The 144,179-nt window shown below is 41.0% G+C and overlaps 2 protein-coding genes and 1 pseudogene across 3 annotated transcripts; 1 reads left to right on the top strand and 2 right to left on the bottom strand.

The window, feature by feature from the left end:
- Nucleotides 1–4,738: 4,738 nt before the first annotated feature.
- On the bottom strand, nucleotides 4,739–5,515 carry LOC307103978 (KATNB1-like protein 1; annotated as a pseudogene). The gene has a single exon. The product of its transcript is annotated as a KATNB1-like protein 1 (transcript).
- Nucleotides 5,516–30,993: 25,478 nt separating this feature from the next.
- Nucleotides 30,994–104,210, bottom strand: PROSER1 (proline and serine rich 1). Its single transcript, XM_079779006.1, has 13 exons — nucleotides 103,435–104,210; nucleotides 100,417–100,482; nucleotides 96,652–96,720; nucleotides 92,075–92,169; nucleotides 90,986–91,079; nucleotides 82,990–83,100; nucleotides 81,266–81,349; nucleotides 79,795–79,873; nucleotides 79,110–79,205; nucleotides 54,976–55,020; nucleotides 32,671–34,456; nucleotides 32,048–32,198; nucleotides 30,994–31,248 (listed from the first exon to the last, which is right to left on the bottom strand). The coding sequence occupies exons 1-13, from the start codon at nucleotides 103,477–103,479 to the stop codon at nucleotides 31,126–31,128; spliced, it is 2,844 nt and encodes a 947-aa protein (XP_079635132.1). The 5' UTR covers nucleotides 103,480–104,210; the 3' UTR covers nucleotides 30,994–31,125.
- Nucleotides 104,211–104,278: 68 nt separating this feature from the next.
- NHLRC3 (NHL repeat containing 3) lies at nucleotides 104,279–141,284 on the top strand. The gene is made up of 7 exons (XM_079779007.1): nucleotides 104,279–104,810; nucleotides 105,631–105,783; nucleotides 105,984–106,131; nucleotides 124,745–124,945; nucleotides 128,201–128,292; nucleotides 137,468–137,580; nucleotides 140,029–141,284. The coding sequence occupies exons 1-7, from the start codon at nucleotides 104,412–104,414 to the stop codon at nucleotides 140,258–140,260; spliced, it is 1,338 nt and encodes a 445-aa protein (XP_079635133.1). The 5' UTR covers nucleotides 104,279–104,411; the 3' UTR covers nucleotides 140,261–141,284.
- Nucleotides 141,285–144,179: the final 2,895 nt, after the last annotated feature.

Genomic DNA, 144,179 nt, shown 5'->3' with positions numbered 1-144,179 from the left:
CAGAAGGCCAAGAGATATATGAAAATATGTTCAAAGTCACTAATCATCTGAGAGATGCAAATCAAAACAACAATGAGGTACCATCTTACATCTGTCAGAATGGCTATCATCAACAAATGACAAGTGCTGACAAGGATGCAGAGAAAAAGGAACCCTCTTGCACTGCTGGTGGGAATGCAGATTGGTACAGCCACTGTGGAAAACAGTATGGCGTTTCCTCAAAAAATTAAAAATGGAACTCCTATTTGACCCAGTAATCCCACTTCTAGGAATATATGCCAAGAAAACAGAAATGCCATTCAGAAAGGATATATGCATCCCTATGTTCATAGCAGCATAACTTACCATAGCTAAAATTTTGAAACAGCCTAAGTGCCGATCAGCAATGAGTGGATTAGAAAACTGCAGTGCATCTACACAATGGAATAGTACACTGGTGTAAAAAAGAAGGAATTCTTATCATTTGCAACAGCATCGATGGAATTGGAGAGCATTATGCTAAGTGAAATAAGTCAGTCAGAGAAAGATAAATATCAATGATCTCACTTATTTATGGAATATAAAGAACATCCTAAACCAATGAACAAAAATAGATACAGAGACAAAGAAGCATTGAACTGACTGTCAAACTTCAGCGGGAAGGCCGGAGAAGGTTTGGTGAGGGGCTAAAAGATCAAACAAAGAACTTTTATGCATGCATATAAGCATAACCAATGGACACAGACACTAGGGAGATGAGGGCATGTGCTGGGGGTTGAGGGTTCGGGAGGCCAGGGGAGGTAAATGGGGGGAATAGGGAGACATATGTACTATTATTTGTAATACTTTAAAGAATAATAATAATAACAATAAAACCCTATTCTTCTCAAACTCTTCCAAAAAATTAATGAAGAATCAATACTCCCTGAGGACACTATAACCCTGATAGAAAACCTGGCCAGGAATACACCAAAAAAGAAAACTACAGACCAATATCTTTTATGAATATAGATGCAAAAATCCTAAACAAAATACTAGCAAATCAAATACAACTGTATATCCAAAAAATAATACATCATGATCAAGTGGGGTTCCTTCCAGGGTCATAGGGATGGTTCAACATATGCAAATTAATGTAATACACCACATTAACAAAAGAAATTATAAAAATACATGGTCTTATCAATAAATGCAGAAAAAGCATTTGATAAGATACGAATCCATTTACAATAAAAATACTCAATAAAATAGGAACTGAAGGAAAGTACCTCAATATAATATTGGCCATATATGATGAAACCTCAGCTAAGATCAGGAACAAGATGCAAATTTCCACTTTCATCACTCTTATTCAACATAGTGCTTGAAGTCTTAGCCAGAGTAATTACACAAGAGAAAGAAATAAAAGACATCTAAATAGGAAAGCATGAAATCAAACTGTCACTTTTTGTGGACAACATGAGTCTGTACACAGAAAACCCTAAAGACGACACCAAAAAACTATTAGAAACAATAAAAAAAAATACAGTCAAGTTGCAGGATACAAAATCGATGTGCAAAAATCCATTGCCTTCCTGTATACTAAAAACAAAGTGTCAGAAAAAAGAAATAAAGAAAACAATTCCTTTTGCAATTGCAACCAAAAGAATAAAACACCTAGGAATAAACTTAACAGAGACGGGGTTGACTCGATGGCCGGCCTGGACTTTGTCTCCAGTGGTGGTTGTCGACCAGATGGCTGACCCGTGAAAGCATTGTTAACAGAGATTTAAAAAGACATAACAAAATAGAAAAGTACGTCATGTTCATGGATTGGAAGAAGCAACATAGTTAAAATGGCCATATTATGGCAAAGCAATATACAGATTTAATGCAATCCCTATCAAAATCGCAATGTCAAAGGAGAGAACCAAGATGGCAGCGTAGGTAAATGCCTGTACTTACCACCTCCTACAACCACATCAAAATTACAACTAAAATACAGAACAACCATCATTCAGAATCACCTGAAATCTGGCTGAATGGAAGTCCTACCACTAGAGAAGTAAAGAAGAAAGTATATTAAGACTGGTAGGAGGGGCAGAGTTGTAGAATGGTCTGGTCCAAAACCCACATGTTTTGGTTTTTTAAATATATTTTTATTGATTTCATAGAGGAAGGGAAAGAGAGAGAGAGAGAGAGAGAGATCAATGATGAGAATGAATCATTGATCAACTGCCTCCTACACGCCCCCTATTGGGGATCAAGCCCACAACCCTAGCATGTGCCTTTAACCAAAATTGAACCTGGGACCCTTTAGTCTGCAGGCCAATGCTCTATCCATTTAGCCAAATAGCTAGGGTCATGTTTTTTTGTGTTTTCTTTTTGTTTTTAAATCTGGAGGGATATCTCCACCGTGGAGGCCTCCCATTAGGATCAAGAGGTCCCAACCCCACACCACACATCCAGACCAGTGTTCCAGAGCTGGAAAGAGAAGTCTCCTTAATTTGGGGTTTTAAAAAACAGTGTATATTGTGGCTAAGTGACATGGAGGCTGCTGGTGCCTCCGGCAGTTCCTGTCTGTGTCCATATGTAATGCATATATGCATGTAAGGTCTCTGGCTAATTTCTTCCTGCCAGCCCCCTCCCCCTTCTCTCCAGAGATTCATCAGTCTGTTCCATGTTTCCATGCCTCTGATTCTATTTTATTGACCAGTTTATTTTGTTCACTAGATTTCTTGTTTGTTTATTTTGATTTATAGGTTCAATTGTTGATAGATATGTGTATATTACCATTTTAATGTTCATATTTCTTCTTCTTCTTCTTCTTCTTCTTCTTCTTCTTCTTCTTCTTCTTCTTCTTCTTCTTCTTCTTCTTCTATCTTTGTCTTCTGCCTCTTCTTAAAGAATATCCCTCAACATTTCATGTAATACTGGTTTGGTGGTGATAACATTTCCAGCTAACCACTAATATAAATACATAGTCACCTTTTTTCTTTTATATAGGAACCAAAGGCCTGGTGCCAAATTTTGTGCACAGGAGGGGGGTCCCCTCAGCCCAGCCTGCACCCTCTCCAATCTGGGCCCCCTCGGGGGATGTTCAACTGCATGTTTAGGTCCGATCCTGGGGATCGGGCCTAAACCAGCAGTAAGACACCCCTCTCACTATCCAGGACTGCTGGCTCCTAAATGCTTCCTTTCCTACCTGCCTGACCACCCCTAACTGCACCCCCTGCCAGCCTGATCACCCCTAACAGCCTCTGCCTGCTAGCCTGATTGTCCCTTACTGCCCCCCCCCCCAACCGGCCTGGTCACCCCTTACTGCCCCCCCTGCTGGCCCCCAACTGATCCCCCCACCAGCCTGGTCACTTCCAACTACCCCCCCTGCCAGCCTGGTCGCCCCACGCAGCCTGCTCTTCAGTCGTTTGGTCGTCCCTCACTAACCCCCCTGCTAGCCTGGTCGCCCCACACAGCCTGCTGTTCGGTCATCCTTCTGGTTGTTTCAGTTGTGATGGCCCCTGGCTTTTTATATATTAGGAATAACACATTCATACATGACAGATGATCCTGGCCAAAAAAAATCAGAGGTATTAAAAATATTCTCAAGTTTTAAAGATGGTGTGTAATAATTTTAACAACATTCTATATGAATAAAAATCCCTGATTTAATTCCATGATTTTTATTCCAGAAGCATGTTTAGTTTTAATGTTTAATACGGTAGTGAATACATGAGGAGGGTGGGTAGGGGCTGGGAGGTGGGGAGAAAAGGGGGAAAGGGGAGATATTTGTAATACTATCAATAATAAAAAGTTTATTTTAAAAAATAGATATTGGTATTATATACATTGGCTTAGTAATAATTAAAGCATTTTGTATACACAGTATCTCAGTGTGGACAGAAGAAACTTTTAGTATTGATTATTTCGTATGAATTTTAAACTTTCAAAGTCTTTCAACATAAAAAATGAGCTGCACACAATTTAAGTGTTTTCTTATAAAACACAATCTTTCTTTTTTTTAAAATATATTTTATTGATTTTTTACAGAGAGGAAGAGAGAGGGATAGAGAGTTAGAAACATCGATCAGCTGCCTGCTACACACCTCCTACTGGAGATGTGCCCGCAACCAAGGTACATGCCCTTGACTGGAATCGAACCTGGGACCTTTCAGTCCACAGGTCGACACTCTATCCACTGAGCCAAACTGGTCAGGGCAAACACAATCTTTCTTTTAAAAAAAATTTAAAAAAAGTAATGATGATTGGTCTTAGTAGTTCTAGGAATAATTTCTGTCCTATTTTTCACATAGCATAAAATATATTCTTATACAGGATTTCATTAAGATCCAGCATTTCTTAAACAATGTTACCAATTAAACATATCAATTCCAAATGTAGCAAAGGTGAACAATCCTCACAGTGCCCTTTCACCTTATTGAAGTTGAAGTTGCTCCTTTAGGATATCTTTCCATTTCAAGTTGAAGTAGATTGTTAGGATTTTATCAGTGGTTTCATTATGTGGCTTTATTTTTTAAAAATATATTCTTACCAATTTCATAGAGGAAAACAGATGGAGAGAGAGAAAGAAACATCAATGATGAAAGAGATCATTGATCTGCTGCCTCCTGCATGACCCCTCCTGGGTATCAAGCTGGCAACCCAGGCATACACCCTTGACTGGAATCAAACCTAGGACCCTTCTGTCCACAGGCCAAACCAACTAGAGCTCATTATGTGGCGTTAAAAAGGGTTTTGATTTCTTCCACAGTTCACAGTTTTTTAATGAGAAGTTTTCAGAAATTACATAGTCTAAGCATGTTTTGAATAACCAAATGCTCCTTAGTCTTTCAATGTAACTGTCATAAATAAGCATATATACCCACTATATACTGGAATCAAAGTAAGATTATTTTCTTGTTCCTACAATCCACTTAATATATTCTTCAGAATTGGTTTTAAGTAGTGACTTTACTGGAGGCAACAAGTCTACACAGCAGCCAAGTGAGATGTATTGTTCTTCTTCCTGTGAAAATATTAGTAAGCACAGGAAGGTAATCTACTACCACTATACAATCTTCTATCCTCACCAAATAAGCTACAAGTTTACTTATATTTATCTTTTTCCAGAGAGTTAAAGCTACATTCAATCTCAAATTCCTGCTGAATAAAACTTGTACTGTTGTTTCATGGTCCAGATAAACCTCAGATTAAAAAAAACACACACAAAACTGTATTTTGACGATGGGCGTTCTGTCTGTGAAAACCAGAATCACTGGAGTTCAGCAAATATGTTCGATTATCATGGTGTAATTTTTCAGGCAGGTAGGCTACACAAGCTGGTTTATTATCATTATTGGCCATGTCACAGCCCCCACTTCTAGGGGAATATTTCTTTTTTCTAACAAGGATTTGAAAAAGGTTGATGAATAAGCCCTCTGTGGTAGGCAACCTTACATATTTTATCTGGGCTTTTCACAGCTTATCCAACTGTTTCATTTATGTAAGCAGTCAACTATTTTGGAGATTTCTTAACCTCTTTCATGTTCTTATTATTGAAATTAGAGTTTTGGTTTTTTTTGTTTGTTTGTTTGTTTTTATTTTTTTAGTAAGGTCAATGGACTTATCCTCAATATTATCACAAAAGTTCAATTCTTTAACATTGTTGGTTTAAGATACCATAATTTCTTTTTTGTTTTATTTATTTATTATGTTTTAATTAAATTTGTTGGGGTGACATTGGTTCACAAAATTATATATGTTTCAGTTGTACAACTGAATAAAATGTCTGCACACTACATCCTGCACGATCACCTCAAACAAAGTCTCTTTCTGTCCCCATCCCCGCTTGCCCACCTCCACCATGCCCCCACCTCCCTTTCCTTCTGGCTATCAGCACACTGTTGTCTGTGTCTATGTGTTATGTATATATGTTTGGCGGGGGGGGGGGGGGGGGGGGGAAGGGGGGTTGGCCAGAGATTATTATGCTAAGTTAAATAAACCAGTCAGAGAAAGACAAATATCATTGTGATCTCACTTATATTTGGAATCTACTGAACAAAATAAACTGACAAAGAAAATAGAAACAGAGGCATGGACACAGGGAACAGACTGATAGCTATCACAGAGGAGGAGGGTTAGGGGACAGGAAGGAAGATGCCATAATCTCTTAAATATGGGCACCTCATGGTACCTGGCATCTCAGCTCAGCCCTGCTCCTGACAAACTGTGCCTGGAAGTCTAGAGAGTCCCTTGGCTCCCTGACAGACCCACACTCAGGGCTATTCAAACGAAGCCTGTCTTGATTGCTCCCCCATGGGTGTCTGGGGTTTTTATTTTTCCAACAGAAATATTACAAAGTTGCAAGCAAGCAAAAATTATGTTGATAGAGAAATTTCTATCTTGGCAGATTAAAAAAAGAGAGACAGAAAAGCTTCTGAAAATATTTTGTGTTTGTGTTTTCTGTCCTGGACTTAAATAGCCTAAGCCTTGAGTGTCATGTGTTTTAGGTAATGATTTAGCAAGCCCACTGATTTAGAGATGAAGGCTGATGTACAGCCTCACTCCTGCAAGAGGAAGGACAAGTATGTTCTTCTGTAAACTGGTAAATGGAGCACCTAAAATTTTCTCTTATACTAGTGACCCAGTGCGCGAAATCACGTGAGACCCGGGACACCAAGGCTCCTGGATGGATTGCCCCAAAGAGGTAGGCCGGAGTCGGGGGTCCCGCCTCCACGGCGCACACAGCCACAGTACCCCCAGGCCTCGCCACGCGGAGCGGCCGCTGGGCCCTGCCTCCGTGGCATGCGCAGCCATGGGACCCCCAAGCTCCACCCACCTGCATGTGCCCATTGTGCACGCAGCCTCCTTGTAACAGCATGAGAGCATCAGAGTGTGAGGGCGTGATGACCACCTAGGCTATTATTAGTATAGATTCTCCCAGATTCCAGCTTTCCCAGCATTAGTCAGGTTGTTCTGATTTTCATCAAAGGGAGGATCTATCTAAAGATTTTATTTATTGGAGAAGAAGATGGGAGCCAACAGGACAGCAGTGAGGGAGAGAATGTAAGTTAGTAAGGAGTAAAAGGGCATGTATGGACATGTGTAATGTGCGCATGTGTGAGTGAAGGACAGTTAGATCTCACAGGAGTCTCAGGGGGGCTGACAGACTAGGCTGTCCTGGATGGGAAGCCCCTGCTACCACTCTAGGCACTCCCTGGGTGGCATGGCTCTGGCATAGAAACCACACCATGTTAAAGGGGAGAGCAGCCATGACTAGGAGCCCAGCCTCACCACTATCCAGACTGACCTTGGACACCGCCTGGGACCCTGCAGGCACGCTGGCCAAAGTTGTGCTGCCACACTTGCAGAACGACAGAACCCAGGATGCCTGCCTTCCTAGCCGCCAGCTCCTGGACCCCTCAGTGGTGCTGCTCCAACAGCAGACCCTGCGATTACTGCTTCCCTGGTCACAGCATTCTGGGCCTCTTGGAGAGTTGCTGAGTGCGCATCTTTCCAGCCAAGGGCACACTGCTCCAGCAGCAGATCCAGAGACTACTGCTTCCCTGGCTGCTGGCTCCTGGTGCCCCTCATGATTAGCTGAGTGAAGCCACCCAGGCCAGAGTCCCGCTAGATCACCTGCAGATTCCCAGATGCCTGCACCCCCTGACACAGGCTCTGGGACCCTCACAGTGATTCACAGAGAGATGTCACCCTAGAAAGAGTCACACCACACCAGCCAGAGTCATACTACCCCAGCCACTGGCTCTAGGATCCCTGTCATCCAGGCCATGGACTCCAAGACCCCACAGTGATCCACATGCCAGTGAGCCCTCAAGGCAACCCTTGCCAGAAGAGCTGGAACCACAAGAACATCCACAACAGGTGGCACAACAAGGCCAGGGGTGAATCACATGGTCAACCTGTGACAAAACTTCATCTACAGATGAGAAACTAACATTCAAGCCCCAACTACATCAGGAGAACCCACATAATTCAAGTAGGGGGTTCCACCAGAACACCCAGCTCAGGAGATTTGAGAGACTGCACCACTGAATCCCACAAATCACCAACTACATAAGACCAAGAGAGTGCACTCCTTTGGACCACCCCCAAAAGAACTTGGGTAGCATAAAAGTAGGATCTAAGACATAGAAAAAAATTACAACAGGACAGCAAAAATGGGGAGATGAAGAAACAATACCCAAAAGACAGAAAAAGAGGAATTGCCAGAAAAGGAATTAAGTGAAATGGAGGCAAGTAATTTGTTAGAGAAAGAATTAAGAGTAATTGCTCAAATACCTGAATGAAAAATACACACAATTCAATGAGAATTATAAGGAGCTGAATGAGAATTTTGCCAACATGAATAAGAATCAAGAGGAAATGAAGAATGACATAGTTGCAATAATGAACACAATGGAAGGGCTCAAAAGAAAACTGGAAGAAGCTGAGGACCAAATTAGCAAGTTAGAAGACAAGGTAGAAAAAAACAACAACACCCACACAGATCAGTAACTGAAAAAAAAACTTAAAAAGCAGGAGGAGAGTCTAAGGGAGCTTTGGGACAACATGAAACAAAACAACATCTGCATAATAGGGGTTCCAGAAGGAGAGGAAGCTGAGCAAGAAATAGAAAATCTGTTTGAGGAAATAATGACAGAAAAATTCCCTGACTTTGGAAAGAAAAAAGTCACACAAGTCCAAGAAGCATAGCACACAGAGTCCCCCAAAAAATGAACCCAAAGAGACCAACATCGAGACACATCATAATTAAATGGCAAACATCAATGACAAATTAAGTACCTTAAAGGCTGCCAGAGAGAGACAGAAAGTTACCTACAAGGGATTTCCCATTAGACTATCAACTAATTTCTCAACAGAAACCTTTCAGGTCAGAAGGGATTGGAATGGAGAATACAAAGTGATGCAAAGAAAGGGTCTGAATCCAAGAATACTCTATCCAGCAAGGCTATCATTCAAAATTGAAGGTGAAATCAGGAGATTCACAGACATAAAAAGGCTAAGGGAGTTTATTACCACCAAGCTAGCAATGCAAGAAATACCAAAAGGACTGCTTTAAAGAAGAAAAAGTAAAGGAGGAAGGAACACAGGCATAAAGAACAAAAATGGCAACAAACAAGTACCTATTAATAATAACCTTAAAAGTAAATGGAATAAATTCTCCTATCAAAAGACATAGCATAACTGAATGGATAAGAAAACATGACTCATATATATGCTGTCTACAGAGACTCACCTTAGAACAAAGGACTCACACAAACTGAAAGTGAAGGGGTGGAAAAAAATTCTTCAGGCAAATAGAAATGAAAAAAAAAAAAGCTGGGGTACTTTTATATCTGACAAAATAGACCTCAAAGTGAAGGCCATAACAAGAGATAATGAAGACCATTTTATAGTTCTAAAGGGATCTATACAACAAGAGAATATAACTCTGGTAAACATATATCCATCCAATTCAGGAGCATCCAAATACATTAAAAAACTTCTGGAATATATCAAGGGAGAGATAGATCGACAGCAACACAAAGTAGGAGACTTTAATAATCCATGACATCATTGGATAAATCTTGTAGACAAAAAATCAACAAGGAAACAGCAATCCCAAATGACTCACTATATCAGATGGAAATAATTGACATCTTCAGAACATTTCACCCCAAAGCTACAAAATATACATTCTTCTTGAGTGCACATGGGATATTTTCAAAGATAGACCACATGTTAATACATAGACAAGTCTCTACTAATTCAAGAAGATTGAAATCATATCAAGCATCTTCTCAGATCACAATGGCATGAAATTAGAAATCAACCACAATAAAAACAATCATAAACAATCAAACATATGGAGGCTAAAAAACATGCTATTAAACAACAAATAGTTTACCAAAGAGATCAAAGAATAAATAAAAAGCATCCTGGAAACAAATGACAATGAAAGCACAACAATCAAAAATCTATGGGACACAGTGAAAGCAATCCTCAGAGGGAAGTTCATAGCACTACAGGCTTACCTCAAAAAAAAAAAAAAAAAAAAAGAAAAAGAAAAAGAAAAAAAGAAAGAAAAACTTGAAATAAGTTATCTAACCTTACAACTTAAAGAATTAGAAAGAGAACAACAAGGAAAACCCAGAGTAAGTAGAAGGAAGGAAATAATAAAGCTCAGAGCAGAAATAAATGACATAGAGACCAAAAAAAAATACAAAAGATTAATAAAACCAAGAGCAGGTTCTCTGAAAGGATATACAAGATTGATGGAACTCTTGCCACACTCACCAAGAAACAAAAGAGAATCCAAATAAACAAAATTAGAAATGAAAGAGTTGAAGTAACAACTGATCCCACAGAGATAAAATGACCATAAAAAATACTATGAACAACAACTCTACTCCAATAAACTCGACAACCTTGACCAAATGAACATATTCCTAGAGAAAATACAATCTTCCAAATCTCAATCAGCAAGAATCATAAAACCTGAGTAGAGTGATAACTACTGATGAAATAGAAGCAGTAATAAAAAAACTCCCAACAAACAAAAGCCCTGGTCTGGATGGTTTCACAGGGGAGTTTTACAAACATTCAGAGAAGAACTAACACCTTCCCTCCTCAGACTATTCAAAAAAATTCAGAATGATGAAACACTTCCAAACTCTTTCTATGAAGACAGCATTACCCTAATTCCAAAACCAGATACAGACACTACAAAGAAAATTATAGACCAATATCCCTGATGAACATAGATGCTAAAATCCTCAACAAAATTCTAGCAAATTGGATCCAGCATTACATTAGAAAGATCATACACCATGACGAAGTGGGATTTATTCCAGGGATGCAAGGATGGTACAATATCCACAAATCAATAATTGTGATACATCACATAAACAAATTGACAGATAAAAATCACATGATCGTATCAATAGATGTTGAAAAAGCATTTGACAAAATCCAATACCCTTTTTTGATAAAAATCTCTCAAAAAAGTGGGAATAGAGAGATCATACCTCAACATAATAAAAGCTACATATGACAAACCTACAGTCAACATCATCCTCAATGGACAAAAGCTAAAACCATTAACCATAAGAACAAGAACAAGACAGGGATGCCCACTTTCACCACTCCTGTTTGACATAGTACTAGAAGTGATAGCCATAGTGATCAGATAAGAAGAAGAAATAAAAGGCATCCAAATTGGAAAGGAGGAAGTAAAACTGTCACTATTCGCAGATGACATGATACTGTACATAGAAACCCTAAAGGCTCCATCAGAAAACTACTAGATTTAATAAATGAATTCAGTAATGTAGCAGGATATAAAATTAATACCCTGAGGTTCTTTTTAGAGGAAAAAATGGTGGAATAGACAGACATGTCCCAAGCCTTGTCCTGGAGCAGAAAGAAAGAACAGCAGAGGATCGCACAGGGAGTGTTTGTTGAGCAACTGGCTCGGACGCGGAGACCACGCCATCTTGAAGGGGAAAGTGTATGTTATCAGAAGCCTGAAAATCTACAACTGCAGCACCCACCGAACAGCTGCAAACCCCAGAGCACCAGTCCCCAATTGGCGAAAACACATGGATTCAGAGGAGCTCTACACTCCACAATGGAAAGGTCAGATTTCGCCTGGGATAAGGTGAGTTCTGTGGTCCCAGCAGGAGAAAGAAACGTGTGCACTGCGGGAGCTGGAGGACCAGGGGAAGTCTGCACGTAGAAAAATCCGTGGCTGTTGGGGCTGGCATGATCCGTGAATGTGGAAGGTGGTCCTCAGAGCTGCTAACAGAAAGGAACTCTTAAAAGCAACCCATTTTGATCTGATGCAAAAGGACAGCCTAAAAGTTTTAAAAGTGTGCCAGCTGCTTAGAACCAAGGGGGGTAAAAAGACTGCACAGACTTGCGCGCAGCCCCAGACTTCGCACTTACGCTGGCTCTTTTGTTTGTTTTTTGTTTTTTCTTTTTCCTTTAAATCCTTGCTTCTGAGTACTAAGCCCAATACATAGGATCACCCAATTGAGGACACCCTAAGAGGCTGCAGGGGAAAGTTGTTTTTCTGGAACCTCGGGATTAGAGCGGGGAATAACCATCAGAGAACCAGCTCTGGGTCAACCCACTCCCACAAACCAGTATTCAATGCCACAGGGAAAGCAGTATCTAAGCACTGGCTAGAGAGGACCTATAGACCCAGAGGTCAATCCAGAAACACTGACACCCAGGGGTTGAATCACAAATTGACTCTTGTGTAAACACAAATAAAGGAATACAAGAAACTAAGACACACTGCCTGCTTAAAAATAAGGACTGGCTTACAACACTGAGGAGCAGTGGAATGCAGGGAACTGCAATACTGTCCTGACTAGGAAACAGGCATGCCAAACAGAACAGTAGAGGAAGTGAATGACCTTCACTACTGCACTTTTTATTTTTATTTTTTTCATCTTCTACTTAAGAAACTAATTTTTTTCCTCACTTGATTTTACCTTTTTAATTATTACATTTTTATTTTCAATCAGTATTCTTACGACTACTATTTTACCTTTTTATTAAAAAAGTATTTTATTTTCTCTTTATTTTACTTTGGGATTAGTGTTCTACATTCTATTTTCAGCTTCCCTTTAGCATCATTTTACTCTATCTCAACTTTACCTTTATGCCATCACTCTCTTCCTAACTTTTCCCCTTTTGTTGTCCTGTTTCTCTTACCCTTTTCCTGCTTTAGATTTTCCCTATTCTTTCTTTTTACCCCCTGTTAAAATTTCACCCTACCTATATATCTAATTTCCAATCCCCTGCTCCAAGTCCATACACACCTCTCTCTTCTCTGTCTTCACTGTCCAAAAAATTGTTTTTCTCTCTGTCCTTTTGTTATTGTTTGCTTGATTGTTGATTATATCGATTTTTATGCTTGTTTGTGAGATTGTCCTGCTTATTCTTTTTTGTTTATTTGTTTTGTTTTTGTTCGCTTTTTGCTTCTGTTTTCCCTCGCCTCGCTTGATATTAGTTGTTGTTTTTAGTTTGTATTCATCTCCATGTACTTGTTGCTGGCAATTGTTGGGATTAGTGGCTATTCTTTTGGAGTTTTCTCCCCACATATATAGTTTGTTCCCCTCTTCTTTCGTATACTCTTTTTTTTTTCTCTCTTACTTTATTTCCTTTTCCCAATTTCATTTTTGCATTCCTTTCTTTTTTTCTCTTTTTTTTCTCTTCCTCTTTCTCTCCTATCCTCTAATTTGCCTTTCTCTGCTGGTCACCTTTATTGGAGGTTACTAATATTGTGAATATATTTCTCTTCAGTGCCTTGTGCATTGTACCTGGTTGTGTTGTATTTTGTGCCTTTAAATCAGTGCAGGAGAGAGAGAACTACATAACCAGACACCCTGAGAAGAGAGACCATGGGGAGACAAAGAAACAACCCACATATGAAAGAAAAGCAGGCATCACCAGAAAAGGAAGTATACTAAATGGAGGCAAGCAACTTATCAGAGAAAGAATTCAGAGAAATGGTCATAAGGTGGATGAAAGCAATGGAAGAGAAATTCGACAATATGTGTAAGAACCAAGAAGAAATGAAGAGGAACCAAGAAGAAATGAAAAATGACATCGCTGCTGTAAAGAACTCAATAGAAAGCATCAAGAGTAGACTAGAAGAAGTAGGGGACCGCATAAGTGAGCTAGAAGACAAGGTGGGGAAAAATACCCAAGTAGAGCAGCTTCTAGAAAAAAAAAATTAAAAAGCAGGAGGAGAGACTAAGGGAACTTTGGGACAACATGAAACAAAACAACATCTGCATAATAGAGGTTCCAGAAGGAGAGGAAACTGAGCAAGGAATAGAAAACCTGTTTGAAGAAGTAATGACAGAAAACATCCTGATATAGAGAAGAAAAAACTCACACAAATCCGAGAAGCTCACAGAGTCCCAAGCAAAATGAACCCCAAAAGACTGATGCCAAAGCATATTATAATTAAATTGGCAAACACCAACAACAAAGTAAGAATCTTAAAAGCTGCCAGAGAGAGACAGAAAGTTACCTACAAAGGAACCCCCATCAGACTAGCGACTGATTTTTCAACAGAAACTCATCAGACCAGAAAGAAATGGAATGAAATACACAAAGTCATGCAAAGGAAGGGTCTGAATCCAAGAATACTGTACCCAGCAAGGCTATCAATCAAAATTTAAGGTGAAATCAGGAGCTTCACAGACAAAAAAAGGACTAAGGGAATTTATTACCACCAAACCAGCAATGCAAGAAATGCTAAATGGTTTCTTTTAAAAAAAAGAAATAGGAAGCGAAGAAGGAACACAGGGGTAAAGAATAAAAATGGCAACAAATAAGCACCTATCAATAATAACATTAATTGTAAATGGATTAAATGCACCAATCAAAAGACACAGGGTAACGGATTGGATAAGAAAACACGACCCATATATCTGCTGTCTACAGCAAACCCATCTCAGAAAAAAAGACACACACAGACTGAGGGTGAAGGGATAGAAAAAGGTTTTCCAGGCAAATGGAAATGACAAAAAAAAGCTGGAGTAGCAATACTTGTATCTGACAAATTAGATCTCAAAGTGAAGAACATAACAAGAGATAAGGAAGGCCACTTCATAATACTAAAGGGAGCAATCCACCAAGAAGAAAGAACTCTGGTAAACATATAGCAGCCAATACAGGAACACCCAAATACATTTAAAAAACTCCTGGAGGATATCAAGGGAGAGATTGACAGCAATACAATCATAGTAGGACACTTTAATACCCCACTATCACCATTGGACAAATCATCTAAACAAAAAATCAGCAAAGAAACATCAATCCTAAATGTCTCACTAGAGCAGATGGAATTAATTGACATCTTAAGAACATTTCACCCAGAAGCCACAGAATATACATTCTTCTCAAGTGCACATGGGTCATTTTCAAAGATAGACCATATGCTAGGACATAGTCAAAGTCTCTTCAAATTCAAGAAGATAGAAATCATACGAAGTATCTTCTCAGATCACAGTGGCATAAACCTGGAAATCAACTATAATAAAAACAATCCAAAAAAAATCTAACACATGGAGACTAAAGAGCATGCTATTAAACAATGACTGGGTTACCAGAGAGATCAAGGAAGAAATAAAAAACATCATGGCAACAAATGACAATGAAAACACAACAATCCAAAATCCATGGGACACAGCGAAAGCAGTCTTAAGAGGGAAGTTCGTAGCTTTATAAGCATACTTCAAAAAACAAGAAACAATGTTAATAAATTTCCTAACCCTACAACTCAAAGAGTTAGAAAGAGAGCAACAAGAAAAGCCCAGTGTAAGCAGAAGGAAGTAAATAATAAAGATCAGAGCGGAGATAAACGACATAGAAACCAAAGAAACAATACAAAAGATCAACAAAACCAAGAGCTGGTTCTTTGAAAGGATAAGCAAAATTGATGAACCTCTAGCCAGGCTAACCAAGAAACAAAGAGAGACACAAATCCTTTTTTGTTTATTTTGTGACCCAAATAAACAAAATCAGAAATGAAAGAGGTGAAATAACAACAGACTCCACTGAAATACAAAGGATTGTTAAAAAATACCATGAACAACTCTATTCCAACAAACTGGACAACATGGAAGAAATGGACATATTCCTAGAAAAATATAACCTTCCAAAACTCAATCAGGAAGAATCTAAACAGCTCAATAGGCCAATAACTATGGAAGAAATTGAAGAAGTCATCTAAAAGTTTCCAGCAAACAAAAGCCCGGGTCCAGACAGCTTCACAGGGGAGTTTTACCAAACATTCAAGGAAGAACTAAAACCTATCCTTCTCAGACTATTACAAAAAATTCAAGAGGAAGGAACACTTCCAAGCTCATTCTATGAAGCCAGCATTACCCTAATACCAAAACCAGATAAAGACAACACAATGAAAGAGAATTACAGGCCAATATCCCTCATGAACATAGATGTCAAAATCCTCAACAAAATTCTAGCAAATCAGATTCAGCAGTACATCAGAAAGATCATACACCATGATCAAGTAGAATTTATCCCAGGAATGCAAGGATGGTACAATATCTGTAAATCAATAAACGTGATATATCACATAAGCAAATTGAGATATAAAAATCACATAGTCATATCAATTGATGCAGAAAAAGCATTTGACAAAATCCAACACCCTTTCTTGATAAACACTCCCAACAAGGTGGGAATAGAAGGCTCATACCTCAACATAATAAAAGCTATATATGATAAACCCACAGCTAACATCATACTCAATGGGCAAAAACTAAAACCATTTCCTCTAAGAACAGGAACAAGACAGGGATGCCCACTCTCACCACTCCTGTTTGACATAGTACTGGAAGTATTAGCCATTTCGATCAGACAAGAAGAAGAAATAAAAGGCATCCAAATTGGAAAAGAAGAAGTAAAGCTGTCCTTATTTGCAGATGACATGATATTGTACATAAAAAACCTGAAAGACTCCATCAAAAAACTAATAGACTTAATAAATGAATTCAGCAATGTAACAGGATACAAAATTAACGCCAAGAAATCTATGGCATTTCAGTACACCAATAGTGAACTTACAGAAAGAGAAACTAAAAAAGCAATCCCATTTACCATCACACCAAAAAAATTAAGATACCTAGGAATAAACTTAACTAAGGAGGTAAAAAACCTATATGCAGAAAACTACAGGACACTGAAAAAGGAGATAGAGGAAGATGTAAACAGATGGAAGAACATACCACGTTCATGGACTGGTAGAATCAACATCATTAAAATGTCCATACTACCCAAAGCAATATATAGATTCAACGCACTCCCCATTAAAATACCAATGACATATTTCACAGACCTAGAAAGACCTCTCCAAAAATTCATCTGGAATAAAAAAAGACCCCGAATAGCCACAGCAATCCTGAGAAAGAAGAACAAAGTAGGTGGGATCTCAATACCAGAGTGCAAGCTGTATTACAAAGCCACTGTTCTCAAAACAGCCTGGTACTGGCACAAGAACAGACATATAGACCAATGCAATAGAATAGAGAATCCAGATATCGACCAAAACCACTATGCTCAATTAATATTTGACAAAGGAGGCATGAACATACAATGGAGTCAAGACAGTGTCTTCAATCAATGGTGTTGGGAAAATTGGACAGATACATACAAAAAAATGAAACTAGACCACCAAATTACACCATACACAAAAATTAACTCAAAATGGATACAGGACTTAAACATAAGATGGGAAACCATAAAAATACTAGAGGAATCCACAGGCAGAGAAATCTCAGACATATGCTGAAGCAATTTCTTTATCGATGCCGCTCCTAGGGCAATGGAAGCTAAAGACAAAATAAACAAATGGGACTACATCAAAATAAAAAGCTTTTGCACAGCAAAAGAAACCATCAGAAAAACAACCAGAAAGCCCACTGTATGGGAGAACAAATTTGCAAATGTTATCACTGATAAATGTTTAATGTCCAACATCTACAGGGAACTTATACAACTTAATATGAGGAAGATAAATGATTCAATAAAAAAATGCACAACTGACCTAAATAGAATATTTTCTAGAGAAGACAGAAGGAAGGCCAAGAGACATATGAAAACATGCTCAAAGTCACTAATTATCCGAGAGATGCAAATCAAAACAACAATGTGACATTCACACATGTCAGAATGGCAATCATCAACAAATCAACCAACGACAAGTGCTGGCGAGGATGTGGAAAAAAAGGAACCCTTGTGCACTGCTGGTGGGAATGCAGACTGGTGCAGCCACTGTGGAGAACAGTATGGAGTTTCCTCAAAAAACTAAAAATGGACCTACCATTTGACCCAGTAATCCCATTTCTAGGAATATATCCCAAGAAACTAGAAACACCAGTCAGAAAGGATATATGCACCCCTATGTTCATATCAGCACAATTCACCATAGCTAAGATTTGGAAACAGCCTAAATGCCCATCAGCAGATGAGTGGATTAGAAAACTATGGTACATGTACACAATGGAATACTACGCTGCTATAAAAAGAAGGAATTCTTACCATTTGCAGCAGCATGGATGGACCTGGAGAGCATTATGCTAAGTGAAATAAGCCAGGCAATGAAAGAAAAATACCACATGATCTCACTCATTTATGGAAAATAAAGAACATTATAACCTGATGTATAAAAAGATAGATACAGAGGCAGTAAAGCACCGAACAGACTGTCAAATTACATTGGGAAGGCTGTGGAGTGTTGGGGAGGGAGGGAAATAGATCAGCCAAAGGACTTGTATGCATGTATATAAGCACACCAATGGACACAAGACACTGGGTCGGGGGGGGGGGGGTGGATGAGGGCATGCGACAGGGGTTAGGGGAGGCTGTGGGAAGGTCAATGGGTGAAAAAAAAGAGGAGATATATGTACTACTATGTGTAATATTTTAAACAATAAAAATAAATAAATAAGTAGATAGATAGATAGATAGATAGATAGATAGATAAAAATAAAATAAAATAAAATTAATACCCTGAAATCTATGGCATTTTTATACACCAATAATGAACTCTCAGAAAGGGAAACCAAACAACCCCATTTACCATTACAACAAAAAATTTAGATACTTAGGAATAAACTTAAGAAGGTAAAAGACTTGTACTTGGAAAACTACAGGACATTGAAAAAAGAGATAGAGATAGATATATGCAAGGGAAGAATATACTGTGTTTATGGATTAGTAGACTCACATCATTAAATTGCCATACTACCCAAAGCAATCTATAGATTCAATTCAATCCCTATCAAAATACCAATGGCTTATTTCACAGTCTTAGAAATAATATTCCAAAAATTTGTATGGAATCAAAAAAAGCCCGGAATAACCGCAGCAATCTTGAGAAAGAAGAACAAAGTTGGAGGGATCATAATACCAGATGTCAAGTTATACTAAAAAGTCACTGTACTCAAAATATTCAGGCACTGGCACAAGAACAGGCATATAGACCAATGGAACAGAACAGAGAACCCAGAATGCTCAATTAATATTTGACAAAGGAGGCAAGAGCACACAATGGTGTCAAGACAATCTCTTCAATAAATGGTATTGGGAAAATAGGACAGAAATATGCAAAAAAATGAAATTATACCACCAACTTACACCATACACAAAAATAAACTCAAAATGGATAAAAGACTTAAATGTAAGTTGTGAAACCATAAAAATCCTAGAAGAAACCATTGGCAGCAAACTCTCAGACATCTCTCCTAGCAATATGTTTATGGCTACATCTCCTAGGACAATGAAAATAAAGGAGAAAATAAACAAATGGGACTACATCAAAATAAAAAGCTTCTGCACAGCAAAAGAAACCATCAATAAAATAATAGGAGAGCCCACTCCATGGGAGAACATATTTGCCAATGATACATCCAATAAGGGGTTAACCTCCAAAATCTACAGGGAACTCATACAACTTAACAAAAGGAAGATAGTCCAATTTAAAAATGGGCAAATAACCTAAATAGACATTTCTCTAATATGGACATACAGAAAGCCAAAAGGCATATGAAAAAAATGCTCAAAGTCACTAATCATCCGAGAGATGCAAATCAAAACAACAATGAGGTACCACCTCACACCTGCTAGCATGGCTTTCATCAACAAACAACAAGTGATGGCGAGGACATGGAGAAAATGGAATACTGGTACCTTGCTGGTGGGAATGCAAACTAGTGCAGCCTCTGTGGAAAACAGTTTGGAGATTCATTCACACAAAAGAAAGCCTTGCCCAGAGTAAGAGGGAGATGAAATAGTCCTGAGGCACATGAGTTTACAGGTTTCCCAGCCTATACTGGTAGCTGTCCATTTAAACAGCAGAGCACGTCTCTCCCTTGCACATCAGGCAGCCCTGCCCAGATCAAGAGAAGAATCATCAGGGCTCTGATGTGGGCACCTAGAGGGCTGTCCAACCTCGACCAGAGTTCATAGAAGCTCATACACACCAGGCTTCCCTGCTCCAAGCCATTCCTTCTTGCCAGGTGGAACCCTAGGTACCACTGGTGCCAACCGCAACTCCAATCTGCCTCCCCAAACCATCTGGCACACAATTCAAACAAAGGCCACTGCTTCACAAGACCACGTTGATTTTAACATTGAGAGAGATAGCTATCTAATATAACTCATGTAAACAGACCCAGAAAGTCAAACAAAATGGAGGTGCAGAAGAATATGCCCCAAAGGAAGGAAAAGAAGACATCCTAGAGAAAAACCCTAATGAAACAAAAATAAAAGAAATGGTCATAAGGATGCTCATCAAATTTTAGAATAGAATAGAGAAATTCAGAGAATATTTCAACAAAGAGAACATATACTAAAGAACTAACCAGAGATAAAAATACAATAACTAAAATGAAGTCTATATTGCAAGTAATTGACAGAAGATTAGTTAATAGAGCACAACCAATTAACCAACTCGAAGATAATATAGTAAAAAATCACTGTATCAGAACAGCAAAATAAAAATAAAAAAGAATTTTTTAGAAATGAAGATACTATAAGGGACTTCTGAGAAAACATCAACTTATAGGGATTCCAGAAGAAAATGAGAGAGAGAGAAATGGGCAAAAAGGGTAGTTGAATAAATAATGGCTGGAAACCTTTGTAAGCTGGGAAAGGAAACAGACATCCAGGTCCAGAAAGGACAGAGAATTCCATAGAAGAGAAAACCAAAGAGTGCTACACTAAGGCATATCATAATTAAATGGTAACAGTTAAAGATAAAGAGAAATCCTGAAGATAGTAAGAAGGAAACAAAAAGTCACATACAATGGACACCTCATAAGGATATCAGATTACTTCTCAGCAGCAATTTTAGAGGTCAAAAGAGAGTGGCAGAAAATATTTAAGTACTGAAATGAAGGAACCCACAACTTATAATACTATAACTGGCAAGGTTATTATTCAAAATTAAAGGAGCGATGAAACTTCCCAGAAAAGCATACTAAAGGAGTTCACCTCCACTAAATTGGCTTTTCAAGAAATGTTAAAGTGTCTTTTTTATGCAGAAAAAAATGTTATACTCAGAAATAAGAATATATATTTAAAAATATCATTTGTAAAGGCAAATATATTTAAAAATACAGTGAATCAACCCCTATGATATAGTTCCATTTATTTATTTTTCTTTACTTCCCTTTGCCTTTGGGGTCAAATTAATAAAATCTTCTCTTAAGACCAAGGTCCTTAAATTTAGTACCTATATTTTCTTGTATGTAATTTATTATTTCAGGTCTTATCCTTTTGAACTCGGATGTCGAGTGTGACTCGACACGGTTAGCATCGGTAGCAGCTCTTTTTATACTCTTTGAATGTATCAATAATTTGAAATATAAAAAAATCCAAATAAATAAGTTTGTATGAAAAGAAACTCCAGTTTTTTATTCTACTGCCGTGCTTTGTAAAATCTGGGGTATTTAAAAAATTAAATCCCAAATAGAATAAAGGAATCGAGAAAAAAGCAAGCGAGTGCAAAGGGTTATATTTATACTAGAGCCCCAGTGCACGAATTTGTGCACCAGTGGGGTCCCTCGGCCTGGCCTGTGGGATTGGGCTGAAACTGGCTCTCTGACATCCCCTGAGGGGTCCCGGATTGTGAGACATGCCAATGGACCCCACTGGTGCATGATTGGGGCCAGGGAGAGATGCAGGAGGTTGGCCAGCTGGAGAGGGACCGTGGGAGGGCTCCAGGGCATGTCCGGCCCGTCTCACTGTCTTGATCAGCCGGACCCCAGAAGCAAGCTAACCTACCGGTTGGAGCGTCTGCCCCCTGGTGGTCAGTGCATGGCATAGCGAGCAGTTGAGTGGCCTTAACATGTCATTAGCATATTACGCTTTGATTGGTTGAACAGCCAACTGGTCGACTGGACACTTAGCATATTAGGCTTTTATTATATAGAATATTTAATCCATTTTTGAATTAATTTTTGTACATGGGGGACAAACTGTATTCTAGTTTCATTGTTTTGCATGTGGCTTTCCCATGTTCTCAGCACCATTTACTGAAGAGGCTTTTATTTACCCATATAAATGTGTGTTTATTTCTGGACTTTCAATTATGTCCATTGGTGTGTGTCTGTTTTTCTGCCAATACCATGTTGTTTTGTTTATGCTCTCTTTGTGGTATAATTTGAAGCCAGGAACTGTGATATCTCCATATTCTATTTTTCTCAGGGTTGCTTTAGCTATTCAAGGTTTTTTATGGTTCCATACAAATCTAATGATTTTTGTTCTTCATATTTAAAAGATGTCATTGGAATTTTGATGGCTTCTGAATAGCAAAATAAACCACTAACAAAATAAAAAGGCAACTATCTGACTGGGAGAATATATTTGCAAACAACAGCTCCAAACAACAGTATCCAAAATATACAAAAAAACTCGTACAACTCAACACCAAATAAGCAATCCAATTTTTAAAATGGGCAGGAGAAAGCAGAACATGGCATGGGCAGGTTGAGAGTGAGGGTGTGTGAGTGAGTGTGTATGTGAGAGTGTGAGAGGGAGGGGGGGAGGGCATCTGTTTGTGGGAGAGGAAGCTTAGGGGTATTACTGGGGTGCTCCAAATAGAGGAACTGCCACTGTGAAGTGCTACTTGGCCAGGTATTTCTCTCCACTTCAGGGAAGAGTGCACCATTTTGAGGGAGCCACTGGGTCCTCTTGGGGAGGAAGCTGTGGAAAGCAACCCTGCCCCAGCTCCCCTAGACCACTAACAGATGCTCACAGCCCCACAGCTGAGATATGACCTGACACTACCTGGACTCAAAGACCTGCCACAGAGACTGAATGCACCTAACCATCAGATCAGCCACCAGATCAGCATCACCACTGTGACCTGGTATGACCAGTCAGTCATTTCTGAACACACAGACCCTCCACTACAAACCCGCCCACCTCACCAGGCTCCCCAGATTACCAGACTGCTAAAATAGAAGACAAAGAAACAACCCAAAAATGAAAGAAAAGGAATTATCAGAAAAGGAGCTTAATGAAATGGAAGCAAATAATTTTTTGGATAAAGAATTTAAGTAATGTTTATAAGGATGCTCAAACATCTCAGTGAGAATTACAGGCAACTTAATGAAAATTATGAGTTGAATGAGAAAAACACCAGCATGAATAAGAATCAAGAAAAGTCTGGCCAGCATGACTTAGTGGTTGAGCGTTGACCTATGAACCAGGAGGTCATGATTAGATTCCCAGTCAGGGAACATGCCTGGGTTGCAGACTCCATCCCCAGTGGGGGGTGTACAGGAGGCAGCCAATCAATGATTCTCTCTAATCATTGATGTTTCTATCACTCTCTCCTCCCTTCCTCTTTGCAATCAATTTAAAAAAAGAATCAAGAGGAAAGGAAGTGTGACATAGCTATAATAAAGAACAACTTGGAGGGATTGATTCAACAGAATCTTTGAGTTAGAAGACAAGGTAGATAAAAACACCCAAGCAGAGCAGCAATTGGATTAAAAAAAAGCTAAAAAGCAGGAGGAGAGCTTATGGAAGCTTTGGGACAACATGAAACGAAACATCAAGATAATAGGGGTGCCAGAAGGAGAAGAAGCTGAGCAAGGAATAGAGAGTCTGTTTGAAGAAATAATGACAGAAAACTTCCCTGACCTGGTGAAGATAAAAGTCACATGAGTCCAGGAAGCACAGAGAGTCCCAATCAAGATGAACACAAAAAGACCCACACCAAGACCCATCATAATTAAAATGTCAGATGTTAAGGACAAAGAAAGAATCTTAACTGCAAGAGAGAGAGACAGAAAGTTACCTACAACGGAACTCCCTTTAGACTCAATAAAAACATTTTAGGCCAGAAGGGAGTGGCACGAAATATACAAAGTAATGAAAAGTAAGGGACTGAATCCAAAACTACTCTATCCAGCAAGACTATCATTCAAAATGAAGGTGAAATTAGGAGTGTCACAGACAAAAACAAAACAAACAAACAAAAAACGCTAAAGGAGCTTATTACCACCAAACCAGCAATGCAAGAAACACTAAAGGGACTATTATAAGAAGAGGAAATGGAAAGAGAGGGAGGAACACAAGCATAAAGAACAAAAATGGTAACAAACAAGTGCCTATCAATAATAACCTTAAATGTAATTAGATTAAATTAACCAGTCAAAAGACAAAGTAACTAAATGGATAAGAAAATATGACCTATATATATAGTTCACCTAATTTGGTTCACCTTTGAATACAGAGAAGCTAGAAAATAAATTTGGAGTTGTTAATGAATGTCTTACATTTTATTAGAAGTATGTCCATAAAAGAGTGAGTGTGTTTGCCGGTAAAAGTTCCTATGCTTCTAGAAGTTATAAAATGTATTTGCCAATCTAAACAATACTAATTGATTGCTTTTAGTTGTGGATATTAGACTCTAGTTCAGCAAATTGTCTTCAAGGTTTTGTTTTGTTTTTCACCCATGAACTAAACTGAACTGAATCCTGGATTTTTCTAAATTTCTTAAAATTTTTACTACAACCCTCCAAACTAATGTTTCATCTCCCCTCCCTCCCCCTCCCCCCCCCCGCCCCATCCTTTGACTTGGAATTATTTTCCTTGTTCTTGAAATAACATTTCCTTTCTAACAAATGATTTATTAACTTCAAATTCAACTTGTTTCAAAATACCAAGGCCAGACCCTAATTCTTCAAGTATTCCTTTCTTGTTTATTAATGAGGGCCAATATTATTGAAGCCACCAGAAATTTTCTTGCTATTGGGTAGCTATGGCCGGAGAGTGACTGGGATAAACCAAATGGACCACAAAATTTTGAGTTTCTCATACAGTAGTTAAAAAGGTAGAGGTAACCACACAATGAGCTAGAGTTTGAGTATTTCATAGTTTTCCATAAATGTCTGAAACAAGGAGGCTGAGGTAGTTGCTGAGGTAGTTGCAGACCTATTTACTCACCAAGTAATCGCAATAATTTCTGAGATGGGTACCCATTTTTCTTTCCCTTTTAGAGACATACAGCCACATGAAAATGGCTGAGGAGTCTGAGGACAAGATGTACTATGACAGGTGAAGCAGGCTGCCTTTTCCCATATCCAGGTATTTTTCTTAAATTTTTTATCATCCATTTATATATCTACACAATGTTCATCTAAATTAGATTTATATGTAATTTTACCAGGAGAATTATCAGGGAGGTGTTCTTGAAAGTATTTGCCCAAGATGGGTTCTTTATAATAGGTATATCTGGAGAAAAATGTAATTACACTAATAGTATAAGAAAACCAATGTGTGGCTAACAAGGCATTAGTTTCATTATAATAACTGATTATCAAAATATCATTGTCTAGTAGATGGGAAAGATTAGCAGGAACACATTAAATTTTTTATACCCAATAAGGGAGAGGGTTTGGGGAGAGAGATATTGTTTCCATTAAAAAAACTGTAAGAATTACAATATAAAAATTATTTTATATATTTTTATCAATCATTAACAATTAGATGCTATGAGTACATTTTGAGAAAAATCAAAGAACAAATTTATTACTGTTATTATTAACAGACAAAAGAAGACTAAACAAATGTTCCTTGGTTCAACATCAATTTATGGGCATATAGTCCTTGTTAATGGTTTGTGATAGATGTCTGCCTTTGATGCCTGTGGCTTTTTATCCTTTAAAAGTCTTCGAAGTCTCCTGTAGGCAAAGGCACGTGTCAGAGACAGAGATAGATGTCCATTTCTGGTTAGGCACCTTTTTAAAATGAGAAATCTGAATCCATGAGCTAATTCTACTAAATTTGACTGCACATCGTTTAATAGATAAATTGGTAATACCTAATAAGCTTTCTTTCAATGAGGTTGAAGATAATCTTTTATTTGATGTCTTCCAATAGACAAAAATCTTCTGGTTGTAAGCCATAGTCTTTGAAATCTTTATTTCTGGGGGATGCACTATAAAATAAATCAGTTACTAACTTATCAATCTCTTTAACTTAAGTCCTTCATTGGTTTAAAAGGGAGCAAGGAACATTCTCAGATCTTCATAATTTGTATGCTTAGTAAATTGGTACACATGGTTGGCCAACTTAATTTATGTTGTTTAATCAGAGTTACAAGCTTTACACTTAGTTCTTTATAAAAAAAAATGCAAAATTTAGTAATGGGTCATTTTGACAATCTTTAAAACTATCTAGAGACAGACTTGAGTATTATTTAAAAGGTGTTTCCCCCTCCTCACCCCCCCCCCCACCCCTGCCGCACCAAGCACTGGTTCATTGGGTTTCTTTTATATTGCTGGATCTTGGTCCAGTCCACTTTTCTTGGTAAAAATCTCAGGTATGGCTTGGTAAAGCCAGTGGGCTAATTTCCTGCATTTTTCCTGGTCTGTCTTCCACAGAAGTTTCCCAGTGAACCTTATTTAGCTATTCTGTTGCTTTCTTCTCAGAAACTAGTGTATTAATGTGGACGGGTCAGAATTGTCAGGATTATATGTTCTAACAGTAAAATCAGGTGGCAAAGCCATCAGGGTCATGAAGACTGTCATAGAAATCCTTAGATTCCTTAATTCTGTTCCAGTCCAAAGAATGTATACAATTACTGCTTTCCCTCTGCCGAAAACTGGCTTTTCACTAAAGGGAGCTGCCAGAATTTCTGGGTTTTCTAGTGTATCTTGGTCTGGCTTTTTATTGTTTCCCCTAGGTCAGCAGGGAGTGGTGGTGAAGAAAAATGAGGGGGGAGAAAGGGAAGGGCAAATCTGAACAAGAAAACTCAGAGAGCAAAGAATATAGAAGTTTCATACAAATTAAATATACACTATAGGCTGCAGGAGAGCTGGGGTTCTTGGAATTCATCAATCTTAGAGGCACAACTTCCCATGTTAATTTTAGTTTTCTGTGAAGATCTACAGTCTGAACAAATTTCTAGATTACTGTGTGATGGATTGAAGTATACTGCTTATGGGTTGAGCTCTGAAGGGCTGTCACCTCTCGAGTCACTTCAACCTTCTTACATGTCTTGGTTTCTCTCCCCAGCTGACTAATACAACTGTGAGTCTTTAAGTGCATGCCCCAGAAAAGTCAATAGTTTAATTATAGTTGTTGGAATTCTCTACGGGGCCACTGCTCGTTTTAAGGGATACTCTCAAATTCCTCCACAAAGATTCTTAGCTACCCGAGAATACCCAAAATCCAAGCTGGAGGGGATAAATGCCCCTTATATTTGTAGTTGATTAAATTCAGACTCCTTTATAGAGCAAAAGGTTTTGCTCAGACTCATAGTAGGTAGATCGGGTTGAAAGCCAAAATTAAAACCAACTGCCTATTTCAACTCCTATCCTATAGTGCCACCTTGCAGATTTTCTAAGAACAGCTCAAATAAAGTCAGACCCTCTACCACAAGCAAAGGGGAGGGCCTGGATTCTATAATAACTCATCCTCTTTTTCAACAACCCAGGCTTGCAGCCTCCCCGGCAGATGCAGTGTCCATAAAGGACACTGATGGGCAAGACCATTACCCTTGAGGTTGAGCCCAGTGACACCATTAAGGTCAAAGTGAAAATCTAAGACAAGAAAGACATCCTGCCTGACCACTAGCATCTGAGTTTTGCTGGTAAACATTTGGAAGATGGCTGCCTTCTCTACAATATTCAGAAAGAGTCCACCCTACACTTGGTGCTTTGTCTGCAGGGACACATCTCTTTGCCAGCTCAACTGTGACAAGATGATCTGCCACAAGTCTTATGCCCTCCTTTACCCATGCTGTCAACTGCTGCAAGGTGTGGCCACATCAACAAACTGCAACCCAAGAAGGTAAAACAAGGCCCTTCTACCGCCTCTTCTGCCAGAGAGTGGCCTCCTGCCTGAATCCTGTGGCCCTGGACCCTCAATAAAGTTTCCCTTTCACGGACTGAAGCAGTAAAAATAAATAAATAACTCATCTAAGTTCACCCAATGCAAAGTGAGGAGCCAGTGGGGCTCAATAGGCCCCTGCTGATATCTAGCACTAGGTTCAAGTTCGTGGGGTGGTCTTAGGTGAGCTTCTTTGGAACCCTGCTGGCTATGCAAAGTAAAGATCCATGAAAGAATAGCCAGCCTAGGAGAAAGTCTTATAAGAGTTTATTAGAGCAAAACTGATGACAATTGCCGGGAAGCAAAATTTCAACAAATGGAGAAAATGCTCTGGAGAATGGTAGCTTTGAGGCTTATATTATACATTAGAATCAAAGTAGACATAAGAAAGCTTCCATGAAATTCACTGGTGGTAGATTAGGAAGGTGAGAGAAAGCAAAACTGGGAAATCTGCATTTGGGTTAAAAGTAAAAAAAGAAACAAAAACATATACGCTTCTTTTACACTGGTGAGAACATTGTATAGTTAACATTTATAGCACATAGAGATGGTATGTGGGTAATAAGATAACAATGTGGTCTCGAGCTCTAGTGCCAATTGTGCTTTCAAGGGGTCTGGGGAGGGGGGGAATTACTGATATTTTTAAGGTGTTATTTTAGATTCACAAAGACAATAGACAATTTATAAGCTAAAGATTGACCTTTACCAAGAAGGCTACAGGCTTAGGACATGACTAACCATGACCAACTTCCAGCTCCTAGTTAGGAATTTTTATGTTCATGCCACCATGTGGTTTCTTTTGGTTCCTGAGCTTGTTAGGTTTAATATGTGGCCTCTTTTTCTTCCACACACACAAACCACAAACTTTATTCAAACTCCATCCAGTTATATGATCATATTACTATGCTAGTCTGTCATACTTTGTGCCTTTTAAAGGATGTTAATTCTTCCTCATCCTTTAAGACTTTAATGTCACTGAGAAATCTTTTTGAATTCCCTCAGGCAGGAAGGTACTCCCCTTCTACATATTTTCATAGCACTTGGTAATACAAGTAGCCTGGTATTGGTAGTAAATGTTTGGTTTCAATTACCACTTACTCATTGTGTGACTTACATCTTGGCTTCTTTATCTGGTTAAATAGGTTGCTACTATTTATCTCATAGGATTGAGATACATAAAACCAGTCCCCAGTAATTACTGCAAAAGCTCCAAAAATGTTTTCTTCATTTTTATGTAAATCTTTAAGTCCCTAATATGTGTAAGATGTCAGAAATACATCTAAAAGATGAAGAGTTCCTTTGCTATGATAGTATGGGGCTAACAGCAGAAATAAACATCACAATAGCATCCTTACAGAAATATTAGTCGTTCAATAACTTCTTTGTGAATGGTCAACATATATAAGCAAAACCATATAATCCTAAAAACATTTTATGAGTGTAGACTGAAAAAAACAACAAAACAAATGACAACTTCTAGCAATTGGCATCAGATAAACTATGAGGTTACATTCTGTGTTTGAAAATAATTAAAAGTATAAATAGTCTGTTTCAAGTGTTGGTTGTAATATAACTTTTACATCAGATATCCTATATAATAAAAGCCTAATATGCAAATCGACTAAACAGCAGACCTACCAGTCGCTATGATGCACACTGACCACCAGGGGGCAGGCGCTAAACGCAGGAGCTGCCCCCTGATGGTCAATGTGTTCCCACAGGTGGGAGTGCAACTCAGCCAGAAGCCGGCCTCACGGCTGGCGAGCGCAGCAGCGGTGGCAGGAACCTCTCCCACCTCCATGGCAGCACTAAGGATGTCCGACTGCTGGCTTAGGCCCGCTAAGCTGTCAGTTGGATATCCCCTGCAGGCTCCTGGACTGCGAGAGGGCGCAGACCAGGCTGAGGGGACCCCCTCCCCCCAGTGCATGATTTTGTGCACCAGGCCTCTAGTATTTAAATAAGTGAGTAATCAGTAGTATATATTGAATTTCAACTAAATTTGGACAAAAATGTTCTATGTATTAGCTTTAGCATATACAAAAACTTAAAAAGCCCATCTAAGCATTTAATAAGTCACTTATAAAATGTTATATCCATAAAGTTTATTTTTAAAAAATTGTTAAAAACTAACCATACAGGAATATTTATTAATATACTTAAAAAGTTTGTTCCCCACGTTGAAGGAAAATACATTAGCAACATCTTCCAAACACCATCTTTATAAAAGTAAAACTTCTAGATGCTGAAATGTACTACAGTAGATTCTATAGTTTACACTCTTAATTACAGGGTTGGAAATAATTCTCCCTACTCTGTCTCTCCAAATGTGGCAGTTATTATACTTAAATTAATAACATACAATCATGTTATACTACCACAGATCCTTAGAGTACACACTGCATATTTACTAACAGAGCAAATCTCCTCTATTGTCACATAATTATTTTAGATAAGCATTTGACTTTAAATACAAATAGAAATACTACATCCCGTGATTGTAAACATTCACCAAGAGCTCCAGAGTATAATGAGTAATAGAGGTTGCCCAAGAGTCACTCAAATGTTTCTCACTCATTTGGATATTGCTGAGATTAAGTTCTGAAGGCAAATTATCATAAGCCTCACTTGTATTTCTGTAAGTAGTCAAAAATACCTGAAAGTCATTCTAAAGTCTATATTAAGCACCATTTTCACTTACTTAAATATAGAGTTAAATTCAGCAGTATATGTATGATCATTAATATCAGAAATTAAAAATAACTGTGGGTCTCAAGTCCCCTTTTGTGAACACATAAGGGGTTCTGCGTTCCAATGATGCTAATAGGAATCACTCATGCATACCAAGGGTAGTAACTCCCCTAGGGCCACATGCAACCCATAAGTCTGAGGCACAAATTATTTCTTTTGTCAGTGGACGCTATACAAGCAGATTTAAGGCTGTATTTGGCTATAAAGAGTTCAACCTCCTCTTTAGTATTCTTATTACATAAATCACATACACAACACAAAATTTCATAGGATGGGAGGTGAGAAGTCCCCAAACACTTTTTAAATATTATTCTCCATACAATTCATTATCAGCATATTTACACAAGGGGAGTGTTCATACTTAAAACCTTTAAAAATGCAAGAGTTTTAAAACATCCCAATTTCCCCAGGATTATCCTCATTCTTATTATCTGATTTTTGGAAAAGTTCACATTTGTCAGCTTGTTCACTGCAGTTCTTAGGCAATTCTGATGGTATTCCAAAGGTAAATGCAAATTATATTCACTGCCAACCACTTTGGGACAGGCCTGGTTGCAAAGAGAATGGTGTTCCTGACGTTGAAGAAAAACTAGGAAACCCATCCGGCTGAGCTGGATAGCTTTCCAGAGCTGAAGCTGAATGGACCTGATAGAAAAAAGAACATGCAGTTTAGCAGAAAGTCAAATTCCACCAAGTCTGCACTTGCTTTTTGTCTATGCAACAGTACAGATATTTGAGGTAGAAAAGAAAGAAAAAAAACGTTGGACAAGATCAGTCTGCTCAGTCTCCTAAAATTTTTAAGAAATGTTCAACTTCTGATTGTGGAGGTGCACAGAAATGCCATTAAAATGATTTAAAAAATAGGTTTTCTAGAGAAAATGTGCTTAAATTGTAGAAGACAAGCTAAAATTTAACAGTCATGGCCCTAGCCAGTTTTGCTCAGTGGATAGAGCGTCAGCCTGTGAACTGAAAAGTTCCAGGTTCAATTCCGGTCAAGGGCACATGCCCGGTTTGCAGGCTCAATCCCCAATGGGGGGCGTGTAGGAGGCACCCAATCAATGATTCTCTCTCATCATTGATGTTTCTATCTCTCTCTCCCTCTCCCTTCCTCTCTGAAATCAATAAAAATATACTTGAAAAAAATAAAAATAAAATTTAGGAGTCATGTATAAATATTCCATTTGTAAAATCTCAAAACTCAGATTTGAAAATATATAAGCAGGAAAAACAATTCATACAGATGAATATATTCTATCACATTTGTTACCTTTCTGAAGGAAGACAAGCATAATTTGCATATTTTTGAAGAATTAGCTATCATATCTCTAGATATTCTGCTAAGAGTCATTTTTTTGCAAATGCTGGGATGTCACTATTGGTATTGTAAGATTATCACTATAGAAGTTATATGACATTTTATTTATGCCAGACATTGTCTGTTTACCTGCTGTAATAATGCTGACTGTGCAGCTGCATTATGCTGCAATTCTTGCAAGGATGACTGTGAAGAGTTCTGGGAAAATCCAGGGATACCTGGGAGGGACAGAAGGCCTGGAAAAACAGAACTGCCTGCAGTTTGAAGTCCAGATGATAAGCTAAAATGATAGAAAAACAGAAAAATATAAGACATAAAAGCTATTGCTTCTATATTTGTCAAATACTATCTTAACATGTAAAAAAAAAATCTTAGAATTTCTCTGTTGGGAGGAAACCATAAAAGTCAGCCACTCACTAATATAAATGTACTTTCTGTTATAAAGTGTATTATTCTGAACTCAATTAAGTCTATGTTTTGCATAGACATTATTTTTTTGTGATTTTATAATCAGGATAAATTACCAAAACAAATCTTAAAATTATCTGAGTAGGCATTCATGTTTTATATATTTACCTTAACATGATTGAAGAGTCATAAAACATTTTTTAAGCACTGAAGTTTCAGCCCAGAAAAACGTAATTTAGCACCACCAATTATTTTGATTTTAATTTGAATGACTTAAAAATAAGACTATGAAATACAAGTTAGGTAAAGAATGATTTTATCCTATTTCCAAACTATCCACATACCTGGCTTGTGCAACAAGAGCAGAGTTGAAATTGGAACTAAAAGCTGAAGCGAATCCTGGGAGGACAGGAGCTGGTGATGGGGTCGTAGCAGTGACAGGTAGTGGTGTGACTGCTGCAACTGTAGAGGGTGCCTGCAGCCCCGGGAATGAAGGGAGAGCAGGGGTAACACTGGGGGTGTTAGAGACAGAAAAGCCAGGGTAGGATGGATTTGAAGATGGCAAAGGTCCTTGAGTAACTGAAAAAAGTGAGGGGACAGCAGTTGACAAGTTAAGGGGGAAAGGTGTTGCTGAGACTGGTGTTGAGACAGAAAGCCCTGAGAGAATAGCTGATGTAGAACTAGGATGAGGGATAGATATGGATGTGACAGTTGCAGATGAGGTGACTATTAATGACCCTGGAAGAGATACTGATGGATTAAGAGATGGATTACCTGTCAAAGGAAAATTACTGGTCAAAGAAGTAAAGGGAGGAAGACCAGTGAATACTGGAGTGATTGGAGTGGAGGAACCATGTGGTGGAAGGGAAATAGAAGAAAGGGGATTTGAAACATTCAAGGGAGTACTCAAACTGGAAAGACCTGATAATGCAGGATTAAGGCAAGTAGATAAACTGATGGGCACTGATGTTGAAGTATATGCATGACCTAGTGTCCCTGACAAACCTAAAGTGCTATGAGAGGGATTCACAGAATGAGATGGACCTTTAAAGGCTGAGGGAGTAGGACTTATGGGTTCAGCTTTTATTGTAGCAGAAATAGTTGCTACAGCAGGGCTAGCTGTGATATGCAAGTCTGAGTTACTTGGATGGGGGCCATGCAAAAGGATCGCCGAGGAGCCAGAGCTAACTGGCCCTGAAGTTAAAGCTGATTTGGGAGTAGCTAGAGGAGATTGGACAGGCAAAGCAGGGGGAGAGGAAGTTGTGTTGGCCACAGGAGAGGGAAGGCCTGGGAACATGGCCAATCGTGGAGTAGAAGACTCCTGTGGGGTGGGAATGGCTGATGGGGCATAACACTTGTTAGGGGCTAAAGCAGGAGAATCTGAGCTGTGATTAGTAAGAGAAGAGAGTGAAGACAACCCACTTGTAATAGCAGTGGATAAAGCAGAAGAGTTTATTAAATTGGTATCCTTCGATGTCAGAAAGCCTTTTAAAGCAGATAGAAGAGGATTATTTAGACCAAGTGGACAAGCAACACTGGGAGCAGAACCACCAGCAATTACAGAAGGATTTGGGTTGGACATGCCTTGAGATGTTGGTGTTAAGGGCAAGGGGAGACCTGCAAAAACTGATGACAATGAAGCAGGATTTGGGCTGCTGGTAGAACCAATAGTAGAGGTGGCAGAAAACGGGAGGCTAACCAAAGCAGCAGAAGTAGAAGCAAATGTTTCACTGGAAGCAGGAGTGGCCTGAGGTGTAGATGTGGCCTGAGGGACTGGGGTAGGAGTGGCAGAAGAACCTGGCAGTGGAACTAGGCCAGGAAAAACTGAAGGAACAGGAATAGACATTGTGCTATGGACAGAAGTGACAGGTGCAGCTGGCAATGAAGGGGTTCTGATAACTGTTGGATTTGGCATTGATGGCTGAGGTGTATGAACAGCTGAGGAGACCTGCCCTGGGAACACAGGAAGGATAGTATTCAGCATGTTCAGCCCAGAAACTGTGGCAGTTGCTGATACCGATGAATGATTTGCTGCCTTAACAGGGGATGCAGTAGGAACAGGAGTTGCTGCAGGTGTTGCAGGATTAGAACCGTGAGGAGAAAAGAGTTGACTTGCTGGGGCAGAAAATGCTATTGGGGGGGAAAAAGGCAAAAATTTATCATCATGGTGAAATGTCAAATTTTAAATCAAAATAAAAACATAAAACTTTTTGTAATATTTAACAATTATCAAAGTAAATCAATGGCAGGGATAATAGGCTATTCCAATGTATATATTACTAGGTTCCATTACCATTATTTTCACTATGAGGCCCCTGTTAGATCCAGTTGTCTTAGACTTTGCTTAGACTTTGCTCATTCAACTCATAGTGACAAAGCCTTGAGCAGTTAGTAAATAAACTTTCTTTTCAGATTTTCCCAATTATTCAAAATTTGAAGAATTTATTTTAATTGTGATTAATGTCAGTGTGCTAACGTTTCCTTTAATTCTTTCATGCCACTGATCTAAAATAATAATACAAGTCTTAAGAGCTTTTGGGACATCACTTTCCTTTTAGAGGCATTCAAGGCCTTCCAGGATTTATGCCAATCTCTACAGTCTTCTTTGTCGAGACTTTGTGAGTTGAACTAAATATTTCAGATTATCAATCTATATAGATTTTTTTACTCCAAGCATTTTCTCATACTGACTCCTCTATACTACCTTAACCTCTAACTTTACTTGGCTTGTCCTAGGAGCTCCTTTAGGGACAGAGGCCATGTATATATCATTTTTAGAGCCTTAGCACCTAGCATAGTGCATGGCATGTGTGTATTTAATGTGTCTACTGCACTGGATCGATCATGATTATCTCAACTATAGTTCCCAAACCCATTCAAGCACTTATGCCCAAGACTTCTAGAATTTCTATATTTTTAATTTGATAAAATCTATAAATAATTAACATACACAATATTGGGGATGATTTGGGTTTCTTCCCTGAATCAATTTAGTGACAATGTTTACCTCTGATGATTTATTTGGTACCAAATGGCTTAAGTTGCTAATGTCATAATGACAACTATCTGCTGCTATACTCACATCAAAGTCTGTTTCAGTTGTAAACAGACAATGTTCCTTTTGTAGTAATAATAAATTGATAAATTTTTGCATGGTTAAGACTTAAATTTTAAAATCTATGCATAATAAAGACTATTTTGACAAGGAAGCTAATGTTAATGAAGTTATGTTTTTGCTAATCACGGGTGGGAAAGGGACCATAGGAAAACTGCGTATACATAATACATTTCTATACTAAGTGACAGCCAAAGAGTGCCATATGGTACAATTGTTTTACAAAAGCAATATGGTAGAAGAACTTGAAAATATAATATATAAATATATAAACTTCACACACAAAAGGCCTTAAACCTGTAGCATTTCATGCTGTAGGCAGTAATTTAGTTTTAAAAAAACTAAAACTAGCTATCATTCTAAATTTAGAGTAAATAAGAAAATAGATTTGTACTTTTTTTGGTATTTAGTTTGTTTTTTATAAGAACTAGAATAAAAACAAATATATACCTATCTTTGTGTTTATAAGTAATGTACCAAAAATTATTTAGGTCAATATTGGTTGGAAAACATTTGAGAATTCACCATCTTATTTAACTACATGCCAGAGATCACGTAGTTAAAGACAGATTGCAAGGTAAAACCAAACTGTCCCATAGTGTTCTTTATACCAGCAAACTCTGTTAAGGATCTCTTTTATATAATAAAGCAAAAGCCATATACTATTAATCACAGTACCTGCAGTTAAAATGCAACAAAACAAAAATAAACCCCCCTTTCCTCTCATCTATTTTAGTCTTAAACATAAAACACTACCTGTCTGATCTTGTGCTAAGTACTTTATGCCCACTATTTCATTTGTCCTCACATAACCCTCTGAGATAGCCCATTTTATAGATATGCAATCTGAGGCTTGGTGTGATTAAGCGACTTGTTAAAAGATTATGCAGGAAGGTTTTGGAGCCTGCACTATATTGTGAGATTTACAAAATCCTTCCTGGAGGAAGCCACTGAGGGTGGCCATGACTAGGTGTGTGGCACTGCTCCTACCACTGAAGACCTCCACACCAGACCAAGCCATGCAGAGAGCTGCCAGGAGTTAGGGTCTGGGGACTGGGGTATTTGCCAAGGAAGGGACTGTCAGCTCCCTAGCCCTGGGTGCCACTGGAATCGGGAGCTGGGCAGAGGCTCGACTGTGAAGCCAGCCAGGAGCACTGGGGTGTGGGGGGAGGTGGCTGGGTGGCATTGGCTGCAGAGGCTACAGCAGAAGTGCAGCTGGGGGTGCCCAAGGCTGAGACTCACCGGAGAGACTGGCAGCGGATACCCCGCCATCATCCCACCGTGGAAGTTTGCCCCAATCTGTGTCTGTGGGAGGGACCACGTGGTGGAACTCTGAGACAGCGGAGGGGTCTGACTGGTACACCTAGCAGTGAATCTGAGGGACTCTTTATTCCCTGGAAGAACTTCTGGTAGAGAGCAGGACTGGGGCTGGACAGTGTGCCCTGGGGAAAGAGCACAGGGGAGGCACCCCTTTCTCCACGTCAGGAACAGCTATTTCTGTCCCACCCTGCAGCAACCTGAGGCAAGGAGGAAGGGCCCTGGGCTGGAAATCTGCATTGGTGCAGCTGGGTCTGGCAGTGTGTGGGACTTTGACATTTGGCCTGGTCAAAGCCTGGGTGGAGACCCGGCCCAGTGGTGGCCAGCTGCACAGAAAGATTGGAATGCAAAGCAGGGCTGATTTATTTTTATTTATTTATTTATTTTTTAATCCCCTCCTGCTTGAGGTGGCAGCAAGGGGGTGCAAGTGAGCCACCAAGAGCTGAGGTATTTAAAGGAGAGGGAGTGCCAGCCGTCCCTCCTACAAACTACAGGCCACCCCAACATAAGTCTGTTTAAACCATCCTGTCTAGGACAGGGATACCCACAGTGCCCAGTTCTGTAGGGGAAGGTATGGGAAAGTATGGGACTTGATTGGAAAGTTTGTAAGGAGGAATCTCTGAAAGGTCAGGGTCCTCCAGGGGAGCTGGCAAAAGGCAGCTGCCCCTGCCTTGACGTTTCCAAATAAGTCTGAGCCCCTGGGTGTTTTACTGGAATCTTTACGTTTAGTTTTTAGACGTCCTTACTTAAAGGACACTGCAGATGCATGTCTTCTCAAGGATACTTACCCTGCTGATAGTATCTAGAAGTTAATTTTAGTTCAAGCTGTTGTTACGATAAAAGCATACGGAGGCAGGCAAACGGGGCTGCCTGGTTCCAATAGCCAGGCAGTCCCTTAGCCCTCTCGTTCACAGAAACATGTGTCAGAGTAATTTTTCATCCATCACTCAGGGTCTACTGGTCAGCCCCAGCAGGAAGGGAGAGCAACTAAGAACAGGGACATCCAAGGTATGAGAACTGAGGCTGACGCAGCCACTGGGCTATAGAGGCTCTGCCCACTGGACTACTTGGGGATCCACCTTGTCATGCTTCTGTCAGGTTTCCCAGTGCCAGGCAGGGACAGTGACTAACATTGGCTTGCAAAAGAGAACCACCTGAGAAGCCTGGAACCAACACATCCCAGGCCAGATTCAACAACAGAGCAAAATCCAGTGAGCTCCAAAAATAGCAGATCCAAAGGTTTTCTTTTATATTTTATTTCATATCTATTATGTCTCTTTCCTTTTATTCTATTCCTTCTTTTCTCTTTATCTTTAATTTTTCTTATTTTATTACTTTCTATTCTTGTTTTACTTTACCTATATTTTCATTTATTCATTATTATTCTAAAAATTATTAATATCATTTCCTTTATACTTTTCTTTTTTATACTTATTCTATTTCTTTTTTTTTTCTTCTTCTTTGATATTCTCTCTCTTTTTCTTTTTGGTTCTTTTTTTCTCATTCTATAATACTTTTGGTCTTTGTGGCTTTTAGTATTCGTTTTGTTTTTCCTTTTTTAGTCTTTAATGTTGTTGTTTTATTTTTCATGTTGTTCGTGGTTTGGCTTGCTTTGTCTTGTTTTGTTCTATCAGTCTTGTTTTGTTCTGTGTAACAGTTGGCATAACGTGGTTGGGGTTGACCCAAACAGGCAACAAGCCTGAGGGCTGAGCTCACCTACGAAAGGGATGACAGCATTCAAGACCCAAATACAACAGGAAGGCCCACAAAACCCACACAGGGGACGTTCCTATTGCACCCAGGTCAGAAGATCAAGGAGGCCACTTCACCAAGACAAGGAGACATAGAAGTCGTATCAAATACATAAAAAAACACACACAAAGAAACAGCAACAATGGGAAAACAAAGAAACAGACCCCAAATGGAACAACAGGAGGAATCTCCAGAAAAAGATCTAAATGAAATGGAAGCAAGCAATTTTTCAGAAACAGAGTATAACATAATGGCTTTAAGAATGTTCAACAAGGAAACAGCATGAAAAGGACATAGAACCCATGAAAAACAAACAGTCGGAAATGAAGAATGACATAGCTGAAATAAAGAATATACTACAAGAAATCAATAGCAGGTTAGAAGCAGAAATTCGAATCACCAAATAAGAAGACAAGGTAGAAAAATTCCTCAAAAATAGCAACAAAAGGAAAAAGAATAATTAAAAAGCATGAGGGCAGCTAAAAGTAGCTTTGGGACAACATGAAACTGAACATTTGCTTCATAGGGGTACTAGAGGGAGAAGAAAGTGAACAAGGGATAGAGAACCCATTTGAAGAAATGATAGAAAACATCCCTAATTTGATAAATGAAAAAGTCACACAAAAGCAGGTAGGACAGCAAGGCTCAATCAAGATGACCCCAACGATACACACACCAAGACAGAGCATATTAAAATGGCAAATGATAAAGAAAAACAGAGAATTTAAAGGGCAGCAAGAGACAGACAGTTAGTTACCTACAAGGGAGCTCTCATTAGACTGTCAACATAGTTCTCAACCAAAACACTACAGGCCAGAAGGGAATGGCAAAAAGTATTCAAAATGATGAAGAGCAATGATCTGAAACTAAGACTACTCTATTCAGCAAGGCTATTATACAAAACTGAAAATAAAATAAAATAAAATAAAGAGCTTCCCAGACAAAAAAAGGCTAAAGGAGTTTATCACCACCAATCCAGCATTGCAAAAAATGTTAAAGGGACTGCTGAAAGAGGAATAGAGAGAGAGAAACATAGGCCTGAAGAATAAAAATAGCAATAAATACCTATCTATCTATCTATCTATCTATCTATCTATCTATAAGCCTAAGCAACCATTATGACTGAACAACCAGTCACTATGATGCGCACTGACCACCAGGGAGCAGATGCTCATTGCAGTAGCTGCTCCAAGGTGGTCAGTATACTCTCACAGCCAACCTCCTGTGGCCCCCATGGCCGGCCCACCGATTGGCCCCGATGGGGGCGGGGGGGTGTCTGGCCAACCTCCCGTGGCCCTGCCCCCACACCAGCCAGTTTCCCACGGCCCCTCCCCCCACCCTCGCCAGCCAACTTCCCAGGGTTCCTCGCTCCGACAGGCCAGCCCCTCGATAGGCCTTGATTGCCAGTCAGGCCGAGGGACCCCACCCATGCACAAATTCATGTACCAGACCTCTAACCAATAATAATATTAAATGTAAGTGTATTAAATGCTCCAATCAAAAGACATAGGATAGTTGAATGTGTGAGAAATATGACCCATATACTAGGTGTACCAGTTAATGTGGATTTTTTTCAATAGATGGAGTTACACATATGTTGATATATATGCATTTTGATATGTATGCTATTTTGTTGTATTGACAGCAAGCTTCAAAACTTCAAATGTCAAATTTGCTGAAGGTGTTAACATCATAGATATTTTTATGCTTAAAAATGTCGAATTTCATGCCAAAAAAAGAGCATTTGCGGGAAGTTTTAATTCATTATTTTGCAGAAAAGTGCTGCTGAATACTTCGGGAAGCTTATGGTGAACATGCTCCATCTCAAGATACTTGTGAATGCTGGTTTAAACGCTTTTAAAGTGATGATTTAGATGTGAAAGACAAAGAACATCCAGGTCAACCAAAAAGTTTGAAAACCAACAATTATAAGTATTATTAGATGAAGATGCGTGTCAAACTCAAACACAACTTGCAGAAAGATTTAACGTTGCTCAGAAAACAATCTCCGATCATTTACAAGCAATGGGAAAGATTTTAAAGGAAGGAAAATGGGTGCCATATCAACTGAACAAAAGACAAATGGAAAACCGAAAAGTCATCAGTAAAATGTTACTTCAATGGCACAACTGAAAGTCTTTTTTGCACTGAATTGTGACTGGCAATGAAAAGTGGATTTATTTTGAGAATCCCAAATACACAAAATCATGGGTTGATCCAGGTCAACCATCAACATTGACTGCAAAGCCAAATCACTTTGGAAAGAAGACAATGCTCTGCGTTTGGTGGGATCAGGATTTATGAGCTTGTAAAACCAGGTGAAACCATTAATGGTGGGATCAGGATTATTATGAGCTTGTAAAACCAAGTGAAACCATTAATACTGATTGCTATCGACAACGAAACATCAATTCGAACCACGCTTTGATCGTGAAATGACCAGAATGTGCCAGAAGACATGGCAAAGTAATTTTGCTTCATGATGATGCACCATCACACACTTCAAAACCAATTAAAGACACATTAAAAGTTCTTGCCTGGGAAGTATTAACACACCCGCTATATTCACAAGACCTTGCTCCTTCAGATTACCACTTGTTCCGATCGTTGGCACACGCACTTTCTGAGCAGCACTTATAAACATACGAAGAAGTGGAAAATTGGGTATCTGAATGATTTGCCTCAAAATAATAAAAGTTCTATTGGATGGTATCCACAAATTACCTGAAAGATGGGGAAAATGTGTGGCTAGCAATGGACATTACTTTGAATAAAGCACTTTTGATGTTTTTCTTGAAATGGACCTTACTTTGAATAAAGCACTTTCGATGTTTCTCTTCAAATTAGTGTGTTTTCTTTGATTACAAACTCCACATTATTAACCGGTACACCTAGTATATGCTGCCTACAATAGACCCACCTCAGAACAGAAGACACACACAGGATGAAAGTGAAGGAATTAAAAAAATTTTCCATTCAAATGGAAACAAAAAATAATCAGGGGCAGCAATACTTATATCTGACAAAATAGACTTTGAAACAAAGGCCATAACAAGAGATAAAGAAGGTGATCTATAGTAATAAAAGTGTAATATGCAAATCAACCGAACAGCAGAACGACTGTCTGGAATACCACACTATGACACCCACTGGCTCCAGGCCAGCCAAGGCAGGTGCGATACGATTGGTTGGGGCCCCCGCCATCGCCCCATGATCGTCCCACAGAGGGAGGCCCAGGCCACTGGCCGGAGGGGTGATCAATCAGGGAGTTCAATGATCACCCCAAAAAGGGAGGCCCAGGCCACCAACCGGTGGGCTGCAGCAGATAAGCAGGGCCTCCCTCTGTGGGGCGCAATCCATTGCCCCAAAGAAGGGGGTCCAGGTTACCCCATGGTGGTACAGTGGCAGGTGGGCGGGACCTCACTCTGGTGGCAATCCATCACAGAGCCACAGTCAGGTGGGCAGGGCCTACCTCTTTGTGGTGATTGATTGCGGAGCCCTGCGATCAACTGCGGGGCTTCCTGACCACGAGAGGGCGCAGGCCGGGCTGAGGGATCCCCCCGGACCCCTCCAAGTGCACAATTTCATGCACCAGGCCTCCAGTTACATAATAATAAGAGATTGATCCAACAAGTAGACATAACCCTGGTAAACATGTATGTACCCAATATAGGAGCACAATATACTAAAAAAAAAACTCTTGAAGGATGTTAAGGGAGAGATGGATAGCAATTCAGTTACAGTAGTGGACTTTAACCCCTCCTACTGACATCACTGGATAGATCTTCTAGACAAAAAAATCAACAAGGAAACAGCAACCTTAAATGACACACTAGAACATATCAATTTAATTGATATTTACAAAAAATTCATCTTGAAACTGCAGAATACACATACTTCACTAGTGCACATGGGACATTGTCAAAGATAGACCATATGTTAGGAAACCAAATAATTATCTACAAGTCAAGAAGAATGAAACCATATCAAGCATCTTCGCACATCACAATGGAGTGAAACTGGAAATCAACTATAATAAAAACATTTAAACACATTCAAACACATGGAGGCTAAATAGTATCTTATTAACAATGAATGGTTGATGAATGAAATCTAGTAAGAAATCAAAACCTTCCTGGAAACAAATTAAAATAAACACACAACAACCCCAAATCTACAGGACACAGTGAAAGCAGTCCTGAGAGGGAAGTTCACAGTATTACATCAAGAAATATGAAAAATCTCAAATAAATGATCTAACCCTAAAACTAAAAGACCTAGAAAGGGAACAACAAGAAAAGCCCAAAGTAGAAGGAAGGAAATAATAACAATAAGAGCAGAAATAAATGACATAGAGACTAAAACACAATACAAAATATGAATGAAAGAAAGAGCTGGTTCTTTAAAATTACTAGTATAAAGACGATTGATAAACATTTAGCCAGACTCATCAAGAATCAAAGAGTGGCCCGGCCAGCGTGGCTCAGTGGTTGAGTGTGCACCTATGAACCAGGAGGAGGTTCAATTCCCAGTCAGAAAACATGCTCGGGTTGTGTGCTCGATCCCCGAGGGTTGGGGGGATACAGAGGCAGCCAACCAATGATTATCTCTCTTCACTGATGTTTCTAACTCTCTCTTCCTCTTTGAAATCAATGAAAATATATTTTAAAGAAAAAAAGAGTGAGGACACAAATAAATGAAACTGGCGAAGTAATAACTAACAACACAGAAACACAAAGGATTGTTAAGAAAATACTACGAACAACGACCTGCAATAAATGGGACAACCTGGGCAATTTGACAAACTCCTAGAAAGATACTATCTTCAAAACTTCAGTAAGGAAGAATAAAAAAACCTGAATACAGCAATAAAAACTAATGAGATTGAATTAGTAATAAAAAAATTCCTAGCAGACAAAAGTCCTGGACCAGATCACTTCACAGGGGAGTTTTACCAAACATTCAAAGAATTAACACTTATCCTCCTCAAAGTATTCCAAAAATTAAAAGAGGAAGGAAGACTTCCAAGCTCTTTATACGAGGCCAGTATTATCCTAATTCTAAATCAAATAAAGACACTACAAAGATAGAAAATTACAGACCAATATCCCTGATGAACATAGAGGTTAAAACCCTCAAAATACTAGTAAATAGGATCCAGCAATACACTAAAAAGATTATACACCATGACCAAGTAGGATTTATTCCAGGGATACAAGGCTGATACAATATTCACAAATCATAAAGGTGATACATCACATTAATAAAATGAGGGATAAAAATTACATGACCATATAAATAGTTGTAGAAAGCATTCATCAAAATCTAATACCCACTTATGCTAAAAATTATCAGCAAAGTGGGAATGGATAATAAAATAATAAAGGTCATATATGACAAACCTATAGCCAACATTATACTTAGCTGGCAAAAACAAAAAGTGTTTCCCTTAAGAACAGGAACAAGACGGAGATGTATGCATATGCCACCCTTATTCAAAATAGTACTGCAAGTCCTAGCCACAATGATCAGACAAGAAGAAACAATAAAAGGCATCCAAAACAGAAAGGAGGAAGATGACATAATATTTTACATAAAGAACTATATAAAGGATCCAACAAAAATGACTAGATTTAATAAATGAATTCAACAAAGTAGCAGGATACAAAATTAATGTCCATAAATCAATGGCATTATTACATGATAAATAGAGGCCCAGTGCTGGAATTTGTGCACGGATGGGGTCCCTCAGCGTGGCCTGTGGGCCGAAACCGGTAGTCCAACGCTGCCTGGCACTCGAGCGTATCCCAACCAAGCTGTGCCTGCCGCAGGCTTGCCAGCCGTGAGCCCTGCATCTGGCACCTGTCCCGAGTGGGGTGGGGATGGGGCTGGGATGCAATCGGTCCTCTGGACAGGCAATGGGATGCCCATGAAGGCCCAGGATCCGGATTTTTCCTGCTGTGGAGCAGCGGCAAAGTGGCTTATGTGTGTCACCCCAGCTCAGGAGCCACCTGGAGGCTGCTTTTATATCGTTTCTTCCTTACGGAGCATCTAGGGAGGGGAAGCGGCCACAGTGCCCAAGGCCAACTTCCAAAAGGCCAGCAGTGCTGTTGGGATCGTGCTAGTGGCGCCGGTCTGTTGGTGCCTAGTCCGTTCTCCAGAGATTGGACCTGCAGGACTACTGAGGGGGTGAGTGACTGCCACCCAGCTGGTGGGCTGCTGGGATGGGTCAGTCACCTGAGCGGCACTCCCGCTGTGGGAGCACACTGACCACTAGGGGGCAGCTCCTGCATTGACTGTCTGCCTCCTGGTGGTCAGTGCACATCATAGTGACCGGTCAACCAGTCATCTGGTTGTTTGGTTACTTAGGTTTTTATATATATACTAGTGGCCAGGTGCACGAAATTCATGCACTCGGGGGGGGGGGGGAGGGATGTCCTTCAGCCCGGTCTGCGCCCTCTCACAGTCCAGGAGCCCCAAGATTGATAGCCCTGCAGAGGGAGGCCCCGCCGACCACTGCCGGCCAGGTAGTCTGGGCCTCCCTCTTTGGGAAGATCGCGAAGCCCCCTGGCCAGTGGCCTGGGTCTCCCTTTGCAGAGCGATCATGGGGCGATGGCAGAGGCCCCTGACCAATCGCATTGCACCCACCTTGGCGGTGTCAGTCAGTGCTGGGTCGCCGCAGCAACCGTGACCCAGGAGGGACCGAGAGGTCAGCAGTTCAGCCCGCTCACCAGTCCCCGCCCTCCCGAGCCTGCTGCACGCGCAACCTGGCATTCGATTGTCCATTCAGTCATTTTGGACGTTACGGACCCTGGCTCTTTATATATTAGGATAGATATAGATAGTGAATTCTCAGAAAGATACTAAAACACAATCCATTTACCATCGCAACAACAACAAAAAGGTATCTAGGGATAAACTTAATCAAGGAGGTAAAAGAACCACTGTATTTTTCCATGTATAAGGCACTACTTTTTCTACAAACAGGCTTCCTCTAATCAGGAGCCTTATTGTTACTGACGTCAGCTGATGCCATAATTGGAGGTGGAGGTGGAGAGTGCACAGATGCAACAGGGACAGGAGCTTTATGAGCCCATAAAGATGCCAAAAAATAATACCAGTAAGCGATTGTCTTACTCTGCAAAATTCAAACTGAATGTAATCAGCCATGCAAAAGGGAATGGAAACAGAGCTGCAGAGAAACAATTTGGACCTCCTCACACTGAGTGTATAATCAGATAGCGGAGAAAACAGGAAGAGCAACTCCTTAAGATGCCAAAAAAAAGAAGAAAGCCTTTAGAGGAAAACCAGCAAAATGGGCAAACTTGGAGCAAAGGCTTAAGACTTGGATTGTGGAGCAGCGCCAGAGTGGCTTATGTGTGTCACTCAAGCTTATTCAATGTCTAGGCCAGTGATGGCGAACCTATGACACGCGTGTCAGCACTGACACGTGTAGCCATTTCTGATGACACGCGGCCGATGAGGCGGCCGCATGCCGAGGATGAAACATTTGCGGAATAATGTTTTTTCCTCAAAGTGACACACTACCCGAGTTATGCTCAGTTTTTTGGCGAAGTTTGACACACCAAGCTCAAAAGGTTGCCCATCACTGGTCTAGGCAAGAATGTTTGCAAGTGAAATGAACATTGTTGATTTTACAGGAAAGGCAAAATGGTGCTTCAATTTCATGAGGAGAAGTCTTGGCCATGAGAACACTAACAAAGTTAGCTGAGAAAATGCCACCAGTTTATGAGAATGATTGCACATATATAGATAGTGACTCAGAAGACAGCAGTGATACAATAAAAGTTTAAAAATTGATATGTCTGGAACTAATAGTAATGAGGAAGAGAGCAGTGATGCAACAGAGGCTGAATAAAGTGATATGCAGCATAATATCATAGTACTGGTATGTCAACATTACCTGCGGTAATCTACACTAATAAAAGAGAAAGATGCAAACTAACCGTACCTTCACAACGCCCACCAGCCAATCAGGAGTATGCAAATTAACCCAACAAAGGTGGCGTGTTAATTTGCATACGCAGGCACCAAGTGGCTGGGGGCAGGACGCTTGCGTTGTTGCCATGGCGACAACACAGGTGTTCCGCACCACCCCAGCCACTCCGGGCGGATGGGCAGCAAGGGAAGGCAGAAAGGCGGCTCCGGGCCAGAGCGAAGGCGGTGCCGGCAGCCAGGGGAAGGAAGGCCATTCTTACATGAAGACTAAAACTAAATAGAGGGGAAAAGATATGTATGCAAATGGCAACAAACAAAAAAGCTGATGCAGCGATATGAATATCAGACAACAAAGGCTTTATGACAAAGGCTATAGCAAGAGACGAAGGAGGACATTTCATAATGATAAAGGTATTAATCCAACAAGAAAACATAGCCCTTGTAAATATTACCATACCCAACCTGAAGCACTTAAATATATAAACAAAATATTTATAGATATATAGGGAGAGATGAACAGTGTTATAGTCATGGCAGGGGAATTTAACACCCCATGGACATTCATGGTTAGATCATCCAGGCAGAAAATCAACGAAGAAACACCAGCCTTAAAAGACAAATTAGATTCAATGTTTATAATTGAAATTTTAGAATGTTTCAGCCCAAAGCAGCAGAATATACATCCTTTTCAAGTGCACAAGGAATATTTTCCAGGATAGACCATGTTAGGCCACAAAACATACCACAATAAATTTAAGAAGACTGAAATTATATCAAGCATCTTCTCCAATCACAATAGTTATGAAACTAGAAATCAATAGCAATAAGAAAACTGGTAGCACAAAGACATGGAGGCTAATTAACGTGCTACTAAACAATGGATGAGTTAAAAATTACATCAAGAAGGAAACAAAAAGATACCCTGATATAAAATATAAAAACACAATGATCCAAAACCTATAGGACACAGCAAAACAATTTCTAAGCGGGGAAATTCAAAGCAATATAGGCTTACCTCAAGAAACAAGAAAAATCACTGAGATGATCTAACCTTACACACATAAGGAAACTAGAAAGAGAACAACAAAACCTAAGTGAGTAGAAAGAAGGAAATAATAAAAATCAGAGCAGAAATAAATGAAGTAAAATCTAAAAACAACACAAAAGATACAGGAAATCAAGAGCTGGTTTTCTTAAAAATAAAAATTGATAAACTTTCAATCAGACTCAATCAGGGGGAAAGAAAGAACATAAATAAATAAAATCAGAAATGAAAGAGAAGTGAAAAATGACACCACAGAAACACGAAGGATCTAGAATTAGATGATGATGATGGATGTGCAACTTTGTGAATATACTAAAATGTCTAAATTGCACACTTAAAAAGAGTGACTTTTATATCAACAAATCTGTTATTTAAAAAATAACAATCTATTGTACTTGTCCTCCTCAGAGACAGTATGCAAAAAATAAGTAAGTAAACACAAAGGATTATAAGAAAGCACCATGAAGAATTATATGCCAACAATTAAAAGACCTGGACAAGATGGGTAAATTCCTAGAAACATACATCTTCCAAGACTAGATCAAGAAACAGAAAATCAGAAGAAAATGATAACTACTAATGAATTTAAAACAATAATAAAAAAATTTCCCAAACACAATAGCTTCACAGGTGAATTTTTCCAAATATTCAAATAAGAATTCTTCTCAACCTAATCCAAAACACTTAAGAAAGAAGGCTCCCAAGAGCATTTTATGAACATGGCATTAACTGGACACCAAAACCAGCCAATTAGAGGCCAAATAAATGGCAAGATATGGATAGGAAGTATCAACATTGTTAAAATGTCCATACAAGAGGTTCCTGTAAGATATGATTCTGCAAACCAATTATAGGCCAATATCTCTGATAAACAATATTGCAATAATCTTCAATAGAAAATTAGCAATCCAAACTCAGCAATACATTAAAAATATTATATACTACTAGTGTTCCGGTGCACGGGGGAGGGCGGGGAGTAGGAGGGGGTGTGTGTGTCCCTCAGCCCAGCCTGCACCCTCTCCAATCTGGGACCCCTCAAGGGATGCCCGACTGCCCGTTTAGGCCTGATCCTACTGCTGGCTCCCAACCGCTCGCCTGCCTGCCTGCCTGCCCCTAACCGCTTCTTCCTGCCAGCCTGATCACCCCCTAACCACTCCCTTGACGCCTAACTGCTCCCCTGCCAGCCAAATTGCCCCTAACTGCCCTCCCCTGCAGGCCTGGTCCCTCACAACTGCCCTCCCCTGCTGGCCATCTTGTGGCAGCCATCTTGTGTCCAGATGGGGGCGGCCATCTTGTGTGTTGGAGTGATGGTCAATTTGCATGTTACCTCTTTTTTATATAGAATGATCAACTGGGATTTACTCATGATATGCAAGGTTGGCTGATTATCTGCAAATCACCTAACACGATATACTACATAAACAAAATGAAGGATAAATATCATATGATAATATCAATAGATGAAGAATAAGCATTAGAAAAAACCCAGTATCCATTTATGATAAAAACTCTCAGTACATTGGGAACAGAGGGAATATACCTCAGCATAGTAAAGACTATATATGACAATCCCACAGCTAACATTATTCTCAATGTTAAAAACTTAAAAGCATTTTCCTTAAGATCAGGAACAAGATAAGATAGATGTCCACTTTCACCACTTTTATTCAATATAATAATTGAAGTTCTAGACACAGGAATCAGATGAGAAAAAGAAATAAAAAACATGCAAATTAGAAAAAAAGTAAAACTATCATTATTTGAAGATGACATAATACTATACAGAAAGAAACCTAAAAGTTCCCACCAAAAAAACTATTAAAACTAATAAACAAATTCAATAAAGTAGGAGGCAAAACTAATATTCAGATATTAGTTGCATTTTTTATATAACAAAAGCAAACTACCAGAAAGAAAATTAAGAAAACAATCTCATTTATAGTTGCATCAAAACAATCCTATCTAATAAAAGAGAAATATGCAAATTGACCATCACTCCAACACACAAGATGGCTGCCCCCATGTGGTCAAAGATGGTTGCCCCCATGTGGACACAAGATGGCCACCACAAGATGGCCAGCAGGGGAGGGCAGTTGGGAGGGACCAGGCCTGCAAAGGAGGGCAGTTGGGGGCGATCAAGCCTGTAGGGGAGGGCAGTTAGGGGTGACCAGGCCGGCAGAGGAGGGAAGTTGGGGGCGACCGGGCCTGAAGGGAAGGGCAGTTGGGGGGGACCCAGGCCTGCAGGGGAGAGCACTTGTGAGGGGCAGGTCTGCAGGGGAGCAGTTAGGCATCAATCAGGCTGGTAGGGGAGTGGATAGGGGGTGATCAGGCTGGCAGGCAGAAGCGGTTGGGGCAATCAGGAAGGCAGGCAGGCGAGCAGTTGGGAGCCAGCAGTCCTGGATTGTGAGAGGGATATCCAACTGCCCGTTTAGGCCCGATCCCAGTAGGAGTCCCAGATTGGAGAGGGTGCAGGCTGGGCTGAGGGACACACCCCCCCATACATGAATTTTGTGCACCAGGCCTCTAGTTTAAAAATAAACAAGCATCTGTGAGTTCTGTGTTATAGGAACATGAGAAAGAAATAATCGTCAAATTCTTTTTAACAAGAGAGGCTCCTCAAAAAATGAAACCAATTATATTCCACAAGAACATTTTTAAATGACTTTTTTTCAGTAGAGCTTAAATGAACTTTATGGGATTATATACAATTGAAATTGCTATACTCTTTTGCTTTATAAACAAACACTAGAAATACTTTTATCAAAGTAGCAAATATGCTAGTAAATAAATAAAATACTAGGACTAAATTTAACCAAGAAGGTAAAAGACCTGTACTCAGAAAACTGTAAGACATTGAAGAAAGGTATAGAGGATACATATAAATGGCAAGATATGGGTAGGAATCAACAGTGATAAAATATCTATACTACCCAAAGCAGTTTACAGATTCAAAGCAATCCCTATCAATATACCAATGACATTTTTCACAGAATTAGAACAAATAATCCAAAAATTTATAATAATAAAAAGACTGAGAATAGTGAAAGTAATCTTGAGAAAGAAGAAGAAAATTCAAGTTATCATATACTTAATATCAAATCATACTACAAAAGGCTATATTAATCAAAACAGCATGGTATTGGTATAAAAACTAAAACATAGCTCAATGAATCAGAATAAGGAGTTCAGAAATAAACCCACATGTATGTGGTCAATTAATCTATAACAAAAGAGGAAAGAATATACAATGGGGAAAAGACACTCTCTTCACTAAATAGTGTTGGAAAAAGTGGACAGATACAAAAAAATACCTTGATCATTTTCTTACACCATATACAAAATTAAACTAAAAATTAATTAAAGACTTAAATGTAACACCCCAAACCATAAAACTTCTAGAAAAAAACCATAGGCAGTAAATTCTTTGACAATGCTCTTAGAAATATTTTTGGATATTATCTACTCAAGCAAGAGAAACAAAAGACAAAAAAATTAGACTACATTAAACTAAAACATTTTTACAAAGGAAACCATTAACAAAATGAGAAGACAACCTAATGAATGAGAAAATATATTCACCAATGATACATCCAATAAGTGGTTAATATCCAAAATAGAAACGAAACTTATACAACTTTGCACTAAAACAAACAAACAATCTGGTTAAGGAATGGACAGAAGACACAATATAATACACAGATGGTGTATTATATAATTGTACACCTGAAACCTGTGTAATTTTATTAAGGAACTAGAGGCCTGGTGCACGAATTCGTGCATGGGTGAGGTCCAGCTGGCCCGCCCTGATTGGGGTTGATCGGGACGGGCTGCCTGGGGGCAGAGGACACAGGAGGTTAGCCAGCCAGTGCAGCCCCTGATCAGGGGCGGGGCTGGCCGGGGGTAGGGCCTGTGGGCGGTTGGCTGGCCGGCCCTAACCCCTGCTCGAACTCCTGGTTGAAGGGACAATTTGCATATTAGGTTTTTATTATATAAAAGGTCACCCCAATAAATTCAATAAGAAAGGGAGGGAAATGGACAGAAGATCTGAAGAAATATTTCTCCACGAAGCACATATTGATAGCCAGCAGACATATGAGAAAAGATGCTCAAAGTCACTAAACATCAGAGAAATACAAACTAAAACTACAGTGAAGATATTATCTCCTGTCAAAATGTCTATCATCAATAAATCAACAAACAAGTGTTGATGTGGAGAAAAGGGAACTCTCATGTACTGTTGGTGGGATTGCAAATTGGTGCAAGCATTATAAATAACAGTATGGAGGTTCCTCAAAAAATGCAAAATAGACTGATCTACCATAAGCCAGCAATACCACTTCTGGGTATTTATCTGAAGAAATCCTAAACACCAATTCAAAGAGATATCTGTAACCCTACATTAACTGCAGTGTTATCTTCAATAGTCAAGATATGGAAGGAACCTAAGTGTACATGGACAGACAAATGGATAAAGAAGAGTTAGCACATATATACAATGGAATATTACTCGGACATAAAAAATAATAAAATACTACCATTTGTTACAACATGGATGGACTTAGAGGGTATTATGTTAAGTGAAATAAATCAGTTAGAGAAAGACAAATATCATATGATTTTACTTATATGTAGAATCTAAAAACAAACCAAATGGACAAACAGAAACAAATTCAGAGATACCAGGAACAAACTTAGAGTTGAGGGACTTGGTGAAAAAGTGAAGGGATTAAAAATTACAAATTGGCAGTAACAAAATAGTCATGGGAATGTAAAGTACAGCATAGGGAATATAGTCAATATTGTAATAACCATATGTTATAGTTATATATAACTATGATATATATATATATATATATGTATATATGTGTACATATGTATATATGTGTATACATATATATATATAATTACTAGAGGCCTGGTGCACGGAAGGGGGATACCTCAGCACAGCCTGCGCCCTCTTGAAGTCCAGGACCCCTTAGGGCAGTGGTTCTCAACCTTTCTAATGCCGCGACCCTTTAATACAGTTCCTCATGTTGTGGTGACCCCCAACCATAAAATTATTTTCGTTGCTACTTCATAACTGTAATTTTGCTAGTTATGAATCGTAATGTAAATATCTGTGTTTTCCGATGGTCTTAGGCTGTACAGCAGCGGTTCTCAACCTGTGGGTCACGACCCACAGGTTGAGCACCACTAGTAGGGTCGCCACTAGTAGGGTCACGACCCACAGGTTGAGCACCACTAGTAGGTGGGAGTGCATTGACCACCAGGAGGCAGCTCCTGATTTGAGCATCTGTCCCTGGTAGTTAATGTGCATCATAGTGACCGGTTGTTCCAATGTTTGGTCGATTTGCAAATTAGGATTTTATTATATAGTGTACACACACACACACACACACACACACACACACACACACACGCTAGGGGCCCGGTGCACGAAATTCATGCACTGGGAGTCAGGGGTCCCTCAGCCCAACCTGCCCCTTCTCACATACTGGGAGCCCTCAGGTGATGTCCTACTGATGGCTTAGGCCCTGCGCCCCACAGGGAGCGTACCTAAGCTGCAGTCTGGCCTCCCTTTGTGGGAGGCAACCGGGCTGGTCAGGGGAAGGCACCAGCCCCATCACCCCACTGCTGCAGCCACTGTCAGTCACCGCAGCCACTAAGGTGTTTTCATCAACACGGACTCCAGTCCCTTCACCATGAAAAAATGACAACTTTCTTTAGGCATTTTCAAGACGTGGCTTTCATAGGATATGCATTTCTTTATTTTTTATTCTCACCTGAGGTTATGTTTCCATTGACTTTTAGAGAATGTGGAAGAGAAAGGGAAAGACAGAGAAACACTTTGATTGGTTGCCTCCTGCATGAGCCCTGATCTGGGCCCCGGCCAGGGAGGAGCCTGCAACCTAGGTACATGCCTTTGATCAGAATCAAACCCAGACCCTGCTGTCTGCAGGCTGAGGCATTATCCACTGAGTCAAACCGGCTAGGGCAGGATATGACATTTCTTAGCCCTCCAGCAGCGGACCTTCATTTTTGTCTCCAGAAGTGTGGTGGAAAAACCCTAGATCACATTTTTGGATTCTTATTACCCAAGTTACTAAGAATATTACCAGTGGCATACAGGAAGCTTAGCCAATGTGCAGTCAGAAAAGGTGTTTCCTCTATAGTTCACACCAATGGAGGGCTGGGCCCTGCCCAGGCCTAAAGCCTCTGGCTGAAGCTTTAAGCCTGGGAAAGGGACCTCCAGCTCCCTCTGATCACCGGCTCAGCCCCTGCCCAGGCCTTCCCAGACCAAAAGCCTCTTGGGCAGGAGTGGACCCCCAGCTCCCTACAATCAATCGCAGGGGGTCGGCTCCTGCCCAAGCTGAAAGCAGACCCCCAGCTCCCTGCCCAGGTGATCAATTGCAGGGGGTCCACTGGTGCACCAGGCCAAAGCAACGCCCAGCTCCCTGGGATCAATGGCAGGGGGTCCGCTGGTGCACCAGGCCGAAGCAACCCCCAGCTCCCTGGGATCAATGGCAGGGGGTCCGCTGGTGCACCAGGCCAAAAGCCTCTGGCGGGGGCTTTTGGCCTGGAGCCGGAGCGGACACCCAGCTCCCGGATTTTGATGGCAGGGGAGCTGGGTGTCCACTCGTGCACCAGGGAGGCTTTTGGCCTGGAGCTGGAGCGGACACCCAGCTCCCCGCTTTCGATGGCAGGGGAGCTGGGTGTCCACTCGTACACCAGGCCAAAAGCCTCCGGCGCCTCTCAATGGCCGGATAGGCCCGCCCCCTGCGCCTCTCATCGGCCAGATAGGCCACCCCAAGTCCCGCTCCCCAGCCTCCCACCAGCCCAATCGTGGGCGTAGCAGAGTGATGGTTATTTGCATATTACCCTTTTATTAGGTAGGATATATATATATTATAGTGCTAGGTGGGTATTAAACTTATTGGGAGGATCTCCAGAAATTTAAATAAATGTCTAAGCACTCTTCTGTATACTTGAAATTTAATATTAAATGTCAACTGTAATTTAAAAAGTAAAAAAAACCCACACTTTTTAATTAAAAGAAATTAAAGTAGTATCTGACATAATGTTTTGCTCAAAAGGGTTTTTATCACATCTATCTGTTTATATCCAGAAAGAAATGAGGCTTCTACTATAATATACTGTAAAGTGAATGTAGATATAATCCACCTAGCAGTTAGATTACATTGAAAATGTTACAAATACAATACAAAGATATATGGTTAATTTTAAATTCAGTTAGTATGTGCATTTCATGATGTATATATAAAATGTACCACTATTAAGTCTCTTTTATCCAGTACTGATCAGTTAAATTCTTTAACTAGGAACTTTCCCTAAAGCATAAAGATTCCAAATACACTCAATTCAAATTGTTATTTGTGAATAACAACTGAGCAGTAAATCAAGACAGAAATCATTTATATCTGAATCAAATTTGGTACTTACTTTGATTCTGTGTAGGTTTTGACTGATTGGAAAGGTCTTCATTTTCTATATAAAAATTAATAAACAAGAAGTTAATTTCAAGTTTTAGTCAAATTATTTAACACCATAATAATAATCAGCGACTGGAGCCAAATAAAGAAAAACCCAGGATATGTATGTATACTATGTTAGAAAAAACCACTTATGGCAAGAGGAGTTGGGGAGGAAATAAGTAAGAATCGTAGTAGTAACTATATATAGGATAATAGGATCATGAATAATTGATCCTACACCACTCGCCACATTTCTCCTTCACTTGTAAGGTTTTGAATAAACATTGTCATATTATAGATATACTAGAGGCCTGGTGCACGAATTCGTGCACCAGTGGGGTCCCTCAGCCTGGCCTGTGGGATTGGACTGAAACCAGCTCCCCAACATCCCCCGAGGGGTCCTGGATTGCGAGAGGACACAGACCAGGCCGATGGACCCCACTGGTGCACGATCGGGGCCGGGGAGGGAGGTTGACCAGTCGGAGAAGGACCGCAGGAGGGCTCCAGAGTGTGTCTGGCCTATCTCAATTAGTCTCGATGGGCCGGACCCTAGTAGCAACCTAACCTACAGGTCGGAGTGTCTACCCCTGGTAGTCAGTGCACATCATAGCAACAGGTCGACCAGTCGACTGTCTGCCCGCTGGTGGTCAATGCATGTCATAGTGAGCGGTTGAGCGGCCTTAGCTTATCATTAGCGTATTACGCCTTGATTGGTTGAACGACCAACCAGCCGACAGGACACTTAGCATATTAGGTTTTTATTATGTAGGATTTAAGAACACTTTTTGGAAAGATGATTGCCTATATAAACCATGCAAAAGAAAGTGTAGCCTGTATATGGAATGCAGAGAGGAACCACTGTCACTGGCAAAGCTAACAGTCACTTCTGGGCACCACTCCCTACAACAGTGGAACGACTCAAAAGTGGGAAGCAGATGTTGTGTGCAGAATCCACTGCCATCTGAGGAACCAATTTTGCAAGCCATGTGGATCATTGAAGCAAACAGGAAGAAAGTGGCTCTGCCCACTTGTTGCACTCAGTTATAAAAAAGGCTCTATGCTAGGAGCTGTCAAGGAAAACTACCCTAGTTTGGACTGAGTTGAAGCCCATGAGACTGATAACCTAAACCACACTCCTTTGCACCCACCATGGGAAACCACTGGTCAAAGATACAATAGAAAAAAAAAATTACCTCTTATTGCTTGACAGTAACTGTCCAAGAAACCAATAATTCGACATGCATAAGATCCAAAGGGAACACACAAGCCCTGACATGGTCAGCCAAAAAATACCACATAACTTGTTTAAGGAACTTAATACAAACAAACAACTAGGACAGATGATGTCTATCAATTGGAGATGCAATAAAAGAAAAAGAACTTTAAAAACCTATAATACAAATTAAGAATACATATAATACTGTAAGACACAAGCAGAGAAGGTAAACACTTTATAAAAATGTGACTCCAAATTACTAACTAAAAAGAATGGTGAAGATTAGAAATAATATTACCAAAAACTAAATAAGAAAAAAAAATTGCATTGAAAATGGAAATACTACAAAAAATAGCTACCATACATGGATAAGTAAGTGACTTAGAAGACAAATATAGTGCAAAATAAGAGTATCCGAGAAAAAAGAACAGGCGAAAAACTACAAATTAAAGGAACAATAAAAACAAAATTTCCTAAACTTTAAAGACTTGGAGTTTTCCTATCCAAAGGGCTTACAGAGTTATAGGAAGAATTATAAGATACACACCTGACATCTTGTTGAAAAATATGAACTCCAAGATTAAAGGCATTTCTGAACTCTAAAGATAAGAAAACTCTTATTTGTAAGATTTCAGAAAGAAACTAAGGTTCTGATAGAGAAAAGAAAATGAACTGGAATTGGTTTCTCACCTATAGCACTATGTGTGCCCTTTTTGAAGAAAGCACTTGAAACATTTTCCATTAAAAGAAAATTAGAATGAACATATCAGGAAAGGAAATCAAAGAACAGAAGAAACAGTAAGAAATAAATTCAGAGGCACAGAAATAAAAATGCATAGAATTCCAAGAAAAGATAAATGGATAAAAAAAAAGGGAGCAAATATGAAGTCAAACGGTGGAGCGTAAAACAGTTTTTTTTAAAGTTAATGTATACTGACAACCATAAAGAATATGAAGGTGATCACTAGCAATGAGAGATAAAATTTTAAAGCTAAAAACCTGTTATCTATATACCAGAGGCCTGGTACACGAAATTTGTGCACTGAGGGGGTGACCCTCAGCCCAGCCTGCACCCTCTCCAATCTGGGACCCCTCGGGGATATCCTTGCAGGATCGGGCATAAACCGGCAGTCGGCCATCCCTCTCACAATCCGGGACTGCTGGCTCCCAACCGCTTGCCTGCCTGCCTGATCAGCCCCTAACCACTTCTGCCTGCCAGCCTGATCACCCCCTAACCACTCCCCTGCTGGCCAGATTGATGCCTAACTGCTCCCCTGCCAGCCCAATCACCCCCAACTGCCCTCCCCTGCTGTCCTGGGCACCATAGTGGAAGCCACACAGAGCAGCAGCTGAGGGAACTATGGGAAAGCTGGGGCTGAGGGAACTCTGGAAAAGCTGCAGGGAGCAGCAGCAGGGACCTGCTCCCCGGTGGGGCTGAGGGAACTCCAGCGGCAGGTGTGCCCCCTGGCACGGCCGCGGGAACCGTGGCAGCACGTGCACGGAGGGGCCGTTGGACCTCCTGAACCCGCAGGGCCGCGGGGACTGTGGTGGCAGGTGCACAGAGCAGCTGGACTTGCACCCGCTGTGCATGCTACCATCTTGTGACAGCGTTATGGCATAAGGGCTAATTTGCATATTACCTATTTATTATATAGGATATATTAGTAAAACCCTAATATGCAAACAGACCGAATGGCAGAACAACTGAACAACTGGTTGCTATGACGTGCACTGACCACCATGGGGTGCGTGCAGAACATGGCGGGCGTCAGCAGCAGGCGTCAGAGCGCGGAACATGGTGGGCATCAGCAACGGCAGGATGGTGTAACAGGTTAGCGGGGGCACCAGACCAAGGCAGGGTGCCAGTCGCTGTCATTGGGGTGAGCCTCTGGTGGTTACTGAAAACTATTTGCTCCCACACACCATGGTCCCACTGGGTACTTGTACCTCCAGCCGGAGCCAGCCCCATTCGCACCTGTAGCCGGCGCAGGAGCCACCGCTCACACCCGCTTCGCGCGCCTGGCGCCAACCCCAATCGCTCGGCACTGTCAGTGGGTGTGAGCGGTGGCTGCCAGCCCCCATCACACCTCAGGGCTTCTCCACCTCCCCATGCTCCAGAGGGGCAATCAGGGCCGGCAGCATCTTCTTGCACCCTCTGCCAGGGACCGCCCCGCTTACACCCGCAGCCGGCTACAGAGCCTCCACTCGCATCTGCTACCAGCGCCCGGCACCAGTCCTGATTACTCGGCAATGTCAGCAGGAGCAAGCAGCGGCTGCCAACCCCAATCACCCTGAGGGCTTCTCCACCTCCCCCTGCTCCTGAGAGGCGATATGGGCAGCAGCTGCCGCTCGCACCTGCTGACGGCAGTGGACTCGCTCACACCCGCTGATGGCGCCAATCCCAATTACACTGTACCATCAGTGGTGCGAACGGGGCTGGTGCCATCAGCGCGTGGGAGTAGCAGCAGCAGAAGCGTGACTGCCAGCAGACAGGGGATCAGGGGCCGCGACTGGTAGAGACCGGGCTGGGTCGTGGAGGATGGGCCGAGACCCCCCGCCCCTGTGCCCACAGCAGCCTTGCGGCCCACAGTTCCTTTCAAGGTGCAAAAATTCGTGCACTGAGTCCCTAGCACAAGAATAATAATGAATAAAAGTAAAAAGGAAGGGAAAAATTAAAAAATAAGAAAAAATATTTAATTTCACAGTTGTTTGAAATTCCTATTAAGTCTCTTCACTGATTTAATAAACAGAATCCATTTATATATAATTTGTAAACCAAGTAACCTACCAAATAAACAAATCTCAAAAATATTTGAAAATAAATATACAAGCAAAACACTTTTGTAAAATAAAAACAAAAATGAGTTAGGACAATATTAGTAAAGCCTGGTAAAGGAAATATTATAAAGTATAACTCAGCTGACTTTTTTTATGCCTAGGAAACTCAAAATACTTTTAAGATAAAGACAGGCCCTAAATGGTTTGGCTTAGTGGATAGAGTGTATATTTGTGGGGGAGGGACAGCTATACTCCAAGAGACTGTTGGGGACTGCCGGACCGGGCTCCCCTGAAATGGCAGCCTACACTGCTGCTGAAATCTTTCCTGGAGTGACTGGCTCTGCCACAGAGACCGCGCCATCTCGAAGGGGAGAGTGGCTGATACCGGAAGCCTATACATCCGGGGACTCTACAACCACAACACCTAGGCACCAGCTGTGAACCCAGGGAACACGGGATCTCAAGCAGCGTGAATACACGGACTCGGATGAGCTATGCACCTTCTCATGGAAAGGTCAAATTTCACCTAGGGAAAGGAGAGAGCTACATTACCAGACACCAGGAGAAGATAGATCATGGGGTGACAAAGAAACAGCCCGCATATAAAAGAAAAGGAGGCATCAATGAGAAGGAGGCAAGCAATATGTCAGAGAAAGAATTCGGAGAAATGGTCATAAGGTCGCTGAAAAGAATTGAAGACAAATTCAACAATTTGTGTAAGAACCAAGACAAAACGAAGAACTAAGAAGAAATGAAAAACAACATAGCTAATATAAAGAACTCAATAAAAAGCATCAACAGTAAACTAGAAGTAAAGGACTGCATCAGTGAGCTAGAAGACAAGGTACGAAAAAAAAACCCAGGCAGAGCAGCATCTAGAAAAAAAACTTAAAAAACAGGAGGAGAGTCTAAGGAAATTTTGGGACAACACGAAATGAAACAGCATCCACATAATATGGGTGGCAGGAGGAGAGGAAACTGAGCAAGGGATAGAAAACCTGTTTGAAGAAATAATGACAGAAAACTTCCTTGATTTAGGGAAGAAAAAACCCCACACAAATCCAAAAAGCTCACAGAGTCCCAAGCAAAATGAACCCAAAAAGAACAACACTAAGGCACATTATAATTAAAATGGCAAACACCAATGACAAAGTAAGAATCTTAAAAGTGGCCAGAGAGAGACAGAAAGTTACCTAAAAAGGATCCCCGTCAGACTAGCGACTGACTTCTCAACAGAAACACATCAGGCCAGAAGGGAATGGAATGAAATATACAACATCATGTAAAGGATGGGTCTGAATCCAAGAATACTGTACCCAGCAAGGCTATCAATCAAAATTGAGGGTGAAATAAGGAGCTTCACAGACAAAAAAAGGACTACGGAATTTATTACCACCAAACCAACAATGCAAGAAATGCTAAAGGGTCTGCTGTAAAAAGAAGAAATAGGAAGGGAAGAAGGAACACAGACGTAAAGAATAAAAATGGCGACAAACAAGTATCCATCAGTAACAACTTTAAATGTAAATGAATTAAATGCCCAAATCAAAAGACATGGAGTAGCTGAGTGGATAAGAAAACATGACCCATATATCTGCTGTATACAAGAAACCCACCTTAGAACAAAGGACTCACACAGACTGATGGCGAAGGGATGGAAAAAGGTATTTCAGGCAAATGGAAATGAAAAAAAAAAAGCTGGGGTAGCAATACTTATACTGACAAATTAGACCTCAAAGTGAAGGACATAACAAGAGATAAGGAAGGAAGCCAACAAGAAGGTATAACTCTGGTAAACATATATGCACCCAATACAGGAACACCAAAATACATAAAATTTCTGGAGGATATCAAGGGAGAGTTTGACAGCAATACAGTCATAGTAGGGGACTTTAATACCCCACTATCACCATTGGACAAATCTTCTAAACAAAAAATCAGCAAACAAACATCAATCCTAAATGACTCACTAGATCAGATGGAAATAATTGACATCTTCAGATCATTTCACCCCAAAGCCACAGAATATACATTCTCCTCAAGTGCACATGGGCCATTTTCAAAGATAGACCACATACTGGGTCACAGGCAAATCTCTTCAAATTCAAGAAGATAGAAATCATATCAAGCATCTTCTCAGATCACAATGGCATAAAACTAGAAATCAACTACAATAAAAACAATCAAAATAATTAAATACCTAGAGGCTAAATAGCATGCTACTAAACAATGACTGGGCTACCAGAGAGATCGAAGAAGAAATAAAAAGCAACACGGCAACAAACGACAATGAAAACACAGCTATCCAAAATCTATGGGACACAGTAAAAGCTGTCTTGAGAGGGAAATTCACAGCTCTACTGGCCTACCTCAAAAAATAAGGAAAAATGATAATAAATTATCTAAACCTACAAATCAAAGAGTTAAAAAGAGAGCAACAAGAAAAGCCCAGCAAGCAGAAGGAAGGAAATAATAAAGATCAGAAGGGAGAAATACGACATAGAGACCAAAAAAAAAAAAAAAAAAAAAGATTAACAAAACCAAGAGCTGATTCTTTGAAAGGATAAACAAGATTGATGAACCTCTATCCAGGCTCACAAAGAAGAAAAGAGAAAGGACCCAAGGAAACCAAATCAGAAATGAAAGGGGTGAAGTAACAACCAATACCACAGAAATACAAATGATTCTGAAAAAATACTATGAACAACTCTATTACAACAAAATGGACAACCTAGATGAAATGGACATAATTTTAGAAAAATACAGCTCCCAAGACTGAACAAAGAAGAATAAAAAAATCTGAATAGGCCAATAACTACTGAAGAAATTGAACCAGCGCTAAAAAATCTTCCAGCAAATAAAAGCGCTGGTTCAGACAGCTTTACAGGGGAGTTCTACCCAGCATTCAAAGAGGAACTAAAACCTATCCTCCTCAGACTATTCCAAAAAAATTCAAGGGGAAGGCACACTTCCAAGCTCTTTCTATGAAGCCAGCGTTACCTTAAACCCCAAAGCAGATAAAGACACCACAAAAAAGGAGAACTAGAGGCCCATATCCTTGATGAACACAGATGCTAAAATCCTCAACAAAATTCTAGGAAATCGGATTCAGCAATACATTGCAAAGATCATACACCATGACCAAGTGGGATTTATTCCAGGGATGCAAGGATGGTACAATATCCGCAAATCAATAAATGTGATACATCACATAAACAAACTGAGACAAAAATCACATAATCATATCAATTGATGCAGAAAAAGCATTGGACAAAATCCAACACCCTTTCTTGATAAAAACTCTCACAATGTGGGAATAGAGAAATCATGCCTCAACATATTAAAAGCCCTATATGACAAACCTACAGCTGACATCATACTCAATGGGCACAAACTAAACTCATTTCCCCTAAGAACAGGAACAAGACAAGGATGCCCACTTTCACCACTCCTGTTCAACATAGTACTAGAACTACTCTAAGCCATAGCAATCAGACAAGAAGAAGAAATAAAAGGTATCCAAATTGGAAAAGAAGTAAAACTGTCCTTATTAGCAGATGACATGATACTATGCATAGAAAACCCCAAAGACTCCACCAAAAAGCTACTAGACCTAATAAGTGAATTTGACAATATAGCAGGATACAAAATTAGCTCCCAGAAATCTATGGCCTTTTTATACACCAATAATGGACTCACAGAAAGAGAAATGAAAAAAACAATTCCATTTACCATTGCACCAAAAAATTTAAGATACCTAGGAATAAATTTAACAAAGGAGGTAAAATACCTGTACTCGTTTATGGATTGATATAATCAAGATCATTAACGTGTCCATACTATGCAAAACAATCTATAGATTCAATGCAATACCTATTAAAATACCAATGGCATATTTCAAAGATCTAGAACTCTCCAAAAATTCACCTGGAATAAAAAAAGACCCCGAATAGCCACACTTATCCTGAAAGAGAAAAACAAAGTTGGAGGGATCACAATACCAGATATTAAGCTATATTACCAAACCACTGTTCTCAAAACTGCCTGGTCCTGGCACAGGAACAGATATATAGACCAATGGAACAGAATAGAGAACCCAGAAATTGACCCAAGCCATTATACTCAATTAATATTTGACAAAGGAGGTAAGGGCATACAATGGAGTCAAACAGTCTCTTTAATAAACGGTGCTGGGAAATTTGGTCAGATACATGCAAAAAAATGAAACTAGATCACCAACTTACACCATACACAAAACAAACTCTAAATGGCTAAAGGACTTGAATGTAAGATAGAAAACCATAAAAATCCTACAAGACTCCACAGGCAGCAAAATTGTAGACATATGTCATAGCAATATCTTTCCAGACAGACCCTAGGGAAAGAGAGACTAAAGAGAAAATAAACAAATGGGACTACATAAAAATAAAAATCATCTGCACAGGAAAGGAAACCATCAAGAAAACAACAAGAAAGCGCACTGCTTTGGCGAACATATTTGCCAATGATATTTACAGTAAGGGTTTAATCTCCAAAACTTACAGAGAACTCATACAACTTAACAAAAGGAAGATAAACGATCCAATCAAAAAATGGTCAATGGATCTAAATAGACACTTTTCGAAAGAGGACCTACAGAAGGCCCAGAGACAAATGAAAACATGTTCAAAGTCACTAATCATCCAAGAGATGCAAATCAAAACGACAATGAGGTACCATCTCACACCTGTCAGAATGGCTATGAACATATCAACAAACGATAAGTGCTGGGGAGGATGGGGAGAAAAAGGAACCCTCTTGCACTGCTGGTGGGAATGCAGACTGGTGCAGCCACTATGGAGAACATTATGGAGTTTCCTCAAGTATTTAAAAATGGAACTATTATTTGACCCAGTAATACAACTTCTAGGAATATATCCCAAGAAAATAGAAACAGCAATCAGAAAGGATATTGCACCCCTATGTTAATAGCAGCACTATTTACAATAGGTAAGTTTTGAAAACAGCCTAAATCCCCATCTGCAGATGAGTGGATTAGAAAATGATGGTACATCTACACGATGGAATACTACGCTGATATATAAAAGAAGGAATTCTTACCATTTGCAGGAGCATGGATGGAACTGGAGTGCATTATACTAAGTGAAATAAGCCAGTCAGTGAAAGAAAAATACCACATGATCTCAATCATTTATGGATAATAAAGAACATTATAACCTGATGAACCAAAAGATAGATACAGAGACAGTAAAGCATCAAACAGACTGTCAAATTACAGTGGGAAGGCTGGGGAGTATTGGAGGGGCGGGGGTAAGAGATCAACCGAAGGACTTGTATGTTTGCATATAAGCATAACCAATGGACACAAGACACTGGGGTGGTGGGGTGAGGGCATGTGCCAGGGTGTAGGGGAGACCGGGGGAAGGTCAATGGGTACAAAAAGGAGACATATGTACTACTATTTGTAATACTATAAACAATAAAATAAAATTAAAAAAAAAAATTAAACATAGATGGTGAAATAAAAAGCTTCCAAGGCAACAAAAATGTTAAAGTAGTATATCACCACCTAACCAGCCCTGAAAGGAATGCTAAAAGGACTGCTATAATGAGAAGAAATAGAGAAAGAAACATAGAAAAATAATTAAAATGGCAATAAATAAGTACCTACCAATAATAACCTTAAATGTAAATGGCTTAAATGGTCCAATCAAAAGACAGAGGGTGGCTGAATGGATACAAAAATATGACTCTTATATGCTATCTACAAGAGACCCACCTCAGAACAAAAGATGCACAGAAAGAGAATGTATAGATGGAAAAAAAATTTCCATGCAAATGAAAAGAAAAAAAAAGCTGACAAAATAGACTTCAAAATAAAGGCCAGCATAAGAGATACTAAAAGTCACTACTTTAACACTAAAAGAATCGATCTAACAAGAGGATATCACCCTGGTAAACATATATGCACCCAAAAGAGGAGCACCCAAATATATTAAAAAAACTTCTAGGGGAAATTAAGGAAGAGATCAACACCAATACAGTCATAGTAGGGGGTTTTAACACTCTACTGAATTCACTGGATAGATCTTGTAGATAGAAAGTTAACAAGGAAACAGTGACTCTAAAGGACACACTAGATCAGATGGATTTAATTGACATTTATAAAACAATTCACCCCAAAGCTGCAGAATAGACATTCTCCTCAAGTACACATGGGTTATTCTTAAAGGAAGACCACAGGTTAGGACACAAAAGAGAAGCCTCTACAAGTTCAAGAAGATTGAAATCAGATCAAGCATCTTTAGAGATCACAATGGAATAAAATTAAAAATCAATTACAGTAAGAACACTCAAACAAACATTTAAATACATGGAGGCTAAATAGCATTTTATTAAACAACTAGAGGCCCGTTGCATGAAATTCGTGCACGGGGGTCCCTCAACCCAACCTGCACCCTCTACAGTCCAGGAGCTCTCAGAGGATATCCTACTGATGGCTTAGGCCCACTCCCCGTGGTTCTCTGCTTTCTGCGGGGCCTGGAGGTTTCCCTGCAGCCTTGGAGGTGAAGCCCCCATGCCCTGCTGTCGCTCTCTGCCTGCTGCCGCCTTGTGCCATGTGAAGGAAGCCCCAATGCCCTGCAGTGTGCTCTGTCTGCCCAGCCTGGGGGCTTCCCAGACACGGACACACTAAGGAAGCCGCCATGCCCTGTTGTCCAGGCTCTGTCTGCGGGACCTGGGGGTGTTCCCACTGCCACTGCCCACTAAGGAAGCCGCCAGGCCCGGCTTCCCAGCTGCCGAGATCAGGAAGCCGCCATGCCCTGCTCTGCTGGCACTAGAGTCTTCCCGATCGCCTCAGCGACCATCAGGAAGACTCCATGCCCTGCTCCTCCGCCGACTCCTGGGCTTCTCCATCGCCACGCCACGAACGGGCCCTGCTCCTCTGCTGGCTCCTGGGCTTCCCAATCGCCGCTCGATGGGCCCTGGTCCTCCGCCGGCTCCTGGCGGCTTCCCGATCACCGCGCGACAGCCCTGCTCCTCTGCCGGCTCCTGGGCTTCCCCATCGCCGCGCGACAGGCCCTGCTCCTCCGCCGGCTCCTGGGCTTCCCGATCGCCGTGCAACAGGCCCTGCTCCTCTGCTGGCTCCATGTGTGCGGCTTCCCGATCACCGCGCGACAGGCCCTGCTCCTCCGCCGGCTCCTGGGCTTCCCCATCGCCGTGCGACAGGCCCTGCTCCTCTGCTGGCTCCATGTGTGCGGCTTCCCGATCGCCGTGCGACAGGCCCTGCTCCTCTGCTGGCTCCATGTGTGCGGCTTCCCGATCACCGCGCGACAGGCCCTGCTCCTCCGCCGGCTCCTGGGCTTCCCGATCGCCACGGCGACAGGCCCTGCTCCTCCGCCGGCTCCTGGGCTTCCCGATCACCGCGCGACAGGCCCTGCTCCTCTGCTGGCTCCTGGGCTTCCCGATCGCTGCGCGACAGGCCCTGCTCCTCCACCGGCTCCTGGGCTTCCCGATCGCCGCGCGACAGGCCCTGCTCCTCCGCCGGCTCCTGGGCTTCCCGATCGCCGCGCGACAGGCCCTGCTCCTCCGCCGGCTCCTGGGCTTCCCGATCGCAGCGCGACAGGCCCTGCTCCTCCGCCGGCTCCTGGGCTTCCCGATCACCGCGCGACAGGCCCTGCTCCTCTGCTGGCTCCTGGGCTTCCCGATCACCGCGTGACAGGCCCTGCTCCTCCGCCGGCTCCTGGGCTTCCCGATCGCCGCGCAACAGGCCCTGCTCCTCTGCTGGCTCCTGGGCTTCCCGATCGCCGCGCGACAGGCCCTGCTCCTCCGCCGGCTCCTGGGCTTCCCGATCGCCGTGTGACAGGCCCTGTTCCTCTGCTGGCTCCTGGGCTTCCCGATCACCGCGCGACAGGCCCTGCTCCTCTGCCGGCTCCATGTGTGCGGCTTCCCCATCGCCGTGCGACAGGCCCTGCTCCTCTGCCGGCTCCTGGGCTTCCCCATCGCCGTGCAACAGGCCCTGCTCCTCTGCCGGCTCCTGGGCTTCCCGATCACCGCGCGACAGGCCCTGCTCCTCCGCCGGCTCCTGGGCTTCCCGATCGCCGCGCGACAGGCCCTGCTCCTCTGCTGGCTCCTGGCGGCTTCCCGATCGCCACGGCGACAGGCCCTGCTCCTCCGCCGGCTCCTGGGCTTCCCGATCACCGCGCGACAGGCCCTGCTCCTCTGCTGGCTCCATGTGTGCGGCTTCCCGATCGCCGTGCGACAGGCCCTGCTCCTCCGCCGGCTCCTGGGCTTCCCGATCACCGTGCAACAGGCCCTGCTCCTCCGCTGGCTCCATGTGTGCAGGGCCTGGCGGCTTCCCGATGCCACAGCACTAAGGAAGCAACCATGCCCTGCTCTCAGTGCTCTGTTTGCTGGTGGGACAGGCCAGACACTCCAGCAGCGGGGCTGAGGGGACTGGGCGCCGCCATCTTGTGGGTATGGGGGCCACCATTTTGTCACGGAGTGACGCCTAATTTGCATATTACTCTATTATTAGGTAGGACTAGAGGCCTGGTGCACGAAATTCGTGCACAGGGCAGGGGTGTGTCCCTCAGCCTAGCCTGCAACCTCTCCAATCTGGAACCCCAACTGCTCGCCTGCCTGCCTTCCTGATTGCCCCAACCGCTTCTGCCTGCCAGCCTGATTACCCCCTAACCACTCCCCTGCCAGCCTAATTGATGCCTAACTGCTCCCCTGCCAGCCTGTTTGCCCCTAACTGTCCTCCCCTGCAGGCCTGGTCACCCCTAACTGCCCTACCCTGCAGGCCTGGTCCCCCCCAACAGCTCTCCCCTGAAGGCCTGGGTCCCTCTCAACTGTCCTACCTTGCAGGCCTGGTCCCCCCCAACTGCTCTCCCCTGAAGGCCTGGGTCCCTCTCAACTGCCCTTCCCTGCAGAGCTGGTAACCCCCAACTTCCCTCCTCTGCTGGCTTGGTCACCCCTAACTGCCCTCCCCTGCAGGTTTGGGGCAGCCTGGGCGAGGGGCCTGTGGTGGTTTGCAGGCCGGCCACACCCCCTGGCAACCCAAGCGGAGGCCCTGGTATCTGGGATTTATTTATCTTCTACAATTGAAACTTTGTAGCCTGGAGCGGAGCCAAGCCTTCTGCTTGCTCCATGGCCGCAGCCTTTTCTGTTGGGATTTATGTATCTTCTATAATTGAAACTTTGCAGCCTTAAGCGGAGGCCTGGGCCGGCCAGGGTGTGTGGAAAGCTTGGCTTCCTCCATCGCTGGGGGCAACCCTAGCCTCCTGCTCTTTCCAGTTCCGTGGCTGCCGCCATTTCTGTTTGGATTTATGTATCTTCTATCATTGAAACTTTGTAGCCTTGAGTGGAGGCCTAGGCCGGCAAGGGCGGGCGGAAAGCTTAGCTTCCTCCATTGCCGGAGAAACCCAAGCCTCCCTCCTGCTCTCTGTGGCCGTAGCCATCTTGGTTGGGTTTATTTGCATATTCGCTCCTGATTGGCTGGTGGGCCTGGCTGGTGGGTGTAGAGGAGTGATGGTTAATTTGCATATTACTCTTTTATTACATAGGATGAATGAGTTACCAATGAGATCAAGAAAAAAATAAAAAACTTCCTGGAAACAAATGAAAATGAACACACAACAACCCCAAATCTCTAGGACACAACAAAAGCAGTCCTGAGAAGGAAGTTGATAGCACTAAGACCTACCTTAAAAAACAAGAAAAATCAATATGAAACTATTTAACCCTACAACTTAAAAAATTAAAAAGAGAACAAGAAAAGCCCAGAGTAAGTAGAAGGAAGGGAATAATAAAGATTAGTTCAAAAATAAAAGAGAGACTAAAAAAACAATACAAAAAAATCAGGAAATCAAGAGCTAGTTCTTTGAAAAGATAAATAAGATTGATGAACCATTAGCTAGACTCATTGAGAAACAGAGAGGACCCAAATAAATATCAGAAAAGAAAGTGAAGAAGTAACAACTGACACCACAGAAATACAAAGGATTTATACTATGAAGATCTATATGCCAACAAGCTGGAGAATGTGGATGAAATGGACAAATTCTTAGAAAAATACAACCTTCCAAAATTAAATCAGGAAGAATCAGAAAACCTGAATAGGCCAATAACAACTGATGAAATAGAAGTAGTAATAAAAAAAACTCTCAACAAAAGCCCTGGTTTGGATGCCTTCACAGGGGAGTTTTACTAAACATTCAAAGAAAAACTAACACCTCTACTCCTCAAACCATTCCAGAAAATCCAAGAAGAAGAAATACTTCCAAGCTCTTTTTATGAGGAGTATTAAGTGTTATCCTAATTCCAAAACCAAATACACTACAAAGAAAGGTAATTACAGGACAATATCCCTGATGAACACAGGTGCTATAAAATCCTCAACAAAATATTAGCAAATCAGATCTAGTAATATATTAAAAAGATCATACACCATGACCATGTGGGATTTATTACTGGAATGGAGGGGTGGTACAATATTCACAAATCAATAAACCTGACATATCACATAAACACATTGAAAGACAAAAATCACATGATCATATCAATAGACACAGAAGTAGCATTTGACAAAATTCAATACACTTTTCTTAAAATATATTATTATTGTTAGTATTACAAATATATCACATTTCTACCCTCTTGACCCCCCCCTCCTCCCAGCTCTTACCAAACCCCCCAGGTCTTCACTACCCTATCGCCCTTGTCCATGCCTACACATATAAGTATATGAGTTCTTTGGTTTATCTTTTCTCGTCCCCTCAACTCCACATCAAGGTGTGTCAGTCTGTTCCATGGCTCCATACTTTGGGTCTTATTTTGTTGGTCAATTCATTAGATTCCATAATAAGTGTGATCATGTGATATTTATCTTTCTCAGATTGGTTAATTTTACTTAGCGTAATATTTTTCAGGTATATCCATGCTGTCCCAAATAGTACAAGGCCCCTCTTCTTTAAAGCTGCTTAGTATTCCATTGTGTAAATGCCCTACAACTTTTTTATCCATTCAACTACTGATGGGCACTAGGTTTGTTTCCAAATCTTAGCTATTGTAAATAATGCTTCTATGAGCATAGGAGTGCATATGTTCTTTCTCACTGGTGTTTTCGGGTTTTCAGAATATATTCCCAGAAGTGGGATCGCTGAGTCAAACAGCAGTTCCATTTTTTATTTTTTGAGGAAACTTCTTAATGTTTTTAGTAATAGCTGCACCAGTCTGCATTCCCACCAGCAGTGAACTAGTGTTCCCTTTTCTCCACATCCTCCCCAGCACTTGTTGTTTGCTGATTTTTTGATGACAGCCATTTTGACAGGTGTGAGGTAATAGCTCATTGTGGTTTTAATCTGCATTTCTCAGATGATTCGTGACTTTCAGCATTTTTCATAGGTCTCTTGGAGAGTATGTCCTCTTTGGAGAAATATCTATTGAGGTTTCCTACCATTTTTTAATTGTATCGTCTTCCTTTTGTTGAGTTGTAGGAGTACTTCATATATTTTGGAAATTAACCCCTTATCAGATATATCATTGGCAAATATGTTCTACCATACAGTGGGTTCCCTTTTCATTTTGATGGTGCTTGATTTTGCTGTGCAGAAACTTTTTATTTTGATGCAGTCCCATTGGATTATTTTCTCATTAGTTTCCTTTGCGCTAGATGTATCGGTGAACATATTGTTACGTGAGATGTCTGAGATTTTACTGCTTATGTTCTCCTCTATGATTATTATGGTTTCATGCCTTACATTTAAGTTGTATATCCATCTTGAGTTTATTCTTGTGTATGGCATTAAGTTGGTGGTCTAGTTTCATCTTTTGGCATGTGTCTGTCCAGTTCTTCCAGCATCATTTGTTGAAGAGACTATCTTTACTCCATTGTATGTTCTTGCCTCCTTTGTCAAATACTCAGCACCCTTTTTTGATAAAAACTCAGCTAAGTGGGAATAGAGGGATCATACCTCAACATAATAAAGTCCATATATGAAAAACCTACAGCCTACTTCATATTCAATGGACACAAACTAAAAACATTTCTCATAATAACAGGAACAAGACAGAGATGTCAGCTTTCATCACTCTTATTCAACCTAGTACTGGAAGTCCTAGCCACAGCAATCAGAGAATAACAAAATGGCATCCAAATTGGAAGGCAGAAGTAAAACGCTCATTATTTGCAGATAACATGATATTGTACATAGAAAACCCTATAAGACTCCACCAAAAAAACTACTAGATTGGATAAATGAATTCTGGAATGTGGCAGATTAAAAAATTAAAACCCAGAAATCGATGGCATTTTTATACACCAATAATGAATTCTCAGATAGAGAAACTAAATACAAAATCCAATTTACCATACTAAGGAATAAACTTAACCAAGAAGATAGAAAACATACTTGGAAAATGAAAAAAGAGATAGAGCAAGATATAAAAAAATGGGAGAATATACATGTTGTGTTCAATGATTGGTATGGACATCATTAAAATATCCATACTACCCAAAGCAATCTACAGATTCAATGCAATCCCTATTAAAATACCAAGGGCATAATTCACAGATCTAGAAAAAATACTCCAAAAAAATTTATATAGAACCAAAAAAGATTCCGAGTACCTGCAGCAATCTTGAGAAAGAATAACAAAGTGGGAGGGATCACAATACCAGATATGAAGTTACACTACAAAACCACACTAATAAGAAAAGCCTGGTACTGACATAAGAACAGGCATATAGATCAACAGAATAGAACAGAGACACCCAAATCAACCGAAGTCATAACTCTCAATTAATATTTGACAAAGGAGGTAAGAGCATACAAAGGAGTGAAAAGAGTCTCCTCAATAAATGGTGTTAGGAAAATTAGTGATACATGCAAAAAGATGAAACTAGACCACCAACGTAAACTATACACAAGAATAAAATTAAAATGGATACAACACTTAAATGTAAGTCGTGAAACGATAAAAATCCTTGAAGAAACCATAGGTAGCAAAATCTCAGACATCTCTCATAGCAATATGTTTACCAATACATCTCTAAGGCAATAGGAACTAAGGAGAAAATAAACAAATGGACTACATCAAAATAACAAGCATCTGCACAGCAAAAGAAACCACCATCAAAAGAAAAGGGAACCCAATGTATGGGAGAACATATCTGCCATACACCTGATAAAGGGTTAATACCCAAAATATAGGGACTACAGCCCGGCAGGTGTGGCACAGTGGCTGAGTGTCAACCTATGAATTAGGAGGTCTGAGTTCAATTTCTGGTCAGGGTATATGCCCCATTTTCAGACTTGATCTTCAGTAGTAGGCGTGCAGGAGTCAGCCGATTGATAATTCTCTCTCATCATTGATGTTTCTATCTTTATCTCCCTCTCCCTCTCTGAAATCAATAGAAACATATATTTTAAAAATAAATAAAATAAAGTACTCATACAACTCAATAAAAGGAAGACAAACAATCCAAGTAAAAAATGGCAGACCTGAATACACATTTCTCCAAAGAGGACATACATCTCTTAGGGCAAAAGAAACTAAGGAGAAAATAAACAAATGGAACTACATCAAAATAAAAAGCCTCTGCACGGCAAAAGAAACCATCAATAAAACGACAAGAGAGCCCACTGTATAGGAGAACATATTTGGCAATGATACATCTAATAAAGGGCTAATATCCAAAATATATAAGGAACTCATACATCTTAACAAAAGGACAAATAATCCAATTTAAATATGGGCAAAGGATCTAAATAGGTACTACTCCAAAGCAGATACAGATGTGAAGAGATGTATGAAAAAATGCTCAGTAACTGATCATCCAAGAGATGCAAAAACAATGAGGTATCACCTCACACCTCTCACAAAGGCTACCATAAGAAAATCAACAAGTGACAAGTGCTGGCAAGGATGTGGAGAAAAGGGAACCCTAGTACACTGCTGGTGGGTATGTAGACTGGTGCATCCATTAGGGAAAACAGTGTGGAGTTTCCTCAAAATATTAAATGTGGATCTGCCATTTGACCCAGTGATTCCACTTGTAGGGATATATCCTAAAAAACCCAAAACACCAATCAGAAAGAATGTATGGCCTGGCCAGCATGGCTCAGTGATTGAGTGTTGACTTATGAACCAGGAGGTCACAGTTCGATTCCAGGTCAGGGCACATACCAGCTTGGGTGCTCGATCCCTAGTGTGGGGCATGCAGGAGATAGCTGATGAATGATTCTCTCTCATCATTAATGTTTCTCTCTGTTTCTCTCTCTCTCTCTGTTTTTTTCCCTTCCTCTCTGAAATCAATAAAATATATATTTTTTTAAAAAGAAAGAATGTATCCACTATTTACAATAGCTAAGACCTGGAAACATCCCAAGTGCCTTTAGTGGATGAGTGGATAAAAAAGCTGTGGTACATTTGCACCATGGAATACTATGTAGCAGTAAAAAAATAAGGGTCTCTTATCGTTTGAGACAGCATGGAGGGACCTGGAGAGTATTATCCTAAGCAAAATAAGCCAGTCAGAGAAAGACAAGTATCCCATGATCTAACTCATATGTGGAATCTAATGAACAAAATGAACTGATGAACAAAATAGATCTAGAGACATAGAAGCATGGAATAGCCTGTGGAATGTCAGAGGGAATGTGGGGAAGGGTTGGTGGGTGGGAAGAGAACAATCAAAGAACTTATATGCAGACAATAGGGTGGTGATTGCCTGGAGCATGGAGTTGGAGAGGGATAGAGGAGGTCAAAGGGGGAAAAAAGGGAACATGTGTAATACTTTCAACAATAAAGATTTTAAAAAATAAAATAAAGTGGAGATTTTAAGCATAAAAAAGGAAAGAAAAAGAAAATCACAAAATCTTCTTGAGAGAAAATAAATCCTGGGGGAGAAATGCTACCATTTGACAAGCTATAAGGACATACATAAGACTTAATATTATAAAAATGTCAATTTTCCCCAAATCCTATCTAATAAAGAGGGAATATGCTAATTGACCCTCATGCTGTGGCAAAGATGGTGGCACCCACAGCCAATAAGGAGGGAATATGCTAATTGACTGCCCCACCCTCAAAGATGGTGGTACCCACAGCCAATAAGGAGGGAATATGCTAATTGACTTGCCTTGCCCTCAAAGATGGTGGCATCCACAGCCAATAAGGAGGGAATATGCTAACTGACTGCCACACCCTCAAAGATGGCAGCCCCCACAGCCACAAGATGGCGGCATCCAGTCTTCTCAGCCCCGCTGCAGCTGCAGGTGTGCAGCAAGGCCAGGCCCGCCCACAGGTGGGCCCGGCCACTCCACGCGACTGCCGCTGGAGTCCCCAAGTCCCCTCAGCAACCCAGCCACCCAGGGCCGGCCCGAGGCACAGGCAAGCCTCTGATGGCGGCTGCCCAGCCGCCCAGGGCCACCCGAGGCTCAGGTAACCAGGGCTGGCCAAGGCTTGCGCTGCCAGCAGTGGCAGCAGCAGGTGTGAGGGGACGTCGCCTTCCCTGATCGCCAGGTTGCCTCCCACCCCAGAGGGCTCCCAGACTGTGAGAGGGGACAGGCTGGGCTGAGGGACCACCCCTCCAGTGCATGAAAGAGTAAAGAATAAATTTCTGAAAATGGTTTAAATATAAAAATATTAAGAGACAGAGGAGGAAAATGGGAGATATCTGTAATATTATCAACAATAAAAAATATTTAATAAAAATAAAAATATTGTGAATCAAAGCTAGCTTTATCACATATCAGAACATACTTTAAATCTGCTAATAAGTGAATATGGGATCATTATAGCCTAATCCTAATATATAAACAGCCAGGGGCCGTCACGACCGAAACAACCAGACGGACCACCGAACAGCAGGCGGCGTGGGGCGATCAGGCTGGCAGGAGGGGCAGTTAAGGGCGACCAGGCTGGTGGGGGGCGGGGACCGGAGTTGGCAGTAGGTGGCAGTTGGGGCCGACAGGCAGGCAGGTGAGCAGTTAAGAGCCAGCGGTCCCTAATTGTGAGAGGGATATCCGACTGCTGGTTGAGGCCTAATCCCCAGGATCAGGCGTACACCAGCAGTCAGACATCCCCTGAGGGGTCCTGGATTGGAGAGGGTGCAGGCTGGGCTGAGGCCCAGTGCACAAAATACATGCACAGGTGGGTCTGGCTGGCCCACCCTGATAGGGGACAAGCGGGCCAGGCTAGCCAGGGGGAGGGGACACTGGAGGTTGGCAGGCAGGCCCCGCCCCTGACCAGGGTGGGGGAGGGCCAATCAGAGGTGGGGCTGGCTCAGGGGAGGGGCTGTGGGTGTTTGGCCAGCCCTGCCCCCTGGTTGAACTCCCAGTAAAGGGACAATTTGCATATTAGCCTTTTATTATATAGGATTGGAACAGAGTAAAAACAAAACAAAACACAGAATTAGAGCTGTGTTATATGAAAACTAAAATCTGATATTTTAAAGCAGTAGAGAAAATAAATTAGTGAATAAATGATGCTGCCCTAAATGACTATCATCTTGGGTGAAAAAATTAAGATGAACCTCTATTTTGCCCCGATGAGTATAAATTCCAGATGAAGTAAGAGTCTCACAAGACCTAGATTACCTGGTCTACCTAGAGTTAAGAAGATATGAATCAAGTTAACACGATTCCAGCTTTTCTTTCATAGACTCTATTTTTCTATGCAAAAATGTAAAACTGTAATGTTAAAAGGTACCATAAACAAAAGGAAGAAATAAAAAAACGTATTTTGAAAATAATGTTTTGCAACTCACATCAACCAGAGTACTCAGCTGCAATCAGCAAAACTATTCTGGCCAGTAAAATAGAAAAAGAATTTATTAAATTAATTCGGCATGCACTACCCATTAAAATACCAACAGCATATATCACAAACCTAGAATGAACTTTCCAATAATTCATCTGGAATAAAAAAAGACCTTGAATAGCTGCAGCAATCCTGAGAAGAACAAAGTAGGTGGGATTTCAATACCAGATATCAAGCTGTATTACAAAGCCACTGTTCTCAAAACTGTCTGGTACTGGCACAAGAACAGATATATAGACCAATGGAATAGAATAGAGAACCCAGAAATCAACCCAAACCACTATGCCCAATTAATATTTGACAAAGGAGGCATGAACATATAATGGAGTCAAGACAGTCTCTTCAATAAATGGTGTTGGGAAAATTGGACAGATACATGCAAAAAAATAAACTAGACCACCAACTTACACCATACACAAAAATTAACTCAAAATGGATACAGGACTTAAACATAAGACGGGAAACCATAAAAATACTAGAGGAATCCACAGGCAACAAAATCTCAGACATATGCCAAAAGAACTTCTTCACTGACACTGCCCCTAGGGCAATGGAAGCTAAAGAGAAGATTAACAAATGGGACTACATCAAAATAAAAAGCTTTTGCACAGCAAAAGAAACCATCAACAAAACAACACAAAAGCCCACTGCATGGGAGAACATTTTTGCCAATGTTATCAGCGATAAGGGTTTAATCTCCAACATTTACAGGGAAATCATACAACTTAACAAAAGTAAGATAAACAACCCAATAAAAAAATGGGCAACAGACCTAAATAGATACTTTTCAAAAGAAAACAGAAGGAAGGCCAAGAGGCATATGAAAACATGCTCAAAGTCACTAATCATCCAAGAGATGCAAATGAAAATGACAATGAGGTACCATCTCACACCTGTCAGAATGGCTAACATCAACAAATCAACAAATGACAAGTGCTGGCGAAGACGCGGAGAAAAAGGAACCCTCGTGCACTGCTGATGGAAATGCAAACTGGTGCAGCCACTGTGGAGAACAGTATGGAGTTTCCTCAAAAAACTAAAAATGGAACTCTTATTTGACCCAGTGATCCCACTTCTAGGAATATATCCCAAGAAAAGAGAAACACCAATTAGAAAGGATATATGCACCCCTATGTTCATAGCAGCACAATTCACCATAGCTAAGATTTGGAAACAGCCTAAGTGCCCATCAGCAGATGAGTGGATTAAAAAATTGTGGTAAATCTACACAATGGAATACTACACTGCAGTAAAAAAGGAGTTCTTACCATTTGCAACAGTATGAATGGAACTGGAGAGCATTATGCTAAGCAAAATAAGCCAGTCACAGAAAGATAAATATCACATGATCTCACTCATTTATGCAATATAATAAACAACATAAACTGATGAACAAAAACAGATGCAGAGACAAAGAAACATCGATCAGACCATCAAACCTCAGAGAGAAGGTAGGGGAGTGTAGGGGTTACAGGGAGAGATCAACCAAAGCACTTGTATGCATGCATATAAGCCTAAGCAATGGACACAGACAACAGGGGTGTGAGGGCATGAGTGGGGGTGGGGGGTAGGGGGTAATGGGGGAATAAGGACACATATGTAACACCTTAATAAAGAAATAAAAAAAGAAAAAAAGAATCATAATAAAAATATAAATAAATAAATAAAAATATTTGAGTCTCTGAGAAGGCAGATAAAAAGTTAGGTTCTACTCCTCCCCTAAACACACACACATACATATACATATATATATATATACACACACACATACATATATATGTGTGTGTGTGTGTATGTGTGTGTGTGTGTGTATATATATATGTGTGTGTGTGTGTATATATATATATATATATATATACACATATATACACATACATATGCACACACACACATATATATATATATAAATAAAAACAGGTTATATGCAAATTAGCAGGGCGTCACAACTGGCTCAGGACAAGGCTGCATCACAACTGCTCAGGAGGAGCTGCGTGCGCAGATGGGCGGGAGGGGACTGTGTGGCACCCCCAGCCCCAGCGGACACACAGCGGAAGTGGGAGTGTGCTCTGAGCGGCCGCAGTGCGGCTCGGAGCACACCCCACCCCAGTGGACACACACCTGGGGTGGGTGCGTGCTCTCAGCAGCCCCGGCACAGCTGGGAGCACACCCCCGGTGGGTGGCGGCAGCGGCCGGAGGGAAGCCCGTGCTGGCAGTCAGGGGAAGGAAGGCCTATTCTTGCATGAATCTTCGTGCATCGGGCTTATAGTATAAAAATAAATGGCAGTGGATTAAAAGCTACACATTAAAACAGAATCACTATAAAAGTAATTAGAGAATGAATATAGATGATATTTTTATACTGTTGGGATGAGGAAGGGTTTCCTGAGCAAAAAATAAGACTCAGAAGAGTCAAATAAGTAATAGCTGATTAAAATAAAAATTAAACTTTTGTAAAAGACAAATTAAAATGTAAGCTAAATCAGCCTTATTAGATTGGCAAAAGTCAAAATTTAGATAATATCCCATGTTGAAAAGATGTGAAGAAACTGTACACTACATACTCTCACTCTCACTGGCAGGTATAAATTAGTACTCTTTTTGGAGAAGAGTTTGGCAATATCCGTCTCTAATAATAAAAGGGTAATACGCTAATTAGACCAGACATCTTCCAGATGTCATCCCGTCATCCTTCATGACAAACCCAGGGCCTGAGTGAAGCCAGCCTGGGTCCCAGTTGCCTGCTGGCTGCCAGAGGAGGGAAGCCCGGGTCCCGGAGGGAAGCCGGTGCTGGCAGCCCGGGTCCCGGGTGCCGCAGGGAAACCAGGGGAAGGAATGTCTACTCTTGCACGAATTTTCGTGCATTGGGCCTCTAGTATAGAATAGAATATTTATGCTTCATATCCCATGTTCCCAAGGAAAAGGTTAACTGGAAAGTGCTGGGGAAAAAGTTTAAGCCCCTCTAAGCACCCCCTTATAAGACTTTCTTCCCCATGGTAGAAATAATTTGCGCAAATGGTAATATCCATTAAGACAATTATACTTTTTCTGCCGAAGTTTCTTGCTCATGAGAAATTATTCTTATTTCTATAACCCACTCATGTTCACACATGTAGTCGAAGAGCGCTCTAGGAAAATCTCCATATCACACTGGGATTCATCAATCGGCTCTTAGTTTGTGCTCCCTCTTTTATGACACACCATTTCAAACAACTATCCCTTCCAAGTGTACATTCATGTATGAATAATTTATATATTTTGAACACCCCATAACATTAGTTTACCTGTTCCTGCTGGATTAGGAGTATATGGAGGTGGAGGGGGTACACCAGGAGCTATGACATTGGCTAATGGTACTAGACCTGCATTGTTATAAGCACCTAAAATAAAAACATAATAGAAAAATATATAATTTATTATCATTTTGTGGCCAGCAGTTCAACTATATTAATTATTAATGCATCCATCTAATTTATTTTTAAAACTGCAATATAATAGAGTCGCGTTGTACGTGAAGGTTTGGTACTGGATTAGGTGAAAATAGATCAAATAAGATAATTAGAGATTCTTATTTCCAACACTACATGCTAACCCCAGGCATGAGCTCACTAAATGGCATGGCAGGTAGAACCTGCCATACTTAAATTATTATAAGTTCAGTAAGGATGCCTTTGAATACCAATTATCAAAAAGAGATTCAAGATGATTTACCAAAGAGAAAACCCATGATAATAAATAAAGTCAAAAAATAATCTATAATTCATTTAGCAAAAGGAAAATATCCTAAGTAAATTATCTGCTGCATTGTTGTAGACCAAGACACTAGTTAAGCTGACTGTGGGTAAGTTAAGAAATCACAGAACATTTTATAGGTGCTTGAGATTTCCCAAGTACATATACCAACACTTACTTTCAATTCAATAAGTAAAGAGCAAAATAAAAAATGTAAAACATGAAAGAACTCCTTACTTGGTGTAATAGTTGCATGTGGCCGACATGGAGGTATTGGATAAGGAACGGGTTTATGTGGATTGTATGTTGAAGGAGGCTAAATGAGGGGGCAAAGTACAGCAGTTAGAAGTAAATCAACTAAGCACTCTGCTGGCAAAACAAAATGTAACTTGTTTCAAAATATTTAGTCATAAGAGGCTAAAAATGCCCAGCAAAGCTAATGCTACTGGACCAACACATGGCACAAACAAAGAAAATTTATTTGCTTTAACATGTGGTTCCTATTAAATTCCAAAGGTAAACCCTGCCCAAGATTGCCACAGAGGTGTTTTATTTCAGCATCAAATCATCTCCAGTGAAGGGTCAGATCTTATCCCAAACAGCCAATTTCTCTCTGATCTGCCTAATTTAATTCAAGAATTCCTAACTCTTTCTATGTAACAAAAGAAATCCAATAGCTTTTGGAATTAAAGCTACCCAAGAACCTTCAAAACTCCTCCAAACTTATTAGGAATGCATTCATCTTACCCTTTTTTCCCCTTTTGAAAATCAAAAACAAAAAATAGTTTTCTTTAGCATTCAACATGCTGCCAAATGTAGCAGAATGTAGCCTGGAATTATGAATTCAGTATTTTAGTATTTTTTTTTGCCTTTTGAAATCCACAAATCTTTTATCTTTGATGGAACTTATATAAATAATAAAGAACTTAAAAGAACTGGTCTCTAGAGAAGCAGAGGTATCTGAAAAGCTAAGCCAAATACTGTACTTTTATGAGAGAGAGAGAGAGAGAGAACAAGAGAGAGACTCACATGAACGAGCAAGCACACCTGCTAAAGGGAGCGTATCCTTATTTTCTTGGTGCAGAAGGGCTCTACTGACAATAAAGGACCCAGATTCTTTCTAGCTCTCAGAATGGCAGTCCTGTATGATGCACTAGTCTTTTGCAAAAATTCTCATCTGTAACTATTTTTCTATAAACAACTGCCATGGGAGTTATCAGGTGGACAGGAAGGAACTGCAAGGTGGCCATGTGGAGGCCTGTAGTACTTCAATTTTAATGATCCTTCAAGCCACCGGTTGTCTTCTGTTCAATTTATATTCCAATCAATTATTATCACTCCCTTGAAAATCTTCTTAGTCTCCTTGCTCTGTCTTGTTTTACTAACACTAATACTAATTTGGCCAAACCATAATCTTAAAGTGAACCATCCATACTTTATACTTCCAACGGAGCAGTTAAATGTGGCAGGAGAAAAAAAATAAAAACAAATTATGTGTTTTCACTTTAAAGCAAAACATTAAATTCAAAAGGGCCCTTAGCACTATTAACTAATTACACTATATTGTCCTCGGCCATGCATTTTCTGAGGGATTTTAGTATACTTTGAACTTCCCAACACACAAAAAAGAATTTATGATTTGACACAACAGACAGAAAACTACATCTAAGAGTTATGACCTGTTTCATCATTTATTTTCTAAACATACTGGTTTAGATGGTCCAAGAATCCGTGCAGCTATTCCTTTGCCTTCATTGGTACATTCTTCACCATCTTTTTTCAAAGGGGTTCCCTATAAAAAAGAAAAAGAATTGAGACTTTTAAGAAACACTAAAACAAAACAAAAACCCCTCACTATATAGGCAGATCTCATTTTATTGTACTTTTCCTTTATTGCACTTCACAGATATCGCATTTTTTACATCAAAGGCAAACCTTCACCAACAAAAAGGTTAAGACTTGCTTTATTGTGGCACTCCCTTTATTGAAGTGGTCTAGAATTGAACCCACAATATCTCTGAGGAATGCCTGTATTATAGTGAAGAAAAGAACCTGGTAGGCATTTAAAGACTTGGATTCCAGATTCAATCCTGCCCTGGATGCATGACCCTGGTAAGTTCCTCATCACTCCTCTGCCACGGAATCCTCAAAACAGGTACAGGGGTCCTCAGAAGTACACACATAATAAGAGAACAGGATAAAGCACGCTTTAATTATTTTCCCTCCCAACAGGTGCAATCAGAAATAAGACTTCCAATGCTATAGTATATGTAAGAATCAAAGAGTACCTGTATTACAGTTGAAACATAATGACAAAAAAAATGGTGTTCTCTATAAGCATTAAGCATGATAGTTTATATTGTACAAGAACAAATGAGACCTCACTCAAGGCTGCTATAATTAACAGACCAGAATAAGTTGACTATTACACTGTGTCACCCTAATAGTGTGTGTCCCTAAATGGTTGGAAGCCAACTTCCAAGATGGTGCCCAGTGATCCTCACCTCCAACATGCTCTGTTCAGTCCCCTTCCAGAATGAATAGGGCTAACCTGTGCAACACACAGGATATTCCAGAAATGATGGCATTTGACTTCCAAGGCTAAGTCATACAAGACAACACAGATTCCACTTATCTTCTACTAGATGATTGGCTCTGGTGGAAGTCAGCTGCCATGTCATGAGGTACTCAACCAGCACTATGGAAAAGTCCTTATGATAGAGAACAAAGACCTCTTGCCAACAACCTACACTAACTTGCCAGGCATGTAAGTGAGCCACTTTGGAAATACAGTCTGGAGCTCCAATTAAGCCTTCAGATAACTGCAGCCTCATGAGAATCCCTGAGCCAGGACCAAGCTAAGCCATTCCCAGATCCCTGATTCATAGCAACTACATGAGATGATAAATGTTTTCTGTTTTAATCCACTAAGTTTTAGGGTTATTTATAACACTACAATAATAAACACCATTCTTTGAAACAGCTAACTTACAAAAAAGCTTAGAAACACTGGATGGTATAAAAACCAGTTTCTTTCTTATAAGACTTCTCAAAGCCTTTATTATACAATGGGATTTTCCAGGAAAAAAATATTGCATGTAGTTTTCCAAACATACTTAACTGTGAAACTGTCTGAGGAATACTGAGAGATGCTCTTTTACTAAATGTAAATCAGTGCTTCTACAATACTTGGAAAAACAAAACAAAATCATCTTCTTTGCTATTTGGCTTGTTCTTCTGTCCATTTTACAAAAATACTTTAATGTAGTTTATATATCAACTCTCAATATATGAATTAAGTTGCTGACATAACAAAATTCCTTTTCTTTGTAGAAGCCTCATCAACTTACATTTTCTTTAAATATCATAACTATGCTATATTTCACATTTAGCCACAAGAAGTTTCAGATATAGCTATAAAAGTATGCTTACTGGGAAAATTCCATTTATGCGACTAGGTTTTCCTTTGGGATATGGATTTCCTGGGATTGTTCCACAGGAAGATATCATAGCATGAGGAGCTTTGCAGCCTCCTTTGAAAGCCTGTAACATAAAAAAGAATAGAGTGGTAAAAATACACATACAAATAAACTTATAAAATTAAGTATCCTGGACTTTGGAAAGTCCTGCTATAAAACATGAATTAAGGAACAGCATCCCATTCAATCTGTTCTTATATCAATTAGCACTTATAATGGTAAACATGACCAAAATTAATAAGTAAAAATCACTTTATTTAAATGGAGTTATTAAAATGGTAACGAAGTTTTTAATGTCACAACTAATACTCAAAGATATCTTCACAATGCATTTTGTAAACTGTGTGCAAAAATGTCCATTTACTATTGAATATGTTCCATTTTTCCAATGACCAAGAAATAACATTGTCCAACTCTATAATCACCAACCTCATGTCACAGACAAAGCACGGAGATCACTTAGATGAAAGAAACATGGTTTCCATTCTGAAGAAGTTTACAACTTAAAGGATGAAACAGAAACAAATAACATGCGGCATGGGGTGTCTAAAGAGCTATAATGTTAAAAAAAGCAGAGTGTTCAACTTAATGTTATATAACTTTGATATATATTGAGGGATGGGACTTTGGTCTGGTTTAATATTTTATCCCCAGCTTCTAAAACGATGCTTAACACATATTGAGTTACTGACCAATAAATACTTATTAAGTAAATGAAAATTACTATATTAGGTGACATACATTCCAATAGATTTATACTATGTTATAGGAATATCAAGTTATGTATAAATAGTTCTATTTAAAAATATGTATGATATTCTATATATTGTTGTAGAGATACATTAGTTGTATCCACTGTGTGGCCAGATTATTATGATCTCTGAATGCATAATAATCTGGCCACTCAGTGTATATACTATATAATAAAAGGCTAATATGCAAACTGTCCCCTCGACTAGGAGTTCGACCAGCAGGCAGGCTGGCCAACCGCCCATGTCCCCTCCCCCTGGTCAGGCTGGCCAGACCCCACCCATGCACGAATTCATGCACCAGGCCTCTAAAACACACACACACACACACACACACACACACACACACACACACACACACACACAGAGTGGCCAGATTATTATGCATTCAGAGATCATAATAATCTGGCCACTCAGTGTAAATTCATTCACACGTATCATTAGCTATATAATCCAGCCTACTACTAATACCCCAATCCTAAAAATCATCTCAATTTGGGAATATTATGAATAGTTCCAGGATAAATACCCTTATATATTAATTTGTACTTTTCTATTTATTTCCACAGAATAAATTTCTAAATAGCATTTGTGGATTAAAAGATGTGAACATTTTAAAGGCTCTTCAAGTTTATCTTCCAGAAACACTGTACATTGACCAGAGGGACTATTCCACAGAACACTCAGACCCAGATTATTTCTGAGAAAGAAATGACATGATCAGAATGTTTTATTAGGAAAAAAACTACAGCAGAAAATTCTTGATGCCTTAAAGAACTTAGTCAAGGAAACCAATGAAGAACTTATTAAAGTAAAGAAATACGGGCTCACAGAAAGGGAAGTCCTCATAACTTCTGGCTGTAAAAACCGGTTGGAATTGTGGCTGAGTGAGAAGGAGGGCTGCTGGAGTTCCAGGCAGTTCCTCTTAAAGGGCTTGTACATGGACTTACTCCAACTCTCACCCTCCGAGTTCTAGTGCCGGGGAAGCAGCTTGAAAGGAGCCAGAAACACATGGGGAGGAACTGAATTTTTAGTATCAGGCCGAGAACTGAAGGGTCAGCTTTCTGCCAGAAAAAAAGTACTGACAGAGGCCACTGTTCCTTTTTCTGAAACATTCCCTCTCTCCAAACAGAGCCAGCAGGTGGGCACCATATCTGAGTCTCCATCAACCTAGCTAACATTGTCGGCCCTGACCTGGTGATTCCCTGAGACCCCACCCCACCAATTGTGGGCCCATCCAAGACATTTCCAGTGGCTTTTCCATACCAATGGCCTCTCTTGCCTCATGCTTCAGACTTTACTAAAACTTGTCAAACAAGCAGCATCTGGCTTATGTGTATGCTGTACATTTTGCTAAGTGGCCCCAGGCCAAGCACTAGTGGCTGCTGGACTTGGTTCGCAGCTTGGCCTCTCCTGGGCACCTCCAATCCCAAGACAAGTAACAGCTATCTGCGGATCACTAGGTAGCTTGAGCTAGGTGGCCCCAGGCAAGGCACATGTATTAACTGACCTTGCTCCTCCTGGGAGGCCCCAAAGTCAGTGCACCCAATGGACAGCTTCAGATCATACCAGATTACCACCCTACCATCTACAAAAGGGACACACTCAGGTGCAGACTCCGGGAACACCAAAGCCCCAGTGAAGCAAGTCCTGCTCTGTAGGATCAACTCCATTGTAGTCACAGAAGGTACTCACAGCTAATTCCTTCCAGTGACACCAATAGCATTCGTGGTTCCACTACAGCAGGACAGTGCACACAGCACACACAGGGGTGCATCTGGAACACCCAACTACTATGACTGGGGAGGCTGAGCCAGGGCCCTACAGGACAAGGTCACTCTATCAAGTCCAGGAGATGTAGCAGCTCTACTTAATACATAGAAACAAATGTAGAGAAGCAGACAAAATGTGGAGACAAAGAAACAGGTTCTAAATGAAAAAACAGGAGAAATTTCCAAAATAAGAAATTTTCAAAATAAATGAAATGGAGGCAAGCAAACTACCAGATACATAGTTCAAAACAATGGTTATAATGATGCTCAAGGAACTTATTAAGTGAGAGGTTCACAGAACTTAGTGAAGTAGATCCATTCTTTTAAAGATCAGAAAGAAGATAAGGATGTTTACTCTCACCATTTCTATTGAACTTGTACTGGAAGTTTTAGCCAGGGTCATTAGGAAAAAATTACATGTATCTTTGCAGATGACATGATATTGTATATAGAAAATCCTATATTGTATATATAAATTCTTTTTCAACAGGATTTTCAACATCATGAAAAAGGACATAGAAAGCAGTCAGAAATGAAGGATATACTAATTGAAATAAAGAATAATTTATAAGGAATTAACAGTACAGCAGATGAAGCTGAGAATCAAATCAGCAATTTAGAAAATAAAGAAGCAAAAAACACTCAATCAGAACAACAAAAAGAAAAAAGAATCCAAAACCCAGATTATAACTGAAGATAGACTTAAGGAAGGATAGTAAGAAGCGCAGAAAATTCCGTGGCAAGTGGAATGAGGAAACTGACATAGCTGAACAAACTGGCCAAACAATTTATAGCCAGATACAAAAGATCACCATCCTAGAGGTAACACCTAGGTCTCAGTTGTATTTCCGTTCCAGTCCCGGAAAAGCTGATGAAACTCTACAGAGACCCTCCCCTAAAACTTTCCTAAACTCCCAGCCTTACACCATCAAAACGAAGCTTCTAGCACATGCTCTCCCTCCCAGAAGCATACCCACACCTTTCCCTTTCAAAGCCTCCTTTCCCCCCACAGGCATGCATCAACTAAACTCTAATGAACCCCACAAGACTTGCAACCAGGGGAGCAATGGGCAGCAGCAGCTAATCCCAGGCAAGCCCCGTGAACCTGTCTCCAAGGCCCCCTCTCTTTGACTTTCCAGTGAGCTGACAACAGTCCAGCCCAGAAATTTATTTCCTATAACATTTCTAGATAGCCAAAGCAGCCCCTCCTAGGCTCTCCTATTGCTTCTTCTATCCTAAGCCCTTCCTTCTTTCACTGTCGCTAACTTTAATAAATGTACTCTCAAAATCACCTGAACTCATATTATGAAATCTCTTCTGCACAAAATCCAGAACCCACACACTACCGGCCAGCCCTAGGAAGCACTGCTACAGGCTGGACTCCTTTCCAGTAATAGTGTGGAGAGCCTCTGGAACAACTTCAAGTGTGACAACATTGCATCATGGGGGTATCGGAAGGAGAAGAGGATGAGCAAGAAATTGAAAACCTATTTGAAGAAGAAAAAAATGACAGAAAACTTCCCTAACCTGGTGAAGGAAATAGATGTAAAAGTCCAGGAAGCAGAGTCCCAAAAAAGATGAACTTAAAGACACCCACAACCAAGACACATGCAAAAGGTTAAAGACAAAGAAAGAATCTTGAAACCATCAAGAGAAATAGATTAGTTAGTTACCTAAAATTGACAAATTAGTTGACCTATTTTTACTTATGTAGAAACATTTGTATAATTAAAATTATTTATGGAAAGTTTAATTTCTCAGAGAAGTTTTCTATATGTATTACAGTAATTTTAAATTTATACTGAATAGGTCTAGTAAAAGTGTGCATTCACCAGTCACTGTTAGTAAACAAATGCACATGGCTGGGACATGGCGTAGCACAAAAAGGAACATCAGCCAGCAGGAGTTAAAACTGCTGACGAGAGTCATGCCATGGGACAACCAATTGCATATGATGTGGAGTGATCACGTTCTCATCATTCGCCTAACATTGTTTACAAGCAGTGACCCTTGGATTTAAATATGTAGATTATAGCTCTGGATATGTAATATTTATGTCACTGAAATTACTACAGTATTTTTTTCCAACTTATGACCTATTCACTAAAATTTAAAAAAAGTAGTAGTGAATGAATAACAAAAAAATAACCTGTTAATTTAATTATAAGCAAATCTTGGTTAAAAGCATTTAAAAATTAATAGGGTGTTAATTTTCACATATGACATACAGACTGGAAATTTTGTCTGTTAAATCCAAAGTGTGTTAAATCAAGCTCCGCAAAATCGAGGGTTTACTATATGTAAACCAAGATCACTCAATTCAGCAAAGCTATCAATTTAGAATCAAAGAACATATAAAGAGCTTCCCAGACAAGAAAGAAAAAGTTAAAGGGGTTGATCACAACCAAACCAGCATTACATGAAATGTTAAAGTATCTTCTTTAAGAAGAAGGAAAAAAAAGATAACACATATGAACAATAAATTGACAATCTAAACCAGGCGTCCTCAAACTATGGCCCGTGGGCCACATGCGGGTGTTTTTGCCGTTTTGTTTTTTTACTTCAAAATAAGATATGTGCAGTGTGCATAGGAATTTGTTCAGTTTTTTTTAAACTATAGTCCGGCCCTCCAATGGTCTGAGGGACAGTGAACTGGCCCCCTGTTTAAAAAGTATGAGGACCCCTGATCTACACTAATAAAAGAGAAACATGCAAATTGACTGTACCTCTGCTATGTCACAAGCCATGCCCACCAGCCAATCAGGAGTGACTATGCAAATTAACCCAACCAAGATGGCTGCGGCCACGGAGCCAGCAGGAGGCTTGGGTTTCCCCGGCAATGGAGGAAGCCAAGCTTCCCGCAGCCCTGGCCTGCCCTGGCCTCCACTCAAGGGTACAAAGTTTCAATTATAGAAGATAAATAAATCCCAGATACCAGGGCCTCCACTTGGGTCGCCGGGGGACGTGGCCAGCCTGCAAACCACCACAGGCCCCTCACCCAGGCCGCCCCACACCCCAAGGGAGCCCCACCCTGATCCAGGACACCCTTCAGGGCAAACCAGCTGGCCCCCACCCGTGCACCAGGCCTATATCCTATCTAATAAAAGAGTAATATGCAAATTGACTGTCACTCCAACAAACAAGATGGCTGCCCCCATGTGGTCAAAGATGACTGACCCCTTGTGGATACAAGATGGCCGCCACAAGATGGCCAGCAGGGGAGGGCAGTTGGGAAGGACCAGGCCTGCAAGGGAGGGCAATTGGGGGTGATCAGGCCAGCAGGGGAGGGCAGTTGGGAGGGACTAGGCCTGCAAGGGAGGGCAGTTGGGGGCGATCAAGCCTGTAGGGGAGGGCAGTTAGGGGTAACCAGGCTGGCAGAGGAGGGAAGTTAGGGGTAACCAGGCTGGCAGAGGAGGGAAGTGGGGGAGACTTGGCCTGCAGAGAAGGGCAGTTGAGGGGGACCCAGGCCTGCAGGGTAGGGCAGTTAGGGGTGACCAGGACTGCAGGGAAGGGCAGATAGAGGCAATCAGGCTGGCAGAGGAGTGGTTAGGGGGTGATCAGGCTGGCAGGCAGAAGCAGTTAGGGGCAATCAGGAAGGCAGGCAGGCGAGCAGTTCGGAGCCAGCAGTCCTGGATTGTGGGAGGGATGTCCCAGATTGGAGAGGGTGAAGGCTGGGCTGAGGGACACACAACCCATCCCCCCCCCCCCCGTGCACGAATGGCATGGATTGGGCCTCTAGTAAGTATATATTTATCAACAAGAGGAGCTAAAAAACAAAATAAATGAACAAGCAGAGCAAAAACAGATTCTTAGATATAGAAGTCATTTCTGACAGCTGCCAGATAGGAGGGAGACTGGGAGGATGGGTAAAAATGGTGAAGGGATTTAGAAGTTCAAATTGGATGTTATAGAATAGTCATGTGGATGTAAAGTTCAGAATAAAGAGTATAGTCAATAATATTTGAATAACTATATCTGGTGTCAGATGGGTATGAGTTCTAACAGGATGATCACTTAGTAAATTATATAATGTTTAATCACTGGGGTGTACACCTCAAACTAATATATTACACTAGAGGCCCAGTGCATGAAATTTGTGCACTGCGGGGGGTGGGGGGGGGGGTCTCAGCCCAGCCTGCACCTTCTCCAATCTGGGACCCCTTGGGGGATGTCCGACTGCCTATGGGATCGGGCCTAAAATGGCAGTCGGACATCCCTCTCACAATCCAGGACTGCTGGCTCCTAACCACTAGCCTGCCTGCCAGCCTGATCACCCCCTAACAACTCCCCTGCCAGCCTGATCAACGCCTAACTGCTCCCCTGCAGGCCCAGTCACTCCCAACTGCCCTCCCCTGCTGGCCTGATCGCCCACAACTAACCTCCCCTGCCAGCCATCTTGTGGTGGCCATCTTTGACCACATGGGGGCAACCATCTTGTGCGATGGTGTGAGGATCAATTTGCATATTACTTCTTTACTATATAGGATGTCAACTGTAATTAAAAAAAAAAAAAAGGTATTAAAATGTGGGCTTAGGCCCTAGCCAGTTTGGCTCATCGGTTCGAGTATTGGACTGCAGACTGAAGGTTCCCAGGTTCAATTCTGGTCAAGGGCACGTACCTCAGTTTTAGGCTTGATCCCGGCTGCAGTCAGGTGTGTGCAAGGAGGCAACATTGTGTCTCTCTCACATAGATGTTTCTCTCTCTCTGTCTCTCCCCCTCCCTTCTACTCTCTCTAAAAATCAATGGGAAAAAATATCCTCAGGTGAGTATTAACAATGACAAAAAATGTGGGCTTAAGTATTGCTTCTGCTACAGTAATTTATGACTAAGGCAAAGTTCTCTACTCTCCCTAAGCTTAGTAAAGGGTGTCAGGATTAATGATTAGGCTGCAAGGCCTAGCCTTCAATTACTAATTCAGTTTCCAGCCATCAAAATCCTAAGAAGTCACTACCTTATATGACAAATCAAGTTTTCTAGGCTTGGGCAAGTACCACTTTTCACCCTCCAAGAGGTTTTAAATTAATAAACTGGGATTTTGCTTTATTGTTCATCTCTTATGAATTTGATTAATATAAGTTTAATGACAAAGCAAATTCAAACAACTAAGTTCCTAAACAGAAAAAATTAAAGACAAAAGCTTGGAGCCATGGTAAAGCTATCAAGGAACTGAGAATAAATGCCACATGAGGCTCAAACTGAGTGGCCAACTGGCTTCTCATTTTCAAGCTATCTCTTCATCCTACAGTGTCCCTTTCACTCAGCTTTATTTCTTCTGCATATTCTGTAGGAATGTCATCATTAACCCATCACATGGCAGCAGTCAGGTTATTCATCAGAGTTAATATAGGAAAAAGATTAGAACTTTTTTCTTCATCAACATTCAAAAAAACCACGGTACCATTTATATAGCAATCTTGAGATAATTACCTGTTCAAGTACTCTCTTACATCGTTTCTTCTCAGACATATTTATCCTGAATAAATCTTCAATGGGACGAGAATTTTGTGCATCAACAATGTTTCTACAAAAGAAATACAATTTAGTTTTTCATTTAAGAACCAGGACAGCATACAGAGGCCTGTTGACCTCTTGTTTTACCACACAAATATATCTGAGTAAGCTGTTGTCCATGACAGAGAGAGAAAAGTGTGATTAATTAACTGGTGAATATAAATAAAATGTTATATAAAGGTGGTAAATATAATAACTGAGGTTTATCTGGCTACCTCAAAGTAACAAAGTAATGCTATACATAAAATTCACTATTTTGAGATTCTTGAAAATACACCCTCTCAGTGAGTGCTACGAGAGCTATTATAATAAAACAAACCCCTGTGTTAAATGCATAAAAATTATGATTGATCTAAAGATGAAGTTTTACCTTATGATAAATTTTGTGTTTTATAAATACTGTATATAGGAATTTAAAAATTCAAGTGCTATAAACAAACAACTTAGAGACTTTTTTGTTTATGCAGAAGGGAAGAGTCCTTTTCTCTTTGGGCTTACGTTCATTATAATCATGTATTAAATGCTGTGTTAGGAGCTTTTGCATATCGTATAGTATTTAAAGTTCACACACCCTATTAAGTAGCTCAGTGAGGTCCTTATTTTTACAAGTGAGGAAAATAAGATCCAGAAAGAATAAGTACATATCAAGCCAAAAAAAAAAGTTATCAGAATGTGGTAGAATCTATCTAACTATAAATCCTATGACTTTATCAATGAGCCTTTCAAGTTATTCACAGTAGGGAGGCAAAGCAAGTCATTAATATACAGATAAATTAAAACAAATAATTAAACTTCATAAGCCCCATTATTTTGTAAATTATAGTCATGTGTAATAAGCACACTAGATATTTTGATATAAGAATTCAGCATTATGCTTTAATAGATTTTATTAGAGTTCTATTTAATAATATAATTCTGAGAGATTAACAAACACTGAGTTAAAAGACTCTTAAAAAATCCTCGAACTTTCCTCCAATGAAGGAAAAAAAAAAAAGTAATACTTACGAAGCTAATAGTTCAAGAGCAAATAGTTTGTCTTTACTGAAGGTGAAACAGTTGAGTATTTTGACCACTTCTGCTGGGTGAACAGCCACCATTTTCTATTAATATAAAAATAATTTTAATTTGAACATGAGAAATTTTCAAGCCAGAAAATTTGGGGGAATGAATAACTAGTCAATGTTTGTAATTTAAATATTTGAGGTGAAAACTGCTTACTCAAAAGTAAGCTCTAACTAATATCAGAATTAAACTTCACCTTTCAATGTAATTATTTCAAATAAAAATCTAAATTCTCCTATGTGCTCTTTTTTAATCCATATTTCTCAGTGTTCTTCAATAGAAAAAATAATTTACATGTACTACTTTCCTCCAAAAGGTTGGCTAAAAAGGATATTTGCAAATATGGAAGATATATTGCTCAAAAAGGTAAAAAAAAAAACTACATTTCTTAAAGTACAAGGTAAGCCATAATCAGCACTTCCTAAAATGAGGTCCATGGTGCTATGCAGTGTTACTAAAAATGAGTTTTACAGTAAGACCAGTTAGAAAAAGATGGACTAAACAGGTTTCTTTACTGCAGAACTCTCTTAAGCAGTGGTTCTCAACCTTCCTGATGCCGTGACCCTTTAATACAGTTCCTCATGTTGTGGTGACCCCCAACAATAAAATTATTTTCGTTGCTACTTCATAACTGTAATTTTGCTACTGTTAATGAATCGTAATGTAACTATCTGTGTTTTTCGATGGTCTTAGGCAACCCTGCTAGCGGTTCGAGAGCAGCTGCTGTAGAGCCTAAGACCATCGGAAAACACAGATATTTACATTACGATTCATTAACAGTAGCAAAATTATAGTTATGAAGTAGCAATGAAAATAATTTTATGCTTCGGGGTCAGCACAACATGAGGAACTGTATTAAAGGGTCGTGGCATCAGGAAGGTTGAGAACCACTGCTCTTAAGTCTTATGTTAATGTGCATTGTGGCACCCCAAATTTATATGGAATATTACATAACTTATTTGAACAAGGTTCTTTATTTTTGAAGAGCAGGTAGAAGATTTGGCCAATTTAAAGATTTACGTTAACAATGGAGGAAATCCAAAGCAAAGCCAATGTAATATCACTTAAAATCAACACCCAACAGATTCCTAAATTTGGATCGGTGATTTTTAAATATTTTTATTCATGTACCACCAAAAGAATTTGTATGTTTTTAAATTGACATCTAAAAAATTACCAGAAGTGTAAATATTTGTAAAAGATTGATTTCCTTATTTATAAGTTTACTAGAGGCCCAGTGCACGAATTCGTGCATGGGTAGGGTCCCTTGGCCTGGCCAGAGATCAAGGCCTATGGGGGTGGGGGGGCAGCTGGCTGGAGGGGGACCGTGGGAGGTTGTCTGTGGGAGCGCACTGACCACCAGGGGGCAGCTCCTGCATTGAGCGCCTGCCCCCTGGTGGTCAGTGCATGTCATGGCGACTGGTCGAGCGGTCGTTCTGGTCGTTCCAGTCATTCAGTCACAACGGTTGCTTAGGCTTTTATATGTATTAGAGACCCGGTGCACGAAATTCGTGCACTCGGGGTGAGGGGGGAGTCCCCTCAGCCCGGATTGCAAGTGGGCACAGGCCAGGCCGAGGGACCCCGCCGGTGCACAATCAGGGCCAGGAAGGGACTCAGGAGGTTGGCCAGCCAGGGAGGGACTGCGGGAGGGCTCCAGGGTATGTCCAGCCTGTCTCGCTCAGTCCCGATCAGCCGGACCCCAGCAGCAAGCTAACCTACCGGTTGGAGCATCTGCCCCCTGGTGGTCAGTGCATATCATAACAACTGGTCGACCAGTTGACTGTCTGCCCCCTGGTGGTCAGTGCATGTCATAGTGAGCAGTTGAGCGGCCTTAGCATATGATTACCATATTACGGTTTGATTGGTTGAATGGCCAACTGGAAGCCTGGACACTTAGCATATTAGGCTTTTGTTATATAGGATAGATTATATATTTGTAAAAAATCTTGGAACTCATATATGAAAATGTATTATGTAACCTATTTGTCAAAGTCAGTCTTTCAGACTTTGTCAGAAAAGGTTGGGCTTAATTTAATTCAAATAAATTAATTAAGTTGTGTCTGTGCTAACCTTCTCACCTCTGGTTTTTAATTCTAAGGTAAGTAAATAGGCAAGCAGGCCTCAGAGCTATGTCATGAGTTTGTTAGTTTGATAAAATAAGCAAGGTCCCCGACAGTATTTCTTACAGAAGCTCTTGCTTTGCTCTCCCTCTCAGGAGGTTGCACTGTCTCTTTGGCCCTTGGGGAAAGATCTTCATCCCTAGATGATGGGTGGCTGGGTGAAATAACCACTTTTTTGTAAGGCAGAAAAAACACAATTGTTAAAAAGAAGAAGCACTAACAGACTCAGACACTTTCTCAAATTAGTTTAGGAAGTTAAGAATCTATAGATTTCCTTAAAGCTAGCTATGCCTGATACTCTACAAAAAACTTTCTATATAGCTGAACTGGAGGCCCAATGCAAGAAATCTGTGCAAGAGTAGGTCTTCCTTCCCCTGACTGCTGACACCGGCTTCCCTCTGGCACCCAGGAGCTGGGCTTCCCTCCAGCATCTGGGACCTGGGCTTCCCTCTGGCCGCCAGCAGGCACCCAGGACCTGGGCTTCCCTCGCAGCCCCAGCTTCTTGTGGAAGGTTGTCCAGTCTAATTAGCATATTACGCTTTTATTATTAAAGATGTTGTCTAAATTTAGATGCCTCTGTTAATCTAGGCTGTAGAACTGTGCAGTCCACACAATAGACATTAGGCATCTGTGTCTGTTTATAAATTAAAATTAATTAAAAAAATATATAGTTCCTCAGACAGCCTAGCCAGATTTTAAGTACTCCAAAAAACATGTAGCCAGTGGTTATTATATTAGACTAGAGGCCCGGTGCATGAATTCGTGCAAGGGTGGGGTCCTGTCGGCATGCCCCAATGGGGGTTGATCGGGGCCGGGCCGGAAGGGGGAAGGGGAAGCGGGAGGTTGGCCGGCCGGCCCCGCCCCCAATCGGGGTGGTGGGGGCCGATCAGGGGTTGGGTTGGTGGGGAGGGAAGGGCCGCAGGAGGTTGGGGTGCTCATTGAGGCCCAGGTTGGCCACCACATTGTGCGTCATAGCGACCGGTCGTTCCATCGTTCTGGTTGCTTGGCTTTTATATACATAGACTAGTGGCCCAGTGCACAAAATTTGTGCACGGGGTGGGAAGGGTACCTCAGCCCAGCCTGCACCCTCTTCAATCGGGGACCCCTTGGGGGATGTCCGATTGTGGGATCTGGCTTAAACCGGCAGTTGGACATTCCTCTTGCAATCTGGGATGCTGCCTCCTAACCGCTCACCTGCCTGCCTGCCTGATCGCCCCTAACTGCCTCTGCCTGCCTGATCACCCCTAACTGCCTCTGCCTGCCTGCCTGATCGCCCCTAACTGCCTCTGCCTGCCTGCCTGATCGCCCCTAACTGCCTCTGCCTGCCTGCCTGCCTGATCGCCCCTAACTGCCCTCCCCTGCCGGCCTGATCTTGCCCCCAACTGCCCTCCCCTGCCAGCCTGGTTGCCCCCAACTGCCCTCCCCTGCCAGCCTGATCTCGCCCAGTCTCTGTCTCTCTTTGTTTTTCTCAGCAGTCCTCCAGGCTTCCCTGCCTCCATGTCTCCCTCTTCCTCTTTCCTGGCTGGGAGGGGGTGGGGCCAGTGGGGGCCGCTCCACCCACTGCCCGCCCTCCCTTCCATCCAGGCCTCTTCAGGCCCAGTCTGTTTTGTTTCCTCATTCTGAGAGAGGCTCCGAGAGCAAGCTGGGAGGGAGGGAAAGAAAGGGAGAAAAGGCTGTGAGCTGGTGGGCACTGTGTGTGTCTGTGCGTGTGTGTGTTTGTGAGTATGAGTGCTGGCCCCGCCTTCCCTGTCCCGTCTCCGCTGCCACAAGTCCCCACCCACCAGAGCCTGCTGTGCACGCAGCCTGGGCATGAGGTCGAGCCTCCAGTCGTTGTGAATGTGATGGACCCAGGGTTTTTATATGTTAGGATAGTGCCATTATAAAACATTTCTATCATGGTTAAAAGTTCATTTGAACAGTGTTGGTCCAAAGAATGTAAGTTTAAAACCATTTGAATACAAAAGGGTAAAGATATCCAAAAGAAGAAGAAAGTGCATAAAATACTTAGAAATTCAAATCCTTTGTTTTGCTTACCTATAAACATTTTTCTCCTCCAACCCGCCAATTAAGACTCTACGGTATTTGATCTTAGAATAATGATGTAAAATTTAACCCTTTGCACTCACTTGCTTTTTTCTCAATTCCTTTATTTTAATGCTAATCGTGTCGAGTCACACTCGACATCCGAGTGCAAAGGGTTAATAGTATAGTATACATAATTTAAATTTATACTGAGAAGTTTTAATTTTTAACAGTTATTTTGAATAATAAAAGTAAACTACAGTTTAGGATCGGTTTTTAAAAATACAAACAAATTACAACTTGAGATGAATTATAGAAAATTAGGGGAGAATCCAAAATATTTAAATTCTACATTCTAAGGAAAAATAAGTTACTTACATGTTGTAATGCTTTCATTGCTTTCAACTGAGGCTCAGCCCAGGAGAAGTACCTCAGTAATTCAACCACCTGAAAGTAAATAAGTAATTTAGCTCTAATGAAATGTGTTTGCAAAAATTTCTGCAAGGTTTATTTCAGTATTTTGAATTACTATACAAAATGTTCTGCTGGGCCCAGATGATGAGGGGTAAGCATGGCACCAGAGTTTAAACTGTGTTAATAGAGTAACCACATGCAGCTACTTAAATTCACATAAACTGAAATAAAATCAAATAAAAAATTAAGTTCTTTATTGGTACAAGACATATTTTAAAGTGCTCAATAACCATATGAAGCTGGTAGCTACCATAATGGATAGTAAAGACAGAGAACTTTCCCATGATTGCAGAAAGTCTTATATAGCACTGGTTCAGAAATAAAGAACAATATAAAATACTAGAGGCCCAATGAACGAAATTTGTGCAAGGGGCTCAGCCCCCGGCTGCCAAGGCAGCAGGGGGCATCTGCCTATGCCTTGGCCCCCGCCTGCCTGCCTCCACCCACCTCTGCCTCTGCCTCAGGGGCTGAGGGCCACTGCCTCGGCTGTGGCGGCTGGGGGCCTCGGACTCTGCCTCAGCCCCAGCCCATAGCAGCTTGGTCCTGAAGGACGTCCGGTCTAATTAGCATATTACGCTTTTATTATTATAGATAGGAAAACTAAAATACATAAAGAAAAGGAAGGTTGGAAAAGTACTAGATGGAGACAAAACGTCAACTTATGGCCCTAACAGGTTTGGCTCAGTGGATAGAGCATTGGCCTGCAGACTCAAGGGTCCCAGGTTCGATTCCGGTCAAGGGCATGTACCTTGGTTGCAGGTACATCCCCAGTAGGGGGTGTGCAGGAGGCAGCTGACTGATGTTTCTCTCTCATCAATGTTTCTAACTCTCTCTCCCTCTCCCTTCCTCTCTATAAAAAATCAATAAAATATATATATTTTTAAAAAGTCAACTTATACATACATATCTATATACATAAAAGGCTAAGTGTCCGTCCATCCAACCAGTAGCTATGACATGCACTGACCACCAGGGGGCAGATGCTCAACGCAGGAGCTGCCATGACACGCACTGCCATTTAAAAATAAACGGCACCACAGACCTGGCGCTGACAAACCAATACTTGGCTTCCCCCAAGTGGAACACAGGCCCGCCACCACCCCAGAGCGACACCCCACCAAATCACAGCCAACACTGCCAAGACCCCATGGCGCAAAATGGGCCCACAGCCCAGCCCAGCAACGATGGCTGCGGGCGCCAGGTAATGACATCACGTAACAATGCCCGGCTTCCTCTTCCTAGCAACTAGCATCCTTGGAGTTTCTTCAGCCCAGGAACCTGACTGGCTTTATAGCCAGGTGCAAACATTTTACAGTTTAACCAAATGTTTGTGAAGCATTTTCCTGTGCCTCATCTTATTTGATCCTCACAGAAGTCCTGGAGTAGGTAGATAGGAGACTCGGTAGAATCCTATTTTCTTTTCATTAGCAAGACACGAATAGCGATATTAAAACATTTTTTCTAATTAATTTCCTTTCAATGTGCACAAATCTGTGCACTGGGTCACTAGTAAAGATATATTATGAATGGAAATATTTAAAAATTTAATGGAGATCAGTCTTAGTCAATCACAAAAGGGTATTCAATGGTGTGGTTTAGTGTAGGTCCACTATCTTCTACTCTTTTTTTTTTATTATTGATTTTTTTACAGAGAGTAAGAGAGAGGGATAGAGAGTTAGAAACATCGATGAGAGAGAAACATCGATCAGCTGCCTCTTGCACACCCCCTACTGGGGATGTGCCCGCAACCAAGGTACATGCCCTTGACCGGAATCGAACCTGGGACCCTTGAGTCTGCAGGCCGACGCTCTATCCACTGAGCCAAACCGGTTTCGGCTATCTTCTACTCTTTTACTTGAATCTGGAAGGCATAATATTCATATTGATATCACAGATCTATTCCCTAAAAAATGTAAGAATCACCAGGAATACTCCAGCAGCTTCTAAATGGGAGATCATTTTGAGGGAGGCTCTCTCACCCACCATCACTAGTGAATTTCAAACAAATGAGGGTGATATTGTGAGATAGCTAGCAAGAAGTGAGCAAGGCATCAAGTTCAGAATATTACGGTCTCTATATGGTCACTACAACCCTGGTTAAATGCCCCAAGACACTCTGCGGGGGGTAAGGGGGAAGAACTCAGGAAGAGAGGGTAATAAAATCTGGGTTAATGAATTATATTATTATGAGTTCCTGAAAATATATTATGGTCTCAATGTGGTATGAGTAGAAGAATAAAAATATTTTTTACTCCTTATAAAGAGATACAAAAATAGAAAATAATTTGTTAAGAGTGTATTATATGTCTTTACTTTATAGGAATGTTTGTACTATATAGTAAGTACTACCTGGCACTTTACCGGTCATAAAACTATACGTATCATGTCTGATATTGGAAGAAAAATCTTTACTATACAAAGTAGCCTTAGAAAGTGGCTTAATAAAATTTTCAATGACTTTAGCAAAGTGGAATAACTACTAAGAGAAGTTTTCTACAAACACTCATTAAATAGGCAGCAACACAAGCAAGTCATAAAGTAGCTTTTTAGAATTTAGGAGACAAAACTTCTATAGGCTTAAGCTTCAAGCTTCACGCTTTGAACATCTTGAGAAAGATGAAAATTTGGAACATTTTCTAACTCAATCTATAGATATTACATACATTGTCTACCTTATTTATGTTCTTATCCTTTCCCACAACCGTTCTCCAGATGTACATTTCTATTTTTGCCCTAGTTTTCTATCAAGTATTTTCTAAATGTTCCTCAGGAATCTGGCCTTTCAATGTACATGTGTGTATATACACGCATACATATTTTTTAAAATTAGCAAACTCTCCCTAAAGTTAGGTAAAAGATTTTTACTAAACTATCATTGGTCTTCTGGCAGTTATAGAAATTACTTATATTTCACCACTTATTCAAGTTTGCTTTTATAATATGCAGTAAATTTTGCAATTAACTTAAAAATACTACCCAAACGAGTATATTTATGACTAGAAGTTTATAAATTTACTAGAGGCCCGTTGCATGAAGAGATTCGTGCAATAGGCCTTCCTTCCCTTGGCTTCCAGCACCGGTTTTCCTCCGGCACCCGGGATCCAGGCCTTCACTCCAGCCAGAGTCTGCCATCTTCGTCTTCGCTGCAGCACTCTGCTCCTGGTAGATCCCTTCGTTCCCCCCCCCCCCCGCCCCCCCAACTCTCTCTCATAGCAGGTGTCCTACCCCGCCTGGCCACTCCGCGCCTGGAGCAGCTGGGCGCTGCCATCTTTGGCCTTCTAATTTGCGTACTCACTCTGATGGGCTGTGGGCATAGTGGAGGTACAGTCAATTTACATGTTTGTCTACTATTAGGTAAGATGTATGATATTGTGTCCAGAATGACAAATACTTTGAACTGATTTTTTTAAACACTGCATTTTAAAATCATGTTAGCATATTGTGGTGAAAGAGGGCATGTTTATAAAATACCCCAGCAATAAATTCAGTAAAGTTTTCTACTAAAAGTGAAAGCTTCTGAAATTCCTAAATAAATATAGCAACAAAATAAAAGCAATTCTGACTTGACCAGCAGGTAAATAGACATTAACCAGAACATCAGGTAAAAAAAAAAAAAAAAAGAAAAAGGAAGAAAGAAAAAGACATTTGATTAAACAAATAGAGGAATACCTGTTCACTAGAGAAATATCCATGAACATATTCAATTGCTTTTAATTTGTATTCTGTCAAAACAGCCTAAGAAAAAGAAAAACAGCATTATTATATGTAAACAGAATAGTAATATGTATACAGCAAAAATATCTAAGCTACTCAAACAGTGGAAATCTTCAGCCCAGCATGCAGTCTGCTACAGTCACTGTGGTGACATGACAGTCTATCTTTCCAGGTTCCATGCTTCAAGGGATATACTGAGACAGTAGGGAAACTTTCTGGGCCTCCCTACTGACTCCTACAAAAAAAGGGATTATAACAGATAGAATTTGACATTAATAAAATTATACATAGAATTTATGTACTAGTAAATGTAATTAAATTTTCTAAACATCCCAAATTCAACTAAGTTGTCATTTTTAAGAAAATTAAATGTATCTGATATTACCCAGCCATTAATTATTTATTCAGTACCTATTATGTCAAGGCTCCCAATCTCTCTATGGGGATATGAGAACCCAAGGAGCTAGAAGGTTCTGAATTCAATCTATGCACCTGCCAAAAACGGGCACTGTGGCCTTTGAGAGGAATTTTAGTTACCCGGAGCACCTCCTTACCCATAAAATGGAATAGCATTCACTACCCACTTCAGAGTTATGATTAAAATAGTCAATAATAGATCTGACATATGATAGGTATTCAGTACGTGATGGTTCCTATCCTCACATGGCATCTATCAATGGGAAATTCAGAGGGAAGTCTGGTGGCCTTGACCAGCATTATCTAGAGCTGATTGAAATCAGGTATGCTCTCTTTGCGAGTATTTTCAGTTTATAGATGAAAACACTAGATTACCATAATTTGGTAACTATTAGTCATTAAAAATCAACTAATCCCTTTGCTTTCACTATAAAACAATGGTATTTGTACTTTCCACATTATCTTTTTGCTAGTAGAAAATACTATGGCCAATCAAGTAAGAAAAACATCCAGGGTCTAATTTTTATTGAAATGGGGAGGGATAGAAATGGCATTCTGGATAATGTATTCTTGGGAGTTTGATTATCATTATCATTACTGAACACAGTCAAAAGCAAGTTTCTGGACAAAATCATAGATTGTGCTGATGCCAAGCCATGTCTCAATTCTTTCACCAGTGCCCGAGAGGCATGGCTGTGTCCCCAGGCACAACAGCATAGCACTCTGGAGTCAGAGTGCCTTCATTTGAATGCTGGACCACAACACCCTTCCACCCTCCCCCCTTCCCATCTGGATAACTGTGCTAACTAGTTAACCTCACAAAGACTAGGTTTGCCATCTGTAAAATGAAGAGTATAGTACCTACACCTCATGGATTGTTAGCAGGATCAAGTCAAATAGTGCATACAGCGCATGAAGAAAGTGATTAAAACAGGCTTTCATAGTAAGTACTCAGAGTATTATTCTTACTTTCTTTTTGAAGAGCAAATTCAACATTGCCTTTCCCCCACTATCTTTCTCTTTCCTAATGTCTTTGTACATGCCTTTCTCTCTTACTGACAGTAGTCACAGTCAGTATTACCTATAAACCTAAGGTGACCTCAGGAAGAGATTACCTGGTTTAAACTGACTTACATTTACAAAGTCTGAGAGTAACTTTTGCACTCGGATGTCGAGTGTGACTCGACACGGTTAGCATTAGAATAAAGGAATGGAGAAAAAAAGCAAGTGAGTGCAAAGGGTTAAAAAACCAATAGTAATTCTCATATTTAGATATGCCTATATTTTTATCCCATTTTAACAGACTAAGACAATATTGTTGCATCTAATTATTTGGCATAGACAGCAAAAGACATTTTGATTGCAAAACAGAAATAATGACTTAAGTTGCTATCTTGTGTGAACAAGATTTTCATCTTTGAGAAACTTGTTATTCCCTCATTAGTATTTACTGTGTGATCTTTAGGAGGGAGAGAATATGCAAAGTAACACCCTATAGTTTCCAACAGTAGAAATCTACTGGTCTACCTCAATGCATCAATTATTTTCTAATAAACAATAGTTAAATACCAGCTCATGAACAAATTGTGGCAAATTCTAAATATAGAGTTAGCAAGCTGACACTTTAATACATATCTCATTTGGACAAACTGGGTTTGTGAAATCAGAAATTTCATTCAAAAAAGAAGATTCAATATTGCCGAATGTGTAAATTTCACCTCACATGCAAATCGGAGAAAGAAAAATGCGTTATAAAGAATGACAAAAAACAACATTTTGCTTTATAGATAATAAAGAAAAACAGCATAGCCACAGGCAATGTAATTGATACTTTCATAAGCTGAAACAAGTAACAAGCACCAGAGCACACAGTAACAAATCTCTCCAGGTCAGTCAAGGGCCTTGCAGGTGTGGGAAGATGGCGACAGCCGCCTGGGCGTTCCAAGGAGGACGTTCCGGGAAGTGCCTCTCATCCTGCTTGGGCAAACTCTGATTTCTGGGTTTGAAGTAGTGATGCTCAAGGCTAAATTTCACATTTTTTTTGCTGTCTGATTCATTCTGGGAGGTAGGCTATTTACAATGGTCTCAAAAAGGAGCACAAACTTGGAAAGCAAGAGAAAAAAGTTTTGGAATTCAAGTCATTGAAGCCCATTCCTAAGGGTATGACTTTAAACCTAGTAACACACTTTTCATTAAGGCACGAATTTTGCCCAGCCCAGGCAATATGGTGTGCCAATTCTCCGATTTTAAAAACCAGTCATGGTAATAACAGCCATCAGAGGAATGTTCTACACATTTGCTCTGGCTTTCAAAGTCTTGTGTTACTGAAAGATGAGGAAATGGGTTCAGACACAGTAAGCCACAGTAAACCCAAAAGGACAGAGCTAGTAATTTCTGTTTGTATCGTGAAGGTCCTACACTATACATTGATTAAAACTCCAACCAATGCTGCAATCCTAACACCCGTATTTTGCACCATCTGCACAGTAGCTCAACGAGAACCAACCACGAGAATTCGTGGCTTATAAAATTATTTAAAGAATAAAATGTAATTACCTTTCTAATTTCATCCAGCACCATTTCAAAGGACTTTTTGTCCATCTTGACTACTCTCCCGACGTGGCTCTAAGTTATACTTTCAATTACAGAACGTTCGTCAGCTCTGAGGTAAAAATGTTTGTAGTTTTGGAGGAAAGAGACGTCAGGAGCAGGAGAAAGGATGAGAAGAGGTAGACTACTTAGAACTCCGAAAAAATCCTAAAGATGGAGACCTACAGAGACTTCTCTCTCTTTTTTAAAAGCATCCGGCTTCCCGGCTTCTAACAAAGCTTCGGGGCACTTTGGGGGAGAGCCGTCCTCTGGAGCCCCGCCGAGGACCGGGTTCCGGCCGCCGAGGACCGGCGCGGGGGAGGCCCCGAAGCCGCCTTCCTCCCGGCGCGAAGCCGCAGGGAGCGCAGTCCCCGGAGCCCGAGCCCGCGGGCGGCGGGGAGAGGTGCGGCCTCACCACCGCCCACCCGGACGCGGGGCCCCGCCTGCGCTCATGCCAGCAGCCCCGAGGACCCGGGGTTCGCGCGCCCGGGCCGCGGCGGGCGGCAGCTCTTTGTTACCAGCGGCCTCCGCTTCTGGGCGCAGGCCGGCGGCCGGGGAGCCCGGGGCCGAGCGGAGCGGGCCCGGGTTCGGGCAGGGGGACTCCGGAGCCCCGCAGGAACAGCGCGGCTGGGGCCCTGCCCGGTCCCCCTCACAGCGCCCACCGCTCGAGCGGGCCTTGAGGGAGAGCGTCGTCAGGGAGCCAACTCCAAGCGGGCCGCTCTTCCGGCCCCCGGCCTGAAAGCCAGCGGAGGGTCCTCGTGTGGGAACTTAGGTAGCCACAACGTCTGCCTGAATTCCTCGGAACCAGATGCGGACGGCACCCTGCGCACAACCCGGAAGCCATTTTTTGAGGGCCACACCCTGTGTCTTGGGTTTGTGTGTGCTAGCTTCTGATTGGTCAATCTTAATCTCAAACCTGCGGTCCCCTAGTCGTTACGGCGGAGATGTGGGCGCCCTCATCCTGGCCGACAGCAGCTGTCTTCAGCGTAGGACCGCTTTCCCGGAGGGAGGGGCGGGGCTGGTCACTGGGTCAGCCCCGGGCACGTGACCGGAGGCGGGGACGCGGGAGAGCCCCGGGAATCCCAGGTCCGGGCGGACGTTCTTTCGCCCGCGCTGCGCTCCTTTCCGGGTCTCAGACCCCAAGCGCCGAGGAGGGGAGGTCGGAGCCCGGAGCCGGAGCCCGGAGCCGGGCAGCCCCTGCGTGCTGCGAGAACCGGCGGACCCGAGGCTGCCGGCCTCCTAGCGCTTCCTGTTTCGTCATGGCGAGGTTCTGGCTGTGCGCGGGCGGCGCTGTCTTTTTCCTTGCATTTCTGGTTTTACATTCGCGCTTTTCCGGCTCTTCGGTGAGTTGAGTAGTGAAGAAGTCGCTGCTTGTGGTGTGGATAGCACTGGGGGAGGCGATGCTTCCCTCTGCGATGGAGGTGGTGCACTGGCTGGTCTCAACGGGGTGTGGGTGAGCGGAACCCCGAGGTGTGGTCCTGTCTCTTAGTTTCCAAATGTCCGTACAGAGGGTTCCTGACGTAGGGTTTTTCTGCTGCGGGACAGTGCAGAGGCGGTGCCATTCAGTAGGCACCACTTCTAACAAAGCACTGTGCAAGCCTGCTAGCCTCCCCCGAGGCAGACGGCGCTCCGCCACGCGATCAGGAAGATCAACAGTGGGTGCTGTACACTGTTGTCAGCTTGTGTGTGTGTGTGTGGGGGGGGGGGGGTGGATATTGTATTTTCGGATCCCATCACCTTTATAAACACTTCTGTGTCTTCTGCTTCTGATGAGAAGAGAAAGGCTTCGTGAGATGAAACCCAAGATAATTGCCCAACTATGGGATAATGCGTGTTCTGAGCACGTTTAAAGTAGGCTAGGTTATGAGCGATAGGCTACGTGTAGTAATGCTTTTAAAAAGGATGATGGACTTACCGGGATGTAAATGGAGGAGCATCTATATATGGTGCATTCCCTTCTTTCCCACCTACCACTACAGCCTCAAAGACTTTACAGATTTGTATTTTGGTCGACTTGGTCTTTAAATGTATAAGACCATTCCTCCCCACACATTTATGACTTCTGTGGATAGAGGTGTCAAGGTATGCTTAGAAAGTAAGCTTTTTTTTTGCTTTTTCAACCTAGACTGTAAATTGAATCTTCATCTTCTGATTTTATTTAAGGTTTTAAGAGAGTTTATTTTTCAAATTTCGTGGAGAACTGAGGAAATTCTTTACAGGCTGGATGTGGGTTGGCCTAAACATTCAGAGTACTTTACTGGAACAACATTTTGTGTTGCAGTTGACTCCCTGAATGGACTGCTTTACATAGCCCAAGTAAGTAAAATTGGGATTTAAAAAAAAAATACTTGAATACAAAGGGAGCAACAGCCTGTTTTACTGTACTAAGTCATATATGCTTATAAATGTTAACAACATTATTTGATTAACCCTTACTTTTTGTTTCTCTCTGCCAAAATAAACATTACTTCCTTAAAACTGACTTTATCTAAGCAATTATTTTTGTATACCTTCAGAGAGGGGATAACATCCAAAAAGTACTAGTGTTCACAGAGGATGGATATTTCCTACGAGCTTGGAATTACACAGTTGACACACCTCATGGTATGTTTGCAGCCAGTACACTGTATGAACAATCCATTTGGATCACGGATGTAGGAAATGGTATGTGTACTAGCATCTATTAAATTCGCTTGTTAAAAATTATATCTTTGCCCATGTTCTTTTCTTTTTAATCCCCACTGGAGGATATTTTTCCATTGATTTTTTAGAGAGAGTGGAAAAGAGAGGGAAAGACAGAGAGAAATATTGTTGTGAGAGAAACACATTCATTGGTGGCCCCCTGCATCAGCCGACCAGGGCCCAGGTCAGAGAGGAGCCTGCAACAAAGGTACATGCCCTTGACTGGGATCGAACCTGGGACTCTTCGATATGCAGGCCATCGCTCTATGCACTGAGCCAAACTGGCTAGGGCACTTTGCCCATGTTCTTGTTTGCACGTTTTAAAATCAGAGTTGCCGAATCTAATCATGAAATCATGTATTATAAAAATATATTGTACTTCTGTAGAATTAAGACATTTAACAAAGAGGCTATCATTATTATGATCTTTCCTTTAACTTTATGGGAACCTTTTTAAAATGTATATTTTATTTTTTCAATTGAAGTTTACTTTTAGTATTATTACTTCATACTGTAAGTAACACTGCAATTAACATAGGGATGCATATATATTTTTTAAATTAGTGTTTTGTATTGATATCAGGTATACAGCATAGTGATTAGACAATCATATATGTTAAAAATTGTTCATCCTGATATTTCCAGTACCCACCTGGCACTATACATAGTCATCGCAATATTATTGACTATATTCCCTCTGCTGTACTTTACATCCCCGTGACTATTCTGTAACTACCAATTTGTACTTCTTAATTCCTTCACTTCTTTAACCCAGTCCCCCAATCCCCGTCCTTTTTAGAAAACACCAGTTCAGTCTCTGTGTCTATGAGTCTGTTTCAGTTTTGTTTCTTTATTTTGTTCTTTAGATTCCACATAAAGTGAAATCATATGGTATCTGTCTTTCTCTCATTGACTTATTTCATTGTACATAATACCCTCCATATCCATTCATGCTGTTGCAAATGGTAGGATTTCATTCTTTTTTATGGCCCAGTAATATTTCATTTATATATATATATATATATCACAGCTTTTCTTTTCTTTTTTTCCATATATTTTTATTGATTTCAGAGAGGAACGGAGAGCATGAGAGAGAGAGAGAAACATCAATGATAAGAGAGAATCATCGATCAGCTGCCTCCTGCACACCCTACACTGGGGATCAAGCCTGCAACCCTGGGCTTGTGCCCTGACCTGCAATGAAAAAGTGACCTCCTGGTTCATACGTCAGTGCTCAACCACTGAGCAACACCAGCCAGTCATGCACCACAGCTTTTTTATCCACTAGTCTATTGATGAGCATGTGGGTGGTTTTCATATCTTTCATACTGTAAGTAACACTGCAATTAACATAGGGATGCATATATTTTTTTTAAATTAGTGTTTTGGGTTTCTTCGGATAAATAACCACAAGTAGAATCACTGGGTCATAAGATAGTTCAATATTTAATTTTTTCAGGAACCTCCATACTGTTTTCTATAGTGGCTGAATCAATCCGCATTCCCACCAACAGTGCATGAGGGATCCCTTTTCTCCACAACCTCACTAACACTTGTTCGTTAACTTATTTATGATAGCTATTCTAATGGGTGTGAGGCAATAACTTGTGGTTTTAATTTATATTTCTTTGATGATTAGTGACTTTGGCCATCTTTTCATATGTGTATTGCCATCTGTCCTCTTTGGAGATGTGTCTGTTCAGTTCCTCTACCCATTTTTTAATTGGATTGTTTCCTTGGTGTGGAGTAGTATGAGTTCTTGATAAAATTTGGATATTAACCCATATTGGCTTTATCATTGGCGAATATCTTCCATTCAAGGTTGTCTTTTTTTTTTTCTTGGTGGTTTCTGTTGGTCTGCAAGAACTTTTTATTTTGATGTAGTCCAAGCATGTCAAACTCATGGCCTGCAGGCTGCATGAGGCCCACAAAGAAATATTTTTGCAGCCCAGTCAATATAACGGTATGTAAGAAACATTTTAATAAAAATTTCGTAACTTAATTTTTACAATATCCTATTATGCATAATTATTAATAACGAACTACAACGTTCACTAATGATTACTATAATCGTGTTGCATTCAGCACCTTACGGGCAGGCGCACCATTTCTCTCCACTAATACTAGCAGCGAGTATTTTAGCAGCCCATTGCCACGACATTAGTCTTGTACTAACATGTTTGGTGTGCGCAACAGGAAATACTTCGCTTTCGGAAAATAGGAAAAATGGGTTTATTTGCGTTATCTTATTTGTTCAGTTATTCAGCGTCTGGTAAGTTAATATTCAAGAAAAAAATATTAATTTTTATTAAAATGTTCTATTATTTTATATTAACGATTACTCATTTATTTCAGCCCTTTGTATTCAGCATGACTCTATAGAAATAAACATTTTTTTAATGGATTAATATTGTATTTTATGAACATGGAAAAATATTTATTGGCCTTTTACTGTAATAAACAACATTCAATATACTAATTTTCAACTGCCCACCTGCCTGTCTGCCTGATCTCCCCTAACTGTCCCCCCTGCCAGCCTGATTACCCCTAACCGCCTCTGCCTGCCAGCCTAACCACCCCCAACTGCCCCTTCGCTGGCCTGGTTGCTCCCAACTGCTCCCCCCCTGCCAGCCTGTTTGCCCCCAACTGCCCCCCCTGCTGACCTGGTTGCCACCAACTACCCTCCTGCTGGCCTCGTTGCCCTTCACTGCCCCCCTCTGCTGGCCTGGTCACCCCTCACTGCGCCCCATGCTGGCCTGGTTGCCCCACGCAGCCTGCTGTTCGGTTGTTTGGTTGCCCCCAACAGTCCCCCTCTGCCAGCCTGGTCACTCCTAACTGCCACCCCCGACCAGCCTGGTCGCCCACAACTGCCCCCCTGCTGACTGGTTACCCCTCACTGCCTCCCTCTGCCGGCCTGGTTGCCACCAACTGCCCCCCGCCCTTGCCGGCCTGGTTGCCCCACGCAGCCTGCTGTTCAGTCATTTTGTTATCCCTCAATAACCCCCCTGCCGGCCTGGTTGCCCCACGCAGCCTGCTCTTCAGTCATTTTGTTATCCCTCAATAACCCCCCTACCGGCCTGGTTGCCCCAGAAAGGCTGTTGTTCAGTCATTTGGTAGTTCCTTGCTAACCCCCCTGCCAGTCTTGTCGCCCCACAAAGCCCGCTGTTCAGTTGTTATTTTAACTGTGATGGCATCCTGGACAATTTGCATATTCCTCTATTAGTATAGATGGGTCTTGTTTTCTTATCCATTCAGTCATCCTATATATATATTTTATAATTTAATAAAACTTTATTGTTCAGATTATTACAATAGTTTCTCCATTTTCCCCCCATAGCTCCCCTCCTCCCGGTTCCCACCCCACCCTCTGCTCTTACCTTCCCCCCACTGTCCTCATCCATAGGTGTACAATTTTTGTCCAGTCTCTTCCTGCACCCCCCCATAACCCTTCCCCCCTAAGAATTATCAGTCCACTCCCTTTCTATGCCCCTGATTCTATTATATTCACCAGTTTATTCTGTTCCTCAGATTTTTAATTCACCTGATTTTTGGGTTCACTTGTTGATAGATATGTATTTGTTGTTCATAATTTTTATCTTTACTTTTTTCTTCTTCCTCTTCTTAAAGAATACCTTTCAGCATTTCATATAATACTGGCTTGGTGGTGATGAACTCCTTTAGCTTTTTCTTATCTGTGAAGCTCTTTATCTGACATTCAATTCTGAATGATAACTTTGCTGGGTAGAGTAGTCTTGGTTGTAGGTTCTTGCTATTCATCACTTTGAATATTTCTTGCCGCTCCCATCAGGCCTGCATAGTTTCTGTTGAGAAATCTGCTGACAATTGTATGGGTGCTCCCTTGTAGGTAATTAACTGTTTTTCTCTTACTGCTTTTAATATTCTCTCTTTGTCTTTTGCTCTTGGCATTTTAATTATGATGTGTCTTGGTGTGGTCCTCTTTGGATTCCTTTTGTTTGGGGTTCTCTGCACTTCCTGGACTTGTAAGTCTTTTTCTTTCACCAGGTGGGGGAAGTTTTCAGTCATTATTTCTTCAAATAGGTTTTCAGTATCTTGCTCTCTCTCTTCTTCTGGCACCCCCATAATTCGGATGTTGGTTCGCTTGAAGTTGTCCCAGAGGCTTCTTACACTATCTTCAACTTTTTGGATTCTTTTTTCTTTTTGCTTTTCCAGTTGGGTGTTTTTTGCTTCTTTGAATTTCAAATCTTTGGCTTGATTCTTGCGATCCTCTAGTCTGCTGTTGGGTCTCTGTATAATATTTTTTATTTCAGTCAGTGTATTTTTAATTTCTAGTTGGTCCTTTTGCATATCCTCGAGGGTCTGGCTAAATTTATCGGCCTTTTCTAGGAAATTCTTGAAAAACCTTATAACCGTGGTTTTGAATTCTATATCCAGACTTTTGTTTTCCTCCATTTCTTCCGTTTGTGATCTGTTACTTTGTCTCTGCATTTTCACTACTTCCCTGAGTTGGTAGGGTAGCTTTGTGTTCTAGGTGTCCTATATGGCCCAGTGGGTCAGCCTCCCCAGTCCCTTGAGGTGGACACGCTTGGTGCACCCCTTTGTGGTCTGTGTGTACAGCCTTGTTGTAGTTAAGTTTTGATTGTTGTTGGTATCACTGGGAGGAATTGGCCTTCAGGCCAAACTGGCTGTGAGTATTAGCTGTGTCTACGCCGGGAGACCTGTGCTGGAGACAGCCTTATAGGACCAGACTTGCAAAATTGCAAAAGCCTCTGTTCTCAGCTTGGATGGGGCGGAGTCTCAGGGCTGAGCAGACAGTCTTGGCTTCCCGTCAGCCCTGCCCTTGCGCGCGCACCTCCAGACCTCTAACTTCCGCGGTTCCCCTGAGTTTCCGCCTGACAGTCCAGAATCCCCTAGTGCAGTCAGAACTGGTGTTCAGTGCAGTCAGGAGCTTCCGACTCCCTTCTGCTAGGGAGAGCTAGCGGCAACCTCAGCAGTAAGTCTTCTCTGCGCGCACTGATGCGCGCACGTGCGAGCCTCCAGACCCCTGCCTGCCGCGGCTTCCCCAAGTCTCCGAGTCTCCGTGTGCCTTTCTCTCTACCTGACAGTCCAGACTCCCTCCGTATGAGCCTGGGTCCACGGGGTTTCATCAGGAACTGGGGTTCAGTGCAGTCGGGGTCTTCCTTCCCTCTCCCGCTAGAGAAAGCCAGCCAGGCACTCAGCCACCTGTGTGCCTGTCTCCATACTTCAGTCCTTTGCAGCTCCTCTGATTCTGTGTGCTTTCTTCTTTCCTTCTAGTTGTAGAATTTCCACTCAGCCAGCTTTCCTGTGGTTCTGGATGATGTCCGTTCTGTCTTTTAGTTGTAGTTTTGAAATTGTTGTGCGAGGCAGCAGTTTAGGTGTTTACTATGCCACCATTTTGGTTTCTCCTAAACATGTTTCTATGAAAATTTAAGCTTTTGTTTTTTTGCGGCCCACATAAGCTTAAACCTTCTTTATTTGGCCCTTGTTAGCCTTTGAGTTTGACATGCTTGATGTAGTCCTATTTGCTTATTTTTTCTTCTGTTTCCCTTTCTTGAGGAGATATGCCAGAAAAAATATTGCTAAGAGAAATGCCTAAGATTTTACTTCCTTATTTTCTTCTGATAGTTTTATGTTTTTGAGTCTTACATGTAAGTCTTGAATTTATTTTGAGTTTATAGTGTAAGAAGGTGGCCTAGTTTTACTTTTTGCAGATATTTGTCTACTTTTCCCAACATCATTTATTCAACAATCTGCCTTTAGCCCATTGTACATTCTTGCCTCCTTTGTCAAATATTATTGACCATATAGGTGTGGGTTTATTTTTGGGTACTCTATTCTGTTTCTTTTATCTATACATCTGTTTTTATGCCACTACCATACTGTTTTGATTACTATAGCCTTGTAGTATAGTTTCATGTCAGGTAGTTCAATACCTATAAAGTTGTTCTTCTTTCTCAGGATTTCTGGGGCTATTCGAGGTCTTTTGTGGTTCCATATAATTTTTGAATTATTTGTTCTAATACTGTGAAATATGCCTTCACCAGACTATTGTCTGTGATATATATGCATATATAAGTTCCCCGAATAAACACTCCCCACTCACTCTCCCACCCCCTGCCTTCCCTCTGAAATTTGTCAGTCTGTACCATGTTTCTGGATCTATTTTGTTCATTAGTTTATTTTGTTCACTAGATTCCACATATGAGTGAGGTCATGTAATACTTACCTTTCTCTGACTGGCTTATTTCACTTAGCATAATGCTCTCCAGTTCCATCCATGCTGTTGCAAATGGTAAAAGTTCCTTCTTATTTATACCGGCATAGTATTCCATTGCGTAGATGTACCACAGTTTTTTAATCCACTCATCTGCTGATGGACACTTAGGCTTTTTAGAAATCTTAGCTTTTATAAATTGTGCTGCTATGAACATTCTGGAATAAAAAAAGCTAAGATTTCTAAGGAAGACCCCGACTGCATATATCCTTTCTGATTGGTGTTTCTGGTTTCTTGGGATATAGTCCTAGAAGTGGGATCACTGGGTCAAATGGGAGTTCCATTTTTAACTTTTTGAAGACACTACATATTGTTTTCCACAGTGGGTGTACCAGTCTGCATTCCCACCAGCAGTAGAGGAGAGTTGCTTTTTCTCCACATCCTTGCCAGCACTTGTTGTTTGTTGATTTGTTGATGATAGCCAAGCTGACAGGTCTGAGGTGGTACCTCATTGTTGTTGTGATTTGCAACTCTTGGATGATTAGTGACTTTACGCATGTTTTCATATGTCTCTGGGCCTTCTGTATGTCCTTTTTCAAAAAGTGTCTATTTAGTTCTTTGACCATTTTTTGATTGGATCGTTTATCTTCCTTTTGTTAAGTTCTATGAGTTCTCTGTAAATTTTGGAGATTAAACCCTTATCGGAAATATTATTGGCAAATATGTTCTTCCATGCAGTGGGATTTCTTGATGGTTTCTTTAGCTGTGCAAAAGATTTTCATTTTGATGTAGTCCCATTTGGTTATTTTCTCCTTAGTCTCCATTGCCTTAGGAGCTGTGTCTGTAAAGATATTGCTACGACATATGTCTGCAATTTTCCTGCCCATGGAGTCTTGTAGGGTTTTTATGGTTTCCCATCTTACATTTAAGTCCTTTAGCCATTTTGAGTTTGTTTTTGTGTATGGTGTAAGTTGGTGATTTAGTTTCATTTTTTTACATGTATCTCACCAAATTTCCCAGCACCATTTATTAAAGAGACTCTCTTGACTCCATTGTATGCTCTTGCCTCCTTTGTCAAATATTAATTGAGCATAATGGCTTGGGTCGATTTCTGGGTTCTCTATTCTGTTCCATAGGTCTATATGTTTGTTCTTGACTCAATATTAGGCAGTTTTGAGAACAGTGGCTTTGTAATATAGCTTGATATCTGGTATTATGATCCCTCCAACTTCGTTATTCTTTCTCAGGATTGCTTTGGCTATTCGGGATCTTTTTTTATTCCAGAAGCATTTTTGGAGAGTTTGTTCTAGAACTTCGAAATATAACATTGGTATTTTAAAGACAATTGCATTGAATCTATAGATTGCTTTAGGTAGTATGGACATGTTAATGATCTTGATTATACCAATCCATAAGCATGGTATGTTCTTCCACTTGTTTATGTCTTCCTCTATCTCTTTTTTCAATGTCCTGTTGTTTTCCGATACAGGTCTTTTATGTCCTTCGTTAAGTTTATTCCTAGGTATCTTAATTTTTTTGCTGCAGTGGTAAATGGGGTTGGTTTTTTTTTGTTTCTCTTTCTGTGAGTTCATTATTGGTATATAAAAAAGCCATAGATTTCTGGGTGTTAATTTTGTATCCTGCTACATTGCCAAATTCATTTATTAGGTCTAGTAGTTTTTTGATGGAGTCTTTGGGGTTTTCTATGTATAGTATCATGTCATCTGCGAATAAGGACAGTTTTACGTTTTCTTTTCCATTTTGGATGGCTTTTATTTCTTCTGCTTGTCTGATAGCAATGGCTAGTACTTCTAGTACTATATCCAACAGGAGTGTTGAAAGTGGGCATCCCTGTTTTGTTCCTGTTCTTAGGGGAAATGGTTTTAGCTTTCGCCCATTGAGTATGATGTTGTCTGTATGTTTGTCATATAAGGCTTTTAATATGTTGAGGTATGATCCCTCTATTCCCACTTTCCTGAGAGTTTTTATCAAGGGTGTTGGATTTTATCAAATGTTTTTTCTGCATCAATTCATATGATTATGTGATTTTTGTCTCTCAGTTTGTTTATGTGATGTATCACATTTATTGATTTGTGGATATTATACCATCCTTGCATCTTCGGAATAAATCCCACTTGGTCATGGTGTATGATCTTTCTAATGTAATGCTGAATTCAGTTTGCTAGAATTTTGTTGAGGATTTTATTTTAGCATCTATGTTCATCAAGGATATTGGCCTGTAGTTCTCTTTTTTTGTGGTGTCTTTATCTGGTTTTGGGATTAGGGTAATGCTGGCTTCATAGAAAGAGCTTGGAATTGTGCCTTCCTCATGAATTTTTTGGAATAGTCTGAGGAGGATAGGTTTTAGTTCTTCTTTGAATGATTGGTGAAACTCCCCTGTAAAGCCATCTGGACCAGGGCTTTTGTTTGCTGGAAGATTTTTGATCGCTGTTTTAATTTCTTCGGTACCCTATTCAGGCTTTTTTATTCTTCTTGATTGAATTTTGGGAGCTTGTATTTTTCTAAGAATATGTCCATTTCATCTAGGTTGTCCATTTTGGTGCAATAGAGTTTTTCATAGTATTTTTTCAGAATCTTTGTATTTCTGTGGGAATGGTTGTTACTTCACCCCTTTCATTTCTGATTTTGCTTATTTGGGTCCTCTCTCTTTGCTTCTTGGTGAGCCTGGCTAGAGGTTCATCAATCTTGTTTATCTTTTCAAAGAACCATCTCTTGTTTTTCTTGATCTTTTATATTGTTTCTTTGGTCTCTATGTCTTTTATCTCCGCTCTGATCTTTATTATTTCCTTCCTTCAGCTTACACTGGGCTTTTATTGTTGCTCTCTTTCTGACTCTTTGAGTTGTAGGGTTAGATAATTTATTATCATTTTTTCTTGTTTATTAGGTAGGCCTGTAGAGCTATGAACTTCCCTCTCAAGACTGCTTTCACTGTATTCCATAGATTTAGGATGGTTGTGTTTTTATTGTCATTTGTTGCCATGATGCTTTTTATTTCTTCTTTGATCTCTCTGGTAATCCAATCATTGTTTAGTAGCATGCTGGTTAGCCTCTAATTGTTTGGTTTTTTAATTGTTTTTATTGTAGTTGATTTCTAGTTTTATGCCATTGTGATCTGAGTAGATGCTTGATATGATTTCTATTTTCTTGGCTTTGAAGAGACTTTGCCTGTGTCCCAATATGTGGTGTGTCTTTGAAAATGACCTATGTCGCCGAAACCGGTTTGGCTCAGTGGATAGAGCGTCGGCCTGCGGACTGAAAGGTCCCGGGTTCGATTCCGGTCAAGGGCATGTACCTTGTTTGCGGGCACATCCCCAGTGGGGGGTGTGCAGGAGGCAGCTGATCGATGTTTCTCTCTCATCGATGTTTCTAACTCTCTATCTCTCTCTCTTTCTCTCTGTAAAAAATCAATAAAATATATTTTTTTTAAAAAAAGAAAATGACCTATGTCCCTGGGCATTGTGGTTGTAGGGTCCTAGGAGGTATCTGAGGTCTCCCCAGTTGAAGGTAAGGCTAGGCTTCCGATCACAGCTAGTTTCCCCTTCAAGATGGCACGGTCTCTGCTGCAGAGCCACCCACTCTGGGAGAGATTTCAGCAGCAGTAGAGCCTTCCCGGCCAGGGGAGCCCGGTCCACCAGTCCCCAACAGTCCTGTGGAATATAGCTTTTCCTCTCTCACAAATATAGACGCTCCCTGCATGTTCATGCACTCTACTCTTGTTCCCTCACACTATCTTGCAGCCTGCCGTCCCATCGGCAGCCATCTTGTATCTTCCATTTTGAGTTTATTCTTGTTTATGGTATAAGTTCATGGTCAAATTTCATTTTTTTGTATGCATCTGTCCAGTTGTCCCATCAACATTTATTGAAGAGACTGTCTTTACTCCATTGTATGCTCTTGCCTCCTTTGTCAAATATTAATTGAGCATAATGGCTTAGGTCAATTTCTGGGATCTCTGTTCTGTTCCATTGATCTATATATCTGTTCTTGTGCCATTACCAGGCTATTTTGAGTACAGTGGCTTTGTAGTATAACTTGATATCTGGTCTTGTGATCCCTCCACCTTTTTCTTCTTTCTCAAGATTACAGTGGCTATTTGGGGGTCTCTTTTGGTTCCATAATATGTGTTCTAGATCTTTGAAGTATGCCATTGATATTTTAATAGGGTTTACATTGAATGTATAGATTTCTTTGGGTAGTATGACCATTTTAATGATGTTGAGTCTACCAATCCATGAACATAGTATATTCTTCCACTGGTTTATATCTTACTGTATCTCTTTTTTCACTGTCGTGTAGGTTTACGAGTACGGGTCATTTACCTCCTTTGTTAACTTTATTTCTAAATATCTTAATAGTATTTTGTTGTTGCAGTGGGAAATGGAATTGTTTTTTTAGTTCCTCTTTCTGATAATTCATTATTGCTGTATAAAAATGGCATCAATTTCTGGGTGTTATTTTGTATCCTACATTGCCGAATTCATTAGTTAAATCTAATAGTTTTTTGGTGGAGTCTTTAGGATTTTCTGTGTACACTATTAACATCATCTGCGAATAATAACAGTTTTACTTCCTCCTCTCAAATTTGAATGCCTTTTGTTTTTTCTTCTAGTCTGATTGCTATGGCTAGTACTTCCAGTACTATATTGAATAATAGTGGTGAAAGCGGACATCCCTGTCTTGTTCCTTTTCTTAGGGGGAATAGTTTTAGTTTATGCCTGTTGAGTATGATGTTGGCTTAGGTTTGTCAAATATGGCCTTCATTATGTTGAGGTATGATCCCTCTATTCCCACTTTATTCCCTGAGAGTTTTTATCAAAAAGTGGTGTTGGAATTTATCAAATGCTTTTTCTGACATCAATTGATATAATCAAGTGATTTTTATCTTCCAATTTGTTTATGTGATTTATTATATTTATTGATTTTGGAAGATTGGACTAGCCCTGCATTCCCAGAATAAATCCCACTTAGTCATGGCATATTATCTTTTTTAATGTATTGCTAGATCCGATTTGCTAATATTTTGTTGAGGATTTTAGCATCTATGTTCATCTGGAATATTGGCCTCTAATTCTTTTTCTTTGTGGTATCTTTATCTGGATTAAGCTAATGGTAGCCTGGTAAAAAGAGCTTAGAAGTGTTTCTTCCTCTTGGATATTTTGATATAGTTTGAGGAGGATAGGTGTTACTTCTTTGAATGTTTGTTAAACTGCCCTGTGAGACCATCCATACCGAGGCTTTTGTTTGTTGAGAGTTTTTTTTATTAGTGCTTTAAATTCATCGGTAGTTATGGGCCTATTCAGGTTTTCTGATCCTTGCTGATTAAGTTTTGGAAGATTGTATTTTTCTTGGTGTTAAGTGCATTTTGTCCAGGTTGTCCAGCTAGTTGGAATATAGTTATTCATAGTATTTTTTTACAATCTTTTGTATTTCTGTGAGGTTAGCTGTTACTTTGCTTCTTTCATTTCTGATTTTATTTATTTGGGTGCTTTCTCTTTGTTTCTTAATGAGTCTGGCTAAAGGTTCATCAGTTTTATTTATCTTTTCAAAGAACCAGCACTTCGTTTTGTTGATCTTTCGTTTTGTGTGGTTTGTTGTTTTTTTTTTAGTCTGTCATTTCTTTTCCCTCTGATCTTTATTATTTCCTTCCTTCTACTTACTCTGGGCTTTTCTTGTTGGACTCTAATTCATTTAGTTGTAGGTAAGATAGTTTATTAGTCCTTTTTCTTATTTCTTGAGGTAGGCCAGTAGTGCTATGATCTTCCCTCTCAGGACTGCTTTCACTGTGTCCCATAGATTTGGGGTGTTTTGGGTTCATTTTCATTTTATTCCAGTAAGTTTTTTTTATTTCTTTCTTGATCTCATTGGTAACCCATTCATTGTTTAATAACATGCTGTTTAGCCTCCATGTGTTTGAATGTTTCTGAGTGTTCTTATTTTAATTTTTTAATTTTATGCCATTGTGACCTGAGAAGATGCTTGATATGATTTCAAACTTCTAGAACCTGTAGAGACTTTGTTTCTGTCCTAACATGTAGTCTGTCTTTGAAAATGTCTCATATGCCACTGAGAAGAATGTGTATTCTGTAGCTTCGTGGTGAAATGTTCTGTAAATGTCAATTAATTCCATGTGCTCTAGTGTGTCATTTACAATCACTGTTGATTTTTTGTCTAAAAGATCTATCCAGTGATGTCAGTGGGGTGTTGAAGTTTTATCTCTCATTTGGAATCCCCTAGAAATTTTTTATATATTTGGATGCTCCTGCATTGGGTTCATGTATGTTTCCCAGAGTTATATCCTCTTGTTGTATCGATCCCTTTAGTATTATGATCGTTGTCTCTTATTATGGCATTCATTTTGAAGTTTATTTGGTCAGATATGAGTATTGCTACCACTTTTATTTTTCATTTCCATTTGCCAAGAAAATTTGTTTCCATCCTTCCATTCTGTGTAAGTCTGTTGTTCTGAGGTGAGTGTCTTTTAGATAGCACATATATAGGTCATGTTTTCTTATCCATTCAGCTACTCTATGCCTTTTTATTGGACCTCTTAAGCCATTTACATTTAAGGTTTTTATTGACTAGAGGCCCAGTGCATGAAATTCATGCATAGAGACGGGGGTTGTGTGTCCCTCAGCCCAGCCTGCACCCTCTCCAATCTGGGACCCCTCAAGGGATGTCCGACTGCCCTCTTAGGCCCGATCCCAAGCAGTCGGACATCCCTCTCACAATCCAGGACTGCTGGCTCCCAACCGCTTGCCTTCCTGCCTTCCTGATTGCCCCTAACCGCTTCTGCCTGTCAACCTGATCACCCCCTAACAACTCCCCTGCCAGCCTGATTGATGCCTAACTGCTCCCCTGCCGGCCCGATTGCCCCTAACTGCCCTCCCCTGCCGGCCTGGTCACCCCCAACTGCTCTCCCCTGCAGGCCTGGTCCCCCTCCCCAAGTGCCCTCCCCCACAGGCCTGGTCCTCCCCAACTGCCCTCCCCTGCAGGCCTGGGTCCCCCCCAACTGTCCTCCCTTGCAGGCCTGATCGCTCCCAACTGCCCTCCCCTGCTGGCCATCTTGTGGCAGCCATCTTGTGTCCACATGGGAGTGGCTATCTTTGACTATATGGGGGTGGCCATCCTGTGTGTTGGAGTGATGTTCAACTTGCATATTACCTCTTTATTATATAGGATAGGTACTTACTTGGTTCCATTATTACTCTTTATGCCTATAGCGTTCATTTTGATTGAGGCTTCTCTGTGTTTCATGAACTTGAGTGAGCTTTTTCCTTCACCAGGTTAGGGAAATTTTCTGCCATTATTTCTTCAAACAGGTTCTCTGTTCGTTTCTCAGATTCTGCTCCTTCTGGTACCCCTATAATGCCAATGTTACTGCGTTTGATGTTGTCCCAGAGTTCCCTTAGACCAGGCATCCTCAAACTATGGCCCGCAGGCCACATGCGGATGTTTTTGTCATTTTGTTTTTTTTTATACTTCAAAATAAGATATGTGCAGTGTGCATAGGAATTTGTTCAGTTTTTTTTAAACTATAGTCTGGCCCTCCAATGGTCTGAGGGACAGTGAACTGGCCCCCTGTTTAAAAAGTTTGAGGACCCCTGCCTTAGACTATCCTCCTTTTTAATTTTTTTTCCCATTTGCTGCTCTGAATGGTTTCTTTTCTTTTTTCTACCTAGTCTTCTAAATTACTGATTTGGATGTCAGCTTCTTCTAGTCTACTGTTGAATCCTTCAAGAGTGTTTTTATTTCAGCTATGTCATTCTTCATTTCTAATTGATTTTTATTTAGTTTCCACTTCTCATTTCAAGTTGGTGTAGCTTTCATTAAGACCCTTACAATTCTCATTAAGTTTCATATAATTCTCATTAAGTTGCTTGCAGTTCTCACTGAATTATTTGAGCACCCTTATTACCATTACTTTGAATTCTTTATCTGATAAATTACTTACCTCCATTTCATTTTGTTTCTTTTCTGGCGATTCCTCCTTTTCTCTCATTTGGAGATTTTTTGTTTTCTCCCCATTTTTGCTGTCCCTTTGTTTTTGTTTCTGCATATTAGGTCAAATTGCTATGTCTCCCACACTTCCTTCAGTGGTCTTATATAGTAGGTGTATTGTGGGATCCTATAGTGCATTGTCTTAGATCTGCTGAGCTGGGCGCTATAGAAAACCCCCATACTTAACTTATTTGGTTTCTCCTATTGTAGTTGTGTCTTGAATTTTGTTATCCCTTTCATGGATGGCTGACTATGTAGCTCAACCCCAACTATGTAGTATGAGCTGTTGTGGATGTGCTGATCGAACAGAACAAAATACAACACAGCAAAACATGAGACAAAAGAAAGAAAGCAAAAGCATACACAAGACCCCTACAGCACCAACAGAAGAAACCCACAGGGAATTAGGAAAGAAAAAAGAGTAAGAATGATAGAAAAAAGGAAAAAGAAAAAACATGAGAAGAAAACAAAACAAACAAAAAAAAGCACAATCACAAAACAACAACAACAAAAAATGAGGGGGAAGAGATATGTAGATGCATAGCTGACATAAAGAAAATAATAATAAAGAATTAGGGGAAACCCGGCCGGCATAGCTCAGTGGTTGAGCCTTGACCTATGAATCAAGAGGTCATGGTTCGATTCCCAGTCAGGGCACATGCCTGGGTTGCGGGCTCAATTATTCCCCAGTTGGGGGCATGCAGGAGCCAGCCAATCAGTGGTTCTCTCTCATAATTGATGTTTTTATCTCTCCCTGTCCATTCCTTCTCTGAAATCAATTAAAAAAAAATTTTTTAATGAATTAGAGTAATAGGGGAAGGTAAATGGTTTAAAATAAATGAGCTCAAGAAGAAAAAAAATTTTGAAAAGTCAAATAGAGAGAAAGGAGACACACCTAAACAAGAGAGGAAAATTAGATAAAGAAACAACAGAGACTAGAATAACAAATCAATAAAGCAGATAAATAAAGAAGACACATTTAAAAAGGAAAAAAAAAAATGAAAGAGGAAAAAGAAAAATGTCTTCCATAGCTGGCATGGTTCAGTGATTGAACATTGACCTAGAAACCAGGAGATCATGGTTTGATTCCCGATCAGGGCACATGCCCAGGCTGCGGCTCAATCACCAGTGAGTCGTGCAGGAGGCAGCCAATCAATGATTCTCTCTAATCACTGATGTTTCTATCTCACTCTCCCTCTCCCTTTCTCTCTGAAATCTATTATAATAAGCACGTAATATGCTAATTAGACCAGCTGAACGACCTTTGGGACGTCCTTTTGGACGAAGCCAGGGGGGCAGAGGCAGAGGTGGTTAGGGGCAAACAGGCAGGCAGGCAAGCAGTTAGGGGAGATCAGGCAGGCAGGCAGAGGAGGTTAGGGGTGATCAGGCAGGCAGGCGAGCATTTAGGGGTGATCAGGCAGGCAGGTGAACAGTTAGGGGCAATCAGTCAGGCAAGCGAGTGGTTAGGGGCAATCAGGCAGGGGTTAGGGGTAATCAGGGAGGGAGGCAGAGTGGTTAGGGGTGATCAGGCTGGCAGGCGAGCAGGTAGGGACGATTAGGCAGGCAGGCACAGTGGTTAGGGGCAATCAGGCAGGTGAGAGGTAGGAGCCAGCTGTCTCAGATTGGGAGAGGGATGTCCGACTGCCGTTTTAGGCATTCCTGCGGGATCAGGCCTAAACCAGCAGTCTGACATCCCCCGAGGGGTCCTGGATTGCAAGAAGGTGCAGGCCGGGTGAAGGACCCCCCGTCCCCCTTTCACGAATCTCGTGCACCGGGCCTGTAGTAAAAATATATTTAAAAAAGGGATCTTTAGGGGGGCTGCTTTTCTTGAAATATTAATGTTTATTCCATGTAACTTTATTATATTTACAATTGTTTTTCTTGAAAGAAAATATTTTCATATGGCTATAAAAAATAAAAAATATATATATAAAAAAAGAAGTGATGAAGTGGCATTTGTTTCAGCAGAGTTTAGTGTCCCATGGGAGCTTCCTTTAGATCCTGTTCTTCTCTCTGCCAGTTCTGGGCTTCCTGTGAGGTACTTGGGTGCTAACCACCGTCAGGAACTGTCCTCCCTTGGCTTTCAGCAACCTGTTCGAAGCTCCAAGTGATCCACCGATCCACCGTTTTGTGTCTGTCTCTACTGGCCTTGGCTGCATGCAGGAGGGGCCAGTATGCCCTTTAATGTAGGTTTGTTAGCAGCATGGGGCCCAGGGCTGGTTCTCCAGGTTCTACCTCTGCCTGCCTCTAGCTGTCAATCTTAACCACTCAACAGTCTGTTTCTGAAAGGGCTTTAATGTGCGGGCGGTGCTGTTTAGCTTTCAGGGAATATGGTGGGTGTGTTTCCCTGACCCAGAGCTACTCCTCCATGAGTGGCCCAAAATATTTCTCTGCCCTCAGCTAGACAGAGATCCTTGTATGGAGACCAGTGAGTTTGGCTGGAAACCTGTATTTTTTATCAGCTCTCCTGTTCAGGGAAAGAGTACCACCTTCTGGTTCCCAGGATAGTGGAGCAGAAGGCACCTCCCCAATCCAGTCACTACAGCTCCTGAAACTATTCAAATCCTTATACTTGGCCTCTATTTTTGTTTCCGCGAAAAGCTCAAAATGCAGAGTGTGGTATGCAGGGCTCCTGAGGGTGGGACAGACTATATCAACTAGGGGTTTTTTGTTTGTTTTTTTCTTTTCTTGCCCTGTTGCTACTGGAAGTAGCTAGCTCCTCTCAGGAAAAATGGCTGTTTTGTTTTGGGGCCTACGACCAAATACCCCTGGATGCTGCTTTTCCACATCTCTCCACAATGCTTGCCACACCAGCCTCTCCTTAGGCACCTCCTCCATGTCTCCCTCCCTGCACCAAAGCCTCCGGTGAGTAGCTGTAAATGAAAACTCCTGTGCTCTGTGAGGTTTTTTTGTTTTTGTTTTGTTTAAAAAACAACAACACACAATAAAAACGAAACTGCAGCTTTCTGTCCGACTTATTCCCATCTACGGGCTCCAGACTGCACCCTGACCAGCAATCCTGCCATCTTTCATGGCTGGATGTTACATGGGCCACTGATGTCGACTCTAGTGCTCTGGGCTGTGGAGCTCAGCCTGGGTTTCAGGCTTCTATCTGCTGAGGGAATAGAGATCTCTCCTCACTTGGCCTTCCACCCTGCTGCCATGCTGCCCCTGTAAGCTGGGTCGGCTCCTCTCAAGGCCTCGTCCTTCCTACTCATCTCCAGGTGTTTTCTGTCCTTTGATATGTCTCCTCAGCTGAACCTCAGTTGGTAATTCCAATTTAGTTGTATTTCCGGTCTGGCCCTGTGATGGGGTACACTACAGATCTGCTAGTCAGCCAGACTCGGCAGTTCTTGCACTCCAACCTTGGCCATGTTAATTAATGTGTGTGCGCCCCTTGGGATTCATCTTGTGTGGAACTCTCTGCACTTCCTGGACTTGCATGTCTCTTTACTTTACCAGGTTAGGGAAGTTTTCAGTAATTATTTCTTCAAATGGGTTCTCAATCTCTTGTTCTCTCTTTTCTTCTCTGGGTATTCCTATAAGTGTGCCCTGCTTGTGTTGTCATGCTTCATATTGTCCCAGAGGTCCCTTAAACAACTATCCTCATTTTCTTTCTTTTTTTTTTTTTTTTCTCTCATTTTCTTAAATTCCTTTTTTTTTATTACTCTGTTTTCTTTCTATTGGGTGGTTTCTGCTACCTAATCTCCCAAATCACTGATTCAATTTTCTGCTTCATCGAACCTACTGTTCATTCCTTCTAGTGTATTTTTCATTTCAGATACTGTATTCTTCATTTCTGACTGGGTCTTTTTTATATCCTTTTTTATGTTTACTATCTTTTTTACATTTTTATTGATTTTAGAAATAGGAAAGGAGTGGGAGAGAAAGAGAGAAACATCGATGAAAGAGAAACTGATTGGTTGCCTCCCTTATGCATCCTGACCTGGGGATGGAACCCACAACCCGGGTATGTGCCCTGACTAGGAATCAGACCTCTGACTATTTGGTGCACAGGACGATGTTCCAACTAACTGAGCCACACTGGCCAGGGCACATTTCCATTTATTTAGTTTTATTGTAAGAATACAGTGTATAATACACATAGCATACAAAATATGTGTTAATTGACTGTCTAAGCTTTCAGTAACTTCTAGTCAGCAGTGGGCTATTAGTAGTTAAGTTTTGAGGGTGTTAAAAGTTATATGTGATTTTCACCTGTGCAGGGGTCGGTGCCTCTAACATACCTTCCCCCACCTCATTGTTCAAAGGTCAACTGTACTTGAAAAACATGTTTGTAAAGTGATTGTATTTGTGAAATGTCTTTATTTGCATTCCTGTTTTTTTTTTTTTTTTTTTTAGGATCCTTTGGTCATACTATTAAAAAATATAATTCCTTTGGTGATCTTGTTCAAGTCTTGGGTACCCCAGGCAAAAAAGGCACTGGTTTGAATCCCCTGCAGTTTGATAACCCTGCAGAATTATATGTAGAGGACACAGGAGATATTTACATTGTGGATGGAGATGGAGGATTGAATAATAGATTGATCAAGTTGTCCCAAGGTAATTTTAATGGTATTATATAAGAACATTATTTAACAAGTTGGATTTAATTTGTTTAATACTTGATATAATGTTGTAACTATTGAATATGAATCTGTAAAGGGCTCAAATGTATTACCAGGAAAAAATCAGAACAGATGTGTGGGATGGCCAATGATTCTGATAATAGATTTGCTTATTCTTCACCAAAAACTAGGTGTTTCCTTTGAAATGAACTGGAGGCAGTATGAGAACTTAGAGTGGACTGAAGACATAAATGGTTATTCTGTTCAATTAAGGATTGAGAGTTCAGAAACCTGGCATTCCAGAGCTATCATGCAACTGGATTGATCAGCAAGTGTTTTTGTGTATGTTTGTTTTTAATCCTCACCTGAGGATATTTTTTCATTGCTTTTAGATAGAGTGGAAGAGGTTGAGGGGGGAGAGAGAGACCCGGAGAGAGAGAAACATTGATGTGAGAGAGACACATTGATTGGTTGCCTCCAGCACGCACCCTGACCAGGGCTGTGAATGAATTTGCCATCCAGGATGTGCCTTTGACTGGGAATCCACCTGTGACCCTTCAGTGAGCTAGCTGACACTCTAACCATCAAGCCACACTGGCCCAGGCAACAGCAAGTGTTTTATTGAATTCCCTGCTCTGCATCCTCAGTAGTATGTTAGGTGCAGGTTTATTACAAATAAAACAGTTAAATGTTACTCTGTGGTATTGATTGTTAATCATATTAATAAAATTATAAAAAAAGAGAAATTACTTTTGACTAGAGAATTAGGATAAGAATTCAAGAAGGAAATAGTTCTTGCACTAAGCTGGTTTCAATGGGAGGATAAGAGCAGGATAGGAGGAGCATTCACAAGCCTTTATTACACAAAGTCTTCAGGTGATGATACATCTTCTTTAGGAAAGGATCTTAAGATGCATTTAATAAAGAGTCGAAAATAAGATTTTGGATATCTTTGAGAGCTTATGTTGGGAAAATTTAACTAGGGCCAAAAAAAAAAAAAAGCAGCTGACATCCCAGCATTATAGCTAGAGTTTACTGAGGGAACTTACATAGGAGGCACATCCCAGGGAGGCAGCAAGAAGATATGCATATCCTCCAAGCTGGATGGTAGGTGCTAAAGAATTATATAGAAAAGGCCAGAATGAATAGGGTTACCAAGAGAAAAAGTTCCTTGCAAGCTTGCCATGGTCAGGGCAGCCACCTGTTCCAGGAATCAGCATGCCTTTGAGCATAGGAGAGGGGTAGATCAGACAGTTTCTGAGGGGATTTATGAAGAACAATCTGGGCTGGATCTAGCTTGTGGTCTGGCAGTGGTCATGTCATGGAACAGTCTAAGGATTTGAAGCTTTGATTTGCCTATAAAGTGTCTTTGTGGCCCTGGCTGGATACCCCAAGGTTATGGGTTAGATCCCCAAGCAGGGTACATATAAGAAGCAACCAATGAACACATAAATAAGTGGAACTACAAATCCATGTTTCTCTCCCCCTCTGTTCCTCTCTTTCTCCCTTTCTCGGTCTCTCTAATTCAACAAATAAAATTTTAAAAGAAAAAGAGTCGTTGCTGTTTTTTAGTAGAAAAGTGATGCTATAGAAGCAAAGGTTTTACAAGATATAATACTATATCAGGATATATTTGTGGTAAGTTCTGTCATGTGGAAGCTATGTAGTTAATTTATCACTTAGTAACTGAATTTGGTTGGTGATAGTTAAAGGAAGGTGAGGTGGAGCTAAGGTAAGAATCTGAAAATTTCTATGAAAGAAAGAAACAAATTTAGGATGCTGCAATAAATCACTAAAATTGGGTGGCTTAAACAGAAATTTATTTGCTTGTGGTTTGGGAATCCAGTCTGAAATCTATAGGGCAGGTCATTCTCCCTTTAAAGGCACCAGGGGAGAATCCTTCCTTGCCTCTTCCAGCCTCGGGTGGTTCCAAACACTTTTTTGACTTGTGACAGCATTGCTCAGTCTCTGCATCTGTCTTTACATGCCCTTCTTCACTGTGTGTCTCTGTATCTCAAGTCTCCCTCTCCTCTCATTGGATTGAAGATGCACCCTAAATCCAGGATCACCTTGTCTCATAATTCTTAACTATTTCTGCCAAGACCCTGTTTCCAGTAAGGTCACATTCATAAGTACTGGAGGTTGGGACTTGATCATATCTTTTCAGGGGGCCACATTGTAACTGACTACAGGGTAGTAAATGAGATAGACTATAGAAATATAATGTGAATATTTGAACTCAGAGAAATGGTAAAACCAAAGAACAGGTTAGTTGGCAAGCAGAACCAGTTTAAGGAAGAGGTTGACATGAACCCTAAATGTTTGAGTGATGAAAAATTCACATGTAGATAACGATTAAAGAAGTAAATTAATTGCTTGAAACAGAAAGAATTTGTTTTTGTAAAGCATAAGAAATAGGCAAGTCCTACATAATAAAAGCATAATATGCAAATCAACTGGACAGAGGAATGACTGGTCGCTATGATACCCACTGACCACCAGGGGGCAGACTCTCAGTGCAGGAGCTGCCCCCTGGTGGTCACTCCACTCCCACAGGGGGAGTGTCACTCAGCCAGAAGCCAGGCTCACAGCTGGTGAGAGCAGGAGCGGTGGCGGGAGCCTCTCCTGCCTCCGCTGCAGGCAGATGGTAAGGAGCGAGGGGTCCTGGACTGCAAGTGGGATGTGTGACTCCCCCCAAGGGGTCCCAGACTGGAGAGGGTGCAGGCCAGGCTGAGGGCTCCCCCCCCCCTGCCCCCCCCCCCCCCCCAGTGCACAAATCTTGTGCACGGGCCTCTAGTGGGTATATAAACAGAAAGGAAGGAATCTAAGCTAATAAAAGGGTAATATGCTAATTAGACCAGACATCTTCCAGGCAAAGCCATGGCAGCGGGGGCCGAGGCAGAGGCAGTTAGGGGTGATCAGACTGGCAGGGGAGCAGTTAGCAGGTGACCAAGCCGGCTGGGGGGAAGTTAGGGGGCAATGAGGCAGGCAGGCAGGTGAGCAGTTAGGAGCCAGCAGTCCCAGATTGCAAGAGGGCAGTCGGACATCCCCCGAGGGGTCCAGGATTAGAGAGGGTGCAGGCCCGGCTGAGGGACGACCCCCCCCCATGCACGAATTTCGTGCACCGGGCCTCTAGTGGGGTTATAATTGAAAAGTTTGTCTGCATCCTATGACATAAAATATAACATGCAAATGCATAAGATATTCTCTATGATATGTTGTCCTGACCATATATGTTTATCATTTATAGATTTCATGATGCTTTGGTTGCATGGAGAAAATGGGACAGGGCCTGCTAAGTTCAACATACCTCACAGTGTTACAGTTGATTCATCTGGTCGGGTAAAAATACAGTGTTATTGTATCTGGAAATGTGTCTCTGGATGTGTTTGTATGTTTGTGTGTGTCTAAGTGTACATATGGATCTTAATGCACCTGTTCATGTCTGGACATCTGGATATGCATGTATATTTTGGATGTGGATATGGATGTATGTATTATACTATGTCTTGACATTATTTCTGAGACTGGGTATATCCATCATATTGTCTTATAAATATTTGACTCCTATAAAGAAAGTATTTTCCAAATATTAGAAATGAGCAAAATAGATTTTATATTCACTTAAAGTGTAGAAGGAACACATAATGGAACAGAATATAAAGAATGTTACCTGATTTTTTTTTTTAAAGAGTTGCTCTCCTACTAGGAAAACTACTATGAGTATTTAAATATATTTTTAGTCCTAGAATTAAACAGTTACTCCTAGAATGTATTGGTCAAAAGACAGATAGAAGAGGTTAATCTTGGAAGCTTGAAAACAGAGCCACCTAGCCAAACTTTTATTTTTACTAGCTGTACTCTGTCTAGGGACCAGAGAGCTTTAACCAGCAAATTGTAATTTATTTCCTTTTTTTCACCCCTATCAACTATCACTCTTTTGCTTTTGCACACCTTTAAACTTGCATATTCTTTGGGGTTACCTTTCTATAACCAAACCCTAGCCCAAAATGTTATCATTAGTTTCTTCTTCTGGTTTCCTGTAGTAGACGGTACTTCCCCAATATAGTAACTACTAGAGGCCCAGTGCATGAAATTCGTGCATGGCGGGGGGTGTCCCTCAGCCCACCCTGCACCCTCTCCAATCTGGGACCCCTCGAGGGATGTCCGACTGCCAGATTAGGCCCACCGGCAGTCGGACATCCCTCTCACAATCTGTGACTGCTGCCAGGCTGGTTGCCCCCAACTGCCCTCCCCTGCTGGCCTGGTCACCCCCAACTGCCCTCCCCTGCTGGCCTGGTTACCCCTAACTGCCCTCCCCTGCAGGCCCAGTCCCCCTCAACTTCCCTCCCCTGCAGGCCCGGTCACCCACAACTGCCCTCCCCTGCAGGCCTGGTTGCCCCTAACTGCCCTCCCCTGCAGGCCTGGTCACCCCCAACTGCCCTCCTCTGCATTCCTGGTTGCCCCCATCTGCCCTCCCCTGCTGGCCTGGTCGCCCCCAACTGCCCTCCCCTGCTGGTCCAGTCAACCCTAACTGCCCTCTCCTGGAGGCCTGGTTGACCCCAACTGCCCTCCCTGCTGGCCCAGTCACCCCTAACTGCCCTCCCTTGCTGTCCTGATCGCCCACAACTACCCTCCCCTGCCGGCCATCTTGTGGTGGCCATCTTTGACCACATCTTGTGCAAGGACATGAGGGTCAATTTGCATATTACCTCTTTATTATATAGGATAATAGAATGATTTAATCGTTTCCCCTAATAGAATGTAGGCTGTATGAGGGTACATATGAATTTCTTTTGTTTTATATCTTAGTGCCTAGTACATAGTAGTCATCTTACACCTATTTGTTAAATGACTAAATGTCTTGGTACACAATGGATGCATCAGACAATCTTTGCTTCATGCCATTAGAAATTTAATCCATTTCCACTTATTCTTTGCTCAGCAAGCAGCCTTCTGGATTATGATTTGGTTTCCTATTTGACAAAGTAAGAATGTTTTGATCACAAAAATTTTCAAGTATTTTCTATTATAGATAGGAAGATAACTGAACTTGGTATATTATTTGGGAACTAGGAAGTTAGAACTAACTTGTCCTCATGGTATAAGAACCACATCAAATTTCTGAGCATGCAAGACAAAAGCCCAGGTAAATTTACCATAGTGAGAAATGTTATTTTGAGAGGACTTGGAGAATGAAAGAGTTATTTCTGCATATTTAATCCCAATCGTAGGGACTAAACTGTATTTCCTCCTTGGTCATTAACCTAAGACTGTAATCCCAAAATCAATTACCTTATTTAGGGATCAACAACCTTTCTCAACTTATGCAATGATTCTTTGTTTCTGATTAAAGATGAATTCACTGGCTACCAAAACTTAATACACATTGATAAAGATATAATCAGGGTTACCCTGAAAAAATAGTTCCGGAATCCACAAACCCTGGAAATCCAAAGATCCTGAAGTAGAGAGGTAGAGGTCAGTTGGGTTGCACCACCCTTCCAGTCCATTCTTTGTGTGTGTGTGTGTGTGTGTGTGTGTGTGGTTTAAACAACAGAAGTTTAATTTTCACAGTTCTGGAGGCTAAAAGCCCAAGATCAAGGTATCAGCTGTGGAGAGCGGCCACAGTGTTTGTACTAATGAGAGGGCACAGTCCTCTCATGGCCATGTGCAAGTCCCAGCTTGGAGGGCAGAGCCCTCCCAGGAAAATTATAGCCAACAGCTGTAGTTGTAAGCATGAACCTATGGTCCGAACACCTGGCCCCACATGCCTAAGTGATGTGGGCTTGATAGAGTTCAGGTGCATGTAATTGAGTAGGATCGAAACCCAAGAGAATGTTGTAAACATCTTGACCACGCCCTTACTTTGCCTCGTGGCATCTGCTATAAAATAAAGACACGGGATGTGGGCGTCGTTGCTGTCTCTCCATCAGAGAGGCAGCCTCCCACCGAGACCCAGCTTTCATTCTCTTGTCTATTTTTTCTCAATCCTTCACCACCCCCACTCAGGTTCACCCTTGGCCATGTTGTTGTGCCACAGTCATCAGGACTGGTTTCGTTTTTCTTTTTCTTTTCTTTTTCTCTCTTTTTTTTTTATTAAGGTATTATATGTGTACATATCTTACCATTGCCCCCCACCCCACTCCCATACATGCCCTCACCCCTCAGAGTTTTGCGTCCATTGGTTATGCTTATATGCATGCATACAAGTCCTTCGGTTGATCTCTTATCTGTCCCACCTCTCCCTAACCTTCCCGCTGTAATTTGTCAGTCTGTTTGATGCTTTACTGTCTCTGTATCTATCTATTTGTTCATCAGTTTATAATGTTCTTTATTATCCATAAATGAGTGAGATCATGTGGTATTTTCCTTTCATTGACTGGCTTATTTCACTTAGCATAATGTTCTCTAGTTCCCTTCAGGTTGCTGCAAATGGTAAGAAGTCCTTCTTTTTTATGGCAGCATAGTATTCCATTGTGTAGATGTACCATAGTTTTCTGATCCAGTCATCTGCTGACGGGCACCTGGGCTGTTTCCAAATCTTTGCAATTGTAAATTGTGCTGCTATGAACATAGGGGTGCATATATCCTTTCTGATTGGTGTTTCCAGTTTCTTAGGATATATTCCTAGGAGTGGGATTACTGGGTCAAATGGGAGTTCCATTTTCAGTTTTTTGAGGAAACTCCATACTGTTCTCCACAGTGGCTGCACCAGTCTGCATTCCCACCAACAGTGCACGAGTGTTCCTTTTTCTCCGCATCCTCGCCAACACTTGTTGTTTGTTGATTTGTTGATGATAGCCATTCTAACAGGTGTGAGATGGTACCACATTGTCATTTTGATTTGCATTTCTCGGATAATAAGTGACTTTGAGCATGTTTTCATGTGTCTATTGGCCTTCCTTCTGTCTTCTTTGGAAAAGATTCTATTTATGTCCGTTGCCCATTTTTTTATTGGATCATTTATCTTCCTTTTATAAAGTTGCATAAGCTGCCTGTAGATGTTGGAGATTAAACCTTTATCAGTGATAGCATTCGCAGGTATGTTCTCCCATATAGTGGGCTTTCTTGTTGTTTTGTTGATGGTTTCTTTTGCTGTAATTCTCTTTCATTGTGTTGTCTTTATCTGGTTTTGGTATTAGGGTGATGCTGGCTTCATAGAAAGAGCTTGGAACTGTTCCTTCCTCTTGAGTTTTTTGGAATAGTCTGAGGAGGAGAGGTTTTACTTCTTCCTTGAATGTTTGGTAAAACTCTCCTGTGAAGCCGTCTAGCCCCAGGCTTTTGTTTGCTGGTAGCTTTTTCATGACTGCTTCAATGTTTTTCCATACTTAACTGGCATGTTGAGCTGTTTAGATTCTTCCTGATTGAGTTTTGGAAGGTTATATTTTTCTAGGAATATGTCCATTTCCTCCAGGTTGTCCAGTTTGTTGGAATAGAGTTGTTCTTAGTATTTTGTAACAATCCTTTGTATTTCGGCGGGCTCTTTTGTTATTTCACCTCTTTCATTTCTGATTTTGTTTATTTGGGTCCTCTCTCTTTGCTTCTTGGTGAGCCTGGCTAGAGGTTCATCAATCTTGTTTATCCTTTCAAAGAACCTGCTCTTGGTTTTGTTGATCTTTTGTATTGTTTCTTTGGTCTCTATTTCATTTATCTCCACTCTGATCTTTTTATTTCCTTCTGTCTGCTTACACTGGGCTTTTCTTGTTGCTCTTTTTCTAACTCTTTGAGTTGTAGGGTTAGGTAATTTACTACCATTGTTTCTTCTTTTTTTGCAGTAGGCTTGTAGAGCTATGAACTTCCCTCTCAAGACTGCTTTCGCTGTGCTGTGTCCCATAGATTTTGGATTGTTGTGTTTTCATTGTCATTTGTTGCCATGAAGTTTTTTATTTCTTCCTAGATGTCTCTGGTAACCCAGTCATTGTTTAATAGCATGCTATTTAGTCTCCATGTGTTTGATTTCTTTGGATTGTTTTTATTGTAGTTTATTTCCAGTTTTATGCCACTGTGATCTGAGAAGATGCTTGATATGATTTCTGTCTTCTTGAATTTGAAGCGACTTTGCCTATGTCCCAGCATATGGTCTATCTTTGAAAATGACCCATGTGCACTTGAGAAGAATGTATATTCTGTTGCTTTGGGGTGAAATGTTCTGAAGATGTCAATTAATTCCATCTGGTCTAGTGAGTTATTTAGGATTGAAGTTTGTTTGCTGATTTTTTGTTTAGAGGATTTGTCCAATGGTGATAGTGGGGTATTAAAGTCTCCTACTATAATTGTATTGCTGTCAATCTCTCCTTTGATATCCTCCAGGAGTTTTTTTATGTATTTGGGTGCTCCTGTATTGGGTGCGTATATGTTTACCAGAGTTATTTCTTCTTGTTGGATTGTTCCCTTTAGTATGAAGTGGCCTTCGTTATCTCTTGTTATGTCCTTCACGTTGAGATCTAATTTTTCAGATATAAGTATTGCTACCCCAGCTTTTTTTTTCATTTCCATTCTCCTGGAAAACCTTTTTCCATCCCTTTACTCTCAGTCTGTATTCATCTTTTTTTTCTGAGGTGGGTTTCTTGTAGACAGCAGATATATGGGTTTTGTTTTCTTATCCAATCCATTCCCCTATGTCTTTTGATTGGGGCATTCAATCCATTTACATTTAAAGTTATTATTGATAGGTACTTATTTGTCGCCATTTTTATTTTTTACCCCTGTGTTCCTTCTTTGCTTCCTATTTCTTTTTTTTTTACAGCAGACCCTTTAACATTTCTTATATTGATGGTTTGGTGGTGATAAATTCCCTTAAACCTTTTTTGTCTGTGAAGCTCCTGATTTCACCTTCAATTTTGATTGATAGCCTTGCTGGGTACAGTATTCTTGGATTCACACCCTTCCTTTACATGACTTTGTGTATTTCATTCCATTCCCTTCTGGCCTGGTGAGTTTCTGTTGAGAAATCAGTTGCTAGTCTGGTGGGGGTTCTTTTGTATGTGACCTTCTGTCTCTCTCTGGCTGCTTTTAAGATTCTTACTTTGTCGTTGGTGTTTGCTAATTTAATTATAATGTGCCTTGGCGTCAGTCTTTTGGGGTTCATTTTACTTGGGACTCTGTGAGCTTCTTGGATTTGTGTGGGTTTTTCTTCCCCATATCAGGAATGTTTTCTGTCATTATTTCTTCAAACAGGTTTTTTATTCCTTGCTCAGTTTCCTTTCCTTCTGGAACCCCTATTATTCAGATGTTGTTTTGTTTCATGTTGTCCCAAAGTTCCCTTAGGCTCTCCTCCTGCTTTCTAATTTTTTTCTCTAGAAGCTGCTCTACTTCGGTATTTTTTTCCATCTTGTCTTCTAGCTCACTTATGCAGTCCTCTGCTTCTTCTAGTGTACTGTTGATGCTTTCCATTGAGTTCTTTACAGCTGCAATGTCATTTTTCATTTCTTCTTGGTTCCTCTTCATTTCCTCTTGGTTCTTACTCATATTGTCGAATTTGTCTTCCATTCTTTTCAGCCACCTTATGACCATTTCTCTGAATTCTTTCTCTGATAGGTTGCTTGCCTCTAATTCGTTTACTTCCTTTTCTGGTGATGCCTGCTTTTCTTTCCTATGCGGGCTGTTTCTTTGTCTCCCCATGGTCTCTCTTCTCTTGATGCCTGGTTATGTAGTTCTCTCTCTCCTGCGTTGAAATTAAGGCACAAAATACAACACTACCAGGTACAACACACAAGGCATTGAACAGAATTGTATTCACGATATTAATAACCTCCAATAAAGGTGACCACCAGAGAAAGACAAATTAGGGGGTAGGAGAGGAAGAGTAAAAAGAAAGACCAAAAAAACGAGTGTGTAAGTGGACTTGGAAAAAGGAAAAAAAAAAAAGTAAGAGAGACAAGAACAAGACTAAGAGAAAAGGGGAACAAACTATATATATGGGAAGTGAACTCCATTAGAAGAACCACTAATCCCAGCAAATGCCAGCAACACGAACCTGGAGATTAATACAAACTACAACACCAACTAATATCAAGTGAGGCAAGGGAAAACAGAAGTAAAAAACAAAGCTAACAAAAAAACAAACAAAGAATAAGCAAAAAAATGTCACAAAAAAGCATAAAAATTACATCTAATCAACATTCAAGCAAACAACAACAAAAGGACAGAGAAAAACAATTTTATTATTATTTTTTTTTTTTAGTTAAGATAGCGTACAGAGAGGTGTGTGTGGACTTGGAGCAGGGGATTGGAAATTAGATATATAAGTAGGGTGAAATTTTAGCAGAGGGTAAACAGAAAGAATAGGGAAAATCTAAAGCCGGAAAGGGTTAAGATAAACAAGACACCAAAAGGGGAGAGGTTAGTAAGAGAGTGATGGCATAAAGGTAGAGTTGAGATAGAGTAAAACGATGCTAAAGGAAAGATGCAAATAGAATGTAGGACACTAATCCCAAAGTAAAACAAAGAGAAAATCAAATGACACTTAAAAAAAAAGGTAAAATAGTAGTAATAATAATGCTGATTGAAAATAAAAATGTAATAGTTAAAAAGGTGAAAATCGAGTGAGGAAAAAAAATTTAGTTTCTTAAGTAATAGATGCAAACAATGAAAATAAAAAATAAAAATAAAATAAATAAAATGTACAGTAGTGAAGGTCATTCACTTCCTCTATTGTTCTGTTTGGTACGCCTGTTTCCCTGTCCAGACAGTATTGCGGTTCCCTGCGTTACACTGCACCTCAGTGTTGTAAGTCAGTCCTGATTTTTAAGCAGGCGGTGTCTTAATTTTTCTTATTTATTTTTGCTTATACAAGAGACAATTTGTGATTCAGCCCCTGGGTGGCAGTGTTTCTGGGTTGACTTCCGGGCCTCTCTAGGCTTTTTTCCCTGTAGCACTCAATACCGGTTTGTGGAGGTGTGCGCCTCAGAGCTGTCTCTCCGATGGTCACTCTCTGCTCTGATCCCCAGGTTCCAGAAAGATCACTTCCCCCTGCAGTCTCTCAGGGTATCCCCACCTGGGTTTTCCTATGTATTGGGCTTAGTAATCAGAATTGGAAAAAGCCCAAGCATGCGGACAGTGGGTCTGCGTGCAAGACTAAGCAGTCTGCACTCCTTTGAAAATTCTTAGTCTGACCCTCCTCGTCAGATCAAAATGGGTTGCTTTTTAGAGATCCCTTCTGTTAGCAGCTCTGAGGACTCCCACATTCACGGATCACGGCAGCCCCAATAGCCAGAGATTTTTCTAGGCACAGATTTCTCCGGTCCTCCATCTCCCGCAGCTCACGCGTTTCTTTCTCCCGCTGGGACCAGAGACCTCACCTTATCCCAGGCGAAATCTGACCTTTTCGTGGTGGAGTGAAGAGCTCCTTTGAATCCTCATGTTTGCGCCAATTGGGAACTGGTGTTCAGGGGCTCGCAGCTGTTCGGTGGTCGCCACAGCTGTGGGTTTTTAGGCCTCCGATAAAATCCTCTTTCCCTTGCAAGATGGTGAGGTTTCCTCCTCTGAGCCCACAGCTCCGGGAGGGGACCCAGCCACTGTGGGTGCTGCCCCGTCAGGGGAACCCCGCCTAGCACTCCCCCATCTTCTCCTGGAGTTTAGCTGTCCCTTAGCTTGCCAACAGACACTCCCCGTGCGAACCTCAGCTGTTCTTTCTTTCTGCTCTGGGACAAGGCTTGGAACACGTCTCTATTCTGCCGCCATTTTCTCCTTTTTTTCCCCAGTCCATTCTTTATAGCTCTACAACCCTAGCCAAGTGTTATTAAAAATGGTTTCACTGTACATATGCCATGGGTTGTATACATCACGTAGAATACTTGAAATGTAATTTAGAATGTACCTTCTTATAACAGAAGTTTCTTTAACAACACATTTACTTTAGGTTTGCAGTCTAGAGCAAACCTAAAATAAACCTGTTATTAGCCTACTGTCATTCTTTGTTTACAATTAAAATCTCACAAGCTTCCTCTTTAAATGGTTCAGCATTTTGGACATAACTTGGTAAATAACAGGTAAAAGTTTAATGATAGTGCAGTATGAACGAATACCTGGCTTTCCTGTAGGCTGAGCTCCCGAAGAGCAAAGATACTTTCCTTTCTTTGTCTTATTGTCTGGCCCAGGAACCAACAAGTTGGCAGTACTTGGTGACAGTGAATGTTAGAATAATGAATGAATGCTGTTTCTTCAGTATCTTCAAATCATCTGCATTATATTGGAGTACACTAGTTTTTTAGTTATTCAAATGCTTAGGATAGCTGACATAGCATTATAGGCTTTGGTTTAAGATAGATGGCCATAAGTGGTTTTCCCACTTATATAAGATCACTTCAACATATGTAACCTTTCTGAATTTTAATTTCCTATCTGAAATTGGGTTTTTAATAACCTTATTTGGGGACTTCTAAGTACTAAATTAAATAATGTATGTGTGATTAATAAAAGTAAACATTCATTCTCTTCCCTCTCCTCTTTTTTCTTTTTTTTCATTATGATGTAGATCTTTTCTAGCAAAAAATTTCTTTTTTTGGCTTCTCAGGTATGGGTTGCTGACCGAGGAAATAAAAGAATTCAAGTATTTGATAAAGACACTGGAGTGTGGTTAGGAGCATGGAATAATTGTTTCACAGAAGAGGGACCGTCTTCAGTCAGGTAATTGTTCCCTTTTATTTTAAAACTCTGGCCCGGTGCACGAAATTTGTGCGCGCGGGGGTGGGGGTGCTGCCCTCAGCCCGGCCTTCACCCTCTCACAATCCGGGACTGCTGGCTCCTAACCGCTCACCTGCCTACCTGCCTGATTGCCCCTTACCACTCTGCCTGCCGGCCTACTCACCCCCAACTGTCCCCCCCTGCCAGCCTGCTTGCCCCCACCTGCCCTCCCTGCCAGCCTGCTCGCCTCCAACTGCCCCCCTGCTGGCCTGCTCACCCCCAACTGACCCCCACTGATGGCCTGCTCGCTCCCAACTGGCCCCCTCTGCCGGCCTGCTCACTCCAACTGCCCACCCTGCTGGCCTGATCACCCACAACTGCCGTCCCATCCTGGCCTGATCACCCACAACTGCCCTCCCCTCTAGGCCCCTAACCGCCTCTACCTTGGCCCCGCCACCATGGCTTTGTCCAAAAGAATATCCGGAAGGTCTCCTGGAAGGTCTCCCAGTCTAATTATCATATTACCCTTTTCTTAGTATAGATAGAGGGCTGGTGCACAGATGGGGGCCGGCTGGTTTGCCCTGAAAAGTGTCCCGGATCAGGTTCGGGGTTCCCTTGGGAGGCGGGGCAGCCTGGGCAAGGGGCCTGTGGTGGTGTGCAGGCCGGCCACACCTCCATTGGAGTGGGAATTCCCACTGGGGACGGTGCCAGCCTGAGTGAGGGGCTGGGGCAGTTTGCAGGCCAGCCACGCCCCCATGGGGTGAGGGTCGCCGCTGGAGGTGTGTGGCCAGCCTGGGTGAGGAGCTGAGGGCTGTTTTCAGGCTGGCCACGCCCCCCTCCAGGGTGGGAGTCCCCGCTGGGGTGCCTGGCCAGCCTGGGTGAGGGGCTGATGGCTGTTTGCAAGCTGGCCACGCCCCCCACAGGGACCCTCACCCCAGTGGTGATGTGGCCAGCCTAAGTGAGGGGTTGAGGGTTGTTTGCAGGCCCCTCCTTCAGCGGCCGGTCTGGGCGACCCAAGCTTCCCTCGCACTCAGGCTGGCTCCGTGGCAGCTGCCCACAGGCCCCTCCTTCAGCCACCGACCAGAGCGGGCAGGAGGCTTGGCTTCCTCGGTCACTGGGGTCGACCCAAGCTCCTGCTTGCTCTGGCTTACTCCGGCTTGCTCCATGGCTGCTGCCCACAGGCCCCTCCTTTCGGCGGCCGGCCCAGGCAGGTGGGAAGCTTGGCTTCCTCCATTGCCGGGTCAACCCAAGCCTCCCAGCTGGCTCCATGTCTGCCACCATCTTAGTCCTGCTAATTTGCATATTCCCTCCTGATTGGCTGTGGGTGTTGTGGAGTGATGGTTAATTACCATATTTCTCTTTTATTAGATAGGATACTTGTTTATTTGCTTCATGTTAGGTTCTCTGAAAAACTAGCTGAAAGTTTAAAATATTTATTGTTAGTTTTAAGCAGGGAAAAGGGGGGAGGGAAACTAGTATACAGAAAACATATAATCATATTTTAAATTCTAGGTAGTTCTATTCCCAGTGCACTGTGTGACTCAAATATATGCTGAACCTCTTCTAGAGATTTTCCTTGAAATGCATTTGGTCAATTTTTAAACAGAATGATAGTGAAAACCTTGATTCTGTAGCGTAACATATATTCTTTATTACTTTCATTTTATGTAGAACTTTGATAATATTTTTTTTAATTAATTTAAGCTTTGGCTATGTCTTCCTTCACAAATCTCTTGTGCCCACATTAATAGAATTAGGTCAATTTAAAATTATCTTTTAAAGAAACCTTTAACACTCAATCTGGTCTTCTCTGTGAGTCCTTCTGATTCTTGTTTTCAGTGACTTTCCTGTGCCACTGGTCCCTGCTCTTAAACCCTTAAGAAAGTACACCCCCTCCCTAATCACTCTGTATTCCTTGACCCTTCTTAAAGTTTTATCATGGCCTCTATAGTTACTTGTCATTCTGTTTTAGCTCTATTTGTTTCATTGTTTATTCTCCCACTAGAATAAAAGGCACGAGAGTAGAGATTTGGGTTTCTTGCTCACAACTATATTCCTGGCACCTAGAATACTGCAAGCACACTAGGAATTCAATAGTTATAAAATAAATGAATCAATCAATCAATTTAGTAAGCAGTTTATTATATATATATTCATATGTGAAATATTGTGCTTTTTGCTCTTTTTTTGTTGTGTATATGTTTGTGTGTGTTACATTTAAAAAAAATATATTGAGAGCAGGTAAAAACTAATCCAGCATATTATGAATCTAGAAATATGCTGCAAATAATTTATCAACCAGAGAGATAATAAAATAATTTGGGGGAAATAAAAGCCTTCAGCAAGTAGGTACCTGCTGTTGTTTAGCACTGGTTGGGATAAAAATGTTGAGAAAATAAACATTTATGATAATTTTACATTAATTTATTATGTCAAATGTGTTCTTTTTAGATTTACACCTGATGGGAAGTATTTGATTATAGCCCAGCTGAATCTTAGCAGGCTCTTATTTGTGGCAGCACCCCCAGTGGGAAGCATTGGCTACTGTTCGGTGATAAGCTCAATCCAACTAGCAGATCAAGTTTTACCTCATCTCTTAGACATCAGTGGAAAGACTGGAGCAATATATGTAGCAGAAATTGGAGCAAAACAAGTACAAAAATATGTCCCTTTGAAAAGCTAATTTCCCATCATTCCATTTATAATGTGTCTCTCCCTGGAGATCTTTCAAATGAAGGTTGAGATTCTCAAATTGACTGTTAAGTAATGTTCAAGCACAATAATTCATGTTTTTATTTTTACCTGATCTAGTATCAGAAAATTTGTTTTTATAAAGTCATTAAGAATTTTATGTTGTTTCACCATTCTTGTGACTTAATTTTACTTATCTTATAAATGCATACGATATTTTAATGAAACAAATGTAACTCTAAAAAACATGGGGTCAAAAGAGGGACTAAGGTGGAAACCTAGTTATTTGTCCTAATAAACTAATTATCCTTGGGAGATGGGGGAGAAACAAAAATAAAAAATGGGTTTTTAGGATAAAAATTAATTTTATTGAATTTTACGTGAAGACTACAAACCTCCAGTTCACATTATATAAAATGAACTGCTTAAAAGATCAAGTCAAAGTGCTGTGGTTGGATCCAGGTTCCTTGTCTTGCAGAATCAAAGAATGAGTTCATGGATAAAGAAGGTAAATGGAAGCAAAGTTTATGGATAGACAGACTCCCTGCAGCAGGAGTGGCCGCAAGTGGATTGTCGATGAAGTTCCTTTATTTAAAGGAAGATATATGCCTTGCTGGCTCTTTTTTTTTTTGCCTTTATTGATTAAGGTATTACATATGTGTCCTTATACCTCCATTGCCCCCCCACACACACACACCCCACGCATGGCCTCACCCCCTGGTATCTGTGTCCATTGCTTAGGCTTATATGCATGCATACAAGTCCTTTGTTTGATCTCTCCCCCTTACCCCCACCCTCCCCTACCTTCCCTCTGAGGTTGGATGGTCTCATCGATGCTTCTCTGTCTCTGGATCTGTTTTTGTTCATCAGTTTATGTTGTTCGTTATATTCCACAAATGAGTGAGATCATGTGATATTTATCTTTCTCTGACTGGCTTCTTTCACTTAGCATAATGCACTCCAGGTCCATCCATGCTGTTGCAAATGGTAAAAGTTCCTTCTTTTTTATAGCAGTAGTCCATTGTGTAGATGTACCACAGTTTTTTTAATCCACTCATCTGCTGATGGGCACTTAGGCTGTTTCCAAATCTTAGCTATTGTAAATTGTGCTGCTATGTACATAGGGGTGCATATGTCCTTTCTGATTGGTGTTTCTGATTTCTTGGGATATATTCCAGGGTTAAATATCTAAAATTTACAGGGAACGCATACAACTTAACAAAAGGAAGATAAACAACCCAATCAAAAAATGGGCAAATGACCTAAATAGACACTTTCTGAAAGAGGACATAAAGAAGGCCAAGAGATATATAAAAATATGCTCCAAGTCACTAATCATCTGAGAGATGCAAATCAAAATGACAATGAGGTACCACCTCACACCTGTCAGAATGGCTATCATCGACAAATCAACAAACAAGTGCTGGAGAGATGTGGAGAAACAGGAACCCTTCTTCACTGCTGGTGGGAATGCAGACTGGTGCAGCCATTGTGGAGAACAGTATGGAGTTTCCCATAAAAGTTAAAAATGGAACTCCCATTCGACCCAGTAATCCCAAATCATTACTCTTACAAAGTTCGGGATTTTACTTGCAAAGAAAAAAGAAATGTGGAACTCTCTAATAATATTTAATATTAAAATCATTTTTGTAGTTATATTTCCTTTTTATTTAGCTTTTTGTTTTCTTCATTTTTCAATTACAGTTGATATTCAATATTATTTTTTATTAATTTCAGTTTTACAGAGCAGTGGATAGACATTTATATAATTTACAAAGTCATCCCCTTATAATTCTTGTACCCACCAGGTATCATACATATCACAATATTATTGATTAGATTTGCTATGCTGTACTTTATATCCCATGACTATTACTCTTTAATCTACTCATCTGATGATGGATATTTAAGCTGTTTGCAAATCTTAGCTATGGTAAATTGTGCTGCTATGAACATAGGGGAGCATATATCCTTTCTGGTTGGTGTTTCTAGTTTGTTGGGATATATTCCTAGAAGTGGGATCACTGGGTCAAATGGGAGTTCCATTTTTAGTTTTTTTATGAAGCTCCATAATTCAGTTTTTTTTATGAAGCTCCACTCTTTCGTGACGGTGGATCCAGCTCTCCCCAGTGGCTACACCAGTCTGCATTCCCATCAGCAGTGCACCAGGGCTCCCTTTTCTCCGCATCCTGGCCAGTACTTGTCCTTTGTTGATTTGTTGATGATAGCCATTCTGACAGGTGTGAGATGGTACCGCATTGTCGTTTTGATTTGCATCTCTCAGATCATTAGTGACCTTGAGCATGTTTTCATATGTCTCTTGGCCTTCCTTATGTTCTCTTTTAAAGTTTCTATTTAGGTCCATTGTCCATTTTTTGATTGGGTTGTTTATCTTACTTTTGTTAAGTTGTATGAGTTCCCTGTAAATATTGGAGATTAAACCCTTACCAGAGATAATATTGGCAAATATGTTCTGCTATGCAATGGGCTTTCTTGTTGTTTTGTTGATGGTTTCTTTTGCTGTGCAGAAGCTTTTTATTCTGATGTAGAACCATTTGTTTATTTTCTCTTTAGTTTCTATTGCACTAGGAGCTGTATCGGTGAATTTATTACTTCAGCATATGTCCGAGATTTTGCTGCCTGTGGATTGCTCTAATATTTTTATGGTTTCCTGTCTTATGTTTAAGTTCTTAATCCATTTTGAGTTTATTTTTGTGTATGGTGTAACTTAGTGGAATAGTTTCATATTTTTGGCATTTATCTGTCCAATTTTCCCAATACCATTTATTGAAGAGACTGTCTTGACTCCTTGGTAGGTTCTTGCCTCCTTTGTCAAATATTAATTGAGCATAGTGGTTTGGGTTGATTTCTGGGTTCTCTATTCTATTTCATTGGTCTATATGTCTGTTCTTGTGCCAGTACCAGGCAGTTTTGAGAACACTGGCTTTGTAATACTGCTTAATATCTGGTATTGAGATCCCTCCTACTTTGTTCTTCTTTCTCAGGATTGCTGCAGATATTCAGGGTCTTTTTTTATTCCACATGAATTTTTGGAGAGTTTGTTCTAGGTCTGTGAAATATGCTGTTGGTATTTTAATTGGGAATGCATTGAATCTATAGATTGCTTTGGGTAGTATGGACATTTTAATGATGTTGATTCTACCAATCCATGAACATGGTATATTCTTCCACTTATTTATATCTTCCTCTATCTCTTTTTTCAGTGTCCTATAGTTTTGGAGTACAGGTCTTTTACCTCCTTAGTTACGTTTATTCCTAGGTATCTTCAATTTTTTTGTTGTAATGGTAAACAGGATTGTGTTTTTAGTTTCTCTTTCTATGAGTCCATTATTTGGTGTATAAAAATGCCATCGATTTCTGGGTGTTAATATATCCTACTATGTTGCTGAATTCATTTAAGAAATCTAGTAGTTTTTTGATGGAGTCTTTAGGGTTTTCTATGTATGATATCAGGTCATCTGCAAATAATGACAGTTTTACATTTTCTTTTCCAATTTGTATGCCTTTTATTTCTTCTATTTGTCTGATCACTATTGCTAGCACTTCCAGTACTATATCAAAGAGGAGTGGTGAAAGTGGGCATCCCAGTCTTGTTCCTGTTCTTAGGTGAAATGGTTTTAGTTTTTGCCCATTGAGTATGATGTTGGCTATAGGTTTGGCATATAACGCTTTCATTATGTTGAGGTATGATCCCTCTATTCCCATTTTGCTGAGGGTTTTTATCAAGAAAGGGTGTTGGATTTTGTCAAATGGTTTTTCTGCATCAATTAATATTACTCTGTGATTTTTATCTCTGAATTTGTTTATGTGATGTATCACGTTTATTGATTTGTGAATATTGTACCATCCTTGCATGCCCGGGATAAATTCTACTTGGTCATGGTGTATGA

This window comes from Cnephaeus nilssonii, assembly GCF_951640355.1.
Source record: "Cnephaeus nilssonii genome assembly, chromosome: 8".
NCBI classification, from domain to species: Eukaryota; Metazoa; Chordata; class Mammalia; order Chiroptera; family Vespertilionidae; genus Cnephaeus; species Cnephaeus nilssonii.
This window is presented reverse-complemented; position numbering and strand designations above follow the sequence as displayed.

Coding starts and splice junctions, on each gene's coding strand:
- PROSER1 (XM_079779006.1), bottom strand. CDS start 103,479: ATGGACAAAAAGTCCTTTGAAATGGTGCTGGATGAAATTAGAAAG. Junction 96,721..100,416: donor GATATTTCTCTAGTGAACAG/GTATTCCTCTAT, acceptor ATTTACTTTCAG/GTGGTTGAATTACTGAGGTA. Junction 79,874..81,265: donor TTCTTGGACCATCTAAACCA/GTATGTTTAGAA, acceptor CCCCTCATTTAG/CCTCCTTCAACATACAATCC.
- NHLRC3 (XM_079779007.1), top strand. CDS start 104,412: ATGTGGGCGCCCTCATCCTGGCCGACAGCAGCTGTCTTCAGCGTAGGA. Junction 128,293..137,467: donor CAGTTGATTCATCTGGTCGG/GTAAAAATACAG, acceptor TTGGCTTCTCAG/GTATGGGTTGCTGACCGAGG. Junction 137,581..140,028: donor GAGGGACCGTCTTCAGTCAG/GTAATTGTTCCC, acceptor TGTTCTTTTTAG/ATTTACACCTGATGGGAAGT.